Source organism: Caretta caretta, chromosome 9 (assembly GCF_965140235.1).
Source record: "Caretta caretta isolate rCarCar2 chromosome 9, rCarCar1.hap1, whole genome shotgun sequence".
Classification (NCBI taxonomy): domain Eukaryota; kingdom Metazoa; phylum Chordata; order Testudines; family Cheloniidae; genus Caretta; species Caretta caretta.
In genome coordinates, this window is record NC_134214.1 from 27,095,801 (window position 1) to 27,209,573 (window position 113,773).

Sequence of the window (113,773 nt, forward strand, 5' to 3'; positions counted from 1 at the left end):
ACATTTCTCCAAATACAGGCAAGGTTCCAGCTCTGAACCTAGTATAATTCATATTTAATCCCAGGCTCCCAGCACTTTCTTTTTGTTGTTGATAAAAGGAAATCTTCTTAACCACTTTTCTTTCAGAAGAGATAAGCGTCCTCAAGAGTCATGATGGTTAAGAGGTGCTGAGCAGGGCTTTGGAGCATGGAGCAGCTCCAGAGCAGTGGAGCTGCAGGTTTTTGCCTGGAGTGGGAGCGGAGCCGGAGCACAGCTCCAAAGCCCTGGTGCTGAGCACCACAACTCTATTGAAATCAGTACTGGAGGTCCATCATCTAATAGGATTTGTCCCAAACTGGTTATATTGATTATTTTTATCTATGCAAAGTGAGCTTCTTTATAATCTTCTGTAAATGCAAAGTTTGAAAGACGTACAGTACATCGTGGTGGATTCAAAGGCAAGTTTAATTTTGATAACAATAATGAAAAATTAAGGAAAATATGATAATCATTGCACACACATTCTGTTTTTATACATAGCTGTAAAAATGTTGACTTCTTGAAGATCGTGTGTTTTTCTTAGGGAGAAAATACAGCATGTTACCAGCACATCAAAATCAATAAATATTCAAATGGATGCCACATGTACAAACAAACAAAAACTCAGGGTTGTGACTTTTCATGATTCCAAAACCTTTAGGACACTATTTTTAATGTACAAAATATTTATGTTTGTGTTAAAGCCTATTCATGCAATATAGACTGACTGAGATTTGTGTCTTGTTTGAGTCCATATCATGTCTAAGCCTAGATTTTAAAATGTGCTATACAAATGGAATAAGTTCAGCTAACTTAAAATCATAAGGCTTACCATATAATGAGTAATAAGAGAAACACAAGCCATAAAATGGTGTTATTGCAAGGTTGTAATCTTCAGCGTTTTATTTGTTTTGATGATACAGTATCCAATGCGGTTAAATTACACTTTATTTTTGCAGTAAACAAAAAAGTTAATGAATGTGATTAGACAAAGTCTAATAACGGCACCAAAACCTAATTACATATTTATAACAGCTGTCATATTCACAGCCATTCAAATTCAGTTATGTTTTCAACTGCTTCCTTGAATGCTGCCTAGAGGAGAAACATACCCACACAAGTGCCAGCCACAAAGGCTTCTCAGGCTTAGACAAAATTGTTTCCTTACCTCAGCCATGGAATTTGGTCCCTGAACTGCCATTTGTCTCCACCCTTCCCTTGTACCTCAGACTCGTTTCTCACTGATGACTATGGGAACTGACCACCACTGATGAGATTAAATAGGCTACAACAAACATTCTATTGTTAAGTGATCCCACTGATATCCATTCAAGGGCCGGGGGAAGGACACTAAGATGGGCCAGCACACATGCAGGCTTATGAGGCATGGATTGTAATAGAGAAGTATTGAAAGATAAAGACACTTTGGGGAGTATGATTTGCTGTGATAAGTCAGCAGCAGAACCTATAGAATGGAAAGAGGAAGGAAGGGGGCAGAGTGGGGAGTGGTAGTTAGATGTAAAAAAGATCTGGGGCAGGGGAACTTGTATTCTTGTGTAGAGAAATTCAAGGCTAGTAACTGATGGCAGTAAGGGCGAGTGTACTTGGATTTTTTATCCCAGTGATGAAAGAGCACTTAGATTAGAGACAGCCTAAGTCACCTGCCAGAGTAGGCAAGAAGCCAACCTGAACCCAAACATTGTAGAGAAATGTATAGTTTCAGTATGGCATTTTCACATCCACAATGTTCAACAGGGACCCTTTTCTTCCCAAATACAGACCCAGTGAATAAGAGCCAAATGCATTAAATACCCTCTTTTACTTTATAAGTTCATATTTAACCACTCAATATATTTATTTGCTACTCTATGTCCTAGAGCTAAATCAGTTGGACTTGTAATAAACATTAGAGCCCCATGAATTGCATCCTCAATGTGGTCATGTATTACTTCAATGCCTACTTTCCTAAGTCGTGAGACATACATGATTCCATCATCCCTCAAGACATCATGTTGACACGTGAGGATATATGTCACAGGTAAGCCAAATAACTTGGTATCATCAGCCAAGAGTGGTGCTGCCCTTGGATCCAGAAATCCTGGATATTTTTTTCCAAGCCTGGAACTTCCATAAATGGGGCTGGCATAAACATGATCCTTTTTAAACTTTTCAGGCAGCAAATTGCTCCAGTTTACAAACCTAAACAAATGGCTTGATTCTGCAGGAACATGTCTATTGGAAGCCATAGCTTCTTTAAGAGAGACATCAGTAGTAAAGTATTCACTCCAGAATCTGACCATCAATGACTTGGGCAGAATCGGCTTGTTCTCATTTTCTTTATAGGAGGGCAAATCCAGATCAAGGGTCTGAAGAGCAGGGTAAAGTAAAGCTTGGATCTTAAGTTTAGCTTTAACTTCCAGGTCATCTAGCAGCTGTAAAAATTAAAATGTTTACACAATCAATTAAAAGTTTCAGTTCCCTGACAGTGACTGAAGATCCTATAAGAAACGGAATATGTTTATTTTACAGTATAAGCAAAATAAAACAGATTAATAAAAAGCATAAGTTCATAGGAAGGTCACCCAAGACTACATTGTTGTATAAAAGCTCTGAGAATATCTTGAATGACATTAATGGTTTTCCTATGTAAAGTGCTAATTAAAGAAATAGTTCCATATTCTTTCTTGCGCTTAATGAAAATAATACATCTGAAAATGTTCTTCTTTAAAGGGCATTAATTTGAAGTCACTGGTGCATTTCTAACTAGTAAAAAAATGCTATCCATGATTTATGAAGCACAGACTTTTGAGACTTCATTAATTATTTTGCACCACATAAGCTTTAGCCACTCTGTCTTATTAAATCTGAGGAGAGATTTAGGGCTCTAATAATTGAGCTTTCATGCATCCTTAACACATGGAGAACAAAATGAAAGTATATGAAATGAATTCAACATCGTGGTTGTTTAAATGTCATCCTAGCCTTCTCCCGGCTGTACTGACCACCAGGAACTTGGAAGATTAGCAAAGCAGCAACATTACAAAATATAAATAATTTCTTCTCAGGGCAGTAACATCTTCACTTCAGTACAGAATATCTTAACTAAACAGAACAACCTGCTTACAAGCCTGTACTATACTGACCAGTTACTAACATTTAATCACCTTTTGCAGCAGCACTTTAATCAAAATGGACCAAATTCTGCAATTTTTTTTAAAAAGTCCCCATTACATGGGGTTTCACCTGAATAAGGGCTGCACGATTTGAGATGAGACTAATTATTATATTATTAAGTAGAGCTTTTTTCTCCGGGGGTATGCAGATTTGGAAGGCGCCCCCCAAGCACGTTGTGACATCAGCTACAGGGTTTATCTGTAACTGCTATAGTGTTATCAAGTGGCAGCACTAATAAGAGCAACTCAAGTAAATTGCGCTGAGGCAGGTTGTTCAATCTGAGATACAAAAACCACAGTCACCAACCTGAGAACTGATGTTTTCTATCTACCCACTTATGTCTGATTCAGCTCTCACCGACACCAGCGTAAATAGAGATGAAAACTAACGGGGAGGCATATTTTTCTTTAATGAACAGAGATACTTAAGATGTTTAAATTTAGGAGCTATTTTGCTCAATTACCCCGGTAAGGAAAATGAGCGGAACGACTCTCTAGATCTGTAAAATATGAACAACCTACCTGCTGTGCCACTGCTGCAGCTAAGTTGCCTCCTGCACTGTCTCCTGAAACACAGACCCGATTTGGGTCCACCCCATAGCGTGCGAGAACGCTGGTTTGGAGGAAGAACTTCACGACAGCGTACACGTCTTCGAACTGAACCGGAAAATGATGCAGAGGTGCTAATCTGTACCTTTGGGGAAGAAAAACAAATGGGCTAGCTGGAGCTGCTTGGCAAAACAAACACGTTTTAAAGATGCTAATCTTCATGAAAATTCACACAATTATTCCAGTAGCAAAATTTTACCATTTCCACCTATTTTTTTTTTCAACCTGACACTAAAAGGTTGAAATTTGTTCGTTGGGGGTCACGTGTAGAGCTCAGTGGTTTGAGCATTGGCCTGCTAAACCCAGGGTTGTGAGTTCAGTCCTTGAGGGGGCCATTTAGGGATCTGGGGCAAAAATTGGGGATTGGTCCTGCTTTGAGCAGGGGGTTGGACTAGATGACCTCCCGAGGTCCCTTCCAACCCTGAGATTCTATGAATCTATGAAGTTTTCATCAGAGTTAGTTGAAATGGCAATATTTTGCCAGTGGGGCTTTTCTCTCCTTCCATTCCACTGAAGATATAAACAAATCCTGGTCCTGGTAGTTATTGCCCTAATGTATTCAAAATTAGCCATGAACTTCAATTGTTATGCAATTACCAGCTGACTACAATATATACAATGATTTGTTTCACTTTGATCATGCTCTCTCTGTTCCAGGGGTTGTGGTAAGAAGTACTACTAAATATGATTGGTTTGGTGTTATTGTGATTAAAGAAATTCCCCCCCCCGCCCCGCATATTTTGAGAACATTCTAATGCTATGTAAATGTAATCATTGCATTGTTACTGTTCTACAGATCTGTGTAATGAAAATAATTGCATATCAGCATATATCACTCATTACAATAATTGTGCTGCTACAGAAAACATGGAGAAAAATCCCATCACCTCTGGGTGATTACTGATTTAAACAAAGTTCATGAATGATGAAGCCACTATTGGGAGTTAAAGCACAACTCTGTCCCAAGTAGACAACTAGCCAAATGCATAAAATACTGTGAAACACTCTACTCGTCCATCACTGAAGACACCAGAAGGACAGGCTAGGTCCTGGGCAGGGATGCATTATGTTCAAGTAGTTGGGTGGGGAGAATGTATTTATTTCCAGACTGTGGCCCAGAAGGCAAAAAAAAAAAAATCAGCAAAAAATTTATTTCAGTCACTAAAGTTAGCAGATGGGGCTCTGAACATACACACAGATAACAGATTTGTTGTGTAAGAAGGCACCATTTTCCATTGTCACTATTCAAAGTATTTTACATTTTTAAAGACGTTTTAGAAATTAGGTGGGGGGCGGGGAATGAATGGTGCTGGTGCCATGGTGAGTCCCTGAGACAGCCTATTGATAGTATGGCTCAGAAGAGCCCTGGTCGAATGGGCTGTGTACTGAGTCTTAGTCCAGATCTTAAAAGAGACAGTCAGCACAAATAATTTTGTGAGTGCCTGCAGCATATGTGCAGTGGAAACCTTCAAGCTGCCTGGCTGTGGCTCTTGGGGTGACAGATCATTGGTGGATACATTCCTTCCTATTGCTTCCTCTAATCCTGCTCACCTGCATGCAGAGGTGTGCAAAAAGCAAAGAGCCTCTTTGCATCCTTTCCCTGGAGTGCATCCAGGAACACAGGGTAAAATGCTGTCCTATCAGAGCAGTGCTGTCATAAAAATAAAGGGAAGGGTAAACCCCTTTGAAATCCCTCCTGGCCAGGGGAAAGCTCCTCTCACCTGTAAAGGGTTAAGAAGCTAAAGGTAACCTTGCTGGCACCTGACCAAAATGACCAATGAGGAGACAAGATACTTTCAAAAGCTGGGAGGAGGGAGAGAAACAACGGGTCTGTGTCTGTCTGTAGTCGTCTTGGCCGGGGATAGACCAGGAATGGAGTCTTAGAACTTTTAGTAAGTAATCTAGCTAAGTATGTGTTAGATTATGATTTCTTTAAATGGCTGAGAAAAGCATTGTGCTGAATAGAATAACTATTTCTGTCTGTGTATCTTTTTTGTAACTTAAGGTTTTGCCTAGAGGGGTTCTCTATGTTTTTGAATCTAATTACCCTGTAAGATATCTACCATCCTGATTTTACAGGGGGGATTTCTTCATTTCTATTTACTTCTATTTTTATTAAAAGTCTTCTTGTAAGAAACTGAATGCTTTTTCATTGTTCTCAGATCCAAGGGTTTGGGTCTGTGGTCACCTATGCAAATTGGTGAGGCTTTTTATCCAACATTTCCCAGGAAAAGGGGGGTGCAAGTGTTGGGAGGATTGTTCATTGTTCTTAAGATCCAAGGGTCTGGGTCTGTAGTCACCTAGGCAAATTGGTGAGGCTTTTACCAAACCTTGTCCAGGAAGTGGGGTGCAAGGTTTTGGGAAGTATTTTGGGGGGAAAGACGCGTCCAAACAGCTCTTCCCCAGTAACCAGTATTAGTTTGGTGGTGGTAGCGGCCAGTCCAAGGACAACGGGGGGAATATTTTGTACCTTGGGGAAGTTTTGACCTAAGCTGGTAAAGATAAGCTTAGGAGGTTTTTCATGCAGGTCCCCACATCTGTACCCTAGAGTTCAGAGTGGGGGAGGAACCTTGACACTGTTGTTCTCCCTACTCCTGCTCTCTTTCAAATTTAATGTCCCAGCCCTTCATTTCTTATCCAGAGTATTTTAAAAGAAAAATAGGGTATTTGTGGAGGAAAACTTAATCCCTTGGTTGATGAACAGCCACATCACCATGGCTGACAGTTGGGGTTGGTGCCTGGGAAACCTTGATTCACAGTATAAGGCGATTAACATGAGTTTTAACAATCTAATGGAGTGCCTGTTAATTTAATGTTAGTTTTACAAGACAATGTAATTACTACAGTGGAGTCTGGTGTGCCAAGCCAATTTCCTGTTGCAAAGAGGTGGGTATGGAAACAATGGCAATCCTAGAAGTAGTCTTCAATTGTTTGCATTATTGTGTGCTTAATACACAGTACTGCAGGTTTTCTGTAATTAGGCCATCCATGGTCATCAGTGGTTTGCTCAGCATTACAAATGGCTCTCTGATAGTAACATTTGGATGGTGATCTGAAAATAAAATCCATGTTTGACAATTAATAATGAATTTCCTATGGGCAATCTTTTTCAAAAAGATGCACATGCCTTGGGTTCTGTGGGTGCATTGGTATTGTATAGTTACATAACTATCTCAAGTAATTACATATGACAGCCTATGTCCAAAACAGATGGTGAAGAGTTACAAAAGGATCCCACAAAACTGGGTGACTGGGAAACAAAATGACAGATGAAATTCAATGTTGATAAATGCAAAGTAAGGCACATTGGAAAATATAATCCCCACTATACATACAAAATGATGGAGTCTGAATTAGCTATTACCAGTCAAGAAAGATCTTGGAGTCATTGTGGAAAATTCTCTGCAAACATCTGCTCAATGTGCAGAGGCAGTCAAAAAAGCAAACAGAATGTTTGGAACCATTAGGACCGGGATCGACAATAGGACAGAAAATATCATAAGGCCATTATACAAAGCCATGATACACCCACACACTGAATACTGCATGCAGTTCTGGTAACTCCAGCTCAACAAAGATATATTAGAATTGGAAAGAGTACAGAGAATGACAACAAAAACTAGTAGGGGTATGGATCAGTTTCCATATGAGGAGAGTTTAAAAAGACTGGGACTTTTCAGCTTGGAAAAGAGGACTAAGGAGGGAAATGAAAGAGATTTATAAAGTCATGAATGGTGTGGAGAAAGTGAAAGTGTTATTTACCCCTTCACAGCACACAAGAACCAGAAGTCACTCAATGAAATTAACAGGCAGCAGGTTTAAAACAAAAGGAAGTACTGCTTCACAACCGACAGTCAACCTGTGGAACTCATTGCTGGGAATGTTGTGAAGGCCAAAAGTACAACTGGGATCAATAAAGAATTAGATGAGTTAATGGAGGATAGATCCATCAATGGCTATTGGCCAAAATAGTCAGGGATGGAAACCCAAGCTCTGGGTGTCCCTAAGCTTCTGACTGTCAGATGCTGGGACTGGACAACAGGGGATGGATCATGTGATAATTGCCCGGTTCTGTTCATTCCCTCTGAAGTCTCTGGTACTGACCAGTGTCTGAAGATAGGATAATGAGCTAGATGGATTATTGATCTGATCTGGTATGTCCATTCTTTTGCTTTACTTATACCATTAAATATAATGGATGTGCACTGCCAAGAACAGGGGTGGGGTACTGCCTGGGTCAGACCTATTACAGAGCACAGGGCCTCCACACAGATAGCACTGGCCGCTTGCAGATTTCTAGAGATTCACATGAATACATGGGGGTTTAATCAAGTTTGGGGTTGCCATTGCAGTCTTTTTTTGGGGAGGGAAATGCCATGTTGCACTCCCCTGCACCAGCCTGGCAAGTGTAGTGGGGAGAGACTCAGTAAGCAGATCATGGAAACTTCCTTCCTCTGCAATACTTCCCATGAACTTTTCTGCAGAAATGAGTGATCTGGGTGTAGGCTTTTCTACTATGCCCAACACCCTAGTAATGGAGTTCCTGTGATAAATCTCTTGCTTCAAGGATATAGAATTCAGCTATAAAAAAATCTATTCCTGGTGTGAACTTGGTTAAAATGGGGAGTCGCAATTTTCTAAATAAAATCAAACTGTATATTTCAAAGTTATAAAAATGAAAAAGGAGAAACAGAGCAGCTTCAAATGCCTTTTAAAAGGTGCAAAAAATGGCTTCCAAACTTTAGCTGATTTTCCCCCATATTGTATATGCCTGTTGAACATGGACCCATTCTTTTTAATAGACAAAGACACAACTAAATAAAATACTGAGCTAATTGAAAATCAGCTTATCCCATCATCACCCTAGGGTGGCCAGGTGCCCAGTTTTCAACCAGAATGTCTGGTCGAAAAGGGAACCTGACAGCGTCTAGTCAGCTCCACTGACCAGACACCCAAAGTCTGGTTACTGTGGGAGAGGGAGGTGGGGAGGCACTGGGTCATCACCCGCACCTGCCCCTGCTCAGCCGGGGCTGCCTCCTATGTGGATTGGGCAGCTGCAGCTCCGAGCCCTGGCTCTGCAGGGGTGTCTCTCCTGACCCAGGAGGAGAGTGGGGCATGCAGGTAGGAGGGGGAAAAGCAGCAAGCGATGAGGGGGAAGGGAAAAGAGGAGTGGACTGGGGCAGGGCCTGGGGTGGAAGAGGTGGGGCTGGAGAGTGTCCAGTTTTTAAATATTACCAAATTGGCAACCCTACCTCCCCCCTGCACAAGCCAACATAATTTAATTTCACTTTGTAATGGCATTATAAAGGTGTGGATTCCATGCAAGTCTTTCCAGCTATTTGAATGAGCTGCTTTGGATCAGGCCCTCTGGAAGGAGAAGGGAAAGCATTCAGGAAAGGTGCTGCTCTTTTCCTTCCTCACCTATTCCTTGGAAAGGGATCTGCAGGACTTGGCTCTTGTCTGTTCACTTTTTTGCAGGGAAGATTTGTCCTAAATAGAAAGTGCCTATAACTATGGGCTGGGCACATCTGGAGAAGTAGGGATTATCCTTGCACAGGGTACAGAGCAGAAGTTCAGCTACCCACCCCCCTCACAAAAGAATACCGACGCACCACCACCAGGAGAGTGTTCACTCTTAAAATCTTTGCAGTTTTTGTTTGCAAGTAATTATCGTTAACCACATAAAACACACCCCCAAAACACAAATATATAGTAAACAAAGGATCATTTATCCCAACCCCTAATTCAGTCTAGAAACAGAATCGCTCTTACTCGACTGATATGACAACAGCATTTAGCTCGTTTGCCGTCCATCTTGACAGGAGGTCATAGGGCTCCATGGCTGAAATGAAATAAGTCACTTAAAGTATATTTGATTGCACTTATACACAAATAAGTAAACAGCTCCACATTTCTCTTGGCAGAAGTCCTCTGGTCCCTTTCCAAAATCTCCACAGTTCAGTGCCTTCACAGCAATGCAATTCAACTGTTGTACAATCAACTTTATCGAGAAGCACAAAGTAAACAAATGATTCAACTGTTGCTTGAACACTATCCAAGACGACATCCATGAAAGAGCAATGTATTATTTAAACTCATGAAAGCTTGGATTTTATGACAGACAAAAAAGGAATGAAAATTACACTGAGGAGGAGCAGATTTATCTCTCAGTCACATGTGTGCAACCATGCTGAAATTAAAGGGGTTGCATGTGTGTTAGAGATGAGAAATTTGTCTAAGTCTCTGGCAGACTAGCAACCACCCTCCCTAGTACACAGGGAGCAATGCAAGGTAAGCTATTTAGTGATCATTAGGAATTTAAGCCATAGATGCTTTTGTTTGTGATGCTAGTTTGGCTGCTCATCCTAAAATGGTAATTTAATGACTGTAATAAATGATTATAAAGTACATTAAGAAGAAGCAGACAATGTTTGCGATGAGGGAAAACATGACTGGGTGTGAGTGTGAGAGACAAGAGAAATCATTCCAATTAAATAATACTAGCAAACGCACAGCACAAAAAATTAAAACATTTTAAAATGCCTTGTTGGAAGTAATGTGGAAGAAGACTAAGCAAAAACAAGCAGGGAGATAGTCTCCAATAGCAAACTGAAACAAAAGAGATCTACTTTTCCTTCTTCCAGGAGAATGCACAGCATCAGAAATGCCGAACTGATAGGAAAAGATTTCCCTAAATGGAAGAGACCCTTTTAAATTACACATGTGGTTTGGACTTATTTATATAACATAGCACCCCAGGGGAACCATGACGGACATGGAGAAATACAATTAATGCAGTGGTACCTGAAGAAGCGAGTGCAGTAACAACTTCTTTTCTCTTTTTTTTTGTAACACATTTTCCCTGCCAGTGAAAACACAAGACAGACAGGGCTCTTGCTCTAATTTCTGAAAATGATCTCTTAATTCAGGCCTTTCCTACACGCAGAGTACTAAAATCACCCTCAGTGGTGAAAGAAACGTAACATATAAGTTAATGCATAACTCTGTCTTCTCGTGAGGAAAAGGGGACCCTCCAATATATACTACACATTCACTTGTTAGGTATGCTTCCTAATTCTGGCATTCTGAATATGTACCTTCTATCAGAAGTTGTAAAGTAATCATAAGGGCCTAACAACCTCTGCATTGCACCATTTGATTTCTTCCCATTTTCTCTCTATGGTCATTCTTAAAAGGCATGGGGAATCTTAGGATCTGGGCCAATCAAAATACACTTTAGGTGGCAAAAGATACCAGATTGCCCTCTAGGTTGTCAGAGAGGATGGTGGTTGCTTTCCCTCTCCTCCTCTGGAGACAGCAGAATCATGTGGAGAAGCATCTGGTAGCCAGAGCTCTTCTCTACCTCCCATTCCTTTCCCTTGCGTTGTCTCTGCGCTTTCCCCTGTGAGATCCCGATGACTCCAGGACACTTCTCTCCTCTGCACTCAGCCCATTCCCATGAACACTCACCCATCACTCACAGTTAACCCAAGAGAAACTCAGTCCCTCCCTTGTGATGGACACTTCTCCCTCCCCATAAGGCTCCACCATGAGCACTGTCCCATCTGTGGGTCAGCCTTTCATAGGGATTTCCTCCTTTGGGAGGCACCTGACTTCCCCATTTAGATGTTCTTCTCTCTTATGAGGGGCCTGGCTATTCCCGTTCTTGCTCCTTTCTCCTGTTTTTTAGTGTAACAAATCCATGTGCTGCAGATAAGATTTATGTGATCATATACACAGGAATGTGGAACTAGAACCTTTATTCTTCTCCTCAAAAGACATTGACCTGTGTCACCTGAGCTACAAGTGAGCTATTACAACTGTGATTAGTAGCAGGTCCCTTATCATTTTTGTGGGCCAGTGACTAGAAGGCAATATCGTATACAAAAAACTAACACCTTACAACAGTAGGTGAGACCTTTTGTACAAGACTCTTGTTAGTGAAAAGAAGAGGTCCTTGGACTTACCTGAGCCTCCTACACACCAGCCTCCACCATGAATGTAAATCACTGCCCTTTTCAGCCCACTGGATTGCTTCCTGGGTACATACAAACGGACTGGAACATTGTTAAATTTTGTGTCAGTGACAGTCACATTTTCATCTGATATTGGTGCAATATACTCTATACTTGTGATCATCATCAGAACTTCCATGTAGTGCACCAGACCCAGCCACTCAGCAAACTCAGCCTAAAGTCAAAGGAAATGAAAACAAAGTAAGTTTTAACATCAGTACATCAAGTATAGACTGAATCCTACCTGTACAGTACAGGCTATGTACAATAAGGGCCGTCCTTTGATTTATTTAAGTCAATAGGAGTTTTGCCATTAATCCTTCTCCCACTGAATTCATTCTCTAAACTAGTGGTTGCCAACTTTTTTGAGCCACTGTATCAGTTTGCCATACTAGGTCCCCAGGTGCACCACCCACTGCCCACTATTTCCCCCATCTCTTTTTTGAGCTGTCATCTGTATTAGAACTTAGGCTCTTCCAAAACTCATAACTGAATGGAAGGTGGGCAGAGAGAGAACCCCAGCACTCAGCGCACAAGCATATTACCATTAAGACAGAGAGCAGGAGCTGGACTTTTAGGGTGAAGGTGGTGTGGCTAGAATGCTGATGTGCTCCCGGCAGCCTGGTCTGCTGGAGCAGCCTGTTTGGCGCTGTTGCAGCCCCAAAACAAAGCAACGATTTGAGTTGATCTTGGAACTGGACTGATGTCTGGTATTCATTTGTGCCCTTTTGAGACCCCAGGATCAGACACCTACTCCCAAAACATGGAAGGACAAGTACTGTTAGGCACTGGCTGGAAATCACTGTCCTAAGAATTAGATAATTAAAAAAAAAAACACAAAAACAACCACCACACACACACCCCTATCAAAGCAGCCGTTCTGTTTTTAAATATTGATTTTAAATGGTTTGTCTTTTCATGGTGTCTTGTAATGGCAAAAATGGATGTACAATAAACTGAACTCAAATCTTTCATTTGAATATTAATTAGCATGGGACATTTTATACCATCAGTTATGAAGGGAAACTCTTTACTGATTTCATTGTAGTTCTGCTTAAAAAATGATGGTACAATATGGTCCTGCATATTTATTTTATTTTGTCTACATGTATTACATGTTTTATACCTTCATTTCTGTAGCAATGCACAAAAATACCACATGAATCAATACAAAAACAAACAAATTACAAGTGAGATGGGCCTTCTATGCCAACAGGATAAGAGGGAAGATGTAGCCAGTGGAAGCCTTTTCTCCTTCCTGAGGTAGCAGCAGGAAATTTATAGGGAGACTTTTGGTGGCTCTCTCCTCCATACCCAAAAGGCATAGGAATTTTAAATGAAGCCATACCTTCTCTGACAGGAGAAGAAATTCCCTCTGGGTGGAGAGACAAAGAGGCTAGTTCACTCAATCGCTCCATCAAAAGTAGCCCTTCCTTATTAATACATACAGTATTCTGCAGCAATCGTCATAAAGGAGCTGCTGCCTTTGGATCTTACCCGTGTGGGAACATTCCATGCTTTGTAGATTCATATTAGGGGAGAGGGAACACTACTGCTGTTATTAGGAATGCAGATGAACAGAAACAGAAGATCCAGTAGATAACCTTTCACTACCAGCATCCCACAGTGCCTGAAACATATCAGCCCACATTCTTTCTCCCTCCAAACATTCTGTAAATAGATTTTAAATAGCTCTTGGAAGCTTATCTGTTAGGACAGTTTCAACCCCCAGGAGTGTTTAAAATGAAATTCCGAACCATAAATCTCTCTGACTTACTTAACTGCCCAGAACCAGCACTGTCTTTTTTATTACATGCAAACACAAAAACTTTATGGACAATGACACAGCAAAAGAGTAACTTAACAATACAAACCAAACAGAACTGGCATTGGATCTAAAAATATCCATAGCTTCCAGATATCTGAAAGCAGGCAACATGCTATTATGGTCTTGGTTTGGGGTTTTTTTGTTTTTTTTGTTTGTTTGTTTGTTTTAATGGTACAGCTGACAGTGGTCAGCAATGGACTTCATCCTCCGCTGATTATATGGATCTAATAATTAGAAACTATATCAACCTTGCTTAAAGTCAAACTGCTAATTAATGGATCTGTGCCACTGGGGGCCTCAGGAGTAATAGGAGTACGAGCTGCTGTTGCTGCGGGGGCTGCCCCTGAGGTTCCATTGCAGGAGCAAGTAGAAGACCAGGATATAGTGCAGTACTAACTAGTACATCACAATCATCTTAAAATCTATGACGCTTTTTGGTTAATTTTTGGTTAACAATAAATCAGTAACTGCCAAATGTTTGAAATAGTCTCTGTTCCCCACAACAGGAGGAAATTAAGAATGAAGGACTTCATGATGGTGGATATGCCTCTGGTTTGGTGGATACCAACGTTTGCCAAAAGGGAGGGCATGTTGTTCTTAGCTGGGAAAAGCAGGGAGGCAGGATGCTCCAGTGCTTAGGGCACTACCCTAGGACTCAGGAGTACCAAGTTTAACTTCTTGCTCCACCAGTCTTCTTGTGATGCTTAGCGTCTCTGTGCCTCAGTTCCCAGTCTGTGAAAAGGGGAATAAAGAAGTTCCCTAACTCCCCAGGGTGTTGTGAGGATAAATAGATTAGACTGTGGGGAGTTCAGATGTTATGGTATTGGGAGCCATATAATTATGCTCCCCTTGTTACCAGACACCACTGAAGCTTCTCTGTATAGATGTTTTCCTACACAGGTGGAGGTAGGGAGAGCGGCAACATGCTAGAAGAGACACTTGGGGTCTTATAGGAATGTCTTGTTAAAATTCTGCCACCAGTTCAAGGGAAAGTTGGGCTAATTTCACTGCTTCTTCTGTAGTTCACCCCCTCTCTGGGGGTTCCCACAAAATGTCCGTAGCACAATCACTGTGGCATAGAGAGATGCTGAGGAGCAGTCTGCCTTCACAGCGTACTTCCTGTGAGTTTGGGTGGCTTTCCAGTTGGAACACATCTTCTGTGAATATACAGAGCTATTCCGCATGGTCTTGGAAAGCAGATATGAAGGACTAAAGTTTACTCCTAACTAGGAAAACAAGGATTTCATTGCATGAAAAATTGGGAGGTTTCTTTTGTTTTTGTTTTGGTGCAGAACAAAACTCTCTGTGTGAGACACATACATTCAAGTCCCTGCTCCAAATGAGGCAGAATAGGGACTTGACCCTGTCTCTTCCATATCTCATGGGAACAACCTTACCACTGGGCTATTGGGTACCTAGGGGTCACTCTCTCTCCTTCCTGTTTTGACCAGGAATTACATCCTGGATCTGAGAAACCTTCCCAACTTTTTTTTTTTTTTTTGCCAAAACCTTTCCATTTCCACAAAAAGTTTTGGGTTTCACAAATTGGCATTTGTTGATAAAATGTTTTATCTGAAAACACTCTCTTCATTTTGGTGCAAGGATAGTTAAACCCAGCAGGTGAACTACATACTTTTCAGCACACATCACCTTTATCATTGCTTTGAAGGTCTGTGGGTATCTAGTTATGGGATTGGTGTATGTCCTCTCTCAATCTTAGACAATACATTATTTCTTTCACATTCAGTTAAATGGCTTCAAAAGCCGGGAGGATTTTGGAGACCCAACCTTTGAGGGAGAACAACCCTAAAATTCTCCCTGTGTACACTTTTAGAAAAGTGTACACAGTATTATGTATGCCCTTGCTGTTCTTTAGATGTTATATCTAATCTTCTGAAAGAGGTGGTTGAATCTAGTGATGAAATGCAAGTTTAGGTCACAGCATTCTTGCTGCTAGTTCAGAGAGTTAAAGTACGTGTATGGTAATGTTTCTAGAACATTTGAAAAGCCTTTAGAAGTTGATTTTAGAAATATATATATCGTTAGTACTGCAAAGAATTATGTGATTCTTCACTATGTTTCCATGTGTAACTCCTGTAAGGTTATATGCTGGGACAAAGCTCATGACAGCCAGGCTGACTCTGTTTCAGCATTCTATTTCTGCCTTGCCAATCATGTGTTATACACAGGATTTTTTCTCCCCAGTCCTGCAGAGAACCACTGTCTGAACGCTACCTGTGGTGCTGATTCAATGTTGCCTTTAGTGTAATGCTCTCTTTGCCTGATTTAAGTAGTCTGCCAACCACAGGGCATGAATAATAAGATCCGAAACATCTCTAATATACATCACAGTAGACCTGTGTGCCCTTTCCCCATTATTCTGTCACTTTTCCAATTCTGTCTGGGATAATGAATGCATCAGCTACTTAGTATTCTATTCCATTCCTCAGAAGGGTAAGATAATTTACTTTCCATTTTTATAAGCCAGTTCAGTAGATTTTGATAGAAATATCTAGACACCAGAGTTATTCCTTATCCTGCTGAAAAGTGCCAGCAGAACTGCCATCCCAGATGGACAGAGGGAATGAAATTTATCCAGCTCATCTAAGGCTTGGGACTGATAAGGGTGTAACAGCACTGGTGTAACAGTTGGGGAAAGGCCACAGTCATGATGTTTCCCTTTCTCTGCCATACCACATGAATATAAATGTAAACATTCTGAATTTTCTGCAGTAGCTCAGTTATGTCACACGTCTTTTGAAAAAACAAACAGGTTTCTCCAGCTGAAGTGGTCAGTGGTAAGCACAGGATATTTCACATTCTTTGCTCACTACCAGTCTAACATCTCAGTTCAGAAGCCAGGGATTTCACAAATAATAAATTGTCAAAGTATTTATGTCAGTCACAGCTATAGCATTCCTGTTTACTCTTCATTGTGTTTGACACACACATCCTACAACTAATCTCTCCAAAATCAAACATTCAGGTACAGCAGATGTAAAGTTTCCTCTGTGCTGTTTCTGAATGCACAGTGTAAACAGAGAGGATATAAGTTTATTTAAAAAATCTGTCTTGTGTTTTCTCTGGCTTGTTTCTTCTTCCACTTGCTTTTCCTCCCTACCCCCCCCTTCCAGTGGAACTCTGGGTTTTAAAAATATTGAAACCTAGTTCTTATGTTGCTTTAAAATGTTTAGCAAGAACATGATGAGATTATGAAACATGAGCAATGGAATAACAGAGCAATGCCACAGTGGTTGGCAAGCAAATCAGGGATTCAGCTTCTGAAATTAAAGTCAGCCTCTTTTAGAATTAGACACTATCTAAGCGTTATCATACAAGGCTTATCACAAGTGATTCTGAGGGGGCGGCTGAGGGAGAGACATTGGGCCAGATTCTGATCTCAGTTATGTGGAGTGATTATTATGCTGTCTCCATATCATGTGCCAGCTCCCTGAAATTGTAGCACATTTTGGCAATGAGTTATTGGTATTTTCTCTCAGCTGAAGGACCCGAATATAGTCTGGACCATAAAGTGAGTATTATTAATGATTTGTGGCCATTACAGTGTAGTTCTAATTGCCACTGAGACAGCTAGCAATAACTTAGTTGTGAGTTAACTGTCTCCTTCATTACTAAACTTTGGAAAATGGTGTCCCCCATAATCATGCTACATGCAAGTAGCAGAATTTGCAGTTTATTGTGAAAGTGTAATATATGATCTGGAAAGCAGAACTCATGCTAAGAATTATATAGAGGTTCCCTTCCTCCATCTTGTTTTCATTGACCCAGGGGTGGTGGTTGTGCAGTTGTGTGACCAGAAGTGCAGTTTGTCAGTATTTTTCCTTATTCTCTTTCACTTTGTTCTCTCCTCTCACTTATTGGATTTATATTTTAATAACTGACTATCCTTTTGGTAGGTAGCACTACTTTATATAATTTAGTCTATGTAATCTGGATCAGATTTTCCATATTATGAGAAACTCCCACAAGAAGGGGCTGGAGAAGAGAAGAAACTCCAAGAGTTTCCTACTGCAAATGTTACTTGCAACATCATCATTTTAGGGGGAGTAGGTGGGCTACAATTTTGGAGACCATGAACCCTCCTGGCTCTCTGCATCTCCTGAAAATGGAACTGCCTTCCATGACCTGTTTCACAGGAATGACAAGTGCTTCATTGACCTTGGCCCCAAGGGAAGTTTGGCAATCCTTTTTGGATTTAAACTTGGAGAGTGGTCAGTTTAGATGAGCTATTACCAGCAGGAGAGTGAGTTTGTGTGTGTATGGGGGGTGGGGGGGATGTGAGAAAACCTGGATCTATGCAGGAAATAGCCCGACTTGATTATGTAAAGAGTTGTCACTTTGGATGGGCTAGCACCAGCAGGAGAGTGAATTTGTGTGGGGGGGGTGGAGGGTGAGAAAACCTGGATTTGTGCTGGAAATGGCCCACCTGTTGATCACTTTAGATAAGCTATTACCAGCAGGACAGTGGGGTGGGAGGAGGTATTGTTTCATATTCTCTGTGTGTATATAAAGTCTGCTGCAGTTTCCACAGTATACATCTGATGAAGTGAGCTGTAGCTCACGAAAGCTCATGCTCAAATAAATTGGTTAGTCTCTAAGGTGCCACAAGTACTCCTTTTCACATCACCATAGTTCTAGTATTAGTAAAACTAGACACCAATTACTGATGATACCCAAGTAACCTGCAAGTAGGTAACAGGCCACATTTGGCAGTGACATACAGAATTTGGGTGTAAGCAATAAAATAGTGTCATTTATACTAACTTGGATGTGCAAAATGAGTAACTTATGTGCAAAGGGGACTGAAGAGAAGTGTCACAGAAAAAGCATCCCTCTGGCAGAATGAAGGCCTCTCCAATGTTGTTATACCCTCAGGTTGTTACTTTTCCTGCTACACAGCAACTTCCACATCCTCAAATGTAAGTTACTCATTTTACAGGTACACAGATCTGGCATTTTGTGCAAGTGACACTTTTGCCACTTACACATTTACAATCAATTTACACCACACATGCAACTTTTGCATCACTATTTAAGTCACTGTTGAATTTAGCCCAGCAAGCCAGAGTTTGATCTCAATTACTACAAACATAAATCCATGCAGCTTCACTGATGTTTGTGGAGCTATTTTAGATTCACATTTTAAGGTTACTAAATAGACCCAAGGATCCACCATCACATATTCTGATTTAATAGTAAGATATGGTTTTCAATAATTGGATGGGTTTAATCCAAATCATTTAACAAAGCTCAGGAGTATTGAAGAAAGCAATACCGTGTTGGCAGATGGATTGAATAAGATCACATAACAGGACTTTTCTGTCTTTAATTTCTAGGATTCTGCCAGTGGTAAAATACACATGAAGAGGTACCTTTGTTGGATTTTTAATAAACTTTAATTTTCAAAAGAGTGTTCTCCAGTGACACCTTTTTAAAAAGGTAGACGTTTATTTGATGCTATGTTAAACCCCAGAATTATAAAGAATTAGTTAAAATGCAGAATTAAAGCTGATGGAGAAAGCTGTATAGAAATGCAAGGCCTTGTTGTGAATTGTATTTAGAGTAGAATTCAGAAAGATCATATGCGTCTCAGGTTATAGTCAGTTTATTTTTTAAATCTGCCCACAGACTTCATATTTAAGAGCTCTTTGCTTCATTCCACTGGAGCAAATAACATTAAAATGGATAAAAAACACCAGAACAGTAGCAGAGGAGAAATAGTGGTTCCTTAACTTCATACTGCTTCACTCACTGTGACCCACAGAAGTACACCTATGCCAACCAACTCCGTACTGCAGGGCCTCTGGAGGGTTTCAGAGAGAGGTCTGAGCAGAAACTGGGCAATGGTCTCTTTGTGGCATTTTCCTCCTCTCTGAAGCTTATGCTGTCCCCTAAGCATCTGCTATTCTCTCAAGATGGGCAGTTGAACATGCCAATCAAGTAGAGGCAATGAGTGCATTTCCTCTGAGGGAGCTACGCTGCCAGAAATTCTGAGGAGGTTGAGCAACACAACAGAACAGCTGGTACTCTGCAGGTTTCCAGCTTCCTTTTCCATTTGGTCCAGAGGATCTGCAGGATTAAGAGGCTAAACCTTCTCTCTCTCCCATTCTCAAATCTCTCCCATTGTTGAGAGCATGCATCAAGATCTCCGCAAGGTGAGCCAAATGGAGTTTCTGGAGCTCTCTCTTCTCCCATGGGTTCTATCACCAGGGAGAGGGTAGTGTGTGCCTTTACATTTTTCCTCCCTGTACTAAAAGCTAAAGGTGTAATTAAGAGTGATGGATCCAAAACAAAACCTCAGATGTGGCTCACCAAAACTTGATTGCTTTATTCTTATCACTATCTGAGGATGTTTAAACCTAACTGAAGTTTCAAACAAAAGTCTCCACGACTCAAGTATCAGCTTTGAGAATTCTCTAATGGGTGTAACCAGTTAAATGTGTTAACTCCATTTAATTGAAATTAATACCTTAATTTCTTGAGCAAACTTCAAAAATGTGTTTCAGCTAAATTTCTCATTGGCAAGGTATAGGTCTGAAGTGTAATTTCTTAAATGCAATTGCAAATCGGAATAAATATGTTGCAGTAAAAGCTATATCAGAAAGGAACACAGAATGAGTGAAAAAGATAGCACAACATTTGCCAAGGGCCTTCGTCAACAAGTAGGCCCAGATTCCACTAATGCAATTAAAAACCAAACTGTGGATATACTTTTGCAGTTGCAACACAGAAAATATGGAGCTTATTAATAACAAAGATGTTATATAAATTCATGCATAGCCCAGAATTTTTGGCATAAAACAGGTGTCAGAGTTTTTAAAAAAAGATAATCAAACAGCACATTCTGCTTCTATTTTTCACACCCAGGAGATTGAGTAATGCCAGCAGCTAATTAGCTAGTCAACCACAAACTTTTGCAAAATTATGATGTAACTTCTTCTGTTACCCTTTTTCCTATTTTGTATACTTTACATTAGTAACAGACTAAATTAATAACAGAGTAGATCACATTATTATATTTGTTACAGTTTCACAAGATATAATCCTGAAAGATGACAATTAAGATTTAAAAAACTGTATCAAAAGATTAAAGCTATCGAAGTATTCTTAATAGAGCTCTTCAATTTGAGGACGCTTCATTTCAGTTTGTGGCCTAGGCAACCATAGAAGTACGCAAGCAGTCTGGACCATGCTGTCAATTTTAAATAGAAATGTGATCTATACCTATTGTGACGATCACGTCCCTCGATCTGCTGGCAATGCCCCTACTTATACATCCCAAAATGCCATTGGCCTTCTTGGCAACAAGGGCACACTGTTGACTCATATCCAGCTTCTTGTCCACTGTAACCCTTAGGTCCTTTTCTGCAGAACTGCTGCCTAGCCATTCACTCCCTAGTCTGTAGCGGTGCATGGAATTCTTCTGTCCTAAGTGCAGGACTCTGCCCTTGTTCTTGTTGAACCTCATCAGATTTCTTTTGGCCCAATCCTCTAATTTGTCTAGGGCCCTCTGTATCCTATCCCTACCCTCCAGCGTATCTACCACTCCTCCCAGTTTAGTGTCATCTGCAAACTTGCTGAGAGTGCAATCCACGCCATCCTCCAGATCATTAATGAAGATATTGAACAAAACCGGCTCCAGGACCGACCCTTGGGGCACTCCACTTGATACCAGCTGCCAACTAGACATGGAGCCATTGATCACTACCCGTTGAGCCCGACAATCTAGCCAGCGTTCTATCCACCTTATAGTCCATTCATCCAGCCCATACTTCTTTAACTTGCTGGCAAGAATGCTGTGGGAGACTGTGTCAAAAGTTTTGCTAAAGTCAAGGAATAACACATCCACTGCTTTCCCCTCATCCACAGAGTCAGTTATCTCATCATAGAAGGCAATTAGATTAGTCAGGCATGATTTGCCCTTGGTGAATCAAGCTCAAGCTGCAGTGGGGGAGGTTTAGATTGGATATTAGGAAAAACTTTTTCACTATGAGGGTGGTGAAACACTGGAATGCGTTACCTAGGGAGGTGGTAGAATCTCCTTCCTTAGAGGTTTTTAAGGTCAGGCTTGACAAAGCCCTGGCTGGGATGATTTAACTGGGAATTGGTCCTGCTTTGAGCAGGGGGTTGGACTAGATGACCTTCTGGGGTCCCTTCCAACCCTTATATTCTATGATTCTATGATTCTATGAATCCATGCTGACTGTTCCTGATCACTTTCCTCTCCTCTAAGTGCTTCAGAACTGATTCCTTGAGGACCTGCTCCATGATTTTTCCAGGGAATGAGGTGAGGCTGACTGACCCGTAGTTCCCCAGATCCTCCTTCTTCCCTTTTTTAAAGATGGGCACTACATTAGCCTTTTTCCAGTTGTCCGGGACCTCCCCCGATTGCCGTGAGTTTTCAAAGATAATGGCCAATGGCTCTGGAATCACATTCGCCAACTCCTTTAGCACTCTCGGATGCAGAGCATCTGGCCCCATGGACTTGTGCTTCTCCAGCTTTTCTAAATAGTCCCGAACAACTTCTTTGTCCACAGAGGGCTGGTCACCTCCTCCCCATGCTGTGCTGCCCAGTGCAGTAGTCTGGGAGCTGACCTTGTTCGTGAAGACAGAGGCAAAAAAAGCATTCAGTACATTAGCTTTTTCCACATCCTCTGTCACTAGGCTGCCTCCCTCATTCAGTAAGGGGCCCACACTTTCCTTGACTTTCTTCTTGTTGCTAACATACCTGAAGAAACCCTTCTTGTTACTCTTAACATCTCTTGCTAGCTGCAACTCCAAGTGTGATTTGGCCTTCCTGATTTCACTCCTGCATGCCCGAGCAATATTTTTATACTCTTCCTGGTCATTTGTCCAATCTTCCACTTCTTGTAAGCTTCTTTTTTGTGTTTAAGATCAGCAAGGATTTCACTGTTAAGCCAAGCTGGTCGCCTGCCATATTTACTATTCTTTCTACACATTGGGATGGTTTGTCCCTGTAACCTCAATAAGGATTCTTTAAAATACAGCCAGCTCTCCTGGACTCCTTTCCCCCTCATGTTATTCTCCCAGGGGATCCTGCCCATCAGTTCCCTGATGGAGCCAAAGTCTGCTTTTCTGAAGTCCAGGGTCCATATTCTGCTGCTCTCATTTCTTCCTTGTGTCAGGATCCTGAACTCGACCATCTCATGGTCACTGCCTCCCAGGTTCCCATCCACTTTTGCTTCCCCAGCTAATTCTTCCCAGTTTGTGAGCAGCAGGTCGAGAAGAGCTCTGCCCCTAGTTGGTTCCTCCAGCACTTGCACCAGGAAATTGTCCCCTACACTTTCCAAAAACTTCCTGGATTGTCTATACACAGCTGTATTGCTCTCCCAGCAGATATCAGGGTGATTGAAGTTTCCCATGAGAACCAGGGCCTGAGATCTAGTAACTTCCGTGAGTTGCCGGAAGAAAGCCCGTCCACCTCATCCCCCTGGTCCGGTGGTCTATAGCAGACTCCCACCACAACATCACCCTTGTTGCTCACACTTCTAAACTTAATCCAGAGACTCTCAGGTTTTTCTGCAGTTTCATACCGGAGCTTCGAGCAGTCATACTGCTCTCTTACATACAGTGCAACTCCCCCACCTTTTCTGCCCTGCCTGTCCTTCCTGAACAGTTTATATCCATCCATGACAGTACTCCAGTCACGTGAGTTATCCCACCAAGTCTCTGTTATTCCAATCACATCATAATTCCTTGACTGTGCCAGGACTTCCAGTTCTCCCTGCTTGTTTCCCAGGCTTCTTGCTTTTGTGTATAAATGCAAACTGAGGGCTGCCGTGAACCTCTGAGGCGAGCAAATCCGCCAATAAGCACAGGACCCACCAAGACAGAGGAGGAACTTTGTCACACTATATAAAAAAATATGTAATGATAATATCTAATGGGGTATTTATTTTGCATGAAACAAACTGAGACATTCAAATGGCATGTTAGAGAAGACAATGTGAGGTGTAAATCTTTGAGCTGAATCACGGAAAGTTTTATAAGCCCTGATCAACCATATGTTTGGTATGTCATGCAGACTAGAATCATTTCATAGGCAGGACTCCCTCACCTTGCCACTGAAGTTCAGGGACTGTAGTGTTGCAGAAGTGTGTACAGCTGTTTTGACTTCTTTCATTGTTATTTCCTTTTAGGGTTTGACCAAGCACAACACCTAGCATAACGTGTCCTGGTCCATAATTAGGGGTCCTAGCGCTACAGTAATACAAACAACAACAAATGGGTCAAATGACTTTATATTGGTGCAGGGTGAGCTACTAAACATGGACAAAACCATCAAGGAGTGTGATGAGACTTTACATAAAGATTCTGTTCAAAGTTCAAAAGTGGGTGAGGGAAAGAGGATGGAGTCATGCAAATTTGGCCAAAAGATCACACTGCAAATGGGCCCACAGAAAGTAACTTGTATGAGAGATTTACTGACTGCAGCTAAACGAGCAGGTTTTCAGCATATGGTTCAACATATCTTACAAAAACTGCTACGACATGAGATTTTTGCACAAAGACACTGGAATTTGCAAGTTGCAAGAAGCCATAAAGGAGACACCCTGTTTTCTCACTGGATGTTGAGAAAGGACACATCAGATTCTGGCTGGACATTTCAAATCTTTATCAGAACCATGGATCAGTTTCTGATTAGTCCACATCAGCTTTGCCAAAAAGAGGACCCAGCAGAAAAATGTACAAAATTCTGTGTTGTTCAATACATCGTGCCCTGAAGCCCAAACATCTGGATGAGAGAGATTGAATAGATCTGTTATTGCCTGGCCAGTGAGACTGACCCTTCTGTTAACAACTAGTCTTGTTATTGTCTAGAAATTATGCTATATCAAAAGTAATGGAGCACTGAAGCTGGGGAAACTCATTACGCTAATTAAATCTAGTACTATTTAGCAGAGAAAGTTGTGCTTCCCTGCAGCAAGAGTTACTGCAAGAAACCTTGAGTCTTTCTGTGGGATTTTTGAGGCTGATTTTGGTCAAAAGAACTAACAGCTTCAAAGAGGGAAGGAGCTTTCAATTGGCTTGCAAGCTAGATATTTATCACAATTTGAATCTTTGGGATAAAGTGGTATAAGAGCTGGCAGTATGGGACACATTCTAGAGAATTTTGATGCTTTTCTACTTTATTACCTGCATATTTTGTTTTTGTTTAATGTGTGATAGTCGTGCACATGCACAAGTGACAATGCTTGGCTGCGAGTATCTCCTTCGCAAGGTAATTTTGAACTGAATTAACATTCTTTGATAATTAAGTAGCTTGTTTAAAGTTCTAGATTCGACTGTAGAACTGTTTGGTTGAACTGACATGAGCCATGCCATCATTCCATTGGTAGATAAACCTGATAGGAATTAAGAAAGGATCCACAGTTCCATGTTAGTACCAACAAATCACCTGCTCAGACTGGTACTGAAGTCACATGGAAGCTTGCCTTTGTAAGAAGATTGTGATAAGGTGCTGAATGAATTAAACTGATTTATTATCACTAAAAGATGTAACATCCCATGTTGAGTTCAGGTTTTGACACTAAACTGTTACCTAACCATTCTTATTTGGCTGTAGGTAATTTCTTGTTTGCTTTAAAAGCTATTTTGTCTAATCAAATAAAAATAATAATGATCCTGCCTGGATCATTACTTAAGCTAAAGATCCAAAGAACAATGGGGAATCTAGTAGAGGTAACTGGTTAATTAAAATTATTTAACCACTGTGTGTTTTCTCTCACACTCCCTGTACTTCCTATTTCTGTTCCCCAGACTATCCATTTAACACCATATTATTTAACATTTATATTCCAGTCATATCCCAACGTCCCATCAGCACTAGGGCCATATAGAGCTAGGTGCTGTACAAACATATAGTAGAAAATGGTCCCTGTCCCAAAAAACTTGGAATGTAAACAGTAATGGACAAACTCCTGGTCCACCAGACAACCTGCTCTGCCACAACTAAAGCTAGGTGCTTAAGTTCATGCACCCAAGTTTGAAAATCTGCCATAAATTCAAGAAGGCACATTGAGCTTTAGCATCTATAGGATTTTTTCTTTTAAAAAAAGCATCAAGCATTATCTGCTAAATCCTTTACACTGCATTTACCTTTAAACCTGGTAGGTTTATTTAAATTGGTTCTGCATTAGATGCCTAAGCAATCTCCTGTTTCTGAAAATTTGTTTAATACTTTAATGAATTTACAACCAAACATAATTACTAACTTCCATTTAATTTCTAGAAATAATCGTGTAACTCAACATAAGCCCTGAAAGAGGTGTTAAATTACTACAAGCCAGTTTTACTCAAGGTGATTAGGTGCTTTTGAAAATTTAACGAGGCGGGTGAACACCTAACTCTAGGAGTTAGATGCTTTTGAAAATCCCCCTAGGTGCATATATGCATCTTTCGGTGTCTAAAGGCGTTTACAAATCAGGCCCTGCATCTAAATGCACATATAGTGAAACTGTCCAAGGAATGCTAAAACACATTCTGTGGAAAGCATCAAAATGGTTGACAGTGGGAAACCTACAACAAAACCGTGCACAGTGATTTGAAGATATGCCTTACAAAGCCAAAGGCATGTGAATGGGAACATAAAGATATATTTGAGTAAGCAGAATGGTAGAACTATGTACACAAAGTTCATTTATTAGTGTTTGAATAATGGTGACACCATAGCAGAATTTTCGGAAGCATTATCAATCCATCGCTAACTTCATGGGAGAAATGTTCAGTCTGAAAATTTAAAGCTGACTTCTCTCTGCTGCTCCAAATGTGAAAGAAACATTCTCCTGGCAGGCATGTCATGTTAATGGGAAGAACTTGTATGTCACAATGGAAAAATATCTCCCCCAGCTCTAAACATCAAGCAGCACTTTTAGCTTAAAATGTACCTGCTTCCGTTCTCACCTCTGACACTTGTCCATTTAGTGGAGGTGGTGAGAGGGAAGTGGAGATAAGCATTCACAGACCAATAGATTTGGAATGCCAGAAGGGACCATTATCATCATCTAGTCTGATCTCCTGCACAACGCAGGCCAGAGAACCTTACCCAGTAAGTTCTGCATCAGGCCCATAACTTCTGAGCTATAGCATATCATTTTAGTCAGATAGCCAATAGTGATTTAAAGACTTTGTGACAGTCCCTAGGTAAGTTGTTCCAATGGTTAAGAATTTTTCAAAATACTGCCGTATCACTAGTTTGAATTTCTCTAGATTCAGCTTCCAACCAGAGACCTCGAGGTGCCGACTTCTGTTATTTTTTTCAGCTTGTCAAATACTTTATTACAGTAACAATAATGTTGAGGACTTCTATAGCATTTTCCATCAAAGAACTTAGCAGATGAATCACCGCAGCACCAGCTCAGGATAGGCAAGTACCATACTAAACTGAGGAAGGAGTGAGCATGAAAGTCAATCTGGAATGTAGTAATATCCAAGCTCCCCAAAACAACTCAAGATCTGAAAATCTGTTTCAGAAATAAAGATCTAAATACTTCATATCCAAACTACCCAAACAATAAGAGGTAACTGAGAATAAGAGAATGTATCTGTGACTGCTGTTGCAAGTGGTTGTGGGTATATGCAGAATAATTTACATTTTCTATCTTGTGTATTTCTACGTAAGTTGAATGTATATTAGGGCTGTCAAGTGATTAAAAAAACTAATTGCAGCACTGTTAATAATAGAATACCATTTATTTAAATATTTTTGGCAGTTTTCTACATTTTCAAATATATTGATTTCAATTACTACACAGAATACAAAGTGTGCAGTCCTCACTTTATATTTATTTTTGATTACAAGTGTTTGCCCTGTAAACAACAAAAGAAATAGTATATTTCAATTCACCTAATACAAGTACTGTAGTGCAATCTCTGTATCATGAAAGTTGAATTTACAAATGTAGAATTATGTACAAAAAATAACTGCATTCAAAAATAAAATGTAAAACTTCAGAACCTACAACTCAGTCCTATTTCAGCCAATCACTCAGACAAACAAGTTTGGTTACAATTTGCAGGAGATAATGCTGCCCACTTCTTGCTTACAGTGTCACCTGAAAGTGAGAACAGGCATTCACATGGAACTGTTGTAGTCGGCATTGCAAGATATTTACATGCCAGATGCGCTAAAGATTCATATGTCCCTTCATGTTTCAACCACCATTCCAGAGGACATGCGTCCAGGCTGATGATGGGTTCTGCTAGATAATGATCCAAAGCAGAGCGGACCGATACATGTTCATTATCATCTGAGTCAGATGCCACCAGCAAAAGGTTGATTTTCTTTTTTTCTGGTTCGGGTTCTGTAGTTTCTGCATCAAAGTGTTGCTCTTTTAAGAAATCTGAAAGCATTCTCCACACCTCATCCCTCTCAAATTTTGGAAGGCACTTCAGATTCTTAAACCTTGGGTCGAGTGCTGTATTTATCCGTAGAAATCTCACATTGGTACCTCCTCTGTGTTTTGTCAAATCTGCAGTGAAAGTGTTCTTAAAACCAACAATATGCTGGGTTATCATCCGAGACTGCTATAACATGAAATATATGGCAGAATGCGGGTAAAACACAGAGCAGAAGACATACAATTCTCCCCCAAGGAGTTCAGTCACAAATTTAATTAACACATTATTTTTTTAATGAGCGTCATCAGCATGGAAGCATGTCCTCTGGAATGGTGGCCAAAGCATGAAGAGGCATACGAATGTTTAACATATCTGGCACATAAATACCTTGCAATGCTGGCTATAAAAGTGCCATGTGAATGCCTGTCTCACTTTCTGGGGACACTGTATATAAGAAGCAGGCAGCAGTATCTCTCTTAAATATAAACAAACTTGTTTGTCTTAGCAATTGGCTGAACAAGAAGTAGGACTGAGTGGACTTGGAGGCGTTAAAGTTTTACATTGTTTTGTTTTTGAGTGCAGTTATGTAACAAAAAAAATCTACATTTGTAAGTTACACTTTCACAATAAAGAGATTGCACTACAGTACTTTTATGAGGTGAACTGAAAAATACTATTTCTTTTGCTTATCATTTTTACAGTGCAAATATATGTGTAATAAAAATAATAATATAAAGTGAGCACTGTACACTTTGTATTCTGTGTTGTAATAGAAATCAATATATTTGAAAATGTAGAAAAAAATCCAAAAATATTGAATAAATGTCAACTGGTGTTCTATTGTTTAACAGTGCAATTAATCGTGATTAATTTTTTTAATTGCAGTTAATATATTGAGTTAATTGTGTGAGTTAACTCTGATTAATTGACAACCCTGATGTATATATACACAGAATCTTACCCACCCACCCCTACGTTGTATAGTCATACACATTACACAGTTTATATGAATACTCCACCCTTTTATTACTCTCCCTAAAACTAAATACAGTTGGCCAAATTGATCACTGGTGTAACTCTATTAATGTACTAAAAATCTGGCTTATCATATGTTCTTGAGAATTTTTCTTAGGTTCAGGGCTGTGAACTTTCTGTTCCTTGTTGATGTTTTTTTAAATCCCAAGAAGTGTTCAACCTTTTTACTGAATTTTAATTGTCAATCCACTTCCTCAGGTTTCAAGAGATATCAGTTTAAAATGTCACTTCTATCCCTACTACTATTATAACACCAGAGATTTCTATAACTGGCAGATAAGAAAAAATTTCCTCCATTTTTGCAGTTTGTTTACTTTGTCCATTTGACAGCACTTTCTGTATAGTTACTTTCGCAATTTGCCATGAATAGTAAATTGATTTTCCTCTTTTGGTGTGGGTTTTTCCACACAGCAACAGGGAAGAGAAAAATATTTTTAAAAACAGGGAACTCTGATTATAAAACACCTAAAATTGCCATGTGCACTGTCCAAAAGAGCTTTTAATTGTTCTGGTTCTTTCTCATTGAAAAGACTTCAAGTTCAAGGTGTCCCTTTAAGATGAAATCCACGTAGCTGAATAAGCAGTCAATTTACCAAAAAGACTGATGAGAACTCAGCATAAAGGACATTCTAATGTCCAGCGTGGGGGGAAGGGGGAGGAATCCAGAGTCCTGAAGGCAAGAAAAATGTTTGACAAAGTGTAGACTCAGGCAACAAAGAAACTCCTCTTTATCGAAACATTTTACAACACTTTATACTGCTTACACACATTGACTTAACCCTTGTATACAATTACTTTATTACACAGAGAGAAAACACTCGCAGAGCCCTGTGTAGCCATACATCACCCATCTTTCCAGTGTGTTCCTAGAGATCAGACCCCAGCTCTGCTATGAAATAGCTTAGAACTGGAAGACTATTCTTGGTATTAACATATAAATGAGCAAACTAAGGTCCATCATCTTGTAATCAGCACCACCTGTGCTGTGGAATCCTGTGACCAAAGAGAGCCCCACTGAAATCAGTGGGACTCTGGACAGACATGTGCCTGCTAGTTTGGATCCACTCACAAGATGGAAGTGTAAACCTCCCCCTTTACTTCAGAATTCTTGTATCCATTGCAGCATCCTTTCCAGACTCAAAAGTAGTGGAGAGTGGAACTCAATGGTATTGGTTTTAAAACTCAACAGCATGCCATATCAACGTGTCCAGGTAAAAGTGAAGCTGACTATATATTGCATCCACACTCAGGAAAAGACTTCAGTGTATCAATGCTAATTTACATCGTCTGAGGATCTGGCCCTTGAAATCTGAAACCAGGGAAATCTTTGCGGGTGGGCTTGGAAAGCACAGGCAACATTCCCCATGATATTTGTAAGGAAGAGAGAAAACACTTCAGTTTGCAGTTTCACAGCTTCATTTGCCCTTTTATCTTGGTATTTGATGCAATTTGTGTTTGTTTTTTTTAAATCAAAACAAGAAATTGGAAGACTCAAAAGACATGCAGCCTTTCAAATTAGATCACCTCTTCACATTCAGACCCATAATTAAGTGACCACAAATCATTCCCATCTGGTCATATGGCAGTTCAGCAGCACATGCTAAGTGATCTTGGTGGGGATTTTTGGTATTAACCCTAAAGGAAAAACAGGAATACATAAAAAAGACTTTTCTATAGATTGCCTCTTTATTCAGAATGACTGGAATACGACATTCCTTCCAGTACAAAGCATCCAATCCTGCTGTTGGTCATCTCTAGAGAACCAAAACACAACAGTGCTAAAGGCTGCTTTTGACACCAAGCACAGAGTATTATTCATCAGAGCAAGTGATTATTTTTGAGTTCATAGTAGACAGGAGACCTAATCTCAAAAACCACCATCACAAGTGGAACCCTTGCTGAGAGTCTGATCAATAAAGCCAAGGATTGAGTACAATGACTTACCATCTGGCTTCTAGTGTTTCCCATCCAGAACAGGTTTAAGACACTTTGGGCCAGTTTCAGATCTAATTTATACTGGTATAAATCCAGAGAAACTATCAGAGTCAAAGGAGTTCCTCCAGCTTTGCACTGCTGTTTGTGAGATCATAATCTGGCCAACTGATGTGAGGAAATTTGCACTATTGGTGCCAGCACTGAACCAATTCTATGGAGAAAAGACTTCAGTCCCAAGTGCAGTTAATGCAACATCCTTCAGAAGTACCAATTCCACTTTAAAAATGAAAAGAAGACACTGCTGTAGTTGTAACAATGCATCTTCTCTCCGATTTATAGGGGCTCGACCCTGTTAAAGTCCAGGAGAGTTCAATGGAAGTAGGATCATGCACTGGATGCACACAACTCCCACAGAGATTAATAGGAGTTACGCATGTGCATGAATTTCTTGCAGACTAGACCCAGTAATGCTGTCAAACACTGTACTTGTCAAAAAAATGAGAACGTATTACCAGAGCTTGTTCAGACAATGCTGCCAACTCTACAGCTGCAGGGTGTTCTTGGTGTCCTGCTCAGACAGGTTCAAGTACTAGTGTGATGTTTGATAGCTGTGTTATAGCAATGCACACTGTGTTGTATGCGCCATTTCATTGTGACAAAACTCTGTCATAATAATAACTTGAGTCCATTTTAAAGAGCTCTCCCTTTTATCATTTCCTGGGCTGGAGTATATTGCAGGCTTCTCCTCTTCTGGTTTAACATTAAACCTTTACCAACAACTCCCTCAATTCCCCTCAAAACCACATACACATCTGTATTAGACACATTACTTATGGCCTATCATCACATATTCTACAAGTTTGGGATAGGTTAGAGGTGAATGATGTTACTCAAGAAGTTTTGCCCATCCAATCCAACGAATTTGCAAGCAGATCATGATTTGCTTCAGCTGGGCCTGCATATTGCAACATATGTGTAACTATGCACTAACATCTAGAATTATATATATTTCCTTTGTCCCTGCTGAGGTCTCATGAGTTATAAACTTTTAAAACAATCCTGTTTCTCACTCTATTTTTCCTAGCACATCTGACAAAAGTGACTAGACAAGTAATAATTAGGCTATGTATTGTATGTCAGAAATGGTATAGAAATCAATTAGTGTGTGTGAGAAATTGTTTCCACTTGAAAAAGCCATGGTATGTTTTTCTGTTACAACATTATAAACATCTCTACATTTTAAGTACTGTTCAAACTAACTGTTTAATCCACAGTGCTCCTGAGAGGCTGATAGGATGCCTATTGTACAGATGGGGGAACTGAAGCATAGAGAGATTAACCCATGATTTGCCCAAGGCTACCTAGTGAGTCAGCAGCAGAACCAGGATTAAAACTCAGGCTCTCCAGACTCTCAGAACTCTAGACCATGCTGCTTTTTTCATTTTATTACACAGTATTCATTCACACTCAGGGTCCATGCAGAGTTGTTGAAATCATCCATGTCACATTGTGTAATCATCAACTTTACAAAGAGCTCTGTGCAGAGTTTTAGGGCACACCCATAGAACATTCTACTGGAAAGAATTTCTTTTTAAATATTGAGTGAATACATTACTTATAAAAGCAAAGAGCCAAACATACTTGCAAACACTATTCGAACTTCACCATAAAGCTCAGTTAATGCCCATCTGCCCTGACTTTCATTATCTGACATTCCACTCTTGAGCATCTTGAACTGAGACAATCAAGCATGTCAGTATCTCGCCCTGGAAACAAACTCATACCATAATGTGTTTCTGCCCACAAACTTTGTTTCACACACTCACACCCTGGACACAACTGTTTCCCTGTGATATTAGTAATCTTACCCAAATGGGTAAGGACCAACTCCCTCAGACACAGAATCACATCCTATGCATCTTACTTCACTTAATAGACAATACAGTATGTCCAGTCTGTGTTTTAAAGGAGATAATTAGACTCTTAGTCTTAGCTTTTCACAATGGGCCCTGTTAAGTAGCCTCTCACTTCTTTATTTACTTGGACACAAAGAATACTTTCAATAGTATGTCTGGGGACTGGATGTTAGTTTTCCCCACTCTTTCTTAGCCCTCACCAATCAGACCTCAAACTCACCTGGCACATGACAAACAAACGAAGGGTGATCAGACGTCCCAATATTTGGGGCTTTGCCTTATATAGGCAACTATAGCCCAGCCCATCCCCTGGGGGGGAAAGTGTCCCAATTTTTCACACTTGCTATCTGGTCACCCCAAACAAAACCCATAATGAAATTATACTATAGCAACTACTTTAAAATTTGCAGTTTTGCAGCCATCCTAGTCAGTCCCTCCAGCATGGGGGATAACTTGAAATCTGCTCACACTGGATTTTTTACTGCAGGGGGTGAGGGGTGTCTCTCTCTCTAATGGAGGTTTTCAGGCTTGCAAAGTCCATAAGGCAAACAAGAGTTATCCTGCACACAGATGAGATTTGGAACCGATCCAACAATCTAGTGCAGGATGCATGAGATACAGAGACCAAAACAAAAGCCCATCAAAGAGCAGAGCCCAGTTTATTTATAAATTAACTAAATGATTGTTTTCCCCCTCCTAGATCCCACAACTCACTTCCCAACTAACACCAACAGGAGACCGCCCACCACCCCAAAAACCTATTCTCCCATGCCAAAGTGCTCAAAATTGGACAATAATTTGGGGTGAACAAATCCAGACACGCAGGGCTTAGTTTTCAGAGAGAAGCACCCTCAACTCCAAGGGAAGTCAGTGAAAGAGGTGGATGCGCGGCACTTCTGCAAATCATACCCAAGCATCTCAAGCTGGGCACCAAAGAGCTGAGACAACGAGCCCCCCACCCCCCCGAAATAAGAGCACTCCTGAAACTTGAGCCCTGGCGTTTACAGCCTCAGCCGAGCAACCTTTCAGTTTCACCTTTCAGCTAAGTTCGTAACCTCCCCCGCTCCATGTTTACCATAGACAGAGCAATACCTCCCCCCTCAACAACCACCACCTTCATAGCTAGCTCCGACAAAAGTGCATAACAAAAGATCAACATTGCTGCAGCCTCTGCTGATTAGCACATGCAGGCTGCGTTTTAGGCAAGGGGGAGCTTGAGTATATCAGAAGTTTAAGATGTATGTTTCTTAAACCGTTCCACACACAATACTTCTCCAGGGTTGACTAGCCAGAGCTGGAAACTACAGCCTTGTTTATTCACACAGGAAGAAAAAGCCCTGTTAAGTATACGTGGTGTACATGGCAAGAGTGAGTGATGACTGCATAGCATATGACTAAAATGAAGCCCCAAATGTAATAAACAGAGACAAACGCATAGGTGTGCCTATTTAAATGTGCCCTGTGTAGCCATTAGAGCCACACCGCTCTCCCAATCATTTCTAGAAGGCTGTACACAGTTCTGTGCTGCTGAGTCAGCCACCTCTCCCGTTATCGCACAAGATTACAATTAGACCTTGCATCAGTACCCAGGGAAAGTGATTAGAAAGTCTAAGAGCTTTATATGTGATTGATTACATTAGCACTTCTATAATTAGCTGGTGTTTATTCATAACCTCACCCCTGCGCGCGTGGACTATCTAAATCCCCAATGATGTACCATATTTAAATGCACCTCTCGCTTTCCTTCCTCCGAAGTCTGACACAATATTTCTAGTTAGGCTCAAGAGGGAAGAAAAAACAAACAGCAATAATTTAGCTATACAGGATTGTAGAGTAAATTGCAAATCAGCTACAAGTTTGAACTGCCTCATCTGCATTCAAATTAATATATTTCTGTTATTGTATATACTTATGATCGTAGATTTGATTTTTCTGTAATAGTTTATTTAGTGTCAGGGTTAAAGTTCCTTGCTTGGTTTCAGGTATTCTTAGATATAATTTTGGATATTACTTAACCAGACACTGATATTATTCTTTGATCTGTATTTTTCTTTTCTCCACATTAATACATTACTTGAACTCAATTTCATACATAAGCACCTGGAGTAAATAAAATTCTAAACTTACCACATGTGCTACACTTCTAAAGCCAGCATTTATGAGCATCAGTTTCCAGCGTTCCTCAATAGTCTCTGGAACTGGTGTGTAAACATAATATGCTACCAGAACAGACGCCAAAAGAAGGCACAGGGATTTAGTTCCCATGTTCTACTATCCACTTCTTTCAAGACTGATCAGAGTACACGTTCTCTCTGACTCTTAACAGTTGCAAATCAGCACACGCTGATAGGGCAAAGTTAATCTGTCGTTATTTTTGGATCACGCCCAGTAGGTGAATTCTCATCCGATCACCCTGAACAGAGGTCGTTCTGCTACACAGAGGGGAAACGTGTGTTTAAGCGGAAAGCATTCAGCTCCAATATTTAAATGTAAGGATTAAACATCAAAGTAAATACATGGATATCACGCAGGGGCTTTTCTAACCACAGAACCACAGCTCTGAAAGAATGGAGAGGAAAATGCAGTTACAAAAATAAGTACGGAGTGCAGCATATGAATTAAGAGCTGCAGCAAAAAAGCCCCTGGAAGGTCCACCTGTCTGATAAGTTTGTTCTTCATCACTATGCAGGGAACTTGAAATAAATGCAAACGCTTGTCCCACTTGTAGAGATATAGAATTTACTGGTTTCAGAGTGGTAGCGTGTTAGTCTGTATCAGCAGAAAGAACAAGGAGTACTTGTGGCACCTTAGAGACTAACAAATTTATTTGAGCATAAGTTTTCGTGGGCTAAAACCCACTTCATCAGATGCATGCAGTGGAAAATACAGTCGGAAGATATATGTACACAGAGAAAATGAAAAAATGGGGGTTGCCATAGCAACTCTCAACAAGACCAATCCATTAAGGTGGGCTATTATCAGCAGGAGGGGGGAAAAAAAAACTTTTGTAGTGATGATCAGGATGGCCCATTTCCAACAGTTGACAAGAATGTGTGAGTAACAGTAGGGGAAAAATTAGCATGGGGAAATAGTATTTAGTTAGTGTAAGGACTCATCCACTCCCAGTCTTTATTCAAGCCTAATTTAATGGTGTCCAGGTTGCAGATTAATTCCAGTTCTGCTATTTCTTGTTTGAATCTGTTTTTGAAGTTTTTTTGTTGAATAATTGCAATTTTTAAGTCTGTAATTAAGTGTCCAGGGAGGTTGATGTGTTCTCCAACTGGTTTTTGAATGTTATAATTCTTGACATCTGATTTGTGTCCATTTATTCTTTTTGTAGAGACTGTCTGGTTTGATCAATGTACATGGCAGAGGGGCATGCCTCCCTGGACACTCAACTACAGACCTAAAAGTCACAATTATTCAACAAAAAAAACTTCAAAAACAGACTCCAATAAGAAACAGCAGAACTGGAATTAATCTGTAAATGGGACACCATTAAATTAGGCTTGAATAAAGACTGGGAGTGGATGAGTCCTTACACAAACTAAAAACTATTTCCCCCCTACTGTTACTCACACCTTCTTGTTAACTGTTTGAAATGGGCCATCCTGATTATCACTACAAAAGTTTTTTTTTCTCCTGCTGATAATAGCCCACCTTAATCGATTGGTCTCATGAAGAGTTGGTATGGCAACCCCATTTTTTTCATGTTCTCTCTGTGTGTGTGTATATATATACGTATCTTCCAACTGTATTTTCCACTGCATGCATCTGATGAAGTGGGCTTTAGCCCACAAAAGCTTATGCTCAAATAGAATTTACCGTAACAGATCAAACCATGCATCCTTCTAGTCTAGTATTCCCTTTCTGACAGTGGTCAATACCTTAGACTTCAAGGAAGGTGATGCCCTCATCTCTCTCACCCCTCCCCCAACAACAACAACAAAGCAGCAAGCCAACTGTGCAGTAATTTACTTGGCAGAAATAAAATCCTTCCTGGCTCATGCAGACAATCAATTTAGTCCTTGACATGATTAGATTTAATTGCCTTGATTATTTTAGTTTGAAAGTTGCATGGCTACAGATATTACTTATAAAAATATTCAGCTACTTTAAATATCCATGATATTCAATTTAGTAGATTCTTGTTGCAATGAACACATGTGGACACTATTGGGAAATATAAACTTTTGTCTGCTCAAGATCAAAACAGCTCTGAAATGAAAATGTGTGTTCCAAATGAAACCCCTTCCATGAAAATCACCTCTGTGCAGAGGAACAGCATGGGATTCTACATACCACTTAGCACTTTTGAAATCAGAGCTCAGATCTAAGTCAGGAGTGAGTATAGGATTGACAACCAGGTTTACTAGCAGGAAGCTAAAGAAGCTTGCAGGCCAGCTGCATCATCTCTCCACAGGGGAAGACAATCTGTAGAGCTACAGTGATAGATCCACAACTGGATTCACCACTCAGCATCCTGCCATGGAATCATAGAAGATTAGGGTTAGAAGAGACCTCAGGAAGTCATCTAGTCCAACCCTTTCCTAATATCCAACCTAGACCTCCCCCAATGCAACTTGAAACCACTGGTCCTTGTTCTGTCATCTGCCACCACTGAGAACAGCCAAGTTCCATCCTTTTTGAAACACCACTTCTGGTAGTTGAAGGCTGCTATCAAATCCCCCCTCACTCTTCTCTTCTGCAGACTAAACAAGCCCAGGTCCCTTGCCTCGCCTCGTAAGTCATGTGCCCCAGCCCCCTGATCATTTTTGTTGCCCTCTGCTGGACTCTCCCCACTTTGCCCACATCCTTTCTGTGGTGGGGGGGGGGCAAAACTGGATGCAATACTCCAGACGTGGCCTCACCAGTGCCAAATAGAAGAGAATAATCACTTCCCTCGATCTGCTGGCAACGTTCCTACTAATGCAGCCCAATATGCCATTAGCCTTCTTGGCAAAAAGGGCACACTGCTGACTCATCCCCAGGTCCTTCTCTGCAGAACTGCTGCTTAGCCAGTTGTTGTGTAGGGGAAAATGTGTAGGGGTGGAAGAAGAGCAGAAGTTGTTCTTTACACAAATGAGATGTCGCTCTTAAGATAGCTCTAAACAGCTTTTACTTCTGTTCCAGTCCTGGGCAAAATAAAGTACAGAATGTCACACATTCGTTTTAAGTTAAATTAACTCTTAAATCTCAAAGCAGTGTGTGTTCAGGTCATATAGTTAGATTTTTTTTTTTATCTGAGCCAGTTGCATGAGACCTTGTACATTCTGTAACTATTAATTTGTAGTATCCTGGATATCTATATCTGTATAGTCCAAGGGTTGTGTTTGAATCTGTTGATAGATACCACCTCATTATCTGCAGCTAATTATATTGAGTACAGATTACTTTGCTTCAGTGGATGGATATTTATTTTTCCATTTCTTCACAGAACTATTTTGCCATGGTCAGTTCCCGAGTTAACCACATCCTACGTATCTACCATATTTCTGTTAAGATGGAATGATCAACTAAGGGGGATGCAGTTTTGTGACTCCCATGTGGGCCTCGGAATTAAAGCATCTCTCCCCAAATTTCTGGATCTCTTCACAACTACATAAACATAAGAAAGAAACATATTGCAAGAAGCCAGCTGACTCATTACCCGGCATTGTTTAACTCCCTCCTCATCTACTTCCATAAACCCAGAGTACAAGAAAGTGAAGTATAGCCTAGCTCAGGCAAAGGAAAAATACTGAGGCTGTGTAAGGGCAGAGGAGGCAGGCTAGAGGCAGGAGCCTGGTAGCTGACTGTGGACAGAAAGGCTGGTTGTAGGCAGCTAGGAAGGCCAAGAGCTGGGCAGAGACACACCTTGTTGCTATCAGGGGGCATCGGACTGCAGGCAGGCAGGACAGTATATAGAGATTACCAGACGACACAATTATCTTTATACCCCTCTACTGGAATGCCCCTAGAGGCTGGTTAGGAGCTGTTATTTTGGTCTTCATTGTATTGTAACAAAATCACTGCACTTAGGGCATTTGTAGATTTTACTTCAGGCAGTCCTAGTAAAGGAATCCTCTTATTTGAGGCATATGGATGTTTATGCATGGCTTTGTATGGCTGCATGCGTGAAGTTTAATGCAAATTATTTAATGAGATATTTGCATACTCACAAATATATTATTGTATTTTTTTTAAAACAGTGTTGAAACTTCTGGACACCATTTGGCACATACATTAGAGTTGTGAAATCATGATACATACAAGGTATCTATCACGAGAAAGAGGTGAAGCAATGCCAAAATAAACATATCTTAACACGTAGACTTATCCCATATACTCATCATTCACTGTGTTACTCTTGAATGTCTTTTGTACCTGCATTTCACTTGCTTATATCCTTCTAACATCTGCCCTCATCATTCCCGCCTTCACGTTGTACAGTTTCTCATTGTTTTATTCTTTCTATTCGTTCAGGAAGAGTAGAGAATTTAAGTTTGTTTGCATTAGAAAATAATAAAAGTTTGTGAGCCATTCAGTGTGACCTCTGTTGTACCTTCTGCATTTTTACAACATGCTTTCACTGATGCCACTCTGGAAGAGGAGGAAAGAAAATGCTGCACACTGGTATTTGGATTAAAAGTCAAGGTTGCAACTTTTATTGAGATAAAATTACTCAAGCTGCACTGTTGCCCAGCATCCAGAATTCCCTTCTGTAGAAACTATTTACTCCACCACGTACCCTTGATTCTAAAGGCAGAAAACATCCAAGCTACAACTCCCAAACCAAATCAGTATGGTGAGGAACAGGTTTTCTCAAGGAATAGAGTTGTGCCTGATGGTGACATACTCCACCACTCCTCCATGCCTTTTATCCATTGACCTTGGGACTTCTGTTCCCAAATATGTTAAGAATTGTGGAAAAGGAATCCATGCCTTGTCATCCTCTGCTGTAAGGGCTTCCTGCCACAGGAACATCAGCAAACTGCTGGATCCGTACTTTCCAAATCCTGCCAGGTAACCCAAATGGGAAACAAACTTCTGGAAGAAAATATATTGGCGGGGCTGTCCAATGAATGACCATCATCCATCCTAAATTGTAGGTGATTGTACAACATGTAACTCACAACATAGATCTAAGGAGCTACGACTGTCATCTCACTTAGATTTATCTTCACTTCTCTATCATCATTGCAAGAATAAGTTGGGCAGCAGCTATACAAAACTAAATATCTAATTTCCTTAGCATCTCAAAATTATACTGTAGTCAGGTTTTTTTCCTCTGAAACCAGAGTTATACCATATATTTGAGTTAAGGCCAAATCTAAGCTGGATGTAACCAGGTCCAATTAAGTTAATGAGTGGAACCTGCTTACTGCAGGCCTGCTTTGGAATCTAGCTTTTAAAGGGGCCTTAAAATTTTCTGTCTTGAAGTAGTATTACAGTTTACAAACTGTATTTGGTGTTGAATACACAGAATGTCCAGAATTGTCAATAAAGTACTAACAAATGAGTTCAAATGAAATTTCAATTTGACAACAGAGCACAACAGTACTCAGATTTACCTATCTGCTATGCTACACATCTAGAGACGACTTAATTTAAAAGCAGTCTTTGTTTTATTACATCAATCATCTGGTGACCATTTCACACAAGTGACAGATCACGTAGATTTGTTGCTGGGAAAGAAGTTTGCGCACTTCATACAATCCATCTAAATTGAGTTTCCTTAGCAAAGCCATAGATAGCCAGTAAATGGTACATTTATCAAAAGGCTGCCCTCATCCTATTAAATTCTTTTAGGCACAGATTGCACTGGATTTTTTCTGAATTATTGTGAGCCCAGAATAATAGTGGTGATGAGAATATTGAGCGTAAAAAAAAAACGTATACCACCAAGCAACCACCATCAAGTTGCAGTGGGGGAGGTTTAGATTGGATATTAGGAAAAACTTTTTCACTAAGAGGGTGGTGAAACACTGGAATGCGTTACCTAGGGAGGTGGTAGAATCTCCTTCCTTAGAGGTTTTTAAGGTCAGGCTTGACAAAGCCCTGGCTGGGATGATTTAACTGGGATTTGGTCCTGCTTCGAGCAGGGGGTTGGACTAGATGACCTTCTGGGGTCCCTTCCAACCCTTATATTCTATGATTCTATGATTCTAAGCTGGCCACTGAAATGCAAAAATATAACTTGACATGAAGCATATCCAAAGATTTGTTGATTTTGCTCTTTCCTGAGAGAAGTCCCTCAGCTAGTTACATATTATTATTAAGTGTTATTAACAGAAGATTAATTTAACCTGCCAGTTCCACACTGTTGTGGGTCTTCTGGGAGATCAAATACACTGGGAATCAGGGTGTTTAGTAAAGAGAGGGAGGGAGGAATTGGAGAAATACTTTGAGTCAAGGAATTAGGAAATAACAGTAATGGAAGCAGATAGAAAAGCCTCAAGCACTGTGAATTTTATATTAACTGAAACTTAACCTGCCTCCCTATGATAAACAAGAACAAAATCTTAACTAATGCAACACCAATCTTACAAGATCCCCTTACTGCATCACAAAATAAATCAAGCATATTAATATTTTAGTTAGGTCTTGTTTAAATGGTTTTAATAGAACAGGAAGGTAGTATTAAAACTAGATAATAGAATTGTGAGCCTGAGACTATTGTGGCATGGTCTTGGGCAAATCACTAGAGCTTTTTGTGTGTCTGATTCCTCTCCCCCACACCACTACCAGGATTATAATGCTTACTTACCTGTTATTCAATATCTTTAGTAGTGATCTTGAAGAAAATATAAAATTATTAGTAAAATTTGAAGATACAAAAAAAAATCAGTGGAATAGTAAAAGAAGGTCAGGGCAGGTCAGTTATACAGAGTGAAATGGATCACTTGATAACATGGGCTCATTTGAGCATCATGAATTTTAATACAGCCAAATGCAAGAAAGAACAAATACATGTTTGAACAACAATACACGTAAGAATGATTGTAAATAGTAACAAGGTGAGACACAATATCCTGCAATGCAGCTATTGAAAAGAAGTTAGGCATCATGGTAGATCAGCAATTGATCATGAGCTCCTAGTGTGGTGCTGTACCTAAGAGGGTGAACAAAATCCTTGGATACATAAACAGGGGAATATCATGTAGGGAAGTTGTGTCACTTCTGTTTATGGCATTAGTGAGACCATTATGGGAATACTGTGTCCAGTTCTGGTGCCCAAACCTGAAAGTCCTATAGAAGAACCAGATATTATTATTATAAAGGATGTCAAAAAATTGGAAATGATTCAGAGAAGAGCTACAAGAATGATTTGAGGTCTGACAAATATGCATAAGAAGCTCAGTCTAATTAGTTTATCCAAGAGAAATTTAAAAGATGATCATGGTCTGCATACGTAAGGGTGAGGTTACTAACATTAGACAGCTCTTTCATATACAGTATACCCTCACTATAATGCCCTTCATAATAACAAACCTTCGGATATAATGAACCTGATTCCTGGATCCCATCTCTCAAACCCCACCCGCCCCGCCCCCATGGCAGGTCTCTTTTTCTATAACAACCCCCTGGCTTGGATCCCGAGGGGGTTTGTTATCGCAAGGGTGTTCTGTATAGCAGAAAAAGGCATAACAACGTGCAATGGTTGAAAGTTGAAGCTAGACAAATTCAGACTAGAAATAAGATATTTTTAATTAATAGTAATTAAATCAGCATTGTTCCAATTGTAATTAACCATTTGACCAACTTGCCTAGAAATGAAGTGGATTCTCCATAACTTACTGAGTCAAGACTGAATATCTTTCTAAAAGAGATATCACAATAGTTTAAACATAAATTCAGAGCTTGCTGCAAAAACTGGATGAGGTTCTTTGGCCTGTGTTATGCAGGTCGTCAGACTGGATGAACGTAATGGTTCCTTCTGGGTGTAAAAAAATCTATGAATCTGCCTACACCAGAGGGGTAATGTTAAATTAGTTGAAAATTAGCTGTAAAGTGTGTTAAAAGTTGAGTGTTTCATTACTGCATAAGGATAATACACATAATAGATTACATTCAAATGGCATTTAATTATTGATTACAAAGTGGAATGGGAATTATTTTACAGCAGCAGATTTAATATTTGCAGATGTTTTTCTGGCAGCAGCAAAAGTCCTCAAGCAATTTGTCTTGAGAATGATACAAAGGATTATGGATTTATAAGGAGAAAGGTAACTAGCTGTGACAGACTGTACCATTATTTTCATCAGTTTTCCAAAATTTATCACTTTTGTAAATGTATGCCTTGTGGGATATCATTTGAAAACTCATAATTCACTGATCATTATTGTCCTGGTAAAGTATGTATGGCAACATTGTATGTAAAGTTATGACCAGTGCTTAATTTGTAATGAAAAGGTGCTGGGACTCAAGCAATTGTTTTAGCTTCATAACGGACGTAGCAAGCCCAGAGATGCCGGGCTATGAACTGCCAAGCCTAGAGGTGCCAGAGCACAAATTAAGCACTGTTTATAACATTTTATTGTATGACATTGCTGAGATGTGCTTTAAATTTAGAAAATCAGCCCAAATCAGTTCCTCAGAGACAAAAGATTAGCTAGCACCTTGGCGTGGTGTCAACATAATCAAGTAGATTATTACTGAGTTAAGTGGCCACTCTTTGTCAGGAAGAAGGCTGTAAGTGAGAAAATTACATATTGGCAAACAAACAGCTGGGGGTTCCTGTCCCAAACAGACTTGCTGTCATCTGCACCGCAGCTGGAGATAATTCTGAAAGAGGAGGAAAATATAAAAAAAATAAGGAATAGAAGCCCCAAATCACCTTTCTCTTCCCTTTTTCTCTGCTCACAGCATCAGCAACATTTGAAAGACAAAGGAAGCACCACTGAACTGGGCGAGTGGTCCTGACTGAAGGAATTTAGCAGTACAAGCATGCGGTGAGAAAAGCCTTTGCTTTGAATTCACTTAGGTATTAGTTTGTGTTTTACCTTTTATTTCTTTGTAACCAATTCTGACTTTTATGCCTCATTTCTTGTAATCACTTAAAATCTATGGTTATGTAGTTACTAAACTTGTTTTATTATTATCTAAGCCAGTGTGTTTGGATTGAAGTGTTTGGGAAGCTCCATTTGAGAAAACAAGACTTGTGCATAGCTTGTATTGTCTAGAAAGAAAGATGCACATTTCTGGGGACAAGTCTGAGACTGGGAATCTGCTGGTGTCACTGCAATGTAACTGAGGAGTGGCTGGCTAGAACCAGTCATTTAGCTGGGAGTTAATTTACAAGCTAGAGGTGGTGTGTTAACAGCAAAGCAGTGTGAAAGGAACCCCAGGTTGGTGGATTGAGAGGACACAGATGTTCACTGTCCAGATTGTACCCTAGGGAATGTCACACGAGCACCTTGTGAAATTCTTTGAGTTACTAGACAAGATATAATTAGGGAGCCACCAGTTAAGTACAAAACTCAGCTCAGCTATAGCAGGGATTAAAATTCCTTTGTTATGAATAAAATGTAGTATGTCCTCCCAAAATAAAAGTACTTACTCTGAGTATAGGATGCACTTTCGGGGAATTAAAACTAGTTAGTGGATTTACTTGTAAACATTAAAATTAATTTTAAAGTGAGTCCTTTAAAAAATTTAGCACCTTGAGCCAGACCTTTTTTTGTCCATTACTAATGGTGACTCTTCAAACTCCCATATACTTAAAACCCATTGAAATCTTGTGTAGGCATTAAAAAAAAAGTCCCTTCCCCAGTTATTCTTCCTAACTAAAGGTTTCTGCTGAAGAATGTTCTATTTCAAAGAATTCCATGAAGAACTGCCTTCTTCCAAAATGTCTGCCATCTCCTAATGTTCTCAATGGGTCTGAGGTCACAGGCTGCCCTTAGTAAGGATGTCAGTTGCTATTAACCTGTTTGTCAGTGTTTCTCTCCTTGTGGCAGTGAGGGGTCAATCCCAGAGGGCAGCTTGGCTTTACTTCCATGGAAGATTTTTATAAGGGCATCTTCACTGAAGGCAGCCTGTGAAATCCCAACATGTTCAAGTATGGAAATATACAAGTAGGGGACCCCAAAAACCTTAGCTCTGCTCTGTAGTGAAACCATGTGGGGAAAAAAAACCCAAACGTGTCTTTAAAAATATCTTTTAATCTAACCTGGAACCACTAACACTAAACTGCTTTATCATAATCATATAGTTATTGGATGATGCCACTGCAGGAGAGTTAAGATTGTTTGCATGTCCAAACCATATATTTCCATGCTTGAACATATTTGGATTTTTTAAATTTGCCCATAACTCAGGATTTCCTTGGTTTATCGAGGTTGGTTTGGGGATAATTAGAACATTCCTGTAGTTTACTGTACCGTAAATTACAGATATGCGCTCTGAGTCTTACACCCTATTTTGACAGAGAGTGTGTCTGGGATCATAAGCCAGGGTTCTTGTTTTTACACAGGGCTGGATCATCCCCTCAGCTGGTAAAACCCTGGGGAGAAAAGTGATTCCCCACATCATCCCATTGGGGATGGGGATTTATTCCCTCAAAGAATGGGCCACAGAACCTGTCAGCATCTAGATAACTGCACCTATGTCTCTCACTCCGTGGTCCCTTGAGAGCTTAAAGTTTTCTGGCTCCCATTCATCACCTCTCCTGGGAAGAGACCTTCAGCTCATTCCCTTCTGAGCAGGGGTTTTAAGGCGGCGTAGCTCTCTGACTTACACTGATATCCTCAGCAAGCCAGGCTGCCTAAAAGGCCAGCCCTGGTGCTTTGCTTTCTCTCCGAGGGCTATGACCAGTGTATCGCCAGCAGTTACAAGTTACCCCACAGCTCCTTCTAAGCAAGCACAGTTATTCTTCAGGTAGAAGACTTAGAGAACGCATATTAAACACAATAAAAGCCTCCATGCATGCTAGAAAGCTTACCAGAGTTCACCCCCAATTCCAGCCTAGGTCTCTGATAGGCATCAGTCCTTCCAAACCCCACAACTGGGTTTTCCCTGCAGTTATAAGTGCACATCACTCTTTAGATCAGGAACCAGAACAAAGGCCCTGCAACAGTTTACGCGTGCGCTGTTTATCCAAAAGTCATTTCTTTATGTGTTGGTCTCTGGAGAGCCCAGTTTGAACCACAGTCTGCAAGCTCTCCAGGAAGGAGTACCTCTTCTGAGGTGTTACAACTTGCGTGATACTGCCTTAATCATCCCCCCTCCTGTTTTCCTTCCCACAGAAGATGCCGTAACCATCCTTCCGTGTAGTTCAGAGTCCTTGGCCCACAATGTACATACACCATTCATACACTTAGCACAATATGGTCTCCAGTCACAAAGATATTGCGCACAGTTGCCCTATTTGTCACAGGACTTATCTCCAAATCTGGCAGGAAGAACAACAAAAGAGGCGGCAGGGGTGCCATCTGGCTGACTGCCATGCATTTGTCATGCAATACCTGCTGGCCGGGGAGATTCACAACAGGGAAATCCCAGCTAGATGGCAGGCAGGCAGGCATGTCAAATGTTGTATCTTCCGCAACAAGTCAATGGTCTGATTTGGAAGCCTGTAAGTATCAACATTAGTTGCTCTAGTTTTCCAGTTTCCAATGGAGTTTCCAACATGCATGTTTACGATTCCCACACCTCATTTGCCTCGAAGAGTATTCAGAGGTGAACCTGGTCTGTGAGCTGTTAGTCTTCCTGGAGAAAGGTTTGTTTCTAGCACTTGCCCTCCTCCCTTTAGAATACTTAGGCACATGCAGTATGGAGCACATCTATGACATCTTACACTTAAGCCCACTACTCCTAACTAATTGCAGCTACAGTTTTATTTTATTTTTTCCTATTGCTATTTTACTCCAGCCCTAAACTGCACTGAGTGAATTCATTTGCCCCCTTACTATCTTTAAAATACTCTGCCCCTTCTATTTGTTATTTCATCACAGATTCTGCCTAAATGAACCTAAGTTTTTGCATAGTTAGGGAACCATGAAATCAGGGAACCATGTTGTGTTACCACAGTTTAATATTTGGGAGCAAAGGGGTACAATGAGTGTGAAGAGGTATTAAGTATGTAAATCCTTTATACACAAAGCTCCATCTTTATAAAAAGACCCTTTATCTTTAAAAAGAAAAGGAGTACTTGTGGCACCTTAGAGACTAACCAATTTATTTGAGCATGATTTGAGCATGGTTAGTCTCTAAGGTGCCACAAGTACTCCTTTTCTTTTTGCGAATACAGACTAACACGGCTGTTACTCTGAAACCTTTATCTTTAGTGAGTGAAGGCAGCAAGCGTACAGCTTTATTATATTGACTGTCTGATGCAGGCTGGTAGCAGACAGGCAAATAGAAAATATCATGCCATTGAGTCAGTGGGAACAGGGTTCCCAGGGGCTGCACAAATCTGAGAGCCTCATTGCCAGCATACAACATTATAAATCAGATGCAGAGGGAAAAGCTAGAACAACAAGCTACCTACTTAATGCTCCAACCTTCCGCTCAGCCGACCTTTAAAGTGTTTGCTAATGTACCTTCAAATCAAAAGTCCTACTGTTACATCACCAAGCCACTTACAGGAACATGTAAACAAGCATCAAAGCATACATTTCCTTAATTCTTTCTGATTTTCCATGAACTATACCAAGCTGTGAAAAGCTCACGTACACCACCTACTGTTGGGTGACTCAACTCAGTTCACATTTGCTGGAAATAGCCAGTTTTGCTGCATCAGACTTATTTCCTGTAAAAAGATTAAAATGGAAAAGTAGCCATGGAAAGCTGTGCGTTTCTTACCAGTAAGATGTATGGTATTTTTAATTAGCAAAATTTAGGTTAGTTTAACATGACTTTCAAAATAGTATCAGATTTCCCCCCTTCAATGGATTTTATAGGAACCTGGTTCTCATTAAAGTGAGACCAATACTATCTGCACCTCCAGTGGGGATGAACAGAAAGGACATATTCTCTTCACCTTAGCTTTTACCGGCCTGCTTATTTCTCCCTTATTATGGCTTCTGGGCTCAGGCATTTTCACAGCTGTTCTCACCACCTCAACTGTTTGTATGTGGCTGAACCTCTGATCATATCACAGGCTAGAGCTAGCTATAGAACAGGCAGATGCTATATAGGCAGAGGCAATGCAGGGGGGGGGGAGGGGGCACGTAGGATCACATCCCCCCCGCCCCACCCTGATTTCTGCAAGCACTGAGCTGCCCTTGCAGGGTTTGTTCTGCTCAGCCTGCCACCAGGGGTGGGGGTTCTGTCCTTCTGCTGCGCCTCCCCCTCCCAGCACATTTCAGGCTTGCTCAGCCCCTCTCCCTGGCAGCTGAGCGCCAGGCGGGGAGTGGAGGGCTTGGGATAGAGCCACTTCTCCTGCCAGGTGAGGGTGGCCATTCTGAGTCACTGCCTCTGTGTAGCGAGGCGGCTGCCTGGGAAAGCCTGGCTGGGGAGGTGGAGGCAGCCCACCCCTCCACCCCTGCCTGGGCCCAGCTGCCAGGGAAGGGAGCCCAGTGAGCCAGAAAGGGTGCTTCTGCTGCTCCTGCCCCCAGGAACTAGCAGGATTGGCTGCCCTGGCCCAGGGAGATGGGGCTGGAAGCTTCCTCCCAGAGGCGACACATGGGACACATCCCCCACCCCCAACTTTATATTGTGCCCTCCTGGTATCATCAGGTATTCTGTTTCCCACACAGCTTTGCCAATGCACCTCAATTCCAATTTAAAACTATTCTTGCTATTTAATTTCAGAGTCTCTCCTGATCAGAAATTGTCAGTTGTGCTGAAATATACCAAACTGATATTGCTTTAGCGAAGATGGACGAGAATAAAACTACCCAGCTCATCTTCTCTTGTGCCCCAAGCAGAATTTGGGTTCCCAAAAGGAAGGATTTAGAGCTAAAATCTGTTTTTTAAAAGCTTCCAATATGATAGGATTTCTCCTGGTCCTGAGTGTCATAATATCCCAGTTCCTTGGAGTCATGTTGAAAGAAAAAAACATTAATTTCAGTGACAGATAATTGTTATAGAAGAGACAGAAAGACAAAGAAATGTATGAATTAGATGTTAAAAGTTCAAATGACATTGTTGCCATCAGCCTCCTGCACTAACTTCTTATCTGAGACTGTCCTACTGGGACCTTTCACTCAGCAGAAAAAAAGTCAAAGGAAAACCATATGGAGAGACCCCAGAACATAATAAGATGAGGATCTCTCAGGAATAGGATGACAAAGGCCCAGGAGATGGTGGGGGTGGAAGCTGTGGTGGTGAAGCTCACTTCAGTAGTCAATTATTCTCCCTAAAGTCTTAAAGGACCCCAAAATGGAGTAATGGGTGGAATAGCCCACTCCATCATTATTTTGTCCACTAATTTTGGTTCATTGATTTCTGATCCCACACTTGTCTTACCAGGCATGATCTTCACACAGTGTGAGTTATATCAATAGGCCTTTTTTTTGTGTGGACTAATTCAGTTTGTTGATCTTCCCTTCATACCTTTTCCCATCAAGATTCTTATAAATTGTGACCTAAGCTGTCACTTTTTACATTTGCACTCATAATTAGGGTAAATTTGTAGGCTCAATTGTTACACCACCACCATCTTTGTGGAATTCCAGGAAGTCTTGTCCCTTAAAAAGGTACAATGATTCCTCTTGAAGTATACCTGGGCCCTCTTTGTCCCATCAACTCAAATGACCAGTGGTTGCATGAAGGAGAGCAGCATGGTCCCTCCACTGACTACTCTATTTTGAGGCATTAGAGTGGTGCATAATGTGAATAAGTTCTGGTTTGTAGCAACGTCTCTGCTGTAAAGAAAATTAAATTTGCACTAAAAAGGACACTTGATTTTGGTATGAGCCAATTTCTTTACGGTCTTCTTATATTAAGTGAATTTATCATTGTCCTTGTAAGATGTGCCAGATTGACAGCTGTGGAGAGCAAGATCCTCTGTCTACAGAACGGGCCAAGGTAGTCACCATGTGAGCTTCTCCACATTTCCCTGCCAATGTACTTGTGCTGTTTTGGGTGGACTAACTTTAGATACAACAGGCATTTCAGTCTCCATGCTGATTCGACCATTAATCTCTCTGACCCCAGGACAGATTCTGCTCCCATTGAATTCAGTAGGATTTTTTTCCACTGACTTCTGTGAAACCAGGGGCAAGCCGAAGAGTATCAGGTATAAAAGGTGATTTTCTGTGATAGCAGCACTGGCAACCAACACATTTGACGTAGGTTGTGAAACAGCAAAAGGATAACATAGTGTGTCATAGCTAGTGTAAAAGCTACATGTTCATTAGTATTCAAGGAACAGAAAGGGAATAAGCTAGTAATTAACATGCTTAGAACTGCAAAGGTACCTGGCAGTCTAGTGGCTGCAAAAAGCATTCCTAAACTCTTTCTCTGTGTGTGTGTGTGTGTGTGTGTGTGTGTGTGTGTGTGTGTGTGTGTGTGTGTGTGTGTGTGTGTGTGTGTGTGTGTGTGTGTGAGAGAGAGATATGAACCCACCAATAACTAATGGAGTAAGAAAATCTTCCTTCCGGGCGGATTGTTCCAGAGCTGCCTCTTGCCCGACTCTGAAGCATCTGGCATTGGCAACTGTCCAAGACAGGCCACTAGTCTGATCCAGTATGGCTATTGTTATATTCCTATATTTCAGAGGGAACTGATTTGACTGTGTCCAGGTCCCAGGCTGTTAAGACCTGGCAGTATTTCTGGGGTGTGAGAGCTCTGTATTTCTGGGGTGTGAGAGTGGTTTCCTAACATTGGGCCTGATCTTGCTCCCAATCACACGAATAACAAAAGTACCATTACCTTCAGTGGAAGCAGAATTGGGCTCTGATGGAAACATTGTTTCCATCAGTCCTGGATAAACTGAAAGCAGCAGAGAGGACGTTGATTGGGTGGAAGGAACAGGATTCCAATGTATGGTGAGAATAAAGGAATAAAATGTGCTTATTCTCCGTGAGTCATGGACTGGCTAGGGAATTGAACTGTAAAGAAATAGGCAAAATATAACTGATTGAACAGAGGCAAAACATGGGTGTGTGAACTACTCATGGCAAACATTTTAATAGGCCTGTCTTTTAGGCTTTCATGTTGGAATAATAATCTTATATGGAACATCTTAGTACCTCAATTAATGTTACAAAATAATACACCAGATTAAGTTAATGTAAAATAATAATAATGGCATTGCTTTAAGAATGTTGCTGTTCTTAATTTGTTGTCTGTCCCACTCATCCACCCTTCATAATTATAGGGGATAAAGTCAGGATCTGAGATCCTACCAATTTAGGTAAGAGCACTAAGCTCTTTTACTACTGACATGCACCTAAAGCTAATAGCTGGAATCAAAGTTTTAATGAAAGACTTGGCAAATGGAGGAAATACTTAAACAAATGTTACCTTATATAGAAGATACTGTAGTCCAATAATATGATGAGGCTTCATAACCAATCAGAATAAAACATGGCGGGAATCATGTATATATTTTATAAGTGAATTCAAACCAGAATTCAATCATATTCTAGATTAAATATAAACCATCCACCAACCAGCAAGCCTCCAAATTATGCTGGCCTGACCCTCCAAATGCAGAACTCCTAGAGACTAGAAACTGGAACAACAGTTGTTACAGGTACACAGCACTTACCAGATTGGAACCACTGTTTGATTCAATGCAATTCACAGGCACAATGTCTACGTAAGATATGACAAAAAACCTGACATCTCCAGAGTCAAATCTCAGTAAATTGAATATTTAGCTACCAGTGTGATAGTCCCATCATCTGATTTATTTAGCCAACAAACCATTAAAATATCAGAATTGAATGTTCACATCAATATGTGATATGTAACATGTTTGATTCATATTTAAAGTTATTATATTATAAGAAATAACTTAACAAGCCACCAAGAGGCAGTACAGTATCATAAAAGCCCAAACCACTCCTCTCCATTGAAATCCATGTTTCAGGGTTCTCAAAAGCTGCCAAGAAATGTTTGTTGTAGGGATACAGTTGTCTCAAAAGTTTCAAGAAAAGCAAGGACCACACATATAGTTAAAACTCAATCGTTAAAGAGCCAGGCAGAAGTGAAAAAGGAATGTCTGGACTAACGCAGCTTGTACAGTTTGACTTAGCCAGACTGATTACGTGAGTAAGACATGCAACATCAGGCTCTTAAAAGACAAGAAGAAGTCTGCAAATAGATCAGCCACAGGACAAGTGTAAATAGAACACTCTGGATCCTGAAAGAAGGTAATATCTATCTTTCATAGCTAGTTCTTGGTACAGTATGTACAGTGTGCAGTAGCTATTCTAACTAGTTGACAAGGAGGCATCTTTTGAATGCAAAATAAGACAACAGATTGGGTTTAACATTAATACTTCAAGTGATGGAGATTTCAACACATCCTTTGCTAAACAGGTTCCAATGGTTAATTACCTTCACTGTTAAAAATGTGCACTTGATTTTTAATTTGTCTAGCTTCAGCTTCCAGCCATTAGATGCATTTATGCCTCAGTCTGATATATTAAACAGCCCCATGGACCCTGACCAAGTCAACTCTGAATATTCTCTAAATAAATTAAACAGAAGGATCTCTTTAAGTTTCTCACTGTAAGACATGGTTCTTGTATCTTACTCTTTCACTATATTTTTAAACTTTATAGAGTGAAATAAATGAGAGAGACATATTCAATACAGGAAAAGGCACAGGAAAATGTCTATTACATTTCTTTGTGTGATTTCCCCCTGGCACATCACACATGCTATTTATACATATACATACTAACAGAGAGATCCATACATATTGCACATGTGATAGATTGCATATGACTATAGCACAAAGTACCCCATACAAAACAGAAAGATAGGGTTCACGTTCAAGGCACTCTCTCTGCAGGTAGCCAGCATGTGCTTTTCCATTTTTCTACATGTTCAAAAAAACAAAAACAAAACAAAAAACCCCTGTGTCCAATTTTAGTAATATAGCACCTTTGGCTCGAAGCTCAAGATTTGACTGATGGCATTGAGCCCTCTTGCATGGTTTTATTCTATGTTTACAATCAATAGCTGCGGGACAGAGAAGCATGTACTGGGGGGAAATGGAATGACCCAACTTGCAAAAATATTCATTTTTGTTCAAACACTCACTGGTGGAGTTCCTCCTAAAAATTCTATTTGAAAATTCCAGCTAAATGTTGACTATGTTCTCTGTGTGGTTTGATTCAATGGGAATTGAACAGTTTGAGTTGTCAGTGTTTTCACAAACTTTACTGTATTTATTTCACTGAATCATATAAATGACTATAACAGTTATTTGAAGAGTTTTTGCTTTTGACCTTCATTGGCCTTTCTTATAACTGTATCATCATTACTTTTGAATGGATGCTGCTACTACTTCTGACTACTACTGCTTCTTTTGGCATATTTTTATGACAGACAGATCATAAGATCTTGTCTATAACAAAGGAGATCTGGATTTCATTCTTCCATCTGTTTATCAGTGAATTATAAGTTATGTAAATGTCTTACAAATGTCTTATTCAACAATACTTTCATACTTGATCATCTGAACAAGCAGCAATTCACTAAAGTGAAAAAGAAGGTGAAATTTAGCACTGTTAATTTCTGAACATAAACTGGATCAAGTTATGTAATTAAGTACAGTACATGCCAGAAGAGCTCATGTATTATATAAGAATGCATCGTCACCATGAAGACTGGATGGGGATAGTCAAGCAAGTAACCAATGCTACAGTCAAGATTCTTTGAGCTATTCATATGACAACTTGCCTTTCCATGAATGTTTTCATGTATGAAAAATATGATTGTGTATGTGGCCGTAAACTAGCCTGCCTCATGAAATGTAAAGAATGAATTTGCTGTGTCATTACTCAAGTAAAGACACTGTAGGGGAGGAATTATAGCACAATATACTCTTCATAAAATATCTACTTCACTAAAAAAACCACCACTTGATCAATCTAACACCATTTGCAATAGTAAGAGATCATAGTTTACTCAGTATTCTCAAACACTGACACAAAGAACACAGTGTAGATGCTATGCAAATGAAAGAACTGCAGCAAAACTAGTCTAAGGGCAGTCTTTTTTCCAAGTGTCACAAGTGGAAAATCTGTAAAAGCTTTGGCTTCCATCCCCTGCCCCACTCCCTGGGCAGAACCCATGGGGGAGGCCTAAATTAAGGGAAATCTCCTTGAGACTCCTGTCGCTGATCTTCCCCTTGTTCCATGGGGGTTGTGAGAAGGGAAGAATTTGCAGGGCTGCCCACGAATGCCAAAGATCATCCACAATCCATGTGGATGAACAGTAAATGCAGACCACACACAGTATCTCTGCCTCCATGCCAGTTGTATCCCCTGCCTCTTTCCTGCTCTCTGTTAGCTCTCTCAGCTAACCCCCTGCAAGGAGTTTGTAGAGTCATGAAAAATAGTACAGCCCCATGGGCTGTATTACCTTACTAACCGAGTTCTACTTGATGCTATCTGCCACTGCCCATCTTCTCCACACCTGTTCAAATCCTTGAACTCACAGAGTGCTCCCTGTAAAGGAAGCATGCTGGCATGGAGACAATCTAGCTAGGTGAAAGCAGAATGGAGATGGTCACTGCTTTGATTTGGAGACAAGTCAAGAGAGCAAACTTTCTAACCATACATGTTCTGTAGGCCCTTAATTTGCAATATAAATACACATGATTCTATGATACATACATTTTTGGGTCACTTTTGTGTTCAGGCTTATTCCCAAGTCTTACTCTCTGCCCTAACATGCTTAATTCCACCCAGCCTTGGTTGTTACATTCAAAGTTGAAAATAAATCATTTTAAAAGCCAACAAACATCAACATTCACTTTCCCCCACACCTCTTCATTCCTACCTATTTCAGGGCTCCCACCCTACAGCATTCACACAGTTCATTTATTTATTTACTCTCTAATTACTTACAACTTTAAAAAAAGTAATTCCTGAATCCAGGAACAGGAAATGGGTTGTTAGAGGTTTGAGACTGTCATTACAACAATGAAAAGGAGTACTTGTGGCACCTTAGAGACTAACAAATTTATTTGAGCATAAGCTTTCGTAAGCTACACTGAATGCATCCAAGGAAGTGAGCTGTAGCTTACGAAAGCTTATGCTCAAATAAATTTGTTAGTCTCTAAGGTGCCACAAGTCCTTTTCTTTTTGTGGATACAGACTAACATGGCTGCTACTCTGAAACGTATTACAACAATGGCGGACCTAAAAGAGAATTAGAGAGGTCACTGGAACAGTTCCTTGTTATTTTCACTTTATCATGATTGCTTTAGTTATCTTCCTTTGTTCATGACGAAAGTGCTTATCTGGAAGATGGGACTAAATGGCTGATAGGAGACAAATGAAAGAAGAACACAGATGCTAAAGAAATTTAACAAAGGAAGTGTTTATTTCCTTTTTTGAAAGTAGTGAATACTGAAACCAGGAACTGGTTGGGACAGTGGAATTAGAAGATGAGATGAGGATGATAGTGAAAAAGAAAGTCTGTATATTTTTCCAATTGATTTGCAGGGGAATTTAAGGGATGGGGAGAGGGTGCAGAATCATACCAGCAGTATTTTATTGTAATTTCAACAGCAGATGAAAGACACATGATGAATAACAAGTTTTAATTTGACATTTTATATTTATTTTTTGAAACCAATATTCTGAAAAGTGTTTGTTGCACTAGTCAGCAGTGCAAGTAGGGCAAACTGGTCTGGTACACCGTACCAGCAAGATATTTATAGCCAGTACGGTGTACCAGAAAGACACAGGAGGAGCCGAGTTCCTCTGGAGCCAAGTTACTGCTCCCAGCCCTGCCCCCTGCCCTTCCACGGAGCTGCGTCTCCTCCATCTGTACAGCAGCAACCCCACTGGAGGACAGAGCTGGGAGTGCGGGGCGGGACTGGGAGCGGTACAGCCACCAAAGGCACTGCCGGCGTTCTGCTCCTTTCCCCGCTGCCCCGCCCAGGAGGGAAAGGAGCAAAACCCCCAACTGCCCCTGCGCCAGGTCTGTGCAGTAGTTTTATGGCATACATTCCTGCTGAAGGAGCACACAAGAAGCTGAAGAAGTTGGTATGCGGTTTCAAGGAAGGACATGCCCTGTCTTTGACCCATATACAGAACTCCCACTGATGTCAACAGTTCTACCTAAATATCAAGACTGGACTAAATCCTAGAAGACACTGAGATCATGCATCTCTGACTGTGCCAGTGACAGCTGCTCATGCTCAGCACTTCCCTGATGGTCAGATTCTGCCTGATCTCATGTGGGAATGAAGGTGTGGGAGGATGTAACAAGCCCTTTGCCAACTCGCATAGCCTGTGTAAGGCCCACACAGAGTTTCAGTCCCTATATACTGGGAGGGCAGGAAGAGATTCCATCCTTTTCCCTCAGGAGCAAAGCATAGGAATTAAATCACAGAAGTCCTATGGGTTGTGTTATACAACATGTGATGCTGGATGGAATAGCTGAGATACTTTATGATATCATTAAATGCCAATATTATAAAATTGCAAGGAATCCAACCAGATATGCTATGTGAAATCTGCAAAAATGTTATAATTTTCCATGTATGATAATAATGTTTACATATTTGTATCATAACTAATAGATATGTATGGTATATCTGTATTTCAAACTTGTGTTTTACATTTGGGTGACACCCCCAGACAGATTGGCATCAGCACTGCCTAGCCTGCTTGCTAGCCCATCAGCTGTACAATAAATACCACTGAAAGACCAGGGACTACACCTCAGCAAGCTATGTAGGGGCATGCTTATGGACAGAACTCTAAGGATTTCCATGCCATGTGCTGTGACACATGTATTTGGGACAGAGGAAGTACAGGAGGGACTGTCAAGCCAGCAAACTCACCAATCCTGCTAAGAACCTGATACATGGACTTTGAAGCCTTTGTATGTACCTTCCTGCTTTACCATTTAACTCTCTTCTTGTTCTCTCTTTTTTCTTTATAATAAACCTTTAGTTTTAGTTACTAAAGGATTGGCTGGCAGTGTGGTATTTTGGGTAAGATCCAACCTAATATTGACCTAGGTGCTGATTGGTGCCAGAGAACTGGAATGCAATAAAGGAGGCTGTGTGATTCCTCCTTCTTTTTTTTTCTTTTTTTTTTTTTTTTTGCGCGCCCTTCTTGATAACCATGTGGGTATCATAAGCACAGTTTGTGACTGGTTGGGGAGTTTAACTTTAGTGTTGCACACCAGTCTTGGGAATATCTTCTCTCGTTTGCAGCCTGCCCTGACCTTGGCATTTCTAGTGAGGGCTACCCCAGGCACCCCGGCTCATACAAGAGGTCAGACTAGATGATTGCAGTGGTCCCTTCTATCTTTATATAATCTATGTATCTCAGCTAGGGAAGGAGGGAGGAAGGCCCATAACTCCATCCCTCCTCACTGCTCTGGTCAGTAGAGCTGTCCAGCTACAAGGAAGTAGTAAACTGCATCATCCCACAAGGAAGTGTCATTGCAGGTGGGCCCAGTTCTGACATCCCCTACTGACAATGAGTAGTATTTATTCATGAATCAAGGCAAACAGTCCCACAGTAAGTGATGCTTTCATGAGTAAAAGTGGTTAGAACTGGACCTTTTGTGTTTTCTCTTTGCAATCTTGAGGCATCTTTTTCAGAAGATTAGTTAATATCTATTTTTTCCTTTTACATCAGAGAAGGGCCCAGGATAGAATGTACAGAAGGCATTCAGATGCGGTTTAGGCATCTCTTAAATGTATTAAGATAGGTAAACTTAGAGTGATTTTAGTTTAGTTTTTGTTGTAGAAGAACATACAGTCATTTGTCGTGTTCTGATTTTGGGAAAGGAAAAAAAAAGGAGTTTTGGTTGTTGGTTCCTGGCTAATAGAAAGGGAAATTATTCTGCAAAAGGATGGCTATAGGGGAAATGAAGACACTCAGAAGTCTACTTCTCAAAAACCACCACCACAACTGGCACCCTCCCAGTCTCGGCAGAGAGACAAATGACTAAATGAACAGGAAGAACATGAACTATGCTCTCATTCTTTCAGATTTAAGGTACACTAGCTGGCTAATGTAGGGAAATGTTTATAATTATTTCCTACACATAGAGGACTTCAGTGTTCAAAGTTGGCAGCTTTCAAGAGGACTAAATTCATTTTTTTTAAATTGTAATTGTCAATATTTACTAAAGGGCTAAAAACAAACATCCCTTTGAGTCTCAAACACAGTAGCAAAGGAGTCTATGAAGTTTGGGTGCTGTGATTCCATTTCATAATTTAAGTGGAGCTGGGCCAAGTCAATATGGGATACCTCTAAAGAACATTAAGTGCTCCAGCATTTGCTGTTCCCTGTAAATCTATGTTGAATGTCTGTCAGTGTGTGAAGGAAGGTGCTCTGTTTTTTGAATGAAATATGAAACAAAGATGCATACTTGTGTTCAATGAAGGTCCCAGGGCACATATAAGCATAGGAACATTTACTGTGGCATTCCAGCTCAGGTAATCACATTCTATAGAGCTAAAATTCTCATTGAAATTTCAGTCTGGGTATCATTTTTTATTTCCCGATTTATAATATACCGTTCTGTAATATTGCTGTGTAGTATTAAACAGCTGTTGTGTTTTCACCACAGAGATGTTTGCATTTCAGTGAGAGATGAAGTGATTTCTTTATCTCCCTTTGTGATTAAAGGCATTGTATATAAACATAAAAATAGAAATACAAATTAAGAGGAGTTATAGACATACACTGACTTCTTAAGAATTCCTTGGAAACCAGGCATTCTGCAAGTTCTCCATCTCCAGGTTTTACGTGGCTGTCTTTTTTTTTTTTTTTTTTTTTTAAACACACAAAGACTACAACACATCCAATCAATTTCTGCTAGGTAAAAATCACCAAATCAGACTTGAAATACATTTTGCTTAAATCAATGTAGATCTTGTGGCCATTGTAACATCTTTAAAAGTAGAAAGAATTAGCCAGACTGAAGCCAGTTCAGAGAGTTCACGACACCGGTGCATTTATGGAGTAATACTGAAGCATTATGTCCATTTAAGATAGGTGCAATAGATACTGGACTAAAGCCTATGCTAATATGCATGCTGTGCAATGCCACTAAAGTCAGCAACTCTTTTGCTCATGATCTAATCTGAAAAGTTATCCTTAAAAAGCAATCTTTCTGTATTCCACCTGGAAACTATTATGTACCAGCAATGCAGTCTAAGGGCATGGCTACACTGGAAACTTCAAATCGCTGTCGCAAGAGCACTCTCATGGCAGCATTTTGAAGTGTGAGTGTGGTCTGGCACGAGCACTGGGAGAGAGCTCTCCCAGCGCTCCTAGTAATCCACCTCCACTAGGGGATTAGCTCCCAGCACTGGGAGCCTGTTTGCACTCACGCTTTAAAGCGCTCTGACTTGCTGCACTCAGGGAGGTGATTTTTCACACCCCGAGCCAGCAAGTTAGAGCGCTATAAAATGTAAGTGTAGCTGTCAAGGTTCCTTCCCCACTCTGAACTCTAGGGTACAGATGTGGGGACCTGCATGAAAACCCCCTAAGCTTATTTTTACCAGCTTAGGTTAAAACGTCCTCAAGGTACAAACTATTTTAGCTTTTGCCCTTGGACTTTATTGCTGCCACCACCAAGCGTCTAACAAATATATAACAGGGAAAGAGCCCGCTCGGAAACGTCTTTCCCCCCAAAATCCTCCCCAAATCCTACACCCCTTTTCCTGGAGAAGGCTTGATAGAAATCCTCACCAATGTGCATAGGTGAACACAGACCCAAACTCTTGGATCTTAAGAACAATAAAAAAGCAATCAGGTTCTTAGAAGAAGAATTTTAATTGAAGAAAAAGTAAAAGAATCACCTCTGTAAAATCAGGATGGTAAACACCTTACAGGGTAATAAGATTCAAAACATAGAGAATCCCTCTAGGCAAAACCTTAAGTTACAAAAAGACACAAAAACAGGAATATACATTCCATTCAGCACAGCTTATTTTATCAGCCATTTAAACAAAACAGAATCTAATGCATATCTAGCCAGATTACTTACTAAGTTCTAAGACTCCATTCCTTTTCTGTTCCCAGCAAAAGCATCACACAGACAGAGAGAACCTTTGTTTCTCCCCCCTCCAGCTTTGAAAGTATCTTGTCTCCTCATTGGTCATTTTGGTCAGGTGCCAGCAAGGTTATCCTAGCTCCTTAACCCTTTACAGGTGAAAGGGTTTTTCCTCTGGCCAGGAGGATTTTAAAAGTGTTTACCTTTCCCTTTATATTTATGACAGTAGCCAAGCCCTAAGGCAAGTAAAGGATATATTCAAATGGCCTCTGGGTCTGCCTGTATTAATCCTTAAATATAGGAGTTTCCTAGACACAAAAACTCTGTTAAAATGGAGCTAATGCTATAAATACCGGTTAGGATATAGATATTCAGGCCTGTCTGCAAAGGCGTATACTTTAAGTATTTAGGTGTATTCTTATCACTTAGCTAGTTATAGAGGTATAAAAGAAAGAATCAAAATCACAGTCTGCCTGTATAGGGCCTTCTCTCAGTATGATAGTCTAAGGCCGTGTTCTTTGGCTAAGCAGCAGAGGCAGCCATAATCTGGGAAGCGAATGGTCACATCCTCACATTCCAAACTAGTCACATTCAAATAAGGTGCTATTGGGCTGTTAGGAATACAATCCTATCCGAATAATGCCGATCACCTTCAGATAAAGGAAAGAGCCTAGAAGATGTAAAAGGAAACTTAGTTTAATAGCATCCTGTCTGGGAAGAACTCACTTATCAATAGCTGGGATGTGAAATCCTCATTTCTTTGTTGTTCTATCACTGTAGTCCCCATTTCCTTATTGTTTGTATGTATAATCTCTGGTTCTGTGATTGTTTCTGTCTACTGTGTAATTAATTTTGCTGGGTGTAAACTAATTAAGGTGGTGGGATAAAATTGGGTAGATAATCATGTTACAACATGCTAGGATTGGTTGGTTAAATTTCAGTAAAATGATTGGTTAAGGTATAGCTAAGCAGAACTCAAGTTTTACTATATAGTCTTCAGAGGAACAGCCGTGTTAGTCTGTATTCGCAAAAAGAAAAGGAGTACTTGTGGCACCTTAGAGACTAACCAATTTATTTGAGCATGAGCTTTCGTGAGCTACAGCTCACTTCATCAGATGTTTACCGTGGAAACTGCAGCAGACTTTATATACACACAGAGAATATGAAACAATACCTCCTCCCACCCCACTGTCCTGCTGGTAATAGCTTATCTAAAGTGATCAACAGGTGGGCCATTTCCAGCACAAATCCGGGTTTTCTCACCCTCCACCCCCCCACACAAATTCACTCTCCTGCTGGTGCTAGCCCATCCTAGCACCAGCAGGAGAGTGAATTTGTGTGGGGGGGTGGAGGGTGAGAAAACCCGGATTTGTGCTGGAAATGGCCCACCTGTTGATCACTTTAGATAAGCTATTACCAGCAGGACAGTGGGGTGGGAGGAGGTATTGTTTCATATTCTCTGTGTGTATATAAAGTCTGCTGCAGTTTCCACGGTAAACATCTGATGAAGTGAGCTGTAGCTCACGAAAGCTCATGCTCAAATAAATTGGTTAGTCTCTAAGGTGCCACAAGTACTCCTTTTCTTTTTACTATATAGTCTGCAGTCAGTCAGGAAGTAAGGAGGGGAATGGGAACAGGGAATGGGGGTGCGGGAACTGGAATCATGTTTGGCTAATGGGGGGGAATGGGAATGGGAACAGGGATACATGCAAGGCTCAGAGCTGGGAAGGGGGACACTAAGGAAGAAAATTGAAATCATTGCTTGCTGGAAATAAACATCATCCCAATAAACATCAAATTGTTTGCACCTTCAGACTTCGGGTAGTGTTGCTTTCTGTTCATGAGAAAAGGACCAGAGAAGTAAGCGGGTGAAGAAATAAGCCCCCTAACAATATCTATTAATATTTTAATATAGTCTTAAAAACACTCAGGTAATGAAAGTAAAAAGTAAGGCTACACTGTGAGACTCCCTCCCACAACCAGGATAATTTGATCCTTTTCTACATTATATTTGGTATTTGAAAATGGAGTCAATGTTGTTTGGGATATGTGATGAGGAGTTTACCTCACACAGGCTGGACAAGGATAATAAGGGCCTGTGAGGCCAATTAACCATCCTGAGTGCACATGGAAGGTAATCCAGAACTAATTAGAAATAAAGCCTCGCTGGAGTTTGTCTCTAAAAAGCTGAGTGAGGCCAGAGGGAAGGGGGGGGGTTGAGAAAATAAAATTAAATAATAATAGAGCCTGCTTTCTGGGGAGCAGCCAGGAAGAAGGCTAAGGAGAGCAGAGAGGCTATTCCAGGGGTGAGCTAGAAGCCTGAATGGAGATAGGGACCCTGAGGAACTGTAGGCCTGAATCCTTGAGTGAAAAAGAAACGTGCCAGCCCCTGGACAATGGGTTTGTTGAAGGAACAAGAGCCTGAGCCAAGGCATGGGAACAAACTGTTGTGGATAAGGCTTGTGAAGAGGAGGTGACCATCTAAAGCTAACTAGACTGAACATTGGGTTTTTGGTTATATTTGTTAGACTTTGGTAAAGGTGCCCAAAAAGGGCAGAAATCTGTAAAGCGATCTGGCCAGAACATTCCTACAGCTGAGGTAGGCCAAAAGACAGTGGGGGAAACTGAGGCAAAAGTTGCTGCAGTACCAAAGCAAGTTGGGGGGGGCATGTTGGGGCAGCAACTTTGCTCAACTCAACATCTCTATACTTTAGAGTTTGTTTTATTAAGTGTAACTTGAAACTATGAATTTCCTTGTCTTTCAGCAGTTTGTATATTTTAAAAATGAATTCTGTTAAGTTTTAGTGCCTTACATTCTTCCAATTTACAAACTCCAGAACAACAACTGTTTTTGTCCAGGAATAGTTTGCCTCACATTTCTCAATTTCTCTGCTGTGTGGTTGTTAAAATGATTTATGCTTATGTAAAAGATTAGTGTCAGCTGTTCAAATGTCATGTATACACTTCCCCCTCCTCCCCTTGATTCTTCACTTCTGAAATGGATAACTTAGCATTTATCTTCAATTGCATGTGCCCTCCAAGTCTAGACCCAGCTGTCCCTTATAATTACCTTTCAGTGACTGAGCTGAGTATTTGTTTTGACTGTGTTTAAAAGTGTTAGTGTTTAAGTGCTCACAAGTAGGCTTTGAAGTTAACAGCCCACACTGATGAATAGAGGACATTCACAGCTCTGCTGTAATTGTTCCAGTCTTTGGTTACAGCAGACTCTGGTGTATTGATTTCATGGTGACACCAAGGGGGGTGGACATTTCAGGGCTTTTTTTTTTTTTTTAACTTAGTTTTTAAAGAAATCTACAAGATGATCCTAAAAACCTATATTCATAACTGGGCTTTGTCACTTAATATCCTTTTACCGGCAGTAATCAGAGACAAATGCTCTCTCCTGCCAACAAAGAACGGCTCACACTGGGACCTTTCAGTAGCACTACTGAACAGGCACAGCTGTGCTGGTGTAAGGTGCACAGTGCAGACATAGCCTCGGGCCCTGTCTACACTGGCAAGTTTCTGCGCAGTAAAGCAGCTTGCTGCGTTGTAACCCCCGAGGTGTACACACTGCCAGGCCACTTAGCACGCAGAAACTACACGGTTGCAGTGCTGCAGAGAAATCCCACCCCGACAAGAGGCGTACAGCGTTCTGCACTGGGGCTACAGCACTGCGGTGCCAGGGTAGACACCCTGGTCGATTGCAGCGCTGCGACTGGCCTCCAGTTGGTGTCCCACCATGCCTGTTCTCGCCTCTCTGGTCATTGGTTTGAACTTTACTGCGCTGCCCTCAGGTGATGAACCTTCATCCCCACCCCGTACATTCCTTTGGAATTTTGAAAGTCCCCTTCCTGTTCGCTCGGTGACGCGTGCAGTGGTCTCAGTGCATCTTTTGAGGTGGCCATGTCTGCTCCATGCACCAGGTGATCCCCTGCTTGGAGCAATGCCGAGCTCCTGGACCTCATCAGCATTTGGGGAGAGGAGCTGTCCAGTCCCAGCTGTGCTCCAGCCATAGGAATTATGATACCTATGGACAGATTTCACGATGCATGACAGAAAGGGGCCATGACCGGGACACACTGCAGTGTAGGGTAAAAGTGAAGGAGCTGCGGAACGCCCACCACAGGGCACAGAAGGCAAACCGCCGCTCTGGTGCTGCGCCCATGAGCTGACGGTTCTACAAAGAGCTGGACACGATATACGGTGGCAGCCCCACCTCCACTGCGAAGGCCATCGTGGATACGTTGGTGGTTTGCGTGCCAGTCAAGAGTGAACCAAGCCAGGAGGAGGAAACCTTTGATGAGGATGTGGAGGGGAAGGGGACCCAGAGGCAGAGGATGACTCGAGGGTCAGAGATGCATGCAGCCAGGAGCTCTTTTCTGACCCGGAGGAGGCTAGCCAGTCACAGCTGTCAGATGTTAGTGAAACGCAAACAGGAGAGGAGGCCCCTGGTAAGTGAATCTGATTTTGGGAATCACTGAAGTGAGTTGTTGGGGGCAGGAGGGTTGCAGAATGCAGGCTCGTCTCCCACCACTTGCCTAGCCTGAGCGGCAGAACAAGCTGTTGACTGACTCCCTCACTTCACGAACAGGCCAGTGTGCTGAAAGATGCATGCGTCATGCACCTTTCTGGACCAGCCTGCAGTAATGTCTGTGAAATGCCCACGGTGATCCACAAGTGCCTCGAGAACCATAGAGAAATACCCCTTCCAATGAATGTACTCGGTGGCTAGGTGGTCTGGTGCCAGAATTGGAATGTGCGTGCCATCTATCGCCCCTCCACAGGTAGGGAAGCCCATTTGTGCAAAGCCATCCACGTCACACATGTTGCCTAGAGTCACGGTCTTTCGGAGCAGGATGAGGTTAATGGCCCTGCACACTTCCTTCAACACAAGTCCAACAGTCGACTTTCCCACTACAAACTGGTTAGCGACCAATCAGTAGCAGTCTGGAGTAGCCAGCTTCCACAGTGCAATCGCCACGCACTTCTCCAATGACAGGGCAGCTCTCATTCTCGTGTCCTTGTGTTGTAGGGCTGTGGTGAGCTCATCACACAGTCCCATGAATGGGCTTTCCTCATCTGAAAGTTCTGCATCCACTGCTTGTCATCCCAGACGTGCATGACAATGTGATCCCACCACTCAGTGTTGTTTCCTGAGCGCAAAAGTAGTGTTCCACTGTGAATGCCTCCGTAAATGCCACAAGCAACCTCGTGTCATAGCTGCTACTTGTGGCGAGATAAATGTCACACTCCTCTTGCCTTTGTAGTTTAAGGAATAACTTCACTGCCACTCATCACGTGTTAGTCAGAGCGAGCAGCATACCGGTCAACAGTTCGGGATCCATTCCTGCAGACCGAAGAGGCAGAATGCACAGCACACAAACCATTGAAAGACAGCACCAAATGCAGATGGAAGCACAGGGATTGCTGGGATGCGAAGCAATGCATCATGGGGCATCAGAATAGGACCGAGGGTACCCTGCCACCGCCTCCATCTTCCCACAACTCTTAGCGACAGAAGACAAAGAGATGCTCTGTGGGATAGCTGCCCAAAGTGCACCACTCTGAATACCGCTGGAAGTGCCGCAAGTGTGAACAAGCTGCCTGTACAATAGTGGACAGTGTGAACATACAACAGCGGTTTCCCTTCAGTGCTCTGAGCCCTGGTTTACAGTGGGGGGGGGGGGGGATTGATGTAAGTTACGCAACTTCAGCTACATGAATAACGTAGCTGAAGTCAATGTACTTAGATCGACTTACCATGGTGTCTTCACCATGATGAGTTGACTACTGCCACTCCACCTGCGCCTCTTGCGGCGGCGGAGTCTAGGAGTTGACAGGAGTGTGCTCGGGGGGTCGATTTATTGCGTCTAGTCTACCTGCGATAAATCGACCCCCCCGCTGGATCGATCACTGCCCGCCGATCCGGCGGGTAGTGTAGACATACCCTGAGTGGCGCTGTAAATGCCGGTGCTGTAACTCTATCAGTGTAGACATACCCTGAGTCTCACTGAAAGTCAATGGGTTTAAGGGTCTGTGATACAGGGAGGGCCAGGGAGCAGTGGAAGAGTGCTAGATATATAAGCTCAAGGCTAATTAAGGTGTGGCTCCCTGTAGACTAGGGAAGGTGGCTGCAGGTTAATTGGAGCACCTGCAGTCAATTAAGGCCTTGTTAGGAACCTAATAAACCCCCCTGCATCAGGCAGACAGAGGAGGAGGAGGAGGGAGAAAGCACTGTAGCTTGGAGGTGTGTTGAGAGATTTGGAAGACCTGAGAATTTGAGTAAGGGAGACCCTGCCCAGCAGGACAGGGAGACCCTTCCCCCCAGCATCTAAGGACCAAGGGTAACCCCACCTAAGGGGTTACCACCAGAGGGTAAGAAACCCACAGGGGTTGAGAGGGGCTGGGACTCAGAGCAAGGAGCAAACCCAGACCCCTCTCCTGCTTCCCTCCTCTACCACCTTCCCGGGCTAGTAGCGGGGCCCTCGGCACCCAAGAGCACGGGCAAAGGGTGGCATCTTAGCTCCCCGCCAAGAAAAGTGCAAGACCCACCAAACTAAAATTGGCCATCTTACCACAGGTCCTAGGTGCCCAAGTCACTTTTAAAAAAAGAGACTTAGTGTTGCAATGCTGAGTGGACCAACACCTAAATATCTTTGAGTCTAGCCCCATGAACCTACTGGAAGACAGAACAATTTCTGTATAATGGAAAGTCTTACAAAAAGACATCAACCTTATTAAAACAGGCTACACTACAAATTAATGAGTAGTTCTTATCACAAAGGGAAGCCTTGGTTTCTTCACTGTGTACATGTAACCTCTGAAGTGTAATATTAAAAAAACAACCAGATTATGCAATGTCCTCTGAACAGTCTCAGAACGTTGCCTCCAAGGTCTGGCCACCTGACTTCGTCTGAAAGTCAAAACACTTTACTACAGAAGGGGGGAGAGGGGTAGAATTAGACGCAGCCAAGCTGATCCTTAAACACATCTGTCAAAGAGTTTCATAAACCTCATCTTCCAACCAGCTGCACTAGGAGACTGACTATCCCCTAATTTCAGCCCAACATTACATTAACAGTGTAGCCCTCTTACAGCTAGAGAATCTGCCCAAAATACTGTAAGTGGAGAATCCACCCAAAATTTTTATGCTCAGTGGAATAATATAACCTTGGCTAGGCTATATTCCAGCAATTCCTTAAGAAAGGCATATATATATTGTGTTTTCACTTCAGCACTCCCATTGCTCAATGTAATTGCATGTATTGTATGATTAAGCAGAGTGCCTTTGGACAGATGTCTATTTTAAAAGCTAAATAAATATAGGGCTACCACAAGGTTCCTATGTACAGTGAGAAATAAAGCCAAACTAATACCCGTACCAAAGCTTATCTTGGTATTCCCAGTATAGACAAGAGAAACCATTGTTAGTACAACAGATTCTGCCCTTTGATGCACATAAGACTGTGTACAAAATTTAGCCCTAAGTATAGGGTATTATATATTTTTCCACAGGGATATTTCAGTATTCATATTTTCAGAGTAAGTAAGTGCACATGCTATTGACCTGCTCACATGCCAGTGCATCTGAGTCTTCACTGAAATGCTGTGCGCTGAAAAATACACATTTCCCCTTGGCTACACATATTCTTTAAAAACAGTCCATAGTCTATATGCAGTCCTCAATTCTAGTGTTTTTCCTCCTCTATTTAAAGCTGTTAAACCTTGCCTCACAAAATGATCATCTTGAGAAAGTGAGAAGAAAGGAAAACAATCAGGAGTAATATTCAACATCTGCTAAAACCACTAACACAAGAGACTTTGGAGACATTTGTTTATGCAACAGAAATTTTAGCCTCACTGCTGCAAATAATGTATAGTTGATTTCTAACAGAAAGGTTAGAGTAAGTTTAAAAATTGCTGGGCTACCAATTATCTCATCATTGGAAGAAATCATAGCAACATCAGTTGTTTACCAATAGAGAATCTACCCCAAACCCTCTGTTATTGTCAGGAAATATTATAGGAATTCCTTCTGAAAGGCTACAGTGTCCTCACTGATTGCTCTGAAGCTTTTTCAATACTTTCATGAGGTGTATTTAGTTTGCTCAAACAGCAACTTTGTCTTCAGACCTGATAGAATCACTGTGTTTAAAAAACAAAACAACCAAACCCCCTCTCCCACCCCTGCCTCCTCCCCAAAAAAACCACCCATGAGAAAACATTACCACAGCCAAATCACCTAAACTTCAGAGAGCAACTGGTGCAGTCACTGGCTTTGGGATTATTTCTTAACAGCAACTTTAATGTTCTGGAGTACCACATTCATCTTGGTACTAATAAATCAGAATGGAGTTAAAAAGCTGCTTAGGAATATAAACAAATAGTAACATATACTGGAGTCCAGTCTGTGAAAGAAGCTTATTGGAACATCTCTGGGGGTGAGATTTCATCTGTAATCAGTTTCTTAATGTATGAGGCTTAGACTTGCATGTTTTTTGTTTTGTTTTATTTTGCTTGTTAACTCACTTTGTTCTGTCTGTTATTACTTGGAACCAGTTAAATCCTACTTTTTATACTCAATAAAATCACTTTTGCTTATTAATTAACCCAGAGTAAGTAATTAATACTTGGGAGGGCAAATAGCTGTGCATATCTCTCTATCAGTGTTATAGCAGGCAGACAATTTATGAGGTTTACCCTGTATAACCTTTATACAGAGTAAAACGGATTCATTTGGGGTTTGGATCCCTTTGGGAGCTGGGTATCTGGGTGCTGGAGACAGGAGCACTTCTTAAGCTGTTTTCAGTTAAGTCTGCAGCTTTGGGGCACGTGGTTCAGACCCTGGGTCTGTGCTGGAGCAGACTGGCGTGTCTGGCTCAACAAGGCAGAGTTCTGGAGGCCCACACTGGCTCAAAGATAGTCTCAGACATCAGGTGACAGTCCCAAGGGGGTCTCTGTGACCGAACCCATCACAGGAATAACAATGTGCAATGAACCTGAGCTATAGGAAACTCTCATGGATAAAGCCATCACACTAAACCAGTGACCCCAAAGTGTTTCAAATTTTATTTCATTTCTTGTGAAAAGCCATCACTATGAAAATTCCAATTTTTCCTCACCCAGTCATGTGATCGCTTAAGGCAGGTTGTATTTCATGTTCTAAAAAGTTGAGAGAATAAAACGGAGATGAGAGAACTGGTTCAGATAAAGTGGGAATTACATGTTTGTTCAAAACTAGAACCAAAACTATTCAAGAGAGTTTAGGAACATATTTTTATTTTCTTTTAATTTATTTTCATGTGCGTCTGAACTTCAGGTTTTGGCTAGGGGCAAACATACTGAAACAATGTTCTCACAGCTTCTGTGGTTAAGTCAGAACCAGAAAGCATTGGAAAGCTAGTGAAATTCCAGGCCACAGAGGTTTGGATAAAATGAAAATCATACAAAATTTGGATGTTTATCCAAAACCAAAAAATTCTGTGGTTTGTCCCATCACTAGGATGCGTGTAACAAAAATACTACATTAGAGGCATCCCAATTGTTCAGAACTTACTTTTCTCTTTAAACTTAGTATAGCTGCTTACTCACTTACCAAAGCCATATACTCAAAGGCCCCAATACTGAAAAACACTAGTATAACTTTAAGCAGGTGAGTGTTCCCACTGACATCAATGGGTTTGCTATCTGAATTTTGACTGGCTGCAGAGCTAAACCAATAGAAATCAGTAATGAGTAAGTTTCAAGTGGCAGAGAGGTACAAGTTTGAAAGAGCGAAGATTTTAGGTGATTTCTTATTTGAACTCCTTCACCCAGACCATCTACCATAGGTCAAGATCATGACAAATCATATTGTTCTAAGCATAAGGTGGATTGATATTTAAGTAAATGCAGAATATGATGTAAAACATCAGTCATGGTTCCAGCAAGCACAATATATCCAGGCACAAGAAAAAGGTCCCCGCAATTATCCAGAATGTAAGTAATTACAATTCTATTTGAAACAGATGCATTTCTGCTTTATATTTCCACTTAGGTATATTATCCAAATTACCCATATAGCATTGTTTTAAATCTTATGAGAGTATTTTTTTAAAGAAGAGAGGAGGAGAATGTAATGTGGAGGCTAAGCATGAAATAGTAAGGATACACTATCCAATCTTAATTTCAAGATCGCAGTATCTTCCCCACCATCACCACCACATGATTTGATTCCTGATCCTTGTCTCTGTAGACCTGGTATCACATAAACAGCTGGACAGGGGAGTATCCCATTTCTTGGGACAGGACAGGGAGGTAAATAGATGAGCAGGCTGAAAACAGAATGTCTACGCTAATTAAGATTGATAAACGGGTCAGTAAGCTGAGTGACAGAATGTCTGAACCAACTAAGATAAGGGGAGGGAACACTCAGGAAACCATTTACAAAGAACAAGATAACAATGGACAAAATAAGCTGGGAACATAACGATAAAGTAAAGAGTAAACCGCGGATGGACTGAGCATGGCATACAGGCATTGGTTCCTACAAAGTGTTGTAGGAGAGCAGTGCTCTGTATGACTATGCTATGTATAACCTGTATGCTCAAAAGGTGTGTTACACTTCCCTGCCCCCTTTTTGTCTCCTCTCCCTCTTTGAATACCTGTGAAGTGGCTTTCCCTCTCCCCCTCCCTCTTGGAATGCTTGTGGGACGAATGGGCTGCTTGAACAGCTGGAAGATCAGAAGAGCTCCCAGGTAGACAAGGTGTCTGGGACCCTGATTAGGCAGCACTCGCACACCCAATGCAGGGACACCGCATGGACAGTGCCAGAGGTGGAGTGTGACCAACCAGATGCAGCCAAGTCATCTCTAGTCACAGGCCATGAGGAGCAGGTCCTTAAAAGGGGAAGGGGCCATGTGATCAGGAGTGCACTCACAAGCTTGTACCTCCCGTGATGGCCTTTGCCCGGACTGCTTGGCCAGTGGTTCGCCGCGTTGCATTCCATCATGCCAAGGGAAGACTTACCTTCATCGCACCGTCCATTGTTGTGCTGTGGGACACTTACCTTGAAGGATCCTGACATCTCCAGTGCTGTGCCTGTCCTGGGAGCTTGAGTATGTGAGTGTGACCCCCACAAACACTTCTTTTGAGCTTAGCTATCAATACAATAAATGTGCTGCTTTCTGCCAAACTCTGGTGGGTCATTAGTCCTCCCTAAGCTTACTAGCTGGCCTAATTTTGGGTAACATTAAGTAGCCAAGCCCAAAATGTGTAAAACCAATGTATAATAAATGCAATAAAATGTGTATATGTAAATAAGGGAAAAGAGTTTCTATGTAACTTTGGATTTTGTTTGTACCCTGTCGTGCCTCACTATGTCTGGCACTAATCCCTTGCTCACTGGGTTACCAATAATGAAGCGTCAGATATTTATAGATTATGGTCAAGTTGCCTCTTAATCTTCTCTTTGTTAAACTAAACAAGACTAGGTTCCTAAAGTATTTCACTATAAGGCATGTTTTCCCAATCCTTTAATCATTCTTGTGGCTCTTCTCTGAGCCCTCTCCACTTTATCAACATTCTTCTTGAATTATGGACACCAGAACTGGACACAATAGTTTAGTAGCAGTCAAACCAGTGCCAAATACAGAAGTAATATAATCTCTCTACTCCCACTTGAGATTCCCCTGCTTATACATCCAAGGGTTGCATTAGCCTTTTTAGCCAGTGTCACACAAGGAGCTCAGGTTCGGGTAATTATCCTACATGACCCTCAAGTCTTTCTCCAAGTCACTGCTTCCAAGGATAGGGTCCCCCAGCTGTAAGCATGGCCTGCATTCTTTATTCCTAGGAGCCTACATTTACATTTGTCTGTATGAAAATGCATAGGTTGCACCCAGCTTGCCAGTCAATCCAGTTCTCTTTACCGGTGACCTGTCCTTTTCGTTATTTACTGCAAGAATGGGCAGCTTCATATAGGGCTCAACTCTAACATTTACATACAGCTTGTAGTAAGGGGAGGCAGAGCTCTCCTACCCTGTGGGAGCACCAGCAAGCCACATGTCTCCTGGATCTCCCAGACATGCTGACTCAGGCTCTGCACCCTCTTTTATAGGGTTCAGCTTACTCCTCCCTCTGTTAGCAGCTGCATGGAAAAAGGTAGAGTCATATCCCTGCCTCCTTTCCACCCCTTTGGAATGTTGCACACTCCCACAGGAGCTCTGCAATTTACTCTGATGCAGGCCACACAAGGAGGGTGGGCAGGCTCTTCAAATCCTTCCATCAAACACCACATAGCTATGCAAGGAGCTGCCCCTTAGAGTCTAAGTTATCAGTTTATGTTAAACAATGAAGAAGTGATTCTGTGTTTTATAGAGCCTTCTACCCAAATACTACTGGAGTGAAAAAGTGTGTTCTGAGAATGCTGTATCTATATCCAAGATATAGTTAATAAAGCAGAAACAGAAACATGTAGCATAGTTCCTGGGCTTTGTAGAATGACTAAAACGTATTGCTGAGTACTGCAAATGGCTTCCTGCGTGTATGTCTCACACCAGAAAGGAGCGGTGATGATTTCTTGGCATTAGGTATACCAAGTGGGATCAGAAGAAGGGAAAAAATCCACATCTGTCCTTTCTTCCTATACAAGGGGCTAGCAATAGTGTTTATTTTCCTATTTTATTATGCAATATTTTGTTTTTGTAATGTAATTTAAAATATGTTTCGCCTAAATATCAGCAAGCTACCCAAGAGTTTTCTGTAACCGAGCCAGTGAGAATACACTGCTTGTACCTCTTACTGCATTTTACCATTTGTGACCCCACCATTTTTTTAAATTAGTTACCAAAAGACAAGTCACAGTATGATCTGGCAAGGTGGTGTGTTCTTCATTAATTTAGTACAGATTTATAAAACCTACCAGTACTGTATTTGCATGTACAATTTCCATATAATCCAACAGCTTTGTAGCTTGAGGTTTGGCCTGTTTTTTAAGACCGTAATAGTAATAATGTATTGCTTTAGCAGTGGGGCCAACTCATGATTTTGTCATGAGTCTCATGATAATTATTGTTTTCCTTAAAGCCCCAGCTCCTGGAGTCAAGTGGATGTGTGATGATTTCAGCCTTTATTATTAAAGAAAAAGTAAGTTTCTAGCCCTTGTAGCTGTGAAGAAAGCTTCAAAATGTGAGCCCAAGCTAAAGGCTCAAAAAGCAGAAGGCAAATAAAAAGAACACCAAATCTATTATTTTTACATAATCTCATGATTTTTGGACATTTGGTGTTGGCAAAACTGCTTTAGAGATTAATGGCCCTGCAACAGACTCTCTCACTGCTAGGAGCACCCTCTTGTGGCTGGATCTAGGGATCAGTTCTCCTCCAGTCTAGCACCCCCTTCCATCAATTGCTTGCCCTACAGCCTCTCTTGCTCTCTGTGACTCAGCCCTCCATCCAGGTCACTATATAGTTTTCCCCTTCCAGGGAAGGGAAGGGAAGTCTCACCTGACAATCTGCCAGCATTCCAAACCAGTAGTTTTCTGTAATTCCTGGTCTGTGCCATTTTCCCTGCGGCTGGTAGGGGAACCTGGGACTGCCCATTACTCTGGATTCCAGCCCAGGGACCCTATAATCAGCAGCCAAGATCTACACAGTTTCAATTCTCACAGCTCTTTCCTGGGCTTCTTCCTGTTCTACAACTCCTCAAAACCATTCTATCAGGGACAGGATCCCAGAGCTATACCCAGAGAGCAACTGCAGACTCTCTCTCTATAGCCCCTTTCTGCTTTCAACTACCTGGCTTTATACTAGCCTACCCTGTTCCTGTCTACCTGGGCTTCACCTTCACTTAGCGCTTATCAGTCAAGCCAGGCTCTCCTTCAGGTGTGGACTATAAGGTTAAATGGCTACTTCTTGAGCCCCCTTAACCCCTTCAGGGCAGATGTGGTGTGAACACCCCATCACAAGGCCTAATAACGTAAAATGATGACTCTTCACATAGCATTTATTTATTCTGGGGGAATTTCTAACTACAACTTCATGCAGACAAAACTTTAGCATATTCCCAGAGCTCTTTCTTTCCATTAAAATATTTCCAGCATTACAACAGTGGAAAAAAACCCTTAATACATTTTATGGGAATAGTAAATCTTTCATAAACGTTTAAACATAGATAAAAAATACATAAATCCTAATACCCTGTTGCAAATCCGTAATGGGAATTTTTGTTTAATTTATCCCCACTTCTATTTTATTGCCAAACTTATTTATGGTATTGCAAAAGAGTTCCATCAGATGTATTGGATGACTCTTGTTCAGCCAATCTGTTTTTCGGATGGATTAATAGATTACTGCCATTTTAGTCTAATCATCAATTGGTTCCATACCTCTGTTTTCCTGGGAAATATTATACATTTCTAGTAATGTGACAGTGTGCATCAAGGACTTATGGCTCTGTATACACTGGAATTAATATTTGAGGAACTCACTGATGTCAGGAAAATGTTGCAATATTGAATACCCCTAATGAGCATGCAGTCCATTTTACACTATTAGCAATAACTAATTGGTAGCATTTACTGACTGAAGACTTATTCAAGGAATCTGCTGAGCACGTATAATCACCAAGTATCCAGTGTATTCTATTTCATGTTCTGCTACAGACTTCCCATGTGATCTTTGGCATACCACTCAGGCCTTGTTCTTGTACCTATTGAAGTGAATGGCAAAATTCCTCTTGACTTTAGTGATATGGGATAAGGCTCATAATCTCTGTGCCTGGGTTACTTCAACTCAGAGGTTTGCTTTACAGTTGTCAATTAATTAAACCTCAATGTGTTGCTCTTTAACTCAGTCTCAATATGATGACATTAGCCAATCCTCACAATATTCATGTAAGAAGATGGGCAAGAATTTCTATTTTACAGAGGAGGAGGGGAAACTCAGATGGAAAGGTGAGTTAGTAGTAGTAAACATAGGCTTAAATCTCAGGCCTTCCTGAGTCCCTGAAGTGCTCATTTCCCTAGACCAATCAGTTATGAAGTTAAGAAGAAATAGTGTTGTATAGTTTCTTAGTTTTGATACACCAGAAACACACTGCAATGGAATAGTCAGCATTTGCCAACCAGTACTACACTCTTGTCACAGACCTCAACAAAGTATTAGGAAAATTGTGGTGATATCACTGCCTGGTAACTGACAAATGATGAGTTGTGAATGGTGCTCACTCTATATTACTACGTTTCAGAGTAGCAGCCGTGTTAGTCTGTATCTGCAAAAAGAAAAGAAGTACTTGTGGCACCTTAGAGACTAACAACTTTATTAGAGCATACACTTTTGTGAGCTACAGTTCACTTGTGAGCTATAGCTCACGAAAGCTTATGTTCTAATAAAGTTGTTAGTCTCTAAGGTGCCACAAGTATTCCTTTTCTATATTACTAGACGTTAATAAGCTAGCATTGAGAATTCCATGATATTCCCAATAGTAGCACAGTAACAAATCCCAATCATAAACCTCCACTTCCTTTTTATTTGGAGCTTAATACTATGTAGTAGGCTGTAAATCTATTTCAAATACTGCTCCCAAGGACCAGCTAAAAAAAATTTGATCCTTTCTGCAACATTTTCTTTATGAAGCTTAATGTAACTATATGATCATACTGTGTTGGTTATTCAGCATAGCAAGTCATACTTCATTTAACTTAAAGTAAATTATATTTTCATACAAAAAGATGATCTTCCTCTCTTATTCCTTATCTGCAAATATATTTTAAAACAAAATATTTTGAAGGCGCTTTGGAGAGATGAGAAATTAAATGCAAATATTTTACCATTCTAATAAAATAAACCTGTGTGTGCTAAAAACCAAACCATCTCAAGGACAAATCTTTCAAAAGTGAAGTTAATTTGAAGAGCAAACACATACTTCACATAAGGAACAATTTTCTTACTTAGTTCAACAGTCCATGCATTTTCTTGTTTGTATTCTACAATGTGCTCCTCACTGATTTTTCTATAAAGGTTATTTACATCATAATTACTCCACATTCTAAACAGGAACATATAACAAACAGCAATAAGCAAGTTCCTTGACCCTTCTTTAGATGTTTTTAAAATTTTTGGACACTGTACTTTTTTCCAATTCTAAAAATAAAAATTGAACAACACGACAGGTGAGAAAGTGATGGCATGCACTCTGCTTGGCTATTCTGCAGCCATTATTACAGTTTCAGTAGCGCTTGTGGTTGCTAGGCCTGTCTTTTCCCCGTCTCTCCTCCTCTTTCCCCCATTTGGGCAGGTGGGTATGTGAAATAACTAGTTCCACTGTATTCAGGGCCTTCAACAGCCCTTACCTGATCTCCAGGTAACTTGCCATTCACTCCTCAATTCAGGCATGCAAAGCCAATTGAAGGAAAAAAATTACCCATAAAAATACAGTGGCTTATTTTTATACAAAAATCTTTAGCCCACAAACCCCCCCTTTTTGTCCCATGACTGAAGATGTCTTAATGGGCCAATCATCTTGAATGGTCCCTTAGAATACATGCAAACTACTTGTGCTAAACAATCTGTGCCACCTTGTATTTAGCTGTGACATTGAGTACTTTTCCCAGACCTGAAGAACTCTGTATTGCTGGAAAGCTTGTCTCCCTCACCAGCAAAGGTTGGTCCAATAAAAGATATCACCTCACCCACTTTGTCTCACTCTAAACACCACTGACATATGGGAATTTTATAAAATCAGACTTGTGTTTTCTGCCATCTGGGAAAGATGTCTCCAAGGGAAGGAAGTATCAGTTCCCATTTTCCCTCCTCTGTAGAAACAGCCACACTTCTAAAATGCTTTTAAGGAGAATACTAAGGGTATGTCTACACTGGCAGCACCCGCAGTTACAGCGCCGCTCAGAGAGCGCTGAAGGGAAACCGCTGTTGTGTGTTCACACAGTCAGCTGCCTGCGCAACAGCATGTTCCCCCTTGCAGTGGTATTCAGAGTGATGCACTCTGGGCAGCTATCCCACAGAGCATCTCTTCCTCTTCTGCTGCTAAGAGTTGTGGAAAGGCAGAGGGGAGCGCGGGGCATCCTGGGTCCTGTCCCAGTGCCCCATGATGCATTGCTTCGCATCCCAGCAATCCCTGTGCTTCCATTGCATTTGGTGCCATCTTTCAATGGTGTGTGTACTGCGCACTCTGCCTCTTAGGTCTGCAGGAATGGATTCTGCACTGTTGACCAATATGCAGCTCTCTCTGCCTAACACGTCACGAGTGGCAGTGGAGTTATTCCTTAAACTACAAAGGCAAGAGGAGTTCAACATGGATCTTGCCATGCGTAGTAGTTATGACATGAGATTGCTTGTGGCATTCACGGAGGTGCTGACCACAGTGGAACGCCCTTTTCGGCTCAGGAAACAAGCATTCAGTGGTGGGATCATATCATCATGCACGTCTGGGATGACAAGCAGTGGCTGCAGAACTTTTGGATGAGGAAAGCCACATTCGTGGGACTATGTGATGAGCTCACCCCAGCCCTGCGGCGCAAGTAAATGACAATGAGAGCTGCCCTGCTGTTGGAGAAGCATGTGGTGATTGCACTATGGAAGCCGACTACTCCAGACTGCTACCGATCAGTCGCTAACCAGTTTGGAGTGGGAAAGTTGACCATTGGACTCCCTTGTTGACGGAAGTGTGCCAGGCCATTAATCACATCCTGCTCCGAAAGACCATGATTCTGGGCAATGTGCGTGACATTGTGGATGGCTTTGGACAAATGGGCTTCCTTAACTGCTGAGCGACGATAGATGGCACACATATTCCAGTTCTGGCACCAGACCACCTACCCACCGAATACATTAATCAGAAGGAGTATTTTTCTATGGTTCTCCAGGCACTTGTGGATCACTGTGGGTGCTTCACGGACATTACTGCAGGCTGGTCCAGAAAGGTGCATGATGCACGCATGTTTCAGAACACTGGCCTGTTCAGGAAGCTGCAAGCAGGGACTTTCCTCCTGGACCAGAAGATCACTGTAGGCAAAGACAAAATGCTCATTGTGATTCTGGGAGACTCTGCCTACCCCTTAATGCCGTGGCTTATGGAGCCATACACGGGGCAACTTGACAGCAGCAAGGAGCGGTTCAACAACAGGCTGAGCAAGTGCAGAATGATTGGTGAGTGTGCCTTTGGCCGTTTAAAGGCCCGCTGGTACTGCCTATGTGGGAGGCTGGACCTGGCCGATGACAATATTCTTATGTTTATAGCCGTGTGCTGTACACTCCATAGTATTTGTGAAGGGAAGGGAGAAAGCTTCACTCAGGGCTGGATCACTGAGGCTCAGCACCTGGAGGCTGAATTTGAACAACCAGAGACCAGGGCTATTAGAGGGGTGCAGCGCGGGGCCATAAGGATCAGGGATGCCTTGAGGCAGCAATTTGAAGCTGAAAACCACTAATATTTGTTGATATACTTGGGATTGCAGTGCTTATAATGCTAGGAGGTGACTGTGATTGGTGCAGATGATGCACTATGAAGGTGTAAGAAAAATGCCCGTTGCTTTGCAGGGCTCTGTTTGCTTTCAATTAATAGAATAAAGATTTCAAACCAACACAATTCTTTTATTAAAAAACAGCCACTGGAGGAGAGAGACAAACAAAAACACACATCAGCACTGAGACGTTGGGGGAAGGGAGGATCCCAGGGGGAAGTGGGGGTCCCGGGGCCAGTTAAAGATTTGTATATGTCCAGGTATCATAAACAACCTTCTCCTTTGGAATACAATGCAGCGAGTACTGTCCAGTAACTCCACACTTAATGTTGTAGTTATGTTCCTGAAAAATGTGACTTTATGTGAAACAATGTTAAGTGAATCCAATTTCCCCATAAGAATTAATGTAAATGGGGGGGTTAGGTTCCAGGGAAATTTTTTTCACCAGACAAAAGACATTATATACATATATGGTATAAGTTTTAAACAATTTTAAACAAACAGTTTAAAATTGTACACAGCAATGAATGATCGTGAAGCTTGGTTGAGGTGGTGGAGTATTTTTCCCAGGGAATGCCTTGCTGCTAAATCATGAACTACCACTCGGCTGAGCCTGCAAGGGTTAATACGCTGTTGTTAATGTAGCCTCACACTCGACAAGACAGCACGGACTGAGGCAGGAGGGAGGAAACACAACAGATGCAGGGCAGTAGCTGCAAACACCTCCCTGCAAAAGCTGAACATGATGATGAGCCCATGCTATCCAGCTGGAGCACACCACTCCCTCCTCCTGACAGCACATGTACAGCTGCACAAGTGCTGACTTTCCAAAGTGCTGGCAGGTGTGTGCATGAGTGAGAGAGAGAGAGAGAGACGTGCATTGCCCCTCTAAGTACGCTGACCTCACTTTAAGTACGTTGCCTTTTTAAGCAGATCAACCGACAGGAAGCAACAGCTTCCAGCAAGCTTCCCGCCACTTCTGTCCCTGAGCCCTGTCCCTTCCTCCGCTTTGTGGAGAGGGGGTATGGAGCGTGGGGGGGGGCAGGAACAGGGGGACATCCTGACATCAGCACCCTTCTCCTCCCCTCCCCCAGCAAGCCGGAAGCTCCTGGGAGCAGCTCCAAGGCAGAGGGCAGGGCAGGAGCAGCACGGCCGTGGGGGGAGGGACAGCTGAACTGCTGCTGGGCAGCTGCCGAGCCACATAGCTTAGAGGGAATGTAGGGGAGCTGATGGGAGGGCTGCTGGCCCTCCCGGTTCTAATCCCCACGAGGAGGGTCTGCTCTTCCAGAGAATCCTGCAAGCTGTGGACAAAGCCGGCAGCTGCCAAACAACCTTAGAAGGGAGCATTGCGCAACTTTAAACAAGCATATTCCCTAATAGATCAGCAACGTAAGAGTGAAACAATGTTAACCAGGACAACGTTAAGTGAGGAGTTACTGTACTTCAGCAGGGCTAACCTGCAGAGGGATGGGTGTTGAGTGCAGTGGGTACTGGGAGTCTGCAGTGCTGGACGGTGACAGGGCAGGAGTGGAATGCAGTGGGTACAGTAACTCCTCGCTTAACGTTGTAGTTATGTTCCTGAAAAATGCGACTTTAAGTGAAACAATGTTAAGCGAATCCAATTTCCCCATCAGAATTAATGTAACTGCGGGGGTTAGGTTCCAGGGAATTTTTTTTCACCAGACAAAAGACTACATTTTATATATATATATGTATATACACACACATATACACAGTATAAGTTTTAAAGAAACAATTTAATACTGTACATAGCAGTGATGATTGTGAAGCTTGGTTGAGGTGGTGAAGCTAGAGGGAAGAGGGTGGGATATTTCCCCGGGAATGCCTTACTGCTAAATGATGAACTAGCATTCATCTGAGCCTTCAAGGGTTGACACGTTGTTAATATAGCCTCACATGCTACAAGGGAGCATGAATGGAGGGAGGGGAGACAGCTTGGCAGACAGAGACAGAGACACACACCGTATGTGTGTGTGAGAGAGATGCGCATTGCCCTTTTAAGTAGGATGACCCCACTCTAAGTACTCTGGCTTTTTAAGTATATCAGGAAGTTGAGACAGCAGCTGCTGCAAGGAAGCTCCCTCCGTCCTGAGCCCTGTTGTGTCCCCACCCTGCTCTATATGAAGGGGTAAGTGGGGGCAGGAGCAAAGGGAGGGGGACACCCTGCCATTAGCCCTCCTTCCCTCCCTCTCCCTGCCCCCACACAGCAAGCAGGAGGCTCTGGGGAGCAGCTCCAAGGCAGAGGATAGGAGCAGCACATGGCATTGTGGGGAGGGACAGCTGAACTGGCAATTGATAGCCTGCTAGGTGGCTGCTGCACAGGCAACTTAGGGGAGCGGGGAGCTGATAGCGGGGCTGCCGGTCCCCCCTATTTCCAAGCCCCCACCAGCTAGCTCCAACGGGCTGCTCTTCCTGCAAGCAGTGGACAAAGCAGGCAGCCAAACAACATTATAAGGGAGCATTGTGCAACTTTAAACAAGCATGTTTCCTAATTGATCAGCAACGTAACAACGAAACAATGTTAACTGGGACAACTTTAAGTGAGGAATTACTGTACAAAGGAGCCAGGAGGTTGATAAGAGGGTGTTGGGGAGCACATGGGAAAGTTTTGCGACAGCAGCTGCAGAGGAGGGCGGGCATGGAGCTGCTCAGTTTGCAGTAGTGCCTGGAGCGTGTCCACTTGGCGCTCCATAATGTTTAAGATCTGCTCCTTGGCTTTGTTCTGGCATGCTGCGTTCTCCTTTCGGTCCCTTTTCTCACTGTCCCACCACTCCTTCAATTCCTGTTTCTCGGCCGTGGAGCGCATCATGACCTCACGCAGAAAGTCCTTTTTAGGTCTTCGTGGCCACTTTCTGATTCTGTGCATCCACTGAGCCGGTGATAAAGAGGGAAACTGGGCTCCCAAGGTCATCTCTGTGCAGAAACTTACCAGTGTAGACAAGGCCTGAGACTACCCCACCAACATAAACGTCTGCATGATGGGGTTTAAGGTGGAATTCCACCTTAAACATCAGGCTAGACATGCACACACACACACAAACCCCTTCCCTCTCCCCCATCCAGCATTTCAACATGTTATTGGTGGATTGCCTTCACTGGTAGGAATTATAATCGAACACCTTATTAAAGTGCTAGAACAGTTCACTAGAGATTTAAGTGTTGAATAAATATTTCATGACTAAATCAAATAGTTAATAGCGTATTGCTATGAATAATGTAGGGTTTTAAATAAATGAAAACATCTCCAAAGCACACGACGGGTGATTCAGTGTGAGATATTTTGGACACTCTATTGGCTCCTAAATTCAGGATCTCTTTCCTGCTAAGGACATCATAAAGAAGGCTGTATCACATTTGGCACCACAGCTTTAGTTCACCAAAGATGCATTTTGGCACGATTGAGGGGAAATGTTTTGAATCCGCTTTAGATAAATCTGTTTTTCATAAATATGCTGCTGAGTCTACAGTTTTACACTAAGCTCTATGGATTCAGCTGGCTTTCATGGAAGAATACGACTGAATTTCTTCTGTGTCTTCTGTAGAAGCAGGAGAGATGAAGGGACAAGATAAAGATGATGGGGTTGACTTGATTAACGAATAGGCAAATATTGTAGAGACTCATAGGAAAGCCAAGTTCGAAAACACCAAAGAAAATTCTGAAAACTGTAGGGGGCTAAAGAATGCAGTCCCTCAACTGGAGCATCTGTACAGCCCTGCCACAATTAAAAGAGCAAAGGCTTGGACTCTTGCCTAGTTACGTTTTCTGTGTATCATTGGCAAGGGACAAGAGCAGAAAACCAGAGCACATTAGCGTAGGTTTATTTCACTAGAAAGAAGTGCAAGAAGAAATTCAGTTTGCTGTTTGCAGACTGGGCAGGAAAGGCGGTTCATCTCATGGGAACATAATGCTACAAGAACAGACCTGAAAAGTAACCATGCACCAGCCTGAGAGAACATTTGTGAAGCTGACCGGTCCCATATTGAACCAGAGGTGTGATGATGGAAGAGGTAGTTATGGGACAGGCTCCCCATATATGCAGGCTGCATGTAGGACCGGTTCTACATCCAAAGCAGATTTCACTTTCATACAAGGTTTGCTAGTTAGCAGAGAAAGTTAATGGTGGTATTAACTTTCAGACTGAGAAATGAAACAAGGCAAACAGTTGAGTTAAAAACCTAAAATTCAGCACAGGGTTAACAAAAGACTTGTCAAGGTTTGCAAACATTTTGGCAAGTCTGCACTAAGTTTTTAGCAAACTCATGGTAACTTATGGTTTGAGGTTAACCATGCAAAACTCCATGATTTTGACTTGAAACAAGGCAAAACTTAGCAGGTTTTACTAAGTTTCCATTGGAATTTATTTATTTATTTGCAACAAAAACCAAAGATTTGTGTGACCCCTCTGCTGATGGCAATTTCTCAGAGCAGTTGTGATATAGGTAGGATCAAACATGCACATCAGTGAATTTCCAGAGGACAATTCCAACTCTAGAAAGAACATTTAAAGAAACAAGCAAACCAATATACAATCTACTAAAGAACCAATTTTTTAGAAGAGCCAAGCGGATGTAGGACCCACTGAAGTCCAGAGAAGTTGTGGGTAGTGAGCTCTTCTGAGAGTCAGGCCCTAAAATGTAAATTGAGGTCAAAGTTGACAATAGATTTGCAGAACCGGTTTCTTTGTACAGTGTTTTTCTGAGATAATGAAATCAGTACCAGAATGTAAGCTAACTTTTCCACCTAAAAAGTCTCTAGACTTGTCCAAAAATCCCATGGTGCAAACACTTAGAATTTGAATGTGTCAAAGGTGAAGGATGCGCCTGGATAGAGCTATGCAGAGAATGGTAATTCTATTTCATGGAGGAAATTCTGCTTGGCAGGCTGAAGGAGAGATGGAGCCTTGAAGCCCTGACTCCTGACTCAAACTTCCAGGCTCCTCAATCCCCTCGAGCCTGCCAGGCGGTCTGAAAGGGAGCCAGGAGCTTGGAAATCCTGTGAGTGAGTGCCAGCTGAGCTGGGAGCCTTGGCGTGTAGAAGCTAGCACTTCCAGGCTCTTAGCTTCCCGGTTTCTTCACAGTTCACACACCCTGCCTGTTCACAATGGCCTGTGACTAATGAGAAGCCTCCTGTCACACTCCTGCCTAAGTTCCATAAGACCTTCATCAGAGTTGTACCATCTCACAGAAAATGTTTCAATGAATTGGCATTTTCCATTGGAAAACCATTCTGAGAATTTCCTACCAGCACAGCATCTGCAGATTACATGGACATACCATCTCACTTCTTAAATAATCCCAACTGACAACCAGTTTTCCCCTTCTCAGTCCAATACTAACCTGTGTCCTTCAGCAAGCTACCCTTGCAACAGAGTTTTATCATCTAAGGTCAAAATCTTACCCAGTGAGTTCCTCGAGTTATATTACAAAGTCAGCAATGTCCTTGGGCCATGTCCTATATTCTTTCTGCACCCAGGAGTCCTACTGTCAATGGGAATTCTGTGTATACAAGGAAAGCCGCACTGGTTCCCTAAGCCTATGTCTACACTGGGAAAATACATAGTCATTTTTCTTCTCCGGTGAAGCTCCACTGATGCCATTAGAGGTAGAAGTTTTATTTTACACAGGGGTACATGGTGTTTTAACCACTGCAGCATCTCACCAGCAGCTAATCTTATTCTTTCTCTCATTACTTAGCTCTTTCCTTAAGATTATGCACATTTGTCCCAGTTCCATATCAGACAGCTGGATTAGCAAATCTGAATGTTTCCTTATTACATAAAGATCACAGATAACAGGCTGACTGCTTCTGGGTCATTACACTTTGAGACTTGCACAGGACTTAGCAACACAACTTCTATTAAGTTCAGTTGCAGTGGTGTGGTTCAGTCTTCTGCAACGCTGAAAGTGTGAGGTCGCTTTAGCTTACCACAACTGTAGAAGCAAAATTGCCTCTTCCTATGCTACAGCCAGGTGGAATGGCTCAGAGAGTAACCCAAAGTCATTAATGACTTTGGAAGGCTATGGATGGGTGGCAGGGTTTGTATTTAAACACCCTGCAGCAATTTATGGAAAAACGTGTGAACCACATCATGAGACTTTTGGGGAGACCGCACAAGTCGTGAGCCACAGTAATGCTAGTCAGTTGCCAGCTGTAGAAAAAAAATGTTTCATGAAAGATCCTGCTGAATGTGTTGATTTGGAGCCTGATCCAACTCCCATTAAAGCAAATAGAAAGATGCCTCTTGTAGCACAATTGGGCTATGGCAATACCTTTTGTAAAACGATAAAAGATATGCTATTATACTTTGAAAACCTTGTAGCTGTGCGGCAGTGCATCCAAATATAGAGCATTTACTGCAGGCCATGAAAAGTGCCTCATTTAAAAATTGTCTGCAGACTTCGCTATAATAAGCACAGTTTTACAAGGAATTTTTTAATTGTAAAATACATCATAAAATATCTAGATTCAATAACATGAAAAGGAAAATTGACTTCTTAAAAAAAAAAACACCTTATTTTTAAACCACAAAGAGGCAAATATAAAATTATCACAGCCTGTGCATAAGTGGAAACTCTGAGTTCCTGAGAAACTTCATCCCATCTGCTTTCTTGCCATGTGGAAAAATTTTACGGGTTTTTCCAGAGACTAATTTCTTTTTGGCTGCAAAAGGAAGATAGATTCTGGATTCTGTTACCTAATCAGGTTATATTTTAAAGGTAAGCATAAAACCAGTATTAATACAAAAAACTGCAAAGTACTTTACTGGCAACCACGTTCAGAAACAAATTAGCTATTAACCACAATGGCCATGTTAAAGTATATGAGTCTGACTTCCCCTCACATCTTGGCTCTTCTTTGTATCACGGGAGGGGGAAAACAAGGAACTGGAAGCATCTGAACTCTTCCTGCTCTTTCTTTGAAAGGAGCTCAACCACAAGGTCACAGATAAATCCAAAATTTTTGCAAGTTCCCAGGTGGAGCTTGTAAATGAACAAAATGGGCCTTAAGAGAAAAACATGAAAAGTAAGGAAAGCAATAAAAAGGCAGAACTGACAGTGACACAAGCCTTTTAAATATAGAGCACATTAATGAGGACAACAGATGTCCCATGTGTGAGAACACCGTAGACTCAGATTCAAAACATTTAGTGGGCTACATTCTGCCCTAACTTAAATCTGCCCCAGTTCCACTGAACTTGATGAAGTTAAACAGAGCGTAAATCAGGATGGCATTTGTAAATAATTAGTATAATCAACTAGAGAGTGCATTTGATTAGGGGTGAACAGTCCCTTTAGCAACAGTTCAGATAAAAAGCTGCATGCCAGCCGAATATATTTAAGAACTTTTTTAAAGTGACAGGAACTTATATCACTAGTGATGACCAGGCCTACATGACATCATTCTTCTATTAATGATGTTTAAACACTGTTGCTAGCAGAGTTTTAGGACTGAACACGGATTTTTTTTCTAGAACTTCAGGACGTCAAAGGCCTTTTTCTTAGGAATCTGTGCAGAACACCTACAAGAATGCTCCCCTCGGACTGAAGACATGCATGGCATTCACCATCTGGAAGCTCATTATCCCCAGTGGCTTCCATTCAGTAGCTAATTTGTTGTGGCATTGGTAGATCAACTAGTGAGGCTGCTGTCATGGAGGTGCTCACTGCTATCAAGATGCTGTTTCCCTTGGGTCATTAGGCTTCACCATGCATGGGAGATTACTGATGGATTTGCATGGTTGAAGTTCCCAAATTTTATTGAGGCTATTGATGGGACTGGCATGCCTCTTCTTTCACCCCACAGTGGGCCTCAGAGTTCATCAACAAAAAGGGTATTTCTCCATGGTGTTGCAAGGCCAGTCTGATCACTATGGAAGATTCATGAATATTTATGTGGTCTGGTCTGGAAAGGTTCGTGATGCCAGGATCTTTACAAACTGTGGCCCGTTCTGCAATGAGAAATGGACTTTTGCTCTGAGGACCACTATGAACATTAACGGTGCAATGGATAATATCTGCTTCAGGTGATTGCTGCTTGCAGTGTTTTGCACAACCTCTGTGAGAAAATGAGGGAGAGCCTTGCTGATGGGGGGAAGGAGGCAGGCAGACGTTTTGAACAGCCAGAGAGGCAGCCTCTCAAGATGACCTGAGGAGCTGTGGAGGGCACATAGACAGACCAACCCAGCTAAAGCAGCATGGGATAGCAGTTGGAGGACTGTCAGAGAACAGTTGATTCAGGATAGGGATGCAACATGCATTGTCACCTACTTCGTTGTATGAAAACTCAGTAACCCTGCTTCCCGTGTGGGTTCATTAACATGGGTTTGTAGGTTGATTCGCAACAAAAACATGCGTGGACACAAGACACGTTATCCTGAAAAGCTCAAGTTAACCAGAACAGCATTCAAGTGTAGACAGGCCCTAACACACAGCTTAGATCAGCAAAATGTGGTGCCAAGTGTTATGCAGTATTTAAATTGCCAGTGTCTATTCAGTGAGTCAAGGAGGAGGAGATACATAATGTGAATACAGTATTGCAGCATAACTTCCAGCTGCCCAAGCATGTTCAGATTTCAGTTACTGTAACATTACCTGGGCACCAAACCTGCGCCCTGGGGAGCATGAGGAGGTTATCAGGGGGCACAAGTTGTAGTGCACAGCTGTGGGTCCCCAGGACAACAGAGGGAGGAGCATACCCAGCAATTGGGTATGGGGGGAGCACAGCCCAGCCCCACCCCAGAAGCAGCAGCAGCCTGCTCCCCTTCCCCTCCACCGCCTCTCTGACCACTGGGGACTCCCCTGCTGCTGACCTTCCCAAGCTGGCTGCAGCCCCATGTATTTTAAACTCTTTGGAGCCTTGGGGGGGTGGGGAGGCAGGGAGAAGGGCAGACAGGGCAAGGAGCCCTGGTCGGCTCTGCACCACATTGCAATGAGCTTTTCTAGAGATAGAGCCAGATGGGTCCTGCTGCTGCTCACGCCCCTTAGTGGGGCACTTTCTGCCCCGAATGGGCAAGTTGGGGGGTTGGGGGTGGAGAAGGATAGAGTCTGTTCTGTGACTCCCATGGGGAAGGGATGTTCAGCAAAAAAAAAAAAAAAGTTTGGGGACTTCTGACATAGGGCATAGAAAAGAAGAAAAGGAAGAGATGGTGAAAAGTGAAGCTTTAGGGATAAGAAGGCTAGTCGTGTAGGTTAAAAATAAATCACCCATGGGCTCAGGAGGTCTTGGGCTCAGGCAGTTAGCATGAGCTACCATGCATGCTGCAACGTCCACACTGCTATCTTTAGCATGCTAGCTCCAGCAGACCTACTGAGAGTCTGTCTACTCAGGCTGAGAGGCATGCTACCAGCTGCAATACCCTCAGTGTCTTGCAAGAGTGGGCCCCAAACGAGTTGATTAAATGAGTATAGGAGAAAACCTGATCCTAACTACTATGAGAAGTCCCATGGAAATCAATAGGAATCTGCTTGGCAGAGTAATGGTTTTCTAGCCAGGGGCTTTATATTTCAGTGTCTTGACATTAAGATCATTAAAAATATATATCCATTCTTCCAAACCCCTGATAAGTGAGTATCATTTCCCACTCCCAAAGCTGTCTAAACCACTAGACTAATTATTATAATTTTGATTATATTTGATTTTTCTGACTCCTCTTCTCTGGCTTCCCCAACAATATAAATTGGAAAGAATAACCAACTAACTAGGACTAATGTTGATCCTTCAGGAAATTAGTCCAGACATAGAACAATAGATACAGTAAAACCTGGATAAAATCATTATGCAGATGATGTTTAAGGATTTAGTTTACTGTATGGAATTAAAGCTCAGAAACAGAAATTAATAATAGTACTTAAAGATTTTGGTTCTGTACTTAAATCTAAAACAGAAAAAACAAACATACAGATGCCTCCCCAACTAAGCACAATGGAGAAATTCAGGGGCTTTGTAAGGTAGTTCCTATTTGGATGAGAAACTGGAGACATGGAGTCGGGCTAATGCTTTAAGTATATTTCTGAAAATCAATGGATTGCACCAAGTCCTATTCCCCTGAACAGCATACATACAGCCTCATACAGGCTCTCACAGAAACACACCTTAGATTCTCCAGCTGTGTACCCAAGCAAGAGTTATCCCTCTGCTTCTCTATTTTTGGGGTCACGCTGCAATTGCTTCTGCTCACTCACACAGCATGAGACAACATTCTAGTCCCAGCATTTGGAATTTACTCTTTACACTCTCCCCCAACATGGCCTTCCGCTTCCCCGGCCCCCTTCTCTTAGTGTCTGCACTACAAAAAAGTCTCAGTTACTTCTACTATTTGGCACAGAGCGCAGCTTTAGCTCACCCATTTTTCTGAATGAGGTCTGTGATTGTCTTGCACCCAAGACCTCTGCTGGCAGAACATTAGCACCTTTAAGTGTAATGCCAAAAATAGTTAGGGCCAAACTATGCGTGGTCCCGCACAGGCACACTAGAGCACAGGGAGGGTGCACTGCGTTTCCTCTCACTTCTAGTGAACCTGGGCTGGAGGTCGTCATACTTTAGCTAGCTGCCTGGGTGGGGGTGAGGAGAGAGGGGCTGGCAGGCGGTGCCTGCAGCGTTAGTGGTCCTACAGGTGTTGTGCGAGATCCTAATACTTTTGTCACACCGCAGGAGAGTAGCAGAGGAAATATTGGCTATACTTGTACCTGAGTATACTGCCCACAATGCTTGTCTTAGTGCTTCTGGAGGCATTACGCTTTACATACCGCTTCCAGGCAACAGGGAGTAATAAGGCAAAGTACTCCTGCTTTTAGCAATGCAGCTCTGCATCTGCAGGGGCATAATGAAACCTCTCAGCTATAAAAGGGTATAAAGCTCCCTGTGAACACACACACACACACAGCCTGCTTAAAATACATTGTCATGTTGCCAGTGCATAAAATAGCCCAATATATTCAAAACAAAACAAAGTGTACCTGATGGATGGAGAAAGAAGGTCATTGCTCCTGTAATTGTCTTCAGCATCTTTTTACCTTACTTATATAAACTGAGCAGATATCATATGGAAATCACTGAGATCCAATAGACTTGGAACTACACAGGGCTTTTTTTGTTTTAAAACAGAGTAACTTTTCAGAGTAGAATCAGACTTAAAGGGCAACACACAGAAACAAATGTGTTATATAAAAGCAGCAACTGCAATCCAGGAAAGAAAACATCAGTCAGGGAGAGGGCATTCATTTTTCAGTAACAAAACGCAATAAGTCATTGAGCTGACAAATTCTTGTTGAGGCAGTGCCCACCAGTTGGATGGCAAAAGCCATATGAATAGACTCCACCCTGTTGTAATTCCATTGAAAGCAATGGATTAGAACTGGCTGTTTGCCTATGGCTCGGTGTCTAAGATAAGACTCAATGCAGTCAATGACCATGGACAGCTTTTGTTACATTGAATGTAATATTTCTGAACATGTCTGCTCTAAATTCAACATTTTCCCCTTTAGCGCATTAGCATTTTCAGTAAATAGCAGAGTGGGTCTGAAAGTCATTAGTCAATGGCGTTACATCGGGGAAGAATTTGGCTCAATGTGCTTTTCCAGACCTGGCCATCCTTCACCTGGCCTCCAGACAATCTCCCCCACAAGCCATCTGCGTAGGCCCCGAATGACTGAATGTTTCAGCAAAATCAGCACTTTCTTCTGCCAAATTTTCAAAGAAATCACAAACAAGAACTGGATTTCAGTCTGTCACCAAAGCCAGGAAAACAACTCTCTGTCTCTGGAAATGAGCTAATGTGTTAACGATGTCATTCAGCCTCCTTGGCCTGTGCCAGGGCTTGAAAGAAATGCTATTTAATAAACTACAGCTGAAAACGCAAATCATTCTCAACCACACTGGATTATGCCAGGTGTCTGTGTGCAATTTTAGTACAACCTGGTTGTGTGAATGGAAAAAGAGCCTTCTCCTTTTAACACACTTCCACCAGAGACTCAGGAGAAAGGCCTCATATACTGTTTTCTTCCACACCAGCACACATCTCCAAGGGCACAGAAGGAAGCAGTTATCTATTCAAAGATCCCTAGGAACATCACAGTTAGTGGATGCAAACTTAACTCTATTTCCCCAATGTTTAAAGGACAACTGTGTACAAAAGTATAACTTTAAGCGTTTGCTGTAACTGGTCAACACTAGTCTATCACATGATTGCGCAGTCATATGATTGACCTCTGCAAAGTGCTTGCAATTTAAGGTGTTGACCCTTGGACAGGGCAGACAGGAATTGTAAAGAAACAGAACTTCAATCTGTCTAGGACGATGACTAACCTGACCTACCTCCTGATTTTGTATTGCAGCTTGATATCAAGAAGTAACTTTCCCCTAATTCAGGTTCAAAGTTGACCTTTGTTCTAGACTTTATTAGTACTTTGAGCTAAATTCTGATCCTGCCCTCTGGTGTAAATCATGAGTAACTCTGTTGATATACTGATGCACATAACATTTAAAACACAACAAAAATTTCTGAACCTCATAAATGGTCCAATTCAGTCAGTTCTAGTCAGGGTCAAAAGCTGCATGTGATCAATTCCTATTTTATCTGAACTGCTTTGCCCACAATTAATATTTGTGAGTCCATAAAAGGGCCAGATTGTACCTAGCCATTACACAGATGCATGAAGATGACTGGGGAAGGGTACCATGATCCTTTGATTTACCTTGCATGTCATGATCAAATATATTTGTAGTTCCAGAGCTCAGAGAGATGCTAATACTGCTCCTTTCCTCTTTTTCCCCAGAGTCACACAGCAGAGCAGGACAGGGGGAGACAGAATTCCTCCTGAATGTCTAAATGTCATTGATCCTTTAAAAGCTCCAAATAAGATCCAAACAATTCTATTCCAAACGGACTACAATCATGCTAGAAGCTCAGGGATATTTCCATTCATATCAGCAATTTCTCCTATTGTTCTGCACACAAAACTCCCATTACATTAATAGGTTTTCTGTACCAGGACCAAAGGGAAAATGTACCCTGTAATTTTGTTTAAATTAATGTTGTGTTGTAGTTAAACTGGAACAAGATCAATTTTCCATCATAAATTCAAGACGTTTGCTAACACGTCTTTTCTCTCTTTACTCTGGGAGAGTTTCCTGAACGGGGTTAGTATACTGTGGCAAACTGAATTGGTCTGAGGAATATTTTGGCCAAGTCTCCTGGTGCCCTATTAAAGTGGCAGCCATAACGAGTGGATGTAGTTAAGAGTAAATTCTTTTGATATTCCCCCATTTATAGAACCTTAAAATTGGTCACAGTGCTGGCTTTGAATCAATAAACATTGGGTTTTAAGACCTAATAATGGAATACAAAGAGCTTTTAGCTGTTTGGGGTCTTTCAACGATTTTGTTTTGATGTTAACATCAGAGTTTTTATATTTCAGTCAGGTTGTGAATTTATGGCTCTGTATTTTCATTCCGAGGCCTCAGGCCTGATCTGCAAATGAGTCTGACCCAGATAGGAGTTTGTATATATTCAAGTTACCTTGCTTGTGCATGGATCTGAATGAATTCAAATTCAAATAATTCAGTTAGGAGAAACACTGTTGCACATCCTTACTACTTATTGATTAACAGTAAAATGATGTCTCTTAAGGCAGTGGTTCTCAAAGCCGGTCCATCGCTTGCTGAGGGAAAGCCCATGGCACGCCGGACCAGCTTGTTTACCTGTTGCGTCCGCAGGTTCGGCCGATCGCGGCTCCCAATGGCCGCAGTTCACCGTCCCTCGGCCCGCGCTGCTTCCCGCAGCCCCCATTGGCCTGGAGCGGCGAACCGCGGCCAGTGGGAGCCGCGATCGGCCGAACCTGCGGACACGGCAGGTAAACAAACCGGTCCGGCCCGCCAGGGGCTTTCCCTGAACAAGTGGCAGACCGGCTTTGAGAACCACTGTCTTAAGGTGATTATCACAGTTTTACCTCTATATCACCTTTTAGATCATTCCAAATTCCTTCAGAAAATAATTAAAAAATAAATTTCACACACCTAGAACTGGCCCATATGCCTTATTATCGGCCCCAATCCTGAACACCTTACTTATATGAGCAATCCCATAAGAGTCAGTGGAATTATTCACATAAATAAAAGCTGCAGGCTTAGGCCCATACTAATGAAAAGTTCCCTACACTGAATTGAATTGCAGTAATTGTTCTGACTTTTTTTCACTTTATCACCACGGCTCCTTCTCCAGACTACCATAAATAGCGTAATTAGCTTGTATTATACTGTCAGTGGTACATCACAGCATTAGGTGACATAGCTGTAACAATATTAATCATGTAATTTTATGACAGATACTCTGCTTATACTACATAGAATCACAAAATATCAGGGTTGGAAGGGACCTCAGGAGGTCATCTAGTCCAACCCCCTGCTCAAAGCAGGGCCAATCCCCAAATTTTGCCCCAGATCCCGAAATGGCCCCCTCAAGGATTGAACTCACAACCCTGTTTTTAGCAGGCCAATGCTCAAACCACTGAGCTATCCCTCCCCCCATGTAACAAGCAACCAGAGAGAAAGATTCTGTAGCCAGCATCAGTTGAGATAACAGTAAGAAACAAGACAGACTTCATTACCTTTTCCTCCTTTATGGATTTAACAAGCATTTTGAAAGCTTCAGATCACTGTACATAACTGAATGTAAAAGAAAAGCATTAACACCCTAGAAAGACTAGTTAGAAAAAAAAATGTTAAGTTGGTTTTGACTATTATAGTTTATTCCTCTTACTAGTCCTGATCACACTTCTAATTATCCAATGCACTAGCCAGCCAGAGACTAAAGAAAAGGGTTGTAAATGCAAACCACTGAAACATATTTAAACACTTTGACAACCTTTTGAATGGATTTTAAGAAATGGTGTGTTTGGCCTTTATTTCTTCTCACCCTGTATTCTGCATACCAAAGACCGCATGCTTCCTGTCTCCCAGCCAGGCACAAATACACAATCAGAAACCAATATTTCCCACGATTCTGAACCCCCTGCCCCATTTCTACCACAAAAATGTTTATTCTGTCTCCCCTCAGCACTGAGCGTTCAAGGCTGACAAATACCTTATATTACTACAGGGAGACAGAGTAATCCATTTTGGGCCGACATTGATGCATATGAATGCATAAGAATATGCAAATCTACAGTGTTATGGAGAGGAGACCAAGTAGCCACACGAAAAGTTACCTGCTGTACCATTAAGCATGTGGTTGCAGTTCCAGACATCCCTGCCCTTGTTCAGAAGTACTGAAGTGCTTCCCAGAAAGAGTCCAGATCCTTGGGTACAGCTAGGGAACACACACTACAGGTTGGCTGGAGGGGGATGGGGTTCATGCAAAAGCTGGCCTTTGCACTCCTCAGATCAAGGTCCAGTTGTGCCAGTTCAAGAGAGGCTAGGATCAGTGTAGGGAAGCCATGTCCCCTTTACCCCAGCCACTCACCTTATGTCACAGAAGCAGGAATGGCATGTGAGCCTCTAAACTGGTTCTGTGCCACTAGGGGCTAACATGATCCTGTCTTCGCTAGCCATGCCAGCTTACAAGCCACAATGCAAAGACCCAAGAACCTGAGCCATAAGACCTGTAGTTTGCTTTTGCTTCCTGGTAGCAGAGAACAACAGGCATTTTAACTCCTGGCTCAGATTTGGCTATCATTTTGAGCACACTCTTCCACTGACAGTAATGGAGTGGCCGGAGCAAAATATAGTCTTAAACTTTCAACTGTCCATAATAGGCATACTGAGCAAAACTCACATTCTGGTGTGCACTTGTGAGTATAATAGACATTTGTTTTGTTGTATTTTTACCTTTGGTTGCTAGAGCTTGAGAGACCCTTGGGATTCAAAGTGCATTCTTGTAATCAGCATTCATTAATACAATTGAAATTAAAACCATTAAGGCAGAGACATAAATGAAATAAAGTTAAAGCTACCAAAATATCCTTCATCCACCCTTTGTTTCTCTGGTTATTATAATATATGTTACATGCAAGAGCTCTCACTGTCATTTGGTGGTTGACCAGTTCCTCCTATATCTGAATATGTAGCATACCTCTCACCCTGCCATGGGCCAAATCTGAGGTGCAGTGTTTGACAAAGACTCCAAATAAAAGGGGGAGGACACACACAGAAATCATTCCAGGGGAAGTTTTAAATGCTGTGGGATTCCTTCCTTTACTGTAGAAAATTTGTATTGCAACCTTTGTTTCTGCATTTCTGATGTAAATAATTTTCAGCAGTAAGAGTGAGGAATCATCTAGTCTGACTTCTTGCACACTGCAGGCCACAGAACCTCACCCACCCACTCCTGTAAAATAGATCCCTAACTTCTGGCTGAGTTACTGAAGTCCTCAGATCAGGATTTAAACATGTGGGCTTGAGTACATGTACTGTAATTTACATGTACCAGATTTACATGGAACATTGGTAACTTTGGGACTGAGGCCATGTCCACACTACAAAATTATGTCAACCTAACTAACTTTGGCATACAGCCACCATAGTTACTAAAAAGCTTGTGTGCACACACCCTGCTCCTTGCATCGGCTGTGCGCGTCCTCACCAGGAGCGCTTGTATTGTCAGTGTGGGGCACCATGGGATGTCTCCTGAAAGCCAGTAACAGTAAACATAAACAACACAGTGTCTACCCTGACACTGCATCAACCTAGTTACATCAACTGTGACTCTACAGTACCCGGGTAGGTGGTGTTACAAAACTTGCATAGAGAGGCCCTTATGTCGGCGGGCGCCAAATTTAAGGGAAGACACTTCCACAGCTAGGTTGACACAAGGCAGCTTACATTGACCTAACCATGTTGTGTAGACCAGGTCCAAAGAGAGCAACGAGTCCTATGACTTCTCTTCCCTTTTACTCCTGAAGCTGTGACACTCCTACCTTACCTGTGGAGGACACGACCCATGCCAACATTGGTCGGCAGGCAAGTTAGCAGAAGATGTTTGGGTAGGACAAAGTACGGCAATAAACCTCATGGTTTTGTTAAAAAAAAATACTGAGGGCACATCACACTCATCACACAAAGTCTGGTTTGAGGAGTTTCATTCCCAGTGGTTGTTGCCATATGTCAGGGATCACCAAACTTACTGACCCACCGAGCTCCATACGTCAATCTTCAGAAGTTTGAGAGCCGGGGCGCACCTGCCAGGGGTTGGGGCTTCAGCCCCTCGGGAGGCACATGCCAGGGCTCAGGGTTTCAGCCCTGCTCTTGCTGAAGCCCCAACCCCGCAGCGCTGAACCCCGGAGACCCCCCTGCCCCACTGAGCAGAAGTTACCCCACCACCCTCGCTGTAAGGCAGGGGTCCTGAGCTCCCCCCCAAGTCTGGTAAGTGGAGAATGGGGAGGGTTGTGGAGGAGCTCCGCGAGCCGCACTTTAACTGTAAAAGAGCCGCATGTAGCTCACGAGCCACGGTTTGGCCACACCTGCCATATGGTATGAAATACCATAATGAGGTCACCAGGCTGAGACTTTCTGTCCTCCAGGCCTTCTCCACACAGAAATATTTTTCTACTTCTAGCTTTCAGTCACTCTCATGCCCCTTTTCTCTCTGCTCCCAGCTGTATTTCTCCATTTCCTTTCTCTGCACCCTCCAGCACACACACACACACTCACTCTTCCAAGCCCCTTCTCTTTCCTTTGACTCCTAGACTTTAAGGTCAGAATGGATCATTGTGATCATCTAGTCTGACTTCTTGCACACTGCAGGCCACAGAACCTCACCCACCCACTCCTGTAAAATAGATCCCTAACTTCTGGCTGAGTTACTGAAGTCCTCAGATCAGGATTTAAAGACTTTGAAGCCTTTATAACATGTGGGCTTGAGTACATGTACTGTAATACTGCCTTCTAGCCCCCGTACAAGCTCATGCCTACTTTTAAGCATGTGAATGGCCCCACTGACTTCAAAGGGACTGCTTGTGTGCTTAAAATTGGGCTTCAAATGTCTCTTTGAAAGAGAAGAAAAAGGTTGAGTGTGGAGTGGCAAGAAGAGCAACCATTTAGCTGGCACTAATGAACAGGGGGACAGCAGTCAAAACCAAGTCTAGTGATATGTGGCCATGTGAATACACAGGGAACATGGCCATCACCTAACTCCATTATAAGTGGTTTGGGGAACAGAATTGCTCTAAATTGATGAGCTACTTGAACAGCCAGTCAGGAACCAATAAACATTTGAGCATGTCTGGAAATAAGGCCCCAATTCAGCAAAACATTAACATTTATGCTTTCCCGGTCTGAACAGAAGAACATTTGATTTTTACTTTCCACTCAGAAAGTTCAGACAACGGAATTTCCTTCACCAAACGATTCTCTACTTCGTTTAGGAACACCTCTGCTTTTGAAAGAGTTTCCGTGCAATAAACATTACTGAAACATCGTGTCATGTGTCAAAGCCTAAATGTGATAATATACTTACTATGGTGCTGGCAGCAGAGCTGTCCCTTGGGTACGGCAAATCGAGGCAACTGCCCCAGGCCCTGCGCTTCGATAAAATTGTGAGGAGGTGGGCGGGCGAGCGGGGTGAGGAGGCAAACAGGGAGGCGAGCAGAAGGCGGATGGGGTGTGCAAGGAGGATCCCTCCCCCAATGCCTCCTGCCTGCTGGCAGACCCCACTGATCAGTGCCTCCCCCTTCCCCTCCCCCTCTTGGGAAGGGGTGGAGTGGGGGCAGGGCCTGGGAAGAGCTGGGGGGAGCATCCCCCCCGCAGATTAGAGACTTGGCGCCTATGTCCCAGGGTCTGCACCCCCCTATGGATGGCCCTGGGTGGCGGCCTGTGATACACAGGTGGTCAGACTGGATGATCTGGTGGTACCTTATGGCCTTAAATTGTATGGCTCTCTGAAGCAAAATTCTGCTAATTTTGAATGACAAAAAATAAAAAAACTTCTTATGAGTTTCCATCACATTCTCACCTTGGCTTCTTTTAACTTCAGTCTTTGTTCCTACAGAATATGCCACAGAAGTTATATCTAGAATAGGAAAAGAATTTTAAATTTGCCATTCATTTTTCTGAAATGTCTGTTTGAGAACAGCTACCAAAATCCTGATCCATTTTAGGAAGCAAAATGTCATTTTATCAATGTGAGCAAGCAGTTCTGATTTAGTGAAGGTTTATGGTCATTTGTTTGAATGGCAACTAAACCAAAACATATATGCCCACCAGTGCACGGGCCAGTATTCAAGGCAAAGGGAACCTAGCTTTTGAGCTAACTCAAGACTGAGTAAGAAGCGATGATACATTAAAGCAGGGTGGGCAAAATACGGCCCACAGACCAGATCTGGACCATCAGGGCTTTGAATCCAGCCTGTGGGATTGCCATCCCCATGGTGCCATGGGCCCCGCACTGCTCCCAAAAGCAGCCGGCACCACATCCCTGCGGCCCCTGGGGGAAGGGGGGCAGAGGGCTTCACGCACTGCCCTTGCCTGCAGGCACCTCCCCCGCAGCTCCCATCGGCCGGGAACGGGAAATCGTGGCCAATGGGAGCTTCAGGGGTGGTACCCATAGGCAAGGGCAACGCATGGAGCCCTCTGCTCCCCCAGTGGCATGGGCCCAGAGCATGCCCTGGCACCGGCGTGTTCCACTGCCACCCCAGAGCTGCTCCAGGTAAGCGGCACCGGGCTCGAGCCCACACCCCGAACGCCTCCTGCATCCCAACCCCCGCTCTGAGTCCTCTGTCGCATCACACACCCCTCCTGCACCCCTACCCCCGCTGCACCTCTCACCCCTCCTGCAGCCCAACCCCATGCTGAGCCCTCTCCTGAACTTCTCCCTACACCCCTGCCATTAGCCCCCTTCTGCATTCCATACCCCCTCCTGCACCCGATTCCCTTTCCCTGAGCCCCCCGCCGTACACCCCACACTCCCTACTCCCTCCCGCACCTGAACCCCCTACCCTAACCCTACATTCATGGCCCTGCATGCAATTTCCCCACCCAGATGTGGCCCTTGGGCCAAAAAGTTTGCCCACCCCTCCATTAAACAGGGACATCTTGGCCACATGCACTTCCTCCAGTCATGCCCTCTTTTACCTGTTCTGCCAGTTGTAGGGAGGGAGAGTTGGGTAGAGCTCCTTTTATTGGCTTGATGCTGCTGAATCACCGTCATACTGGGATGATCCTCCCTAGACCAGTTAAACTTGGTCTAGGGCCAGAATATACCAGCAGGGTGGTGTAATATGGCTGCACCACACCAGGGAATCTGGCCTAAAATTGCCAACAGTTATTAATATAAGCAATTGCTCTTTCTTCCTGCTTTCCTCTTTTATCAATTGTCTTGTGTTGTTTTTCTCTCTCCTTCCGGCTATGCAGTGTTGCCAAGTTCCAGCTGAGCAACAATTTCCAGCCACATTTTAGGGGCAAGATGTTACTAAAACGTAACTAACACCTGACTCATATATTTTATTGTCCCAAATAGTTCAGGTTATCTAATGGGTCCTTCTAATATATGAACAGATAACCAGTACTGGGCTCAAACCTCTCTCTAGAGAGATGTTATCCAATGTGCTATGCACCAGCAGTCACCCAACTTCCCAGAGGTGGCAGCCTTTCATTAGTGCTGTGAGTACATAGTGCTCAATACTAGTCCCATAGGGTACTTTCCACTCATTTTGATAGGAGTTGAATCAGGGCCATAGTTTACAACAAGCTTCAGAAAGAAAGATGCTCTGTTCATGTAAATGTATGTTATAAACTGCAAGAGAAATCCAACATTTTTATTCAAAAGGTGTACATCCAAAAATGCTAATCCATAATCAAAATACACACAATTTGTATACAAAGTTTAAAAAGAGGTGATCCACCTTCAACAATAAGTTATTAATCAGTCACCAACCAGACAAAAAGGCACGGAGAGCCTGAATTCTTGCCAAAGATAAACTAAGCCATACCTCGCAGCCATCCCTAAAAGCACAGAAAAAGAAATGGACTTTTACAGTGTCACAAACCAAAACTCCCTTTTCAGCCATTAGCCTAATTTAGCAAAACACACAAGAAAACCCAAGGCAGCTGAGAATGAGGGGAACTGGCCAAAAGCAACATTATCTCTGCTAAACATGTGCCATTGATTTCAAAGTTCTAAATGAATGGCTCCAGCCTATTTTCAAGGCAGTAAAGAAAACACACTTTCCTGGACACACACAAAATGCATGCAGCCAGCATGTTGCCAAGTGTAATTAATAGTCTGTCATTTCGTCTGAAGAAGATGACAGCATCAGAAACAAAACAAATAAAAAACCAATTACATGTGCTGTTGGATCAGGGTTACAAAAACACTACTGCTTATGGATAGCCCATGCATTTTGGATTTTCTTGCTCTATACAATTTCCTTATTTCCTCATAGGATTGGATCAATTTCTTTCTGATTATGGAAGTCACTTATTGACAGAAATAGTAGGGTACAACCCACATTGAGAAAACAATCACATTGACTAATATTTAATTCCATGTAATAAAATAATCATTTTCTCTTTTTTTGTCATTCTCACACTGGACATAGGAAAACATGCCACACTCTACACTATTTTTTGCAAAATCTATGATCTGAGGGATAAGTTCAATGATGGTGGGAATGCATTATTTCAAACTCTCCGAAAAGAGAAGGATTACTAATCTGGGAGGAAAAGATGGAGCTTGAATGATAAGCAACTCACCCATTCAGGTGCCAAAAACTAGCTAAGGCGTTCACCAAGGAAGAGAGGAAATGTCAAAGGGCTTTGGATCAGTCACTTCAGAGCACTGATCAAAGTCATGCATGTGGTTGGTGACAGCAGTGACATAGGGTCAAAGTGGAAGCAATAACTGGTATGAGGAGGAAGTTTGGGCAAACAAAGAAGGGTAAAGAGGAGAGAAGAAAGAGGGGTAGCAGTGAAAGAAGAGTTGAAACTATGCCAGAGACTACAACAATAATCTTTACCCACTATAACTTGCATAAAGTGAGTAATCCCTCCCCAGATTTTAAAAATGTAATAGCAGAGACAGCACAGAAGTGAGGTCTCGGATGCTCAAATAAATTGGTTAGTCTCTAAGGTGCCACAAGTACTCCTTTTCTTTTTGCAAATACAGACTAACACGGCTGTTACTCTGAAACCTGACATTACTAAATGTTTTTGGTATAACATATTTATGGACATACAATGAAGAATGACCTTGCAAATACAGACTAACACGGCTGTTACTCTGAAACCTGACATTACTAAATGTTTTTGGTATAACATATTTATGGACATACAATGAAGAATGACCAGAAATTAAAAACAAAACTATGGCTCTCAAATTTCATTTTCAATCATAAATGAATGTTTGTTTTGTGCTGCCCTATCCTTGTTCTTTTATTTGATCAGTACACTCTGAAAGTAAAATCTGTTCTAACAAAAACTGATTGCCTTATATAGCCTCAATTGGTGCAAATTGGGGTAGCTCAGTAGATGTCAATGGAACTCTGCTGATTTACAATAGTGACGCTCTTGCCTATTGCCTTCTAGTCAACGTGGAGCAGAATTGCACTTTTGAGGAAAGCCTGGGGAACTTGCCTAATAAAGATAATATCCTGAGCAACTTTCACTGGGATTTACAGTGGCCAATGGGTCTTGCCCAGTCATTGCAAGTGCAAATTCTTAAGGTTTTACTGTATTCAATTCAACAAAGGCATTTCTAAATGGTTGCATGTCATTTCAAATTGCAACCTGTCAACTGAGACCTCAGTTTGTTGTTTTTGCTGGATTCTGGTTAGTTTATAAGATCTCTCTCTATATGTTTTCAACCTACACAACACATTACATATGCACAGGACACAAATCACATTCTACTATGCGCTCCATGTGCCAAGTCATGTGATTACTTCCATGGTTATGTGGCTAAGAGCTTAAAGGGGAAAGAAAAACTAGTGTGTTATATTAAGGAAAGAATTTCTCTCTCTACACTTTAATCCCTATTTTTAGATATTGGGAAGCTGATAGTAATTTAAGAAAAAAATCATTTGGAATTAATGTTTCCCATGAAATAGCTCCCCAGTTTATGTGCCTGTAATTTCAAACATTTGTTGCAATAATTCATTACTGGGTTCTAATTGCCATAATCCTTGCTTTTGGCTGAAAAGGTTTAGGCAGACTGATTTCTGGTGGACTCCTCCCTCGGAAGAGCTCCCTGGCCTCCTCTCTTCAGCCCTTTTGTAAAGATTCCTGTTAACTGGCTCTTTCTTTGGGACAGTCCCTTTTGGGACTAGTAGTTGCTACAGATGGTCAGTCTAGCTTTTTAACCCCCACATGCTCTTCCTTCCTCTTGGAGTCTCTACCTTTCCTCCCAGAAGGCCCTACCAGGAATACAAAGCCAGAGAACTGGCAAATAGCCAAATGTGGATTTAAAAAAAAATAGAGAAAAAAGAAAAGAAAAATACCAGCCAAAGTTTCAACAAAAGCAAATATATTATTCCACATCACAGTTTCATTATTCCTATCTGAAAGGTTGCTGCCTGACAATGTTTTTCTCTAGTGAGGCCAAGAGAAGGGAGGGGTCAGAGAGTGGACATGCCGAAGTGCAGCAGGCCAGACAGATATTAGCTAACTCTCATTCTGATTAAACTGCCTGGAGGGATGAAACAGCCCCATAGCACGAGCTGTTGAAAAGGGTCATTTTTCCTTCTGCTTGGTTCTGTTTGTTTCCTCCAAATGTGTCCATCCAAACAAAACTATAATCTAGGACAAATGAGTATGGTGAGGGCAGAACTCAAGAGTGTTCTCAGGGGTCTTTGAACTATACCTCACTGTGCATAGTTCTACCCACAATCCACTCTAAGACGGGACAGCATTCCTCTGCAGGTGCCGGGGGGTGGGAACCATTGCAGTAGCTAAAAATGAGCCCAATATTGTGAGGCCCAGAGCACCTCAACTTCCATGCAATGGGAATCCAGGCTGCTTAGCAACTTAAAAGGATCAATTCCTTGGGTAACTTTCAACTGGATTTTTTTGACCTATAAGAACTTGTCCACCATTCTTGCTGTAATTGTGTTCTCTTTGCTTCATTATAATAGGTATTCTGAATCAATAGACTACCGCTTCAGTTGGTATTAGAGTTTGCTCCACTGATTTGGACCATAGTTTTTCCTCCAGTAATTTTATTTATTTCTTTTGGCCCAGGACTTGTATTATTTTCCAAGAACATTCATACACATACCTTTCCCATGACTTGGGATTTGAGTTTCTCTCCCCTGTTGCCCTGCTAAGAGGTTGTATATGTCTGTGACCGGAGTCCCAGGGGAGCCAACTGTGGTCACTCAATTAGGGTGAACTGCAAAGAATGGAGCAGACAATCCCCAAAGCTGGTGGATATTCTGATACTTAGATTTATCAAGCCAGCACAAAACAGCTTCTATATTGCCTCACTGGTTACCCAGAAGTCAAAAACACAGTTCCCTTAAAGTAACCCAGCCTCAGGCCTCCTCCCAGATACCCAAGTCAACTATGATGAGAATTACTGAAAATCTTATTCATCATATAAAAAAATTCTACCGATCCCAAAGAATGGGACACATTACCTCCCAGGTTAATGAATATTTCGGATCTTACCCAAATACATGCTTACAGCCAATTCTTATTAACTAAACTAAAATGTATTAAAAAAAAAAAGAGAGAGCGTATTGGTTAAAAGATCAGTATGCATACAGACATGAATACAGTCTTGAGATTCAGATTCATAGCACAGATGGTGAACTTTGTAGATGCAAAGTGCTCTTTCAGAAATAGTTCATAGGTTATAGTCTTATGTTTATACACAGGGTGGTCCAGTTAGGACCGGGAACTCAGTCCTTATGGCTTAGGCTTCCCCTGCACCAAGCCTCAAGCAGATCTGAGATGAGAGCATCAGGTCCCAAGGGACTTTTACACAGTTTTCTATCAGCCACTTGACCATACAGTCCTGAGCGAACAATAGGGTTTTGATGTAACCTTCTGTTTCCTAAGCCTCACTAGTAATTAACTACATGGATTAACATAAGACAATTTATCCATAAAACAGTTTATCACAAACTTTAAAGAGACACATAGACAATGACATTTATTGCACTCAAGATTTATCTAAATGTTAATATTCCCTTTTGATCTTTGAATCAACAGCTATAGTGTCAGACAGGTACTGTCTGATTACATGGCTAACATTTATGAGTACACACATACAATTAGTATCACCCTAACTTCTAACAATATAGGTTTGCATTTCAAAGTTGTATTGTATCAATCAAAGTTGTATCAATTTAGCGTCAAATGGCCCTAATTACCATTTGCATACTTTCTAACATGTCTTTAAAGGTTGGCTTTGGGTTAGTTAGCCTTAGGGTGACCAAGTAGCAAGTGTGAAAAATCGGGACAGAGGTGGGGGGTAATAGGCGCCTATATAAGAAAAAACCCCCAATATTGGGACTGTTCCTATAAAATCGGGCATCTGGTCACCTTAGTTAGCCTGCAAGCTGTTTAACCTTTCCGGCCATGTGTTACACTTTGCTTTAGATTTGTTGCAATTATAAAACAGTGGTAGCAATAACGATTTGCATGGTTATATCTTAATTAGACAATGTCACAATGTCAAGACACTTAGAGAGTGACTATAATTGTGAACCACAAGAGTAGATTTTGCTACAGTTTGTCCTAATCAAGCTAGTTGGAGAGCAAGTGAAGCACACAATACCAAAAAATATGTAACATGGAAGCAACAATGTGCAATGCACAAACTAGACTGTTTAGAAGAATTAGTTTTTGCAAAATTAAAGTTCTCCTCATTATCATCCTAGATTCTTATAGTGGATTTTAGAATATCTGCAATTGCTTTACAAAAATACAAAGGACCTGTTCCAGTTCCCGCTGAAGTCAATGGGAGTTTTGTTTGAACAAGAATGCAAAGCTAGACCTACAGAGCTCCATCTTCTTGCCACCCTTTTCCCAAAACCACACACACTCTCTAGATATTTTAGTTTTCTCCCTTTGCCTCATTGCTAGGGCCCTACCAAATTCACAGCCATGAAAAATGTGTCACGGACCATGAAATCTGGTCTCCCCCTGTGAAATCTGGTCTTGTGTGTACACGTATGCTATACTATACATATTTCACAGGGGAGACCAGCGTTTCTCAAATTGGGGGTCCTGATCCAAAAAGGAGTTTCAGGGGGACTCACGAGGTTATTTTACGGGGGTTGCAGTATTGCCACTCTTACTTCTGTGCTGCCTTCAGAGCTGTGTGGCCGGAGAGCACCCAGCTCTGAAGGCAGCTCCCTGCCAGCAGCAGCGCAGAAGGGTGGCAATACCATACCAGGCCACCTTTACTTCTGCGCTGCTGCCTTCAGAGCTGGGCAGCCAGAGAGGGGCAGCTGCTGACGGAGGGCCCAGCTCTGTAGGCAGCAGCACAGAAGTAAGGGTGGCCACACCGTACCGTGCCATCCTTACTTCTGCTCTGCTGCTGGCGGCGGCTCTGCCCTCAGAGCGGGGCTCCCAGCCAGCAGCCACCGCTCTCCAGCTGCCCAGCTCTGAAGGCAGCACCGCCGTCAGCAGCAGAGCAGAAGTAAGGGTCACAGCACTGCAACCCCCCTACAATAACCTTGTGACACCCCCCCACACACACACCACACTCCTTTTTGTGTCAGGACCCCTACAATTACAACACCTGAAATTTCAGATTTAAATCGCTGAAATCATGATATTTATGATTTTTAAAATCCTATGACCATGAAATTGACCAAAATGGACCATGAATATGGTAGGGCCTTACTCATTGGGTCATTTTATTTCCATTGGTGCAGACAATTGAGAACTTGGAGCTTTAGCTTCCCCCAAAGAAAATTAGGGATTGCATGAAAGGAAATCCTGAGTTTGGAACAGAAGCTCATTTCTCTCACTTTATTAAAACTAGACAACTTTAGTCATTGTACAAAACTACTAATTAAAGCAGTAGTCAACAAATTTTTATTCATTATTATTATTATTAATATTCGATCACTTCTCTCCAAATAAAAGAAAGTTGTCTACATCCCTGATTTGGAATGGAATTCCTGAACGTTCCAAACTTACGTCTAAATAATTTGAAAGTGTTTTGAAAGCTGAATGTTCTGATCTCTTGGTAGTCCTCCTTAAAGTAGGTGTTCAGAAGAAGAGTTGCAACAAATGTAAACACTAACACTGAAAGCTACTGTTTATACTGAGCTGTCCAGTAAACTTCTGAGAGCAGCAACAGCAGAAAAACAATACCATCATCTACTCATTCAAAACTGGACTCCTCTCTAACACATCATTGAAATATCCAGATAGTATAAGGCAATACTATTCTTCCTTCTGTAGCACTTATTCTTGCCATCCTCTGCTTCTTAACCCCTTCTTTATCTCCTGCAAAATATTAAACACACTCTTATATGAAATGTTAAACATCCATTTAAAAAAAATCCAAATAAAAGGAACCATGCATAATCTATGAAAAATTCTCATTTTACTTACTATGCCAGTGAAAATACAGGAAAACAAATTTTACAACTTACCAAGTAAAAAAGCCTTTTCCACAGGGAAAAGTAATGTGACTAGAAGGATACTACAAGGCTCCAAGTTCTGAGACGTTCTTACATTTTTCAAATATCTTAATGATTGCATAGTAGAGTGCTTTGTGTGTTTAAAAAAATACATTGGCTAGAGTTTATTCAGCATATGCATCACACAGGATTTTCTAATTTGCCTACTTTCCATTTTATAGTATAAGTTTAAATAAAGTCAGATTTATAGTCCACTTGTTGCCATTTTGTCTTATTTCTCTTACTCCACTCTGTTCCTTCCTCTCTCTCTCTCCAAATATTTTTCTCTGCTTCCACACCTCTGTCTTCTTCCCTTTCCCTTTTTGGCAAGCCTGGCTCTCACCTGCCCTTGCCAGATCACTTAGCTTCTTCCAGTCCATTTCCTTCTTCTGCTGCTATTCCCAGCACAGCTCACCACTCCACTCCCTGATACTTATGAAGCTCTAGAAAACTGCTCTTAGAACAAATGCAGGGGATGCTGAAAGTTTTTAGACAGCCAAATGAAAATCCTCTACACAGGGTCAGGTCCAAACTCCTTCTTCCTCCACTCAGCTTCTAATGCCTCTTCCCCACTCTGTATATTTCATCCCATGTCCCTACGACCACACACATGTAAAAGGGAGGATGTAAGGTCATACTTGGCTCAGACTGGGGGTTCATAAAAAGGATTTACAAAGCCTCAGAAAAAGAGATACGGTTCTGAGCTTGTTTTAAACAAGGCCAATGGAAACCGACATTCCCTTGCCATGTTTGCAACTCAAAAGTTTAAGCACTGTGCTGATGGTGGAGAACCTGGACAGTACTATGTCTGTGTGCTTTCCTAGCAAAGACCATCACAGGATGAAGAAACACATTGCTAACTGGATAGCAAGTAGTTAAGCAATATGCAGTTCAGTAGAAATGTATGAGTACAGTGTTTGCCCTGGGCATTTTGCTGACCAGGGTGGCAAACATTTTGACTGTTTCCCAACCCTAGAGCAATAGAACGAAAAACAGCCCTGGTGACTCAAGGCCCATTAAAGTTGGCACCCAAGATGACTGCTCTGCTCTCCCATCCCTAAAACTGGCCCTGTGTAAAACAGTGTGTTACAAAAATCCTCTTGCAGAGACATCAAAGGTAATCATAGTGGCCATTTCCTGGATATTATTAAATATATTCTGCTCATAATATATATGCTCATAATAGGCCCCACGTTTACCAAAATATTAATTTACATTCGTGTAATAATTACACTCTCTGCTGTGCAACTTTCCCATGTTGTCTATTATATTGCAGCAACAACATGTATAATGGGAAAGTTGCACAGCATATTTTAAAGTTATTACACCAGTGTAAACTTAAGTAAAGAAACGTGGGAGCTGTCAGATCTAATCAAACATTTAATGTCTCTTCACTCCAGAGCTCAGCCAGACTTCAACATGCAACATTGCTAAAAAGCCAGGAATGAAAACTGCCCTGCTGTACCTCTCCTAGTTATAAGAAACAATTTCCCAGTATCTAAGAATGTATTTGTTGGAATTCTACATTAATTACTCCCTGCAGTCAGGAGAATGGTATTCATAGAACAGCTATGTAGTCCCAAAAGCAGACATACACGAGGGGGGGGGAGGAGGAAAGCATATTTCCTGAAAAGTTAAAACTGTAAAGCCTGCAAGATTTCTCAGAGTGGTCTATAAACTGCAATAAATGATTCTTTAAGAGAGCCTTAAATCTTGTCTACATAAGAAAGTCACACTGAGTTAGCTAGAGATTTGATTTAAACTGGTGCAAAAAGCTGTGTGGTCTCTGTTATTCCAGGTTAAAAATCAGGTATTTCAATTTAGTTTGAGTTGATTAGGGTCTATAACCAACTTGAAGTGGGCTACCCTTAAACTGAAGTAAGTGTCCATACAAGGGTTCATCCCAGTTTAAAGCTTTTTTTTTTTTTTGTTAAACTGATGCAGCTTTCTCATGTACACCAGGCCTTAGATATATACTTTATATTTTGAAAGGAGATACAGAAGCAACTGGGGCGGGGGGAGAAGGACACACACCAAAACCCCCTGTAAGTGATCCCATAATTTGAGATTTTATTCTCATTTATTTAGAACATGATGCTCCCCTCTGCTGTCACAAGTACTTTTAGTTCAGGGGGTGAAAGGGAGAGAATCCGCTCTGGTACGTGATCCTCATTTATACCAGGGGCTCCAGAGATCCAGCTATGTGGGTTTGGAGCAGGCCAGCTGCTCTCTGCAGCATGCTCTCTGAAATATTTCTATAGTCCTCATCGCTGAAGATGAGTACCTCTGAGGTATTTTAAGATAGATACCACCACTAACATACACCTTTCTTCCTTCTCAGCCTACAGAAGAAATGTCTTGAATAGCTTACAGGGCTACGTGTGGTTGAGAGTGAGTATATTGTATACATGAAGAACATACTGAGGGAAAGTCACGTCAAAGCATTGTGTTTTTCCTTCTTTTGAAGGAATGAGTTCTTTAGGGTAGGTCCAACTCTTGTGAAAGTTCTGTCTCCAATGATCACAGGTCTCTCCTTTTTAGTTGATAGTTTCCTTGTTCTAGTGGAACAGAGTTGTTGTGGGACAGGTGATCTCTCACATAGCTAGGGCCAAACCCATAGAGAGCTTTGAATATCAGGACTCAGACTTTGAACTGGAGTCTGTATTTATTGTCAGTACATAGTGGGGTCATATTCATCGTTACCTGCACCGTTATGCAGCTGGACTGCTGTGTTTTGTACCAGCTGGATCCTTTTCCAGGTGTATGGTTTCATTCCAAGGTCATAAATATGTGGACTGCTGCAATGGCAAGGTCTGTGTCCAATAGGATGGGCTAGGATCTTCTTGCCAGTCACAGGTGGAAGTAGGCAGGCACAATAGGAAAACACCTTGTTGCTTGGACAAACTCCCTGTACCTCCTTCTGGCTTAAATAGGGTGGTTGGACCAAACTTTGGGGCTGGGCGATCCTCCAATCAGATCTCCATGAGTGGAGCCTTGGCTGAGGCTACAGTCCTACTAAAGCCTCAGTCCAGCAGGCTTCAGCAGACACTGGGTGGAGGCCAGCAGCAGTCTGGGGACTCCCAGGCCTGGGGTCAAGACCTGGGACATCGTACAGAGACTGTAAATAGTGGAAGATTGTACAGAGGATGCAAGTTTTCTGAAGTGCTTTCCTCTTCCTACCATCATCCCCTCAATTTTGCCTTGGTTAAGCTTTAGCCAGCTGCTATTCATCCAGGTAACAATTTTAGTTAAGCACTTAGAAATCTGGGAGATTGTGGATCACAGAAGTGCAAGTAATGGATGACATGTTCTACTACTACTACATGCTACAAGGGGCCACAGCAATGGTTCCCTCACCCCACCTAGCAATATTGTTAACCTATCCAACTATGCTCTCAGCCCAGCAGAAGCAGCTGTTCTATCTCGGGGCCTCTCCTTCTGCCCCTCCACCCCCACGAACATGATACAGTTCTGTGGTGACCTAGAATCCTATTTTCGACGTCTCCGTCTCAAGGAATATTTCCAAAATACCTCTGAACAACATACTAATCCACAGAGGTCTCCCTGCCAACACTACAGAAAGAGGGATTCTAGATGGACTCCTCCTGAAGGTCGAAACAGCAGACTGGACTTCTACATAGAGTGCTTCCGCCGACGTGCACGGGCTGAAATTGTGGAAAAGCAGCATCACTTGCCCCATAACCTCAGCCATGCGGAACGCAATGCCATCCACAGCCTCAGAAACAACTCTGACATCATAATCAAAAAGGCTGACAAAGGAGGTGCTGTTGTCATCATGAATAGGTCGGAATATGAACAAGAGTCTGCTCGGCAGCTCTCCAACACGAGTTTCTACAAGCCATTACCCTATGATCCCACTGAGAGTTACCAAAAGCAACTACAGCATTTGCTCAAGAAACTTCCTGAAAAAGCACAAGATCAAATCCGCACAGACACACCCCTGGAACCCCGACCTGGGATATTCTATCTACTACCCAAGATCCATAAACCTGGAAATCCTGGGCGCCCCATCATCTCAGGCATTGGCACCCTGACAGCAGGATTGTCTGGCTATGTAGACTCCCTCCTCAGGCCCTACGCTACCAGCACTCCCAGCTACCTTCGAGACACCACTGACTTCCTGAGGAAACTTCAATCCATCGGTGATCTTCCTGATAACACCATCCTGGCTACTATGGATGTAGAAGCCCTCTACACCAACATTCCACACAAAGATGGACTACAAGCCGTCAAGAACACTATCCCCGATAATGTCACGGCTAACCTGGTGGCTGAACTTTGTGACTTTGTCCTTACCCATAACTATTTCACATTTGGGGACAATGTATACCTTCAGATCAGCGGCACTGCTATGGGTACCCGCATGGCCCCACAGTATGCCAACATTTTTATGGCTGATTTAGAACAACGCTTCCTCAGCTCTCGTCCCCTAAAGCCCCTACTCTACTTGCGCTATATTGATGACATCTTCATCATCTGGACCCATGGAAAAGAAGCCCTTGAGGAATTCCACCACGATTTCAACAATTTCCATCCCACCACCAACCTCAGCCTGGTCCAGTCCACACAAGAGATCCACTTCCTGGACACTACAGTGCTAATAAACAATGGCCACATAAACACCACCCTATACCGGAAACCTACTGACCGCTATTCCTACCTGCATGCCTCCAGCTTTCACCCTGACCACACCACACGATCCATCGTCTACAGCCAAGCTCTGCGATACAACCGCATTTGCTCCAACCCCTCAGACAGAGACAAACACCTACAAGATCTCTGTCAAGCTTTCTTACAACTACAATACCCACCTGCAGAAGTAAAGAAACAGATTGATAGAGCCAGAAGAGTTCCCAGAAGTTACCTACTACAGGACAGGCCTAACAAAGAAAATAACAGAACGCCACTAGCGGTCACCTTCAGCCCCCAACTAAAACCCCTCCAACGCATTATTAAGGATCTACAACCTATCCTAAAGGATGACCCAACACTCTCACAAGTCTTGGGAGACAGGCCAGTCCTTGCCTACAGACAGCCCCGCAACCTGAAGCAAATACTCACCAACAACCACATACCACACAACAGAACCACTAACCCAGGAACTTATCCTTGCAACAAAGCCCGTTGCCAATTGTGCCCACATATCTATTCAGGGGACACCATCACAGGGCCTAATAACATCAGCCACGCTATCAGAGGCTCGTTCACCTGCACATCCACCAATGTGATATATGCCATCATGTGCCAGCAATGCCCCTCTGCCATGTACATTGGTCAAACTGGACAGTCTCTACGTAAAAGAATAAATGGACACAAATCAGATGTCAAGAATTATAACATTCATAAACCAGTCGGAGAACACTTCAATCTCTCTGGTCACGCAATCACAGACATGAAGGTCGCTATCTTAAAACAAAAAAACTTCAAATCCAGACTCCAGCGAGAAACTGCTGAATTGGAATTCATTTGCAAATTGGATACTATTAATTTAGGCTTAAATAGAGACTGGGAGTGGCTAAGTCATTATGCAAGGTAGCCTGTTTCTTCTTGTTTTTTCCTACCCCCCCCCCCCGATGTTCTGGTTTAACTTGGATTTAAACTTGGAGAGTGGTCAGTTTAGATGAGCTATTACCAGCAGGAGAGTGAGTTTGTGTGTGTATGGGGGTGGGGGGGATGTGAGAAAACCTTGATCTATGCAGGAAATAGCCCTACTTGATTATGTAAAGAGTTGTCACTTTGGATGGGCTAGCACCAGCAGGAGTGAATTTGTGTGGGGGGTGGAGGGTGAGAAAACCTGGATTTGTGCTGGAAATGGCCCACCTGTTGATCACTTTAGATAAGCTATTACCAGCAGGACAGTGGGGTGGGAGGAGGTATTGTTTCATATTCTCTGTGTGTATATAAAGTCTGCTGCAGTTTCCACGGTAAACATCTGATGAAGTGAGCTGTAGCTCACGAAAGCTCATGCTCAAATAAATTGGTTAGTCTCTAAGGTGCCACAAGTACTCCTTTTCTTTTTGCGAATACAGACTAACACGGCTGTTCCTCTGAAACATGTTCTATAATAACTTGGTAGGTTCCCTTTCCATGCTGGGGACATATTCCATACTGAGTGAGGTATGGAAGGTGCAGGTGCAGTGGTGATTGTGAGAACCTGAGAGCAAGAAGCCAGGAGCCAATGGAAAAGGCCCCCAACATAGGCCTTTGCCTTCAAAAAAGAATTAGCAGGAAACACCTCCAGTTCCAATTCTCAGGACTAATTAATATAGGGGTGAAGGGATCCTTATGAAGTAAAGCAATGAAGTAAAGCAAAATGGAATTATAGTGTTGGAGACCAGGAAAGTATTTTGTACTTAAATCTGGTTCTCCATAGCTGAAGCTCATGTTGAGGAAGAGAGGCCAGAGTCCAAACTGTGTGCAGTGGCAGAGCTGATCTGTACTTTGAGTATTAATCCAGGAGTTCCCGCATAAAAAGCTCTTAAAGACTTAGTAGAAAAGTGATAAACTTCCTATAAACTTTTTTATAAAAAGACATCGGATAGAATTTAGGAGATAATAAAATCCCTGAGTTACAATTCTATAGAATGGATAAAAAATAAAACAAAAAGGAAGGAGATTGTTCTCCATAAAAATCTTATAAGATTTTCAAATAGTTTCTATATAACTATTAAATTTCTATATGGCCATCCAACATCTTGACCGATGAAAGGAAACATGACAAAATCAGTCAGTGGTGCTTGACAGTAGTGTGGGAGAAGAGCCCAATGCCCAAGCAACAGACCCTCCTACAGTGGCTACAAGTCTACTCACCAGATGGAGGTTGGAGCACACTCTGCTTCCTGGCTTGCCTATGGCCCTTAGCCTGGGATCTCCGATGGCTCTCTGCAACGACTGCGCCAGCCTTGACCCGGCTTCTCCAGACTGAGCGGTTGCAGACAGGGTTCTCCCAGTTGTCAGTGGGAATGTTGAATTTCTTGAGACCTTGCTTGACCTTGTTGCCATATCAGAGCTTTGGCTTTCCTCTGCATTGCGGGAAGTTCTTGAGTTGGCCGTAGAGCACAGTCTTAGGCAGATGATCTTGAGGCATGGGCTCTACATGTTCCAGCTACCAAAGCCTGCAAGCATCCAGTGTAGTCTGCAAAGACTGTAGGCCAGTTCTATCAAGGATATTGTTGTTAGTGATCTGTTGGTCCCAAGCAACTCCAAGGATTTTTCTGAGACAGTGAAATTTCTATAGATGTGTATTAATCTCACCTTAGTACTCAGTTTCTCCCATGGCCTGTCCTGCCCTTCCCCAGTTCAGTACACATCCTAGTACCCTACTACATATGTTTTAGAAAAGAAGCGGTGAGTAGAGGTTTCTTTTAGCATTATGAATGTGCAAGGGAGTATACTGCCCATTTTGAATAGAGCACAAGTTTTGAGCTCAGGATTGTTGCAGTCTTCAAGCATAGACCTTGTTTTCAACCCATGTGAATGCCAAGATAATTTGCTCTAATTCTGGCAAGGAAGAACCACAACACAATGACAGGTAAAAGGAAAATAAAAGCTTACCATTCAGTTGAGTCCAATTCCCAAAACTCCTCTACAGATGGTATTTTGCCTCTGTACCGTTAACTGTGGTTAAGATGAAACTGTAGATTTGATTTTTAGCTGGCTCCAATATGTTTGCATAAAATAAATAAGTGTCTGAATGAAAAAAGCA

General features: G+C 42.0%; 1 protein-coding gene across 5 annotated transcripts; it reads right to left on the bottom strand.

The window, feature by feature from the left end:
- Positions 1-426: 426 nt before the first annotated feature.
- On the bottom strand, positions 427-113,283 carry LOC125642936 (arylacetamide deacetylase). Of its 5 annotated transcripts, none has more exons than XM_048864897.2 (5): positions 112,879-113,283; positions 11,768-11,990; positions 9,573-9,642; positions 3,714-3,885; positions 427-2,450 (listed from the first exon to the last, which is right to left on the bottom strand). In XM_048864897.2, exons 1-5 carry the CDS (start codon positions 113,068-113,070, stop codon positions 1,842-1,844), a joined length of 1,266 nt encoding a protein of 421 aa, XP_048720854.1. In that variant the 5' UTR covers positions 113,071-113,283; the 3' UTR covers positions 427-1,841. The 5 variants fall into 5 exon arrangements, with proteins under 5 accessions (XP_048720854.1, XP_048720855.1, XP_074988281.1 ...); XM_048864898.2 differs by lacking the exon at positions 112,879-113,283 and adding an exon at positions 35,039-35,270; XM_075132180.1 differs by lacking the exon at positions 112,879-113,283 and adding an exon at positions 31,005-31,365.
- Between the last annotated feature and the right edge of the window lie 490 nt (positions 113,284-113,773).

Coding starts and splice junctions, on each gene's coding strand:
- LOC125642936 (XM_048864897.2), bottom strand. CDS start 113,070: ATGGCAACAAGGTCAAGCAAGGTCTCAAGAAATTCAACATTCCCACTG. Junction 9,643..11,767: donor CTGGTGTGTAGGAGGCTCAG/GTAAGTCCAAGG, acceptor ATTTCATTTCAG/CCATGGAGCCCTATGACCTC. Junction 3,886..9,572: donor GCTGTTGTCATATCAGTCGA/GTAAGAGCGATT, acceptor TCTTCCCCAAAG/GTACAGATTAGCACCTCTGC.